A 144,179-nucleotide genomic window follows, 5' to 3' on the forward strand; every position below is an offset into this window, starting at 1 on the left:
AATCCATCACAGATGCTCCCTGTCCCTTAATCTTACTCTTAAAAGTTCCTGCACTCTCCATTTGTCACATATTTTCAATTTATCACTTCCTACTTTGTTCCTCTAGAGTGCTTTTCTATCTCTTGTTATAGTTAAATAAATAAAGCACACAGGGCATATTTTTGAGTAGGGATGTGTTGCACATGCAACACGCAATGTGGTGCATGCGCTATGCAAGTGCAAAATTAGATTTATGAACACACGCAAGGCGACCTTGTATGGCCCTGCGTAGCTTCAAAAATACGACCGCAACGCAGCTCAAATTGCTGCGTTGTGTTACTCTGTGCCAGAGAGGCGTTCCATGGGTTTCACATGGTTGTTCCCACGCAACATCCATGGATTTTGATGCATTCCCAGATTGGTAGATCTGGGAATGCAACAAAATGCTAAGCCTTCCCAGGTGAGCTGTACCGAGGAGAAATATGTTTATTTCTTCTTGTTACTGTGTCTTTCTATGTGGGCTGCAGTCTGTAGAAACAAATCCTCATTACAATGCAGGAACCCTTACACCATGATGCAAGGGTGCCTGTGTTGGTGTTAGGCAGCCAAAACTTAGCCAGCACAGGTACAAAGGCAGAAATGTACTGTATTCTTTTAAATACGGCGCATTTCTGCCCTTTCCCTGTCACGCAGAGCAGCAAGGTGACCTGCTGCGGAGCGTGGCTTTGCCCTAAATATGGCCTTGAATCTACACGTTGCTTATGGCCCAAAAACACTGTCTATTTCTTCTAGTCTCCTTTCATTTCACACAGAATTCATTAAAGAATTCAGACCATGGTCCTTGTAGGTTTTTAACTCTCTGCTGCATTTTTCGAAAGGTATGCTCATAGGTTCATCAGACATAATAATGCTTTTCCTCACAGAAAATTGTCTAATTTGCTAAACCTTTCCCTGTTTTATCAACAAAAGATGAGCCACATTTATGTAGGGTATTATTCTGGGGTTTTATCAAGTTTATCTGGAAAACTGTGTTGTAAAGTAAGTTTGTTGGTCTTATTTCAAAGTATATTTTCTTGGATGCCCTCACCCCCTTCCTCAACTGCTATGGTCTGAGGAATATGGAGGTGAATTGCAAAAAAACTGCATTTTTATCCAGTGGCGGATCCGCTGCTAATGCGGAGGAGCGTCTCCCCACTGAGCAATTCAAAACAGAAAAATAAAATGATAATAACTCAAAGTTATCAATGTATTTAACCATACTGGCTCAGTTGATTGTGCTGGGCTGTTTAGAGCTTGGGAGGAGTGGTAGGCACTTCCTAAGTGTGCATGACATTTTGGACGGCACTCTCGAGCCGGCCAACCAGTCATGTGCTCTTTGCATGTTCTCCCCACAGGCTGTATTACAGCCTGGGTGGAGAGCATGTACAGCCTCCCAGCCCCTGCCTGAGCGCTGAAGGACAGCACTCAGACCAATAACAATGCTCCTGTAAGGCAGCGTTGTGATTGGTCAGGGGAGTCTGGAAGTCTGTGTGCTTCATGGTTCCTGCTGCCTGGATGAAGAGGAAAGAGGAGAGGTGACGGCGATCCGGCTGTATCCAGGTAAGTGTTTTCTTTTTAATTCCCTCCGCTCCATCCTGTGCCCACTGCCCCCCAACCCCCATTTGGTAGCAGTTGCTACTGATTCCACCAGCTAGATTTGAGCAGCTTTCTGAAAGAGAAGCTCAAGCCTCAAAGGGTTGAATTTCACAAACTCTATAATATAGGTTTAAAAAAGCAAAAGTCTCCCAAAACTGTCTGCTTTTTAGCCCTAGAGTTTGATGCTTTGGCAAACTGCCGCCGAGCACCGGGCCAAAAACCCAGGTGACCCCCCTTGCAAAACCAGGTGGTTTTGAGATAGGCAATTTTGATGTCACCACACTACGTTTTGGGCCCTTGCCTGTCGCGGGTACTTGGGCCTCCCACACAAGTGAGGCACCATTTTTACCGGGAGACCCAGGGGAACGCTGGGAGGTGGGAAATTTGAGTGAGCCCGGTGATGCCACAACTTTCCCACACAAAAAAGTGTGAAAAAAGTGATTTCTTCAGCTAAAATTGAGGTTTGCAGGGGATTCTGGGTAATGATACGATGGGGGATCCACGCAAGCCATACCTCCCTGGAAGCCCCCGGGTGTCTAGTTTTCAGAAATGTATGGGTTTGGTAGGTTTCCCTAGATGGCTGCCGAGCACGGGCCAAAAAGACAGTTGACCCCCTTGCAAAACCAGATCGTTTTGACATTGTTTGTTTCTACAGCGTGAGAATTTCGGCACAATATTGCATGGAAAATGTGACAGATATTTTGAGGTTTGCAGGACATTGAGGATAAAAAAACTTTTTGGAATTCACAAGAGACACATCACCATGAACTCCTGTGGGTTTACGACAATATCTACAGTTGGTGGGTTATTTTTACATGGAACATACTCCTTGGCAGAGAAACTAAAAAGACAAAGATTCCTGCACAGCCATCTATTCCTCAAACGCACACACATACTGGTTGGATTTGGCACGAGGGCGAGTGATGGTTCAGTATATTAAATTTTATTAACAAGAGATTTTACAAAAATGAAATGCACTGTCAATAATTAAATGGAGAAAAAACTGAACCAATGACTCGCAGCTCGTGAGCTGTAAAGCCACGGCAAGGCACCAACCGCTTTACAGGCCATTCACACACCTTTCATACGTGATACACACAAGACCATTCGCACCACCAGGCACAAAAACAACACATTACAAAACTCACAAAAGGGATAAGGTACACCCTGCTTCAGAAAGGCAAATATTACTGCACAGCCATCTAATCCTCAAGCACACACATACTGGTTGGATTTGGCACGAGGGTGAGTGATGGTTCAGTATATACAATTGTATTAGCAAGTGATTTCACAAAAATGAAATGCACTGTTAATAATTGAAAGGGTGAGAAACTGAACCATTGACTCAGCTCGTGAGCTGTAAAGCCCCGACAAAGCACCAACCTCTTTACAGGCCATTCATACACCTTTCATACGTGTGAGACATACAAAACCATTCACACTGCCAGCCGTGGGCCCATCACATAACAAAACTCACACCAGCACACAGCGCCATTCAAGGGCCCATCACTTTCACACGCCCACATTCCTGACACAGCAACTACACAAGCTGATGGATTGCGTGGAGTGACACTCAGCTAGCAGTGTGTGTAGTGACCAGCAGCAAGTCACTACTCACACACAGCCAGCCGAGTGCCAGTCCACACACACTGCTCGCCGAGCGCCAGTCCACGCACACTGCTAGCTAAACACCAGTCCACGCACACCGCTAGCCAAGCGCCAGTCCAGGCACACCACCAGCCAATTGCCAGTCCAGGCACACCGGCAGCCAAGTACCAGTCTACGCACACCGCCAGCCAAGCACCAGTCCACGCACACCACCAGCCAAGCACCATTCCACGCACACCGCCAAAGAAGTGCCAGTCCACACACAACGCCAACACATTTAGGATTTTTTTTAGACAAAAATAAAACGGGTGTCTAGTTTTCAGAAATGTATGGGTTTGTTAGGTTTCCCTAGATGGCCGCCGAGCACCGGGCCAAAAAACCAGGTGACCCCCCTTGCAAAATCAGGTGGTTTTGAGATAGGCAATTTTGATGTCACCACACTACATTTTGGGCCCTTGCCTGTCGCGGGTACTTGGGCCTCCCATACAAGTGAGGCACCATTTTTACCGGGAGACCGAGGGGAACGCTGGGAGGTGGGAAATTTGAGTGAGCCCGGTGATGCCACCACTTTCCCACACAAAAAAGTGTGAAAAATGTGATTTTTTCAGCAAAAATTGAGGTTTGCAGGGGGTTCTGGGTAAGGAAACGTTGGGGGATCCACGCAAGCCATACCTCCCTGGAAGCCCCCGGGTGTCTAGTTTTGTGAAATGTATGGGTTTGGTAGGTTTCCCTAGATGGCCGCCGAGCACCGGGCCAAAAACCCAGGTGACCCCCCTAGCAAAACCAGGTGGTTTTGAGATAGGCGATTTTGATGTCACCACACTACGTTTTGGGCCCTTGCCTGTCGCGGGTACTTGGGTCTCCCATACAAGTGAGGCACCATTTTTACTGGGAGACCCAGGGGAATTCTGGGAGGTGGGAAATTTGAGTGAGCCCGGTGATGCCACAACTTTCCCACACAAAAAAGTGTGAAAAATGTGATTTTTTCAGCAAAAATTGAGGTTTGCAGGGGATTCTGGGTAAGGAAACGTTGGGGGATCCACGCAAGCCATACCTCCCTGGAAGCCCCGGGGTGTCTAGTTTTCAGAAATGTATGGGTTTGGTAGGTTTCCCTAGATGGCCGCCGAGCACCGGGCCAAAAACCCAGGTGACCCCCCTAGCAAAACCAGGTGGTTTTGAGATAGGCGATTTTGATGTCACCACACTACGTTTTGGGCCCTTGCCTGTCGCGGGGACTTGGGCCTCCCACACAAGTGAGGCACCATTTTTACCGGGAGACCCAGGGGAACGCTGGGAGGTGGGAAATTTGAGTGAGCCCGTTAATGCCACAACTTTCCCACACAAAAATGTGTGAAAAAAGTGATTTTTTCAGCTACAATTGAGGTTTGCAGGGGATTCTGGGTAAGGAAACTTTGGGGGATCCACGCAAGCCATACCTCCCTGGAAGCCCCCGGGTGTTTAATTTTCAGAAATGTATGGGTTTGGTAGGTTTCCCTAGATGGCCGCCGAGCACGGGCCAAAAAGACAGTTGACCCCCTTGCAAAACCAGATCGTTTTGACATTGTTTCTACAGCGTGAGAATTTCGGCACAATATTGCATGGAATATTTTGAGGTTTGCAGGACATTGAGGATAAAAAAAACTTTTTGGAATTCAGAAGAGACACATCAACATGAATTCCCGTGGGTTTACGACAATATCTACAGTTGGTGGGTTATTTTTACATGGAACATACACCTTGGCAGAGAAACTAAAAAGACAAAGATTCCTGCACAGCCATCTATTCCTCAAACGCACACACATACTGGTTGGATTTGGCACGAGGGCGAGTGATGATTCAGTATATTAAATTTTATTAACAAGAGATTTCACAAAAATGAAATGCACTGTCAATAATTAAATGGAGAAAAACCTGAACCAATGACTCGCAGCTCATGAGCTGTAAAGCCACAGCAAGGCACCAACCGCTTTACAGGCCATTCACACACCTTTCATACGTGATACACACAAGACCATTTGCACCACCAGGCACAAAAACAACACATTACAAAATTCACAAAAGGGAAAAGGTACACCCTGCTTCAGAAAGGCAAATATTACTGCACCGCCATCTAATCCTCAAGCACACACACATACTGGTTGGATTTGGCACGAGGGTGAGTGATGGTTCAGTATATACAATTGTATTAGCAAGTGATTTCACAAAAATGAAATGCACTGTTAATAATTGAAAGGGCGAGAAACTGAACCATTGACTCAGCTCGTGAGCTGTAAAGCCACGACAAGGCACCAACCTCTTTACAGGCCATTCATACACCTTTCATACGTGTGAGACATACAAAACCATTCACACCGCCAGCCGCGGGCCCATCACATAACAAAACTCACACCAGCACACAGCGCCATTCAAGGGCCCATCACTTTCACACGCCCACATTCCTGACACAGCAACTACACAAGCTGATGGATTGCGTGGAGTGACACTCAGCTAGCAGTGTGTGTAGTGACCAGCAGCAAGTCACTACTCACACACAGCCAGCCGAGCGCCAGTCCACGCACACCGCTAGCCGAGCACCAGTCCACGCACACCGCTAGCTAAACACCAGTCCATGCACACCGCTAGCCAAGCGCCAGTCCAGGAACACCGCCAGCCAATCGCCAGTCCAGGCACACCGGCAGCCAAGTACCAGTCCACGCACACCGCCAGCCAAGCACCAGTCCACCGCCAAAGAAGTGCCAGTCCACACACACCGCCAACACATTTAGGATTTTTTTAGACAAAAATAAAAACACAAACAAATCTACAAACACAAAATCAGAAACTAAACACATTGCACTAGCACCAACCGTGAAACAGAATCACATTTTTCAAAGAATACAGACCAGGCAGTTCACTTTACCACTCATGAATGCTCCCAAAAATTCTTTTGCGTATGGTACGCTCTAAAACAAGCAGAGACACACAGCCCAGGTTTAGATGGACAGTCGGGGCAGTACATACGAATCTCCTTCCGCGTACCTCTTCGCCAACAGACTCTGCATCTCCTAGTGGGAAAATCTTTTGCCGGTGTGGGAGGGATGAAATCAGGAAAGTGCCTGTTCCACAACAACAAGGCTAGCTATCACAGAGTGCTGAAACTGAAGAAATGTCAACTTTGACGGAGGAGAACACTCCTTGAACACAATAAAAGCATTGAAAATTGCTATTTCGAAGAAATGGATGGCCAACTTCTTATACCAAACATAAGCCTTCCGAATAGCAGAGTAAGGTTCCAACCTCTGATCTACTCTGTCAACACCACCCATGTGCTTATTGTAGTCTAGAATGCACACAGGTTTGCGCACTTCAGCAACCTGACCCCAAACAGCCACAGGTGAAGTACTCTCATCATGGATGGTAGTCAGCATGTACACATCCCTCCTGTCCACAAATTTTACAGCTAGTGGTTCATCACTACGCAAGGAACTGCACTGCCCCCTCTGAAGTTTTTTGAAAACAAGCTCTTTCGGATAACCTTTACGGTTAGAGCGGATTGTGCCACATGCAAAAGTGTCCACTTTATACAATTCCTTAAATAATTACACAGCAGTATAGAAGTTATCAAGGTACAAATGGTGGCCTCTGTTAAACAGTCTTCTAGCAAGATCCCACACAATTTTCTCTGCAACTCCAAAAGTGGACGGACAACCTGGGGGGTCAATAGTAGAATCTCTACCAGTGTACACACGAAAATTAAAAACATATCCTGTCCTACTCTCAGACAACAGATACAGCTTAATTCCATAGCGTGCCTTCTTGCTAGGGATGTACTGCCTGAAAACCAAACGGCCCTTGAACAAGACCAAAGACTCATCAATAGATATTTCTTTCCCTGGAGTATAGATCTCAGAAAATCGATCTACAAAGTGATCAAGAACGGGCTGAATCTTAAAAAGACGGTCACAGTCAGGGTGATCTCGTGGCAACGCCATAGAATTATCAACAAAATGCAGCATACGTAGCAAAAGTAAATACCGATTACGAGTCATAACTGCAGGAAATATGGCAGTTGCCAACAAGGGGCTAGTAGACCAATATGAAGCCAAGGTTGCCTTCCTTACCACACCCATCAATAAAGTCAAACCCAAAAACTTCTTAATCTCTTCCAGATATGTGGGAGTGCACCGGGTAGCTCTAGACTGGGGCCTAAGTTTGTCGCTGTTGTCCCTCAAAAACTTTTCAGCATACAAATTTGCCTGCTCAACAATCTCACCCAAAAATACATCATCCATAAACAACTGAAAAAAATGAATTGGCAAAAAGTTTTCACAATTCACTGTACACCCTGCATCACCGCTAAAGGCAGGCAACACCGGCTGCACCATGTTTGGATCAACCCAAAGTCCAGCACTTCCAGTAGGAAGCCTAGCAGCCTCAGACTGCAATCCAGATGCCTCTTGCACCATCGGCACAGCAGTTTCCTCCTCTAAGACAGGCACTTCATCCGCACTGAGAGTTGCTTCATCCACACCAAGAGTACCTTCATCTGCACTGAGAGTACCTTCATCATCCGATGATTCCATGTTGAGTGAAAACTCACTGCCAGAATCTTCCCCTCCCTCCTCTCCCTCAGACGCACTGTCAGTCTCATAATCATGCTCAGAGGAAGATTCAAGAAGCATACCGACCACCTGTTGAGCAGTCATTCTACGGCTAGCCATATTGCTTACTAATAAAGGTAACTTGTCAAACAAGTCAACAACAACAAACACTTTGTAAAATAAGTAATAAACAAAAAGCACCTTTATCAAAAACTCAAATATACTCCAAAACAATACCACTCACTTGCCAGAGGCAGCTAAACTACTCACCACCACCAACTCTGTACAGACACAGTATGGATCAACAATATCCCACTAAAAAAGAAAGAGAAAAGCAATTGCACATAAGACTATGCAAAACACATCGCAAAGAATTTCATGCTCAAACCACTAACTAAATATGCCGCCATTATGACATCACTTACAAAAATTTCATTCAGACATTATATTATTACTCATTTGGTGTAAATACAACAAAAAAAAAACTTCTTACCAAAACAATGCAACTACACAAAACTGCAGAACAACCACTGTCGAAAAGCTTTAGACTAGAATAAAAAGGAGAAAAAAATGTTATTGTAACATATGCAGATAATGCTCTAGACCATCACGTACTGCGCAAAATGTATTAGTAGAACCTCCCACTTTCAAGAAGGAAAGATCGATGGCCCAATCCTTTACAAGCAACGTGGCGAGAATCTGGAACTGAGCCTCAGCTCCGGACCACCCCTTCCCAGTCCTTCAAAACTGACCTCAAAGTTCTCCTCCTGCAAAGACGCTTCCAAACTTAATTCACAGCCTCTATTTTGTCTGAAGGAAGTCTTTACATTATAGGAAATTCTGTTCTCCATGCCCGTAGAAGTGCCTTCCCAGTGTGTTCCTGTGTTTTGCGTGTCTGCCATTTATTGCACTTTTATACCTCTACTTGTACTTTGTACTCTTTTGTAAGTTGCACACATGTCACTTTTCCCTTTTGTAACGTATTGTTTGCTACCTCTTGTATTTTGTTTGCTTTTGATACATGCACAATTACCACCATTGCCTCATGTAACATAACGTTTGCTCTTGTTTTCAGAGTGTCTGCCATTTATTGCAGTATTTTACCTCATGTGACATCCATCAGAGAGCTGCATGAATAATTACCTGGTAATCCCCTCATCACAATGCAAACACCCACCCGAAATAGGTACCCAGTGAGGTCACACCGTTCGCATCGCCCTAACCTGCTCAAGGTTCATGTGACCTCAGTGACAGTCACAGCGGCTGGATCACTGTTGCTCTAGGGTGGGCTGCTTCGTAGGCCTGTCAGCAACACTGGAGATGAACTTCAGTATGGATTGTGGTGGACAGGCCTTCAAGGATAACCCACAATTGACACCACTACAGTACACCTGCTTGTGCTAAGATATCAAGCCTTCTAAGGTCTAGTGGGGCCTTCTACGGTCTAGCATGCGAATGTGCTCCCTCAGTACAGTGGTGTGGTGGACTGGTCATGAATGCTGAACCCGGTTCCCCAGTTCCATATTCAACAGCTCCGGCCATAGTGCCACATCCCCACTGAACGCCATACTTGCCCACTGAGAGAAACTCGCACTGCCTTCAGCTATAACCTAATTGTGCCCGCTATAAACACTTGGATGTGGCTCAATTCAAATTATGCACTTGATAAGAGTAATACGCTGCCTAAAAAAAAAAAAACAACCACTCATAGGGAATGCAAAGCATGTGAAATGTAAGCAGAAACTACATGGTTACCTAAACGATCTCTCACTAACTATTCACAAATCAGTGAGTGGTTTCACCTGAAAAGTTATGGACATGACTAGAGGGCCCTGAAGGGAACCGTTTCACTGTCCATTGCTTACATCCTTACAAAACATAAGCAGTATGGTAGACCACATCCATAAACACAGAGCCATGGTGCACATTGTGTTTTCCAATTCACCCATCAACCAGGTATTGCAGTACCTCCAGGAATGGTACACTCTCCCACCCTGGAAACAACAATGCTGTTCAAAGGAAGACGAGAAAACGAAAGTAGCACTTCACTGGCAAACTCTGTGATGCTGGTGTATTTGGATGTAAAAAAAAACAATCTAGCCACTTTGCAACCCCTCTGTCTTACTTTATTTTGCCCCCCCTGGAAACAACAATGCTGTTCAAAGAAAGAAGAGAAACCGAAAGTAGCGCTTCACTGGCAAACTCTGTGATACTGGTGTATTTGGATGTAAATAAAATCAATCTGGCCACTTTGCAACCCCTATGTCTTACTTTATTTCGCCCCCCCCGGGAACAACAATGCTGTTCAAAGGAAGACGAGAAAACGAAAGTAGCACTTCACTGGCAAACTCTGTGATGCTGGTGTATTTGGATGTAAAAGAAACCAATCTAGCCACTTTTCAACCCCTCTGTCTTACTTTATTTTGCCCCCCCTGGAAACAACAATGCTGTTCAAAGAAAGAAGAGAAAATGAAAGTAGCGCTTCACTGGCAAACTCTGTGATGCTGGTGTATTTGGATGTAAATAAAATCAATCTGGCCACTTTGCAACCCCTATGTCTTACTCTATTTCGCCCCCCTTCCTGGGAACAACAATGCTGTTCAAAGGAAGACGAGAAAACGAAAGTAGCACTTCACTGGCAAACTCTGTGATGCTGGTGTATTTGGATGTAAAATAAAAAAACCAATCTGGCCACTTTGCAACCTCTCTGTCTTACTTTATTTCACCCCCCCCTGGGAACAACAATGCTGTTCAAAGAAAGAAGAGAAAACAAAAGTAGCGCTTCACTGGCAAACTCTGTGATGCTGGTGTATTTGGATGTAAATAAAATCAATCTGGCCACTTTGCAACCCCTATGTCTTACTTTATTTCGCCCCCCCCCCTGGGAACAACAATGCTGTTCAAAGGAAGACGAGAAAACGAAAGTAGTACTTCACTGGCAAACTCTGTGATGCTGGTGTACTTGGATGCAAATAAAATCAATCTGGCCACTTTGCAACCCCTCTGTCTTACTTTATTTTGCCCCCCCTGGGAACAACAATGCTGTTCAAAGGAAGACGAGAAAACGAAAGTAGCACTTCACTGGCAAACTCTGTGATGCTGGTGTATTTGGATGCAAATAAAATCAATCTGGCCACTTTGCAACCCCTCTGTCTTACCCTATTTTGCCCCCCACCCCCCCACCTCCCTTTCCCACGCTAGCAGCACCCACCGATCTCAAAAATCCCCCCTCCCCAGCACCAAAACTCACCTTTACTCTCCGACGCGCAGGAAGCAAATGGCTTCCTGCGCCTCGGAGAGCAAAGGGGAAACCTCCAATGACGTCAGCGTGCCTCGCGTGCTGACGTCATTGATGACGCGGGGGAGGGGGGCGGGGGGAGGCTGGGGAAGGTCTTCCCCTGCCTTCCCAGTTAAAAAAAAAAGATCGACCACTCACGGGGGGAGAGCCAGCACTTCCCCCGTGGGTGGGTGCCATGACGAGCTGGACTCGTCATGGGCACAGCGCGACTGTGCTCCATGACGAGTCCAGCTCGTCATAGGCACAGAACGGGTTAAATGAGTATTTGTATGGGAGAGTGAATGTGATTGTGGTTCGGTGGGGGGTGTGTGACTGCCCAAAGAATTGTGAATAGTTGATTCAGTAGGTATATGAAGTTAAAACTACATGTTATAACAATTGTTTGGGTGAGTGAATATCTTTATGGGTGTGGCGATGAGCACATATATGTCTCAATGGTACATGTCCAACAAATTAGAAAAATAAAAGCCAGTGTATGTGTCAGTTGTTGTATATAAATAAGTATACATAAGACTCAGTGATTGTATGAGTGACTGTATGGATAACTGTACACTTGTAATAGTGTTTTTATAACACACTAAGTATGAGTTATTATCTATATGAATAGATGAAGTGGTGTTTTTATAAGTGTATAGCTAAGTTAAAGTAAGTACGATCCATTGTTTACATAAGTGAGTAGGATGACTTCATAAGTGATTACAATGTGTGCTGGTGTGTAATGTCGATGTGGGTGTATAAGTATATTTGATAGTTTTTTTAAATGCTAATTCCTAACTATATCATTCCTGAAACCTATGGTTTTTTCAGTGAATTTCAAAGGTTTTTTAAATGCTAATTCCTAACTATATCAGGCCTGAAACCTATGGCTTTTTCAGTGAATTGTAAAGGTTTTGTAAATGACAATTTTTAATGTATTAATTGTGATACTGATTATTTTGATACTGATTTACTACATTTTGTTAACTGTTTCTTTTTAGATATTTTATTTTTTTAATTACATTATACATTACAATACAAAATATAATTTCTTAGAATGAATTACTTTAGTTTAAATACTTTGCAAATAAGCAATAGACTTTTACGTACAATAGATACAGTTGTTGCAATGGGCAACACAATTTAAAACACAATGCAACATTGAGCTCAATGTGAATTTCTAGTCAAATGCAATTAGTTACTTTATGGATTACTTTTCTAACCAGAGGACTGGATCCTAGATTCAGTCCTTGGACATCTCCTGTAAACAGTTGAGTAAAAGCCTTTTGGTTACAGTAGTGATTTTTAAGGAATATTATTGTATTTTAAAAGTTGACACAATTTTTTTTCCACATAGAATCACCAATGTTATCCTATGGCAGAAAATTCACTTAGCAGGTAAGTAGTGTTATTGTTACTTGTTCTTACTCAGTGGTGGATCCTGGATCCAGCACTGGCCAATCTCCTGTAAACAGTTGAAAGAATGTGTTTAAGTCATACAGATGATTTTTTAATAATATTTTTAGTTTGTGAAAATAGACAGAAACATTTCTGGTGAAAACCACACAATGGATTCCTATGGAAGGAAATACAAGTTACTATTAAGTACGCTTACAGTTACTTTTCAGGGTCAGTGCTGGGCTAAAAGATGCAGCCCTGGGTTCTCTCCTGATAACAGGTGAGTAAATCGGAATTCGTAGTTCGGCTGATTATAGAGGAATATTTTTACGTTTCAAAAATGGACACAGAAACCTTTCTGGTGAAAACCACACAATGGATTCCTATGGAAGGAAATACAAGTTACTGGTAAGTACGCTTAGAATTTCTTTTCAGAGTCAGTGCTGGTCTAAAAGATGCAGCACTGGGTTCTCTCCTGATAACAGGTGAGTAAATCGAAATTCGTAGTTCAACTGATTTTAGCGGAATATTTGTAAGTTTCAAAATGGACATTTAGAAACTTTTCTGGTGAAAACCACACAATGGATTCCTATGGAAGGAAATACAAGATACTGGTAAGTACGCTTAAAATTACTTTTCAGGGTCAGTGCTGAGCTAAAAGATGCAGCCCTGGGTTCTCTCCTGATAACAGGTGAGTAAATCGGAATTTGTAGTTCGGCTGATTTTAGGGGAATATTTGTACATTTCAAAATTGGACACAGAAACTTTCCTGGTGAAAACCACACAATGGATTTCTATCGAAGGAAATACAAGTTACTGGTAAGTACGCTTAGAATTACTTTTCAGGGTCAGCGCTGGGCTAAAAGATGCAGCACTGGGTTCTCTCCTGATAATAGGTGAGTAAATCGGAATTCGTAGTTCAACTGATTTTAGAGGAATATTTGTAAGTTTATAAAATGGACACTTAGAAACTTTTCTGGTAAAACCACACAATGGATTCCTATGGAAGGAAATAAAAGATACTGGTAAGTACCCTTAAAATTACTTTTCAGGGTCAGTCCTGGGCTAAAAGATGCAGCACTGGGTTCTCTCCTGATAACAGGTGAATAAATCGGAATTTGTAGTTCGGCTGATTTTAGAGGAATATTTGTACATTTCAAAATTGGACACAGAAACTTTCCTGGTGAAAACCACACAATGGATTCCTATGGAAGGAAATATAAGATACTGGTAAGTACGCTTAAAATTACTTTTCAGGGTCAGTGCTGGGCTAAAAGATGCAGCCCTGGGTTCTCTCCTGATAACAGGTGAGCAAATCGGAATTCGTAGTTCAACTGATTTCAGAGGAATATTTGTAAGTTTCAAAATGGACATTTAGAAACTTTTCTGGTGAAAACCACACAATGGATTCCTATGGAAGGAAATACAAGTTACTGGTAAATATGCTTAGAATTACTTTTCAGGGTCAGTGCTGGTCCAAAAGATGCAGCACTGGGTTATCTCCTGATAACAGGTGAGTAAATTTGAATTCGTAGTTCGGCTAATTTTAGAGGAATATTTGTACATTTCAAAATTGGACACAGAAACTTTCCTGGTGAAAACCACACAATGGATTCCTATGGAAGGAAATACAAGTTACTGGTAAGTACGCTTAGAATTACTTTTCAGAGTCAGTGCTGGTCTAAAAGATGCAGCACTGGGTTCTCTCCTGATAACAGGTGAGTAAATCGAAATTCGTAGTTCAACTGATTTTAGAGGAATATTTGTAAGTTTATAAAATGGACACTTAGAAACTTTTCTGGTAAAAACCACACAATGGATTCCTATGGAAGGAAATACAAGTTACTATTAAGTACGCTTACAATTACTTTTCAGGGTCAGTGCTGGTCCAAAAGATGCAGCACTGGGTTATCTCCTGATAACAGGTGAGTAAATTTGAATTCGTAGTTCGGCTAATTTTAGAGGAATATTTGTACATTTCAAAATTGGACACAGAAACTTTCCTGGTGAAAACCACACAATGGATTACTATGGAAGGAAATACAAGTTACTGGTAAGTACGCTTAGAATTACTTTTCAGAGTCAGTGCTGGTCTAAAAGATGCAGCACTAGGTTCTCTCCTGATAACAGGTGAGCAAATCGGAATTCGTAGTTCAACTGATTTCAGAGGAATATTTGTAAGTTTAAAAATGGACATTTAGAAACTTTTCTGGTGAAAACCACACAATGGATTCCTATGGAAGGAAATACAAGTTACTGGTAAGTATGCTTAGAATTACTTTTCAGGGTCAGTGCTGGTCCAAAAGATGCAGCACTGGGTTATCTCCTGATAACAGGTGAGTAAATTTGAATTCGTAGTTCGGCTAATTTTAGATGAATGTTTGTAAGTTTCAAAAATGGACACTTAGAAACTTTTCTGGTGAAAACCACACAATGGATTCCTATGGAAGGAAATACAAGTTACTATTAAGTACGCTTACAATTACTTTTCAGGGTCCGTGCTGGGCTAAAAGATGCCGTCCTGGGTTCTCTCCTGATAACGGGTGAGTAAATCAGAATTCATAGTTCGGCTGATTTTAGAGGAATATTTGTAAGTTTAAAAAATGGACACTTAGAAACTTATCTGGTGAAAACCACACAATGGATTCCTATGGAAGAAAATACAAGATACTGGTAAGTACGCTTAAAATTACTTTTCAGGGTCAGTGCTGGGCTAAAAGATGCAGCCCTGGGTTCTCTCCTGATAACAGGTGAGTAAATCGGAATTTGTAGTTCGGCTGATTCTAGAGGAATATTTGTACATTTCAAAATTGGACACAGAAACTTTCCTGCTGAAAACCACACAATGGATTCCTATCGAAGGAAATACAAGTTACAGGTAAGTACGCTTAGAATTACTTTTCAGGGTCAGCGCTGGGCTAAAAGATGCAGCACTGGGTTCTCTCCTGATAACAGGTGAGTAAATCGGAATTCGTAGTTCAACTGATTTTAGAGGAATATTTGTAAGTTTATAAAATGGACACTTAGAAACTTTTCTGGTAAAAACCACACAATGGATTCCTATGGAAGGAAATACAAGATACTGGTATGTACGCTAAAAATTACTTTTCAGGGCCAGTGCTGGGCTAAAAGATGCAGCACTGGGTTCTCTCCTGATAACAGGTGAGTAAATCGGAATTTGTAGTTCGGCTGATTTTAGAGGAATATTTGTACATGTCAAAATTGGACACAGAAACATTCCTGGTGAAAACCACAGAATGGATTCCTATGGAAGGAAATATAAGATACTGGTAAGTACACTTAAAATTACTTTTCAGGGTCAGTGTTGGGCTAAAAGATGCAGCCCTGGGTTCTCTCCTGATAACAGGTGAGTAAATCGGAATTTGTACTTCGGCTGATTTTAGAGGAATATTTGTACATTTCAAAATTGGACACAGAAACTTTCCTGGTGAAAACCACACAATGGATTGCCTCGGAAGGAAATACAAGTTACTGGTAAGTACACTTAGAATTACTTTTCAAGGTCAGTGCTGGGCTAAAAGATGCAGCCCTGGGTTCTCTCCTGATAACAGGTGAGTAAATCGGATTTCGTAGTTCGGCTGATTTTAGCGGAATATTTGTACGTTTCAAAAATGGACACCGAAACTTTTCTGGTGAAAACCACACAATGGATTCCTATGGAAGGAAATACAAGTTACTGGTAAGTACGCTTAGAATTACTTTTCAGGGTCAGTGCTGGGCTAAAAGATGCTGCACTGGCTTCTCTCCTGATAACAGGTGAGTAAATCGGAATTCGGAGTTCGGCTGATTTTAGAGGAATATTAGCACAATGGTGAAGGAAGGGGGCGGGGCCTGAGGTGACATGTGCAAACACGCCCTGTGGCGTGTTTTAAATTGGGGAATTAATTCCTCTTCAATCCTGAGGTCCCCTGGGGGCCAACTAGCCCACTAGGTACCTCCAGTATGTGCCAGTGAGCTGTGTTTTCAGAGAGGTGTTCAGAGGCCACGCCCCTTTTTACAACACTCTGCAACGCAGCTCCGTGGCACTTACTGGAGGTACCTGGTGGGTTAGTTGGCCCCTAGGGGACCTCTGGATTGAAGAGGAATTAATTCCCCAACTTAAAACGCGCCACAGGGCGTGTTTGCACAGTATCACCTCCGGCCCCGCCCCCTACCTTCACCACTATGCAAACACGCCCCGTGGCGTGTTTTAAGTTGGGGGATTAAAGCCCCTTGAATCCTGAGGTCCCCTGGTGCCCAACTAGGCCACCAGGTACCTCCAGTAAGCGCCACGGAGCTGCATTGCAGAGAGGTGTAAAAAGGGGCGTGGCCTCAATAAACCTCTCTGCAACGCAGCCCCCTGGTGCACACTGGAGGTTCCTGGTGGGCTAGTTGGCCCCCAGGGACCCCCAGTATTCAAGGGGAATTAGTTCCGCATTTGCAGAGTGGTGTAAGGAGGGGGCGTGGCCTCCAGCCCGATCCCGGTCTTTTTTTTTTCTTTAAAAGGGGGGCTGTGTAGCCCACCTTCTTTTTCCATTTTTTTGGCCCTGGGGACCCCATCCCCCAGGGCCTGCGCCCAATTTTTGTTTATAAAAAAAATATATTGGGAAGGGGGCTGTGTGGCCCCCCTCCCGAGGCCATAATTTGCCCCGGGGACCCCATCCCCCAGGGCTTGGCCCTTTTTTTAATGGAGGGGGGCTGCGTAGCCCCCCTACTCTGGCCACTGTAAGGCCCTGGGGACCCCATCCCCCAGGGCCTTAATCCCATCTGTTGGGGGTCGTAGGGGGGTCCCCAATCCCCCCATGGTCCCAGCCGGCTCCCTGCGTCCTGCGGGAGCCAGCATTGCTTTTCCACATAGGGAGCAGCTAATGTGCTGCTCCCCATGTGGAAAAGCAATCAGCTTTGCTTCATTGAAGTGAGAGCAGGTTTCCCTGCTCTCGCTTCAATTAAGCAAAGCAGTTTGCAATGGCAGGGCAGGAGACGTGAGGCTCCCACCCTGCCATTGCAAACATCTGTGTCGGGGTGGGCACCCCGGGACACTGCAGGAGCCAGCCTGGGGGGTGGTGGTCCCCAGGGCCTATTCAAGGCACCAGGAGGGGGGCCACGTGGCCCCCCTTCCACATAAACAAGTTGCCCCGGGGGCTGGCGGTCCCTGGGGCTGGGGGGGCCTGAGAGCCCCATCCCAAATTACTTCAACACCTGGGGGTGGCAGTCCCCAGGACTGGGGGGGCTGCGAGCCCCCCACCCATTTTCAAGAAGCCCCATGGGGTGGCGGTTCTCGTGGCTGCGGGGGGGCCATGAGCCCCCCGCATATACTATCTTTGAGCCTGGGGTGGCGGTCCCCGGTGCAGTGTGTAGGGGATTGGGACCCCCCACACTTTTTTTAAGTCTGCCCCCGGAATTTGCCCCCCCCGGGGGCGAATTACCAAAGAAGCGCGGGAGCCCCACGCTTTTTTTTATTCATTTTCGGACGAAATTCGTGCTGGGTGCGTGAATCTCGCAGATTTGTTTTTTTAAAAAAATGCTTTTTTTAGCCTTGGGGGTCCTTGTGGGACCCCCTGAGCAGGCCTAGGGGGTAAGGGTGTTTCTACCCTGCCCCCTTTTTGCATTTTTCGCGTTTGTTTTATAGGTTTCTTGTGCCTCGGTTCTACTGAGGCACAAGATGGCTGCCAACACTTCCTGATCTGGAGTGTTGACAGCAAATTAGAATACAGCTCGTGCATGGCAGGGTGCGCGCTGGGTGCGGGGAGGGTGCGTGCATCCTCCGAGGCCATAGATATATCTATGATTTTACTTTTGATTTATTCAGGAACTACTGAACGGATTTACACCATTTAATCAAAAGGCACGAGTCTGAACTGAGGACTACCTCTTTGCCAAATTTGGTGTAATTCCGTTCAGCAGTTTGGGCTGTAGCTGCGTCAAAAGGTCCTATGGGAAAATGCATGGGGAAAACACGTTTTGGGACCTTTTTTCTCGGCCCCCGCTTGACGAATCACCGTGAAATTTTCAGGATAGGAGCGGACCGGAGCTGGCCAAAAGTTTGGAAAATTTCGCAAAGATTCGTTAATCGGCACCAACGTTATTCCAAATAGAATGTTGCGGATTCCCTATGGAAAATAGGTCCTAACTATATCTACCTACTGGCGACCGCCAGTAGGTAATGTATATATGCTTTTATGAACGAAATTCGAATAAAGCATACTTTGACTTGACTTGATATGTATATGTATATATAAATAATGTAAGTTACATAGAAATGTATATAAATGACATATAAAAGTTGGTATTCAGACAAATCATCAAGTAAAAAATATCGAAATACAGAAATATCGAGGTTTTAATATCATGCTCCACAAATATTGTGATGCAGGAATTTTATTGACAAAATATCAATTTTCTAAGGTAAGTACTATCAGGTGCCGATTCTGATCCTGTAAAACCCGGGTACAAATGGTCATATGGAGCGTTTTCTCTGTACGACTCGTACCCGGGAATTCTACCGTACAAACCAGCAAGTACGATTCGTACAGAAATACAATTGCCGTACGAATCGTAAAAAACACCGTACAGCTAAAAAATGCATACAATTCCGATCCTGGACAGCGCATATGCGATGTCCGCACGGAGTCAGGCAGCGTTTTACAGACCAGCAAGTACGATTCGTACCTACAGCACTCCGCACGGCTATATTTTTATGGGAGCCAAAAAGTGCCGTAAAAGCTAAGTACGCTGCGATGCACGAGGAAAAGGGGGCCGCTACGCAATGTACATGCCATCAACCACATCGTACGTGTCATCATGTACGGCACGTACCCCCCACCCCCCGTATGTATGGCGCGTACCCCCACCCCCGTATGTACGGCAAGTACCTCCACCCCCTGTATGTACGGCACATACCCCCACCCCCCGTATGTACGGCACGTACCCCCACCCCCGTATGTATGGCGCGTACCCCAACCCCCATATGTATGGCGCATACCCCCACCCCCGTATGTACGTTGCGTACCCCCACCCCCTTATGTACGGCGCGTACAACCACCCCCGTATGTACGGTGCATACCCACACCCCCGTATGTACGGCGCGTACCCCCCACCCGCGTATGTCCGCACCGTACCCCAGGCGTACCCATACGGGGTACGCGCCATACATACGGGGTTGGGGGTACGTGCCGTACATACGGGGGTGGGGGGTACGGTGCGGACGTACGCAGGAGGGGTGGGAGGCTGGGGGGCCATACGACTCATACCCCGGGCACACAGGGTAGGGCTTGTACGAAGTTCACTCCGTACAGAGCCTTTTCCATGCTCTTGTGTTTTCGGACGGGCGGTACGGATCGTACTTGTGCGCTCGGACTTCAGTTTTACGATTTGTATGTAAAACTGTCCGGGTACATCTCGTAGACTTTTCCCGAGGCGATTCGTATGTATTTTTCACGTACGAATCGTACTTCGCTATTTGTACAGGACTTGTGCGATTCGTACGTAAAAAAATACGGATACGAGTCGTATGGGAAAAAAAAAACAGGATCGGAATCGACCCCTCAATGTTAAAAATGTCTATGTTGTTAATATTGTTTAAAAAAATATTGTTAATAATATTGTTGTTTGAATATTTGTATGTATTTTAGTATATGTTTTAATTGTATATAATGTTTTTAATATAGTTTGTAAATTTTTAGTTGCTTTTTAATTTACTCTAATGTTTTTTTTTAATTTTTACTATCGTAGCGGGTTGTGGGTTGTGTAGGAGTATAGAGTGGTAAGTCATTTCATTACAATTAATTAGTAATCAATTAGTAATTATTGTTAATTATTTAACTGATGATTAGTTAAATTGTGTAATTAATGTATATTTAAGTTAATTTTTACATTTGGGTTGTGGGCTTTGTAGAGGTGTAGGGTGGGAAGTAAATTCCTTATAATTAATTAATAAATATGGGCCTCAATATGATGGTGGGAACACCGCCACTGACAGGCCTTTGGTGGTGGTCCACCCGACATCCAGGTCTTTGGCCCGACTGGATAATTACAATATCGGAGGTTGGAGTGAGAGGCCAGGGGGAAAGACTGTTGCCTCCTTCAGGATCCAAGTTCCCATCAGGGCAGCGGTCTGAATCCCATCTCTTTAATGGGGCGGTGCTTCCGCAGGCACCGTCGTAGGGATTAGTATGTCCCTTTCTGACTGTCTTTTCATGGCAAACCCACCGCCAAGAGGCAGGAAAAAACAGCCCTTGGGGGGCCCAAGCAGGGCCCCCATCGCCTGAGAACTGCTGTTAAGTGGCCAGAGGGTGCCTGGCATACGGTGCATGGATGTGCACAAAGTGCCTTTTTCTCGGGCTGAAGCACAAGTCACAGTAGAAAAAGGCGCTTTTTGACTGCCTGTCACGTCCAAGCGTAGGTATTGGTGGGAACCACATTAGAGGTGAGCATGTGTGTGTGATTACATGTTTCTTGAATACCAGAACTACATATCCCATCATCCTGCAGGAGTCATCACCTGCCTCATTTGCGGAACGCCTTCATAAGCACCGCCCAGGGGCTGCTCGGTGCTTGTCAATCCCGCAATTTTCACCGAACTGCTTGACCTGCCTCTATCGTTGACCCGATAGAATCCCCCTATTTTCCAACAATATATACCACCGCGCTCAGCACGCAGTGACCGGATTGTCTGGATTCCGTGCTCCGCACGCAGTGACCGGATTACCTGGATTTCATGCACGAGACCTACCCGGCGCGCGCTGGAGCGAGTCCTAGAGCCGTTGCTCGGCTTCCCCCGAGTTCGTAGACTCTTCATGACCTATCGTCAGGATTACTACGTTTTCCGAGCTGACGCTTGTCGGCGAGCCGACTGAAAGGCTTGGATCCCGTTTCCTTGGCATTTTTTCATGCTCCGAGGTGCTGGTTTATCGAGCCGTTTGAAAGGCTCGATCGTTCTTTCTTAGTTTCCTTTTCATTTCCGACAGCAGGGTGTACTCTACCAAAGCGCTAGAGCACGTTCAAAGCCGTCACAAAGTCCGGTGTGATAACAGCGCTCTCTAGACACAGAGGAGCATCTCTGCAAACCTGCCACTGCGTGTGCTTCTCCTACACCGGCTGTCAATGGACCAAAGAGCCTGAATTACCCTACGCGATCTGCTCACCTTCCTTCCCAGCTAAGTACTTCTTTCATTTTGTGATTGGTGGGGAGTTGGTTCGAGCGCAGGACAAGACCACACAATGGATTCCTATGGAAGGAAATACAAGTTACTGGTAAGTATGCTTAGAATTACTTTTCAGGGTCAGTGCTGGTCCAAAAGATGCAGCACTGGGTTATCTCCTGATAACATATGAGTATATTTGAACTCGTAGTTCGGCTAATTTTAGAGGAATGTTTGTAAGTTTCAAAAATGGACACTTAGAAACTTTTCTGGTGAAAACCACACAATGGATTCCTATGGAAGGAAATACAAGTTACTATTAAGTACGCTTACAATTACTTTCCAGGGTCAGTGCTGGGCTAAAAGATGCCGCCCTGGGTTCTCTCCTGATAACGGGTGAGTAAATCAGAATTCATAGTTCGGCTGATTTTAGAGGAATATTTGTAAGTTTAAAAAATGGACACTTAGAAACTTATCTTTTGAAAACTACACAATGGATTCCTATGGAAGGCAATACAAGATACTGGTAAGTACGCTTAAAATTACTTTTCAGGGTCAGTGCTGAGCTAAAAGATGCAGCCCTGGGTTCTCTCCTGATAACAGGTGAGTAAATCGGAATTTGTAGTTCGGCTGATTTTAGAGGAATATTTGTACATTTCAAAATTGGACACAGAAACTTTCCTGGTGAAAACCACACAATGGATTGCTATCGAAGGAAATACAAGTTACTGGTAAGTACGCTTAGAATTACTTTTCAGGGTCAGCGCTGGGCTAAAAGATGCAGCACTGGGTTCTCTCCTGATAATAGGTGAGTAAATCGGAATTCGTAGTTCAACTGATTTTAGAGGAATATTTGTAAGTTTATAAATTGGACACTTAGAAACTTTTCTGGTAAAAACCACACAATGGATTCCTATGGAAGGAAATAAAAGATACTGGTAAGTACCCTTAAAATTACTTTTCAGGGTCAGTCCTGGGCTAAAAGATGCAGCACTGGGTTCTCTCCTGATAACAGGTGAGTAAATCGGAATTTGTACTTCGGCTGATTTTAGAGGAATATTTGTACATTTCAAAATTGGACACAGAAACTTTCCTGGTGAAAACCACACAATGGATTCCTATGGAAGGAAATACAAGTTACTGGTAAGTACGCTTAGAATTACTTTTCAGAGTCAGTGCTGGTCTAAAAGATGCAGCACTAGGTTCTCTCCTGATAACAGGTGAGCAAATCGGAATTCGTAGTTCAACCGATTTCAGAGGAATATTTGTAAATTTCAAAATGGACATTTAGAAACTTTTCTGGTGAAAACCACACAATGGATTCCTATGGAAGGAAATACAAGTTACTGGTAAGTATGCTTAGAATTACTTTTCAGGGTCAGTGCTGGTCCAAAAGATGCAGCACTGGGTTATCTCCTGATAACAGTTGAGTAAATTTGAATTCGTAGTTCGGCTAATTTTAGAGGAATATTTGTACATTTCAAAATTGGACACAGAAACTTTCCTGGTGAAAACCACACAATGGATTCCTATGGAAGGAAATACAAGTTACTGGTAAGTACGCTTAGAATTACTTTTCAGAGTCAGTGCTGGTCTAAAAGATGCAGCACTGGGTTCTCTCCTGATAATAGGTGAGTAAATCGAAATTCGTAGTTCAACTGATTTTAGAGGAATATTTGTAAGTTTATAAAATGGACACTTAGAAACTTGTCTGGTAAAAACCACACAATGGATTCCGATGGAAGGAAATACAAGTTACTATTAAGTACGCTTACAATTACTTTTCAGGGTCAGTGCTGGTCCAAAAGATGCAGCACTGGGTTATCTCCTGATAACAGGTGAGTAAATTTGAATTCGTAGTTCGGCTAATTTTAGAGGAATATTTGTACATTTCAAAATTGGACACAGAAACTTTCCTGGTGAAAACCACACAATGGATTCCTATGGAAGGAAATACAAGTTACTGGTAAGTACGCTTAGAATTACTTTTCAGAGTCAGTGCTGGTCTAAAAGATGCAGCACTAGGTTCTCTCCTGATAACAGGTGAGCAAATCGGAATTCGTAGTTCAACTGATTTCAGAGGAATATTTGTAAGTTTAAAAATGGACATTTAGAAACTTTTCTGGTGAAAACCACACAATGGATTCCTATGGAAGGAAATACAAGTTACTGGTAAGTATGCTTAGAATTACTTTTCAGGGTCAGTGCTGGTCCAAAAGATGCAGCACTGGGTTATCTCCTGATAACAGGTGAGTAAATTTGAATTCGTAGTTCGGCTAATTTTAGATGAATGTTTGTAAGTTTCAAAAATGGACACTTAGAAACTTTTCTGGTGAAAACCACACAATGGATTCCTATGGAAGGAAATACAAGTTACTATTAAGTACGCTTACAATTACTTTTCAGGGTCAGTGCTGGGCTAAAAGATGCCGTCCTGGGTTCTCTCCTGATAACGGGTGAGTAAATCAGAATTCATAGTTCGGCTGATTTTAGAGGAATATTTGTAAGTTTAAAAAATGGACACTTAGAAACTTATCTGGTGAAAACCACACAATGGATTCCTATGGAAGGAAATACAAGATACTGGTAAGTACGCTTAATTACTTTTCAGGGTCAGTGCTGGGCTAAAAGATGCAGCCCTGGGTTCTCTCCTGATAACAGGTGAGTAAATCAGAATTTGTAGTTCGGCTGATTTTAGAGGAATATTTGTACATTTCAAAATTGGACACAGAATTTTTCCTGGTGAAAACCACACAATGGATTCCTATCGAAGGAAATACAAGTTACAGGTAAGTACGCTTAGAATTACTTTTCAGGGTCAGCGCTGGGCTAAAAGATACAGCACTGGGTTCTCTCCTGATAACAGGTGAGTAAATCGGAATTCGTAGTTCAACTGATTTTAGAGGAATATTTGTAAGTTTATAAAATGGACACCGAAACTTTTCTGGTGAAAACCACACAATGGATTCCTATGGAAGGAAATACAAGTTACTGGTAAGTACGCTTAGAATTACTTTTCAGGGTCAGTGCTGGGCTAAAAGATGCTGCACTGGGTTCTCTCCTGATAACAGGTGAGTAAATCGGAATTCGGAGTTCGGCTGATTTTAGAGGAATATTAGTACAATGGTGAAGGAAGGGGGTGGGGCCTGAGGTGACATGTGCAAACACGCCCTGTGGCGTGTTTTAAATTGGGGAATTAATTCCTCTTCAATCCTGAGGTCCCCTGGGGGCCAACTAGCCCACTAGGTACCTCCAGTATATGCCAGTGAGCTGTGTTTTCAGAGAGGTGTTCAGAGGCCACGCCCCTTTTTACAACACTCTGCAACGCAGCTCCGTGGCACTTACTGAAGGTACCTGGTGGGTTAGTTGGCCCCTAGGGGACCTCTGGATTGAAGAGGAATTAATTCCCCAACTTAAAACGCGCCACAGGGCGTGTTTGCACAGTATCACCTCCGGCCCCGCCCCCTATGTTCACCACTGTGCAAACACGCCCCGTGGCGTGTTTTAAGTTGGGGGATTAAAGCCCCTTGAATCCTGAGGTCCCCTGGTGCCCAACTAGGCCACCAGGTACCTCCAGTAAGCGCCACGGAGCTGCATTGCAGAGAGGTGTAAAAAGGGGCGTGGCCTCAATAAACCTCTCTGCAACGCAGCCCCCTGGTGCACACTGGAGGTTCCTGGTGGGCTAGTTGGCCCCCAGGGACCCCCAGTATTCAAGGGGAATTAGTTCCGCATTTGCAGAGTGGTGTAAGGAGGGGGCGTGGCCTCCGGCCCGATCCCGGTCTTTTTTTTTTTTTTAAAAGGGGGGCTGTGTAGCCCACCTTCTTTTTCCATTTTTTTGGCCCTGGGGACCCCATCCCCCAGGGCCTGCGCCCAATTTTTGTTTATAAAAAAAATATATTGGGAAGGGGGCTGTGTGGCCCCCCTCCCGAGGCCATAATTTGCCCCGGGGACCCCATCCCCCAGGGCATGGCCCTTTTTTTAATGGAGGGGGGCTGCGTAGCCCCCCTACTCTGGCCACTTTAAGGCCCTGGGGACCCCATCCCCCAGGGCCTTAATCCCATCTGTTGGGGGCCGTAGGGGGGTCCCCTATCCCCCCATGGTCCCAGCCGGCTCCCTGCGTCCTGCGGGAGCCAGCATTGCTTTTCCACATAGGGAGCAGCTAACGTGCTGCTCCCCATGTGGAAAAGCAATCAGCTTTGCTTCATTGAAGTGAGAGCAGGTTTCCCTGCTCTCGCTTCAATGAAGCAAAGCAGTTTGCAATGGCAGGGCAGGAGACGTGAGGCTCCCACCCTGCCATTGCAAACAGCAGTGTCCCGGGGTGGGCACCCCGGGACACTGCAGGAGCCAGCCTGGGATGTGGGGGTCCCCAGGGCCTATTCAAGGCACCAGGAGGGGGGCCACGTGGCCCCCCTTCCACATAAACAAGTTGCCCCGGGGGCTGGCGGTCCCTGGGGCTGGGGGGGCCTGAGAGCCCCATCCCAAATTACTTCAACACCTGGGGGGTGGCAGTCCCCAGGACTGGGGGGGCTGCGAGCCCCCCACCCATTTTCAAGAAGCCCCATGGGGTGGCGGTCCCCGGGGCAGTGAGCCCCCCGCATATACTATCTTTGAGCCTGGGGTGGCGGTCCCCGGGGCAGTGTGCAGGGGATTGGGACCCCCCCACACTTTTTTTAAGTCTGCCCCCGGAATTTGCCCCCCCCGGGGGCGAATTACCAAAGAAGCGAGGGAGCCCCACGCTTTTTTTTATTTATTTTCGGACGAAATTCGTGCTGGGTGCGTGAATCTCGCAGATTTGTTTTTTTAAAAAAATGCTTTTTTTAGCCTTGGGGGTCCTTGTGGGACCCCCTGAGCAGGCCTAGGGGGTCAGGGTGTTTCTACCCTGCCCCCTTTTTGCATTTTTCGCGTTTGTTTTATAGGTTTCTTGTGCCTCGGTTCTACCGAGGCACAAGATGGCTGCCAACACTTCCTGATCTGGAGTGTTGACAGCCAATTAGTATACAGCTCGTGCATGGCAGGGTGCGCGCTGGGTGCGGGTAGGGTGCGTGCATCCTCCGAGGCCATAGATATATCTATGATTTTACTTTTGATTTATTCAGGAACTACTGAACGGATTTACACCATTTAAGCAAAAGGCACGAGACTGAACTGAGGACTACCTCTTTGCCAAATTTGGTGTAATTCCGTTCAGCAGTTCGGGCTGTAGCTGCGTCAAAAGGTCCTATGGGAAAATGCATGGGGAAAACGTGTTTTGGGACCTTTTTTCTCGGCCCCCGCTTGACGAATCACCGTGAAATTTTCAGTATAGGAGCGGACCGGAGCTGGCCAAAAGTTTGGAAAATTTCGCAAAGATTCGTTAATCGGCACCAACGTTATTCCAAATAGAATGTTGCAGATTCCCTATGGAAAATAGGTCCTAACTATATCTACCTACTGGCGACCGCCAGTAGGTAATGTATATATGCTTTTATGAACGAAATTCGAATAAAGCATACTTTGACTTGACTTGATATGTATATGTATATATAAAGAATGTAAGTTACATAGAAATGTATATAAATGACATATAAAAGTTGGTATTCAGACAAATCATCAAGTAAAAAATATCGAAATACAGAAATATCGAGGTTTTAATATCATGCTCCACAAATATTGTGATGCAGGAATTTTATTGACAAAATATCAATTTTCTGAGGTAAGTACTATCAGGTGCCGATTCTGATCCTGTAAAACCCGGGTACAAATGGTCATATGGAGCGTTTTCTCTGTACGACTCGTACCCGGGAATTCTACCGTACAAACCAGCAATTACGATTCGTACAGAAATACAATTGCCGTACGAATCGTAAAAAACACCGTACAGCTAAAAAATGCATACAATTCCGATCCTGGACAGCGCATATGCAATGTCCGCACGGAGTCAGGCAGCGTTATACAGACCAGCAAGTACGATTCGTACCTACAGCACTCCGCACGGCTATATTTTTATGGGAGCCAAAAAGTGCCGTAAAAGCTAAGTACGCTGCGATGCACGAGGAAAAGGGGGCCGCTACGCGATGTACATGCCATCAACCACATCGTACGTGTCATCATGTACGGCACGTACCCCCCACCCCCCCGTATGTATGGCGCGTACCCCCACCCCCGTATGTACGGCAAGTACCTCCACTCCCTGTATGTACGGCACATACCCCCACCCCCCGTATGTATGGCGCGTACCCCTACCCCCCGTATGTATGGCGCGTACCCCAACCCCCATATGTATGGCACGTACCCCCACCCCCATATGTACGGTGCGTACCCCCACCCCCATATGTATGGCGCGTACAACCACCCCCGTATGTACGGCGCGTACCCCCCACCCGCGTATGTCTGCACCGTACCCCAGGCGTACCCATACGGGGGTACGCGCCATACATACGGGGTTGGGGGTACGTGCCGTACATACGGGGGTGGGGGGTACGGTGCGGACGGAGGAGGGGTGGGAGGCTGGGGGGCCATACGACTCATACCCCGGGCACACGGGGTAGGGCTTGTACGAAGTTCACTCCGTACAGAGCCTTTTCCATGCTCTTGTGTTTTCGGACGGGCGGTACGGATCGTACTTGCGCGCTCGGACTTCAGTTTTACGATTTGTATGTAAAACTGTCCGGGGACGTCTCGTAGACTTTTCCCGAGGCGATTCGTATGTATTTTTCACGTACGAATCGTACTTCGCTATTTGTACAGGAATTGTGCGATTCGTACGTAAAAAAATACGGATACGAGTCGTATGGGAAAAAAAAAACAGGATCGGAATCGACCCCTCAATGTTAAAAATGTCTATGTTGTTAATATTGTTTAAAAAAATATTGTTAATAATATTGTTGTTTGATTATTTGTATGTATTTTAGTATATGTTTTAATTGTATATAATGTTTTTAATATAGTTTGTAAATTTTTAGTTGCTTTTTAATTTACTCTAATGTTTTTTTTTAATTTTTACTATCGTAGCGGGTTGTGGGTTGTGTAAGAGTATAGAGTGGTAAGTCATTTCATTACAATTAATTAGTAATCAATTAGTAATTATTGTTAATTATTTAACTGATGATTAGTTAAATTGTGTAATTAATGTATATTTAAGTTAATTTTTACATTTGGGTTGTGGGCTTTGTAGAGGTGTAGGGTGGGAAGTAAATTCCTTATAATTAATTAATAAATATGGGCCTCAATATGATGGTGGGAACACCGCCACTGACAGGCCTTTGGTGGTGGTCCACCCGACATCCAGGTCTTTGGCCCGACTGGATAATTACAATATCGGAGGTTGGAGTGAGAGGCCAGGGGGAAAGACTGTTGCCTCCTTCAGGATCCAAGTTCCCATCGGGGCGGCGGTCTGAATCCCATCTCTTTAATGGGGCGGTGCCTCCGCAGGCACCGTCGTAGGGATTAGTATGTCCCTTTCTGACTGTCTTTTCATGGCGAACCCACCGCCAAGAGGCAGGAAAAAACAGCCCTTGGGGGGGCCCAAGCAGGGCCCCCATCGCCTGAGAACTGCTGTTAAGTGGCCAGAGGGTGCCTGGCATACGGTGCATGGATGTGCACAAAGTGCCTTTTTCTCGGGCTGAAGCACAAGTCACAGTAGAAAAAGGCGCTTTCTGACTGCCTGTCACGTCCAAGCGTAGGTATTGGTGGGAACCACATTAGAGGTGAGCATGTGTGTGTGATTACATGTTTCTTGAATACCAGAACTACATATCCCATCATCCTGCAGGAGTCATCACCTGCCTCATTTGCGGAACGCCTTCATAAGCACCGCCCAGGGGCTGCTCGGTGCTTGTCAATCCCGCAATTTTCACCGAACTGCTTGACCTGCCTCTATCGTTGACCCGATAGAATCCCCCTATTTTCCAACAATATATACCACCGCGCTCAGCACGCAGTGACCGGATTGTCTGGATTCCATGCTCCGCACGCAGTGACCGGATTACCTGGATTTCATGCACGAGACCTACCCGGCGCGCGCTGGAGCGAGTCCTAGAGCCGTTGCTCGGCTTCCCCCGAGTTCGTAGACTCTTCATGACCTATCGTCAGGATTACTACGTTTTCCGAGCTGACGCTTGTCGGCGAGCCGACTGAAAGGCTTGGATCCCGTTTCCTTGGCATTTTTTCATGCTCCGAGGTGCTGGTTTATCGAGCCGTTTGAAAGGCTCGATCGTTCTTTCTTAGTTTCCTTTTCATTTCCGACAGCAGGGTGTACTCTACCATAGCACTAGAGCACGTTCAAAGCCGTCACAAAGTCCAGTGTGATAACAGCGCTCTCTAGACACAGAGGAGCATCTCTGCAAACCTGCCACTGCGTGTGCTTCTCCTACACCGGCTGTCAATGGACCAAAGAGCCTCAATTACCCTACGCGATCTGCTCACCATCCTTCCCAGCTAAGTACTTCTTTCATTTTGTGATTGGTGGGGAGTTGGTTCGAGCGCAGGACAAGGCTCATCTTTTAGTTTGTATACCAGTGAGCACTGACATGGTTTGTTCATGCCTTTAGCAACCAGCTTCATGATAACCTTGCAACAATCGATATGAAGTGAGTGTCTGCTTCTAAGTAACTTTGTACTACCTCACTGCTGGCTGTTGTTGGTACATGTGTGTTGTGTTTGTTTCTCACTGCAGGGAACACGGGGCTAGACAGCTGGAGAACCAGGATTGGACCGAGGTCTATTACCTTCCCTCTGAGAGTGATTTCGGAGCAGCACCTTTATTGTTTCCTTTGTCCCTTTTTCCCCTTTCCCCTGTTAGGGAGTTGTCTGTTGAGTGACGTATATACGCTCAAGGACTACTCCGTAGTGGGGACAGGGTTACCTGACATCCATCATCGCTCCCGCTATATCCGGCTTGGCAGGTTAGTGGTTCCCTGTTGAAGGTTTGACACTGCCTAAACAGCAGTCTGATCGCAATAGGCCGGGTGGGACCGCCGACTCATTGTCGGACAGTCCGACTGACCAACATCATAATGAGGGCCTACATTTTTAATTATCATTAAATATGTAATTGTTAATTAATTATGTAAATTGTGTAATTAATTTATTTTTTAAGTTATGTTTTAGGTGCAGGTTGCGGGGTTTGTAGGGATACAGTTTCAGAAGCATATTAATTTTAATTGATTAATTGTTTTATTGATAATTAATTATGTACATTATGTAATTAATTTATTTTTTAAGTTATGTTTTAGGTGCCGGTTGTGGGGCTTATAGGGGTACAAGAGGGCGGTAAGTTCATTATAAATAATTAATTTAAATTATTGGTAATTATTTAGTTGAGAATTCATTATGTAAATTGTGCAATTAAGATATTATGTAAATTATATGTCAGATGTGGGCTGTTGTGTTTTTGGGGTTACAGGGTGGGAAGTTATTTAAGAAATAATGTATTGATAATTATTTATTATGTTATTATTAATTATTTAATTGGCAAATATTTTTTGAACTTATCATATTTGTTAGGTTGTATTATAAGTTTGTGTTGTTTAGTTCGTAATGGACTGGGGGAAGTTATTTAAGTTATTATAAATAAGAAAAGTTGCAATAATTTATTACATTTTTTATTTTATTTAATATGTTAATTCTGTCATCCTTTGTTTATTTTGAATACATTTTAATTGTTGGCTGTTTTTTGGGAATATAATGTGGCTTTTTAATTATATCGATAACATTTGTGCCAATTGATAATATTTATTAAATATTGTAATATTTATGTTATTTTTTTTTAAATTGTTAAAATTAAGACATTTCAATTTCATATTTTGAATTTTATATTTTTGGGTATTTAATATAGTTTTTAAAATATGTTATTTGCTTCAAGTGACGTACTCTCTCTGTACTGTATCAGAGAATGGAGTGCGAATCGTAAATTTGACCCCTTCTGAGTCTAACGTTTTCCCTACTGTTGTACTACTGTATGCAGGATGACCAAAACCTTCTCCTCCCAGGATAAAAGTTGTAATGGTGTTCTGGGAGGGCCACCGCCAATACTCTGTGCCTCCAGCTGCTGGTGTTGTACCTTCTGACTGAGGCGGTTCCATCTCTTCCTGGTATTTCCCTGTGTGCGCAGGGTGGTACCAACAGCATTCACTCTTATGACTATCCTGTTCCACATTTCCGCTTTCCAGCTCTGAGGAGTGTGCAGGACTTGGACTCCAAAAATATGCAGCTCTACTCTGAGGATTTCATCCACCATGACTGTTTTTTTCTTTCCTGCCATGGAGAATGTCACAATAAGAGAGAGTACGTGAATTGATTTAACTAGGGAAATGGGTGTATTTGTTCCCCCTCCCCAAAAATATGGAGGTGGTGCAGAGTGATGAAGGGGGTGATTGAAAATAGGGTGCCTTATCCTAAGAAATCAGAGTCGGGGGCACATGATAGTGCCTGTCTTCTGGCCCGCAGTTGTGAAGTAAAGGAGATGCTTGTCAGGGATGGGTTGTGTTTTATAATGTGCTTTGCAGGCATGTCTACTTGATAATGCACATCAGGTGTATATTTTTCAAAATTATCCAATGGTCACAGTTGTGGTGTTTTATTTTGTGCATACCACCGCAACAAGCGCCGTCGGTACACCGCTGTTTGTTGAGCATCGTTGTGAGACTGTCATTATGACTATGTAGTCCTAATACAGTCTGCATTTGGACCACTGGCATGGCGGCATCCATGGCCACATTGCCAACATTTTGCATTGCCGCATTAACGCCGGGTAGACCGATGTGGCGGCGGTCTATGTTTCCGACTGCACAGTTCGTAAAGCAGCGGTTGGTCGGGCGCCGCAACAGTGGTGGCGTGGACGTCGCCAATGCAGCTCTTTGGTGGTCTGACCGCCAAACTCATGATCAAGCCCTTAGGCAGAAGTCATCAATAGAATACACCTTGTGACCTCACCTGAGCAATATTGCCAAGCCCTGCACCACTGGCACTGCAGCTCTACTGCCAGAGTTACAGAGTAGATTCATCTGATTACCCTTGCTACTGGTGCTGCTTTTGCAACCTCAGAGTGTAGCGGTAGCAAAGATAGTGTCAGGGGTCGCAAGGAGCAAACCAGGGGTCACATTATTACATGAGGCCCATGCTTACCAACCCACTCTAAATAGGATTCTAAATTAGGGACTTTGACCATGAAATCTAAGATCTAACCCAGGCTTCAGCACCTCATAGGAACTCTTATGATTCTGGTCAAAATGCTTTATCTTTTGCTGCCTCAATTGTTTACCGTCACAGGAGTGCGTATAATTTTAACAAAATACGATTGAGTGTCAAAAGAAGTATTGTCTCCTCCTAGTTTATGTAACCTTGCTGCATACTACAGTGCTTAAAATGAGCCGTGGCTGCAGGTGGGGACCGCTGGTACTCTTTTTTGAGCCCTTGATTTAGAGCAAGAGAGAAAAAGCCACAAGGGTAAAGAAAGAGGTGCAGAAAGAAAGAAAAACTGTGGCAAAGGTCGAAAGCAGGGATGAAATGGAACTTGGACGAGGGAAAAAAAGAGGCAGGAAGTGTCTGGTGGTGACAAAAAGAGACAGGAGGTTGAACCAAGACTACACGGTCTTGCTAGCTAACATCCTGATCACCAATCCAACCACCAGATCCCCTTTAACGGTAGACGGGGGAACCCTCACTTATCATTCAACAAGTCGGCACTGCATACACGATCCACCCATGCAAAATCGTTCTATTTACAGCAACATATTGATGACATTCTGCTGCAGCAATACAAACTTTCACTGTAAATAGTTGGTCTGCTCCTTTTATCTAGCTCAGCGCTATATCAAATAGCCAATATAAAATCAATAAATAAACTATCTAAAATTCAAAAACAGATTTTCACAGCCTTTTTTATTATGCAACACTTGCAATGTAATTCCGAATTCATTTTTTACAGTATTAAGACAAACATTCTTATGTCTGGTTGCTATAAAATTAGGACTCCCTGGGGGTGAAAATCATTTAACTGCGCCTTGTTCAATGTCTTGTGCCTGATTGCAGGCTTCTCAACAACCCTCTAATTGCTCTTGTTGAATAATTCAAATTATTAATTAGATTATATTTAGTCTACTGTCTTGTCTAAAATATACAGCATGTGGCATAAGTGAACTGCGAGCTGCAGTGATTTAGATAGCACTCTGTAGGCATACTAATCAGAAAGGAGTGCTTTGCAAAACGCTGCCTGCTCCTCTTATTCGTGCAGCCTGTTAAATATTGTTACGTTTTAGGTAATACTTGATAATCGGAGAGACTTCACCAGAAGAAGAGATCACACTTTGCAATTGGATTCCAGCAGCAATGCTGTTTATAAGCTTTAGGGCAGGGGTATACACAAACTTTCTGTCGAGTGCCAAAATTACAGTGCAGTTTGTGGCCTAGGGCCGCACCGGAAGGGGTGGGGTCAGTGGGGGGTGGGGCTAGAGTACTGCCATCACACACCCTGAATCTACTACCCATAGTTGTCAGTCAGTCAGTCAGTCTCTCTGTCAGTCAGTCTCTCAGTCTCTCTGTCAGTCAGTCTCTCTCAATCAGCCTCTCTCTCTCAAACAGTCTCTCTCTCTGTCTATCTCTCAGTCAGTCTCTCCCTGTGTCAGTTTCTCTCAGTCAGTTTCTCTCTGTCAGTCTCTCTATCAGTCTCTCTCAGCCAATCTCTCTCAGTCAGACTCTTTCTCTCCCTCAGTCAGTCAGTCTCTCTCTCTCTCAGTCAGTCAGTCAGTCTCTCTCAGTCAGTCAGTTTCTCTTAGTCAGTCTCTCTCAGTCAGTCTCTCTCTCAGTAAGTCTCTCTCTGTCAGTCAGTTTCTCTCTGTCAGTCAGTCAGTCTCTCTCAGTCAGTCTCTTTCTCTCTGTCAGTCAGTCAGTCTGTCTCTCTTTTAGTCAGTCTCTGTCAGTGAGTCAGTCTCTCTCTCTCTGTCAGTCTCTCTCAGTCAGTCTCTCTCTCTCAGTCAGTCAGTCAGTCAGTCAGTCAGTCTCTTTCTCAGTCAGTCAGTCTCTCTCTCTTGACTCTCTTCTGTCACTCATAATATTGGGTTTACATTAGCTGCAAGATCCGTGGGCCGCAAAGAAAGGCCTGCCGGGCAGCGGGCCATACTATGAGTACCACTACTTTAGGGCATAGTTTCCACTCTGCCCTCGTCCTGTTCTCGCCATATGACCGCTGGCACTTATTTAAAGGGCAGGGTGTGTCGATGTCAGGCATAGTGGAATCTTGGCAGCGAGTGGAGTAAACGAGATTTGAGTTCAGGGCGTGTTCACTGTGTTCAGGGCCTTTTTACATCCATACTGCAGTGGAGGGCAAGTGTTCAGGCCTTTGAATCAGTACTCCACTGATTCTGGCATAAAATAACTAGAGATGGCGTGATATTTCCTTCTTGGGAAGATTTCAGATGCCTTATTTGGCTTGTCTGGAGTTAAATTGAGCTAAAAAAGAACATAAGTAAGATTCTTTAAGAAGCAACATGAAAATTGGTGCATTGGGTAGAAAACACCTACATGGGATATATTGAGAGCGGTCAATTGTGTACTGCCAATAAATGTGAAGGAAGTGGCCCCCAAGGGCCACTCAGGTTTTCTTACAACCACCTGCTATGCCTTCCCAAGAATGAAGACTCGGTCAGACAGTAGAGAATACAAACTTATATCTTATTAGCAATACTCTGCAGAGGAGTCCAATCAGACCTGCACCCTAAGATGTCTGCCAAGGGACAGACCCCCCCAACAGTCGACAGTGAGTAATAATTCTTCCGAAAAAGCCTCCAACCATGCCCACAATGGAAATTTACCAGCCTGGGCCGAACATGAACAAAGAAGGCAATGGGAGATGGGCTACCACCTGCCAGATGGGTACAAGTTATCTGAAAGTCGAGGTCATCGTGCTGAGTCTCAGCGTCTCCTAACGTGGGAGCAGAAACTACACACTTGGATAGGTATGCAAAGGCAGAATGGCTTATTCATTAGTAAGTAGGAATACAGCATTCAACAGAAAAGAAAATAATAACAACATACAGTGTTCTGCTGAGGCAAGCAATACGAATGATGAGGCCTAGTTCAGACGCAGTCTAAGCAGTTTAATGGGGGTTACAAAATACAAAATGGAGTCACACTTGCTAACTAAAGCTTGCACGTTGCAGGGATAACTCAGTGGGTTGCATAACGTGAATACGAATAGCATCTATTTAGCCACACACTGTTAACCTAATATAGCATGAAATGAGTGCATTGCAGGAATGGGATTTTCAAATCTAACAGCACCTCCTTTTAGCATGGGTGGCTAAATGCTTTATTGGGCTATCCGGTAGGGTCTTTACAATTCTAAGTGGGGAGAAAAGAATTGCATAATCACTCAAGTTACGAAAGAGAACAAAGCGACACAGGAGCATCAAAATCACTCAATATTCAAAGATGCCCTCACCTATGAGCATGATACCCTGGATATCCTGCATCATCATAGTGGAGATCTTGTTATCTCGTCTTGGCAATTTAGGAGTGGGGTGAGCTTACCCACACAATAGGTGCAACATGCTGGAAGACAGTTGATACATAGGCAACACGTAAAGATGGCACCTGCGATGGCTATTAGTACAAGTAATATCTTTCAACCCAATGACGTCAGTAGACCCCAGAACCACCCTGTCCAGGACCATGACCCATTATCTTGATGAATGTCAGATGCAAGCTGTGGAGCTTCTGTATAGCAGAATAGACAGTGGGGGCGTGGTCAGGGATGTAGACACAACAACTGCTACCGATGACGCGACAAGCTCCACCCGTATCTGCAATAATGACGTCTAAAACCATCCGGTTTTGAAGAGCAACGAGTCTCGTAGCCTGAAGCTCTACCATAATGTTGGTCAATATTCCTGCCGTCATATTGATTACCCTTTTACCACCCGGGTGAGTCGTCTAATATTGAGGCTATTGGCCATAGGGCCCCAGAAGGGTAGGATGCCTTTCATTGCATCAGTAAACTGTTGCCAGGTCATGTCAGTCTGGTCTATGTCGTCTGTACTAATCATCCTCTTAAACTGGGAGGCTAGCACACCTCTATGCTGTAGGCGATGAGTTTTGTGGTAGTCGGGAGGGGCTATATAAACAGGGGAAAGGAGATAGGAAAGGTAACACCGCCCAGACCATCCCTCAGGGAGCCACAGATAACCACGAGCACCACAAACAAAATAAACATTTTGAGACGGAATCAAGGGTGGACTTTTGGGCATCCTTAATATAGAAGTGCTATTGCATCTACTGTCAGCCACCTCTATATCTCTTGCCCCTTGAATGCAAAAAAGAGTCAGTACATATACCACTGCCAGAGGTATGGGCTTATCTTCTGTGACACTGCGGGCTTGGAAAGATTGATAATGCTCCGATACATTGAACTGCGAGAACCCATTTCTGTCCATGTCTGTTCTATTGGCCTTGCTACCTTGACCTGCTGCTCTGAGACAAGAACTCAAGAATACTCGATCAAACCGCCCATTCCCGGGGAAGCACCAAGTGGGGTCCTATGTTGGTAATACACATTCATTGTCAAGGAACGGGAACGGGTGTCCACCTGAGAGAACAAGCGGATCATACTAAGTAAGGTAAACCACCCCTCACAACTATTAACATAGGATAAAGGCACAGGCAACAAGTCCTCACTTCGATGTGTAACAGAAGGCAGCAAACCACACACCCAACATTTTGTCGTATTATAAGCAGTGCTGGACTTGGCCCTTTTTACAGGGTCATCCCTGAACCTTTTGCTTTCCTCCTAGCCTTTTGTCTGACATGGTGTTGGTGGTTCTAGGACTCTGGGCACTTTAGCACTGGTGTCCAGTGTAGAGTGCGTGTGCTCTCTGTGCTAAACATGGTAAGCTTGATCTACACCTGTTTGGCATATTTAATTTACCTGTCAGTCCCTTGTAAAGTGGTATCTCAGATATCCAGGGCCAGTAAATTAAATGCTACTGGTGGGCTTGCAGCGCTGATTGCGCCACCCACCAAAGTAGCCCTTCAAACATGTCTCAGGCCTCTGCCATTGCAGGGCCTGTTCGCGCAATGTTACTGCCGCTGTGACATGGCACCTAAAGTGTGTGCCACATCTTTGACCCCCCTTTTCCTGCATGTCAGTCACCCCTAAGGTAGGCCCTAACTAGCCCTATGGGCAGGGTGCAATGTAGGTAAAAGGTAGGACATGTACCTTAAGTGCGTGACATGTCCTGGTAGTGACAAACAGCCATTTTGGTTTTGCACTGCTGTGAGGCTGCCCTCTCATAGGAATGCATTGGGGATTCCCTGATAAGTGTTTCAGTGGTTATTCCTGATATGAGAGGAGCAGCATGGTCAAGTTTGGTATATTTGGAATGGTAGTAAGAAATACTGTGCAATGGTGTGCAAAGATTTATTAAACCTATCTTAAAAATGCCACTTTTAGAAGTTGGCATTTCTGTGTGCTATGTCTCTGCCTGTATATGGTAGATTGCATGTCTGGCTTTGGAGTGACAGGGACTGGTGAGGTGTGTGTGGCTCCAGGGAGGGCAGGGTGAGTCATCGCTAGGCTGAATAGGAGATCTGCATTTGGAGTAATGGGAGGAGTAGTCCCCTGACCCTGAATAGGTCTGTGCCTGCTTGGGTGAATGCTGGCTCTGCCCCCCTGTGGTGGTCTGATGACCGAGCCCCCACCTGACAATAGGGAAGAGGAGCCTTGTAAACAGAGTGACCCAGTTCAAGCGGGTTCCCCCAAGCCCTGTGCCAAGGCCAGACAGAGAAAATGTATTATAAATATTGGGGTTGTGACCCCATGTAGTGGTTGTGCTTCCTTTTGACTTGCTGCTGCTGGGCCCCAGGAGGAACCACCACGAGGGACTGCCTCCCTGCTGGAGGGCCCTGTGAGCTGGCCTGCCTGGGCCCAGCCTTTGCCCTGGAACTGTTGAGGGGATATCGCCTCGTGTGCGCTCTATCTATTTTCCAGGAGGAGGGCTTGTGGCTTTGCAGTGCAGAGCTGTGATCGATTCCGAGGGATTTCCAACAGGGGATTTCCCTGCATTGCGTGGGAAGTGGGAGCCCACCCCACTGTTTTATGCCTCTTTAAGTGGGAGCCCACCTCACATTTATACTTATTTAAAAGCAGAAGCCCAACCTGCATTTTTGTGCTCGTGGGGCGGGTGCCTACCCCGCCTGCGGTGTTTATTTACAAGCGGGAGCCCAAACCGCATTTGCAAGGAGCCACCGCCGCACTGCCGGTGAGCGGAAGTCAGGCACCTCTGCCTGACTGTGGGCGTGACAGGAAGTGCCGGAAGGAGGGCGGAGCTCCCCGGGCTCCCCGGATGCCAAGAAGAGGAGACCTGAGCCCTGTGGGCTCCCCGCCAGAATCTGTCTGGAGTCCTGCTTTATCCCCGGTGCCCAGAGACCGGAAGAAGCCCATGTGAGGGCCCAGGTGAGAGGGGCTCCCCAAGGCCCACTGTTAATGATGATTTTTGAGGAGTGGGGGCCTACAGGGCACTGTCGGTGCCCGGTGCTGGCCTAAGAGGAGCCCGGTGAATGGGGTTTCCCAGGCACGGCTGGTGCCGTGTGCTTCCTTCCCAGCTGCAACGCTGATTGTGGGTTGCTGCTACGTGGTGGATAATTTGGTTGTAGGAGCCCCAGAGTGGGGCTACCCACGCACAGTGGTGCCAAAGCCAATTGCCTAGAGCTGCCCCGCCGAACAGAGCGCAGGCAGCTGCAACAGGGGGGCATTTTGTTTTCATGTGGAGAAGGGGGTGAGATGCAACCCATGCCCCAGGGCATTGCGCTCCGTGGTTCTTGCTACATTGGCAGCCAGAGGGCTACTTGGGAGGCCCTACATTTAAGCCCTGACATTTTGACAGAGGGCATTTGAGCCCTAGTAAAAGGCCTGTCGCCTGGGTTCAGCTTTATGGTGGTGATATGGCGCAAGGCCCTAAGGTGATGTATGCACCTGGGAAGTGTCACTAAGGTGACCTCCTAATTGTGAGTTATTGCATAATATGTTTATGCTTATGATGCCTATTGCATAGTGTGTTTATGCCTACAGAGGTTGCGTAATGTGATTATGCTTATGAGTTTGATGCCTAATGTGATGCAGGCATAATGAGTTTATGTTGCTAGAGATATTGCCAAGTACAGTATTTTCCCAGTAGTCACTGTTTGTGTTTTATATGCGCTACTAGTGCTTTCTAAAGGTTCTAACAGTAGCCCGGTTGGCCCGTCCTGTATATAATCCCCTGTAAATATTGCCTAGTGCCAGTTGGCACAGTGTATATGTGTGATTATGATTCTAATGTGTTTTGGATAATACAAAGGCTATTTTTTTATAGAACCTTGTGTGGGGTTTCTTTTGTAGTGTGCTTAGTGTGTTGCTGCTGTGTGTGTGTGTGTGTGTTCCTCTGGGATAAGCCTGCCTGCTCGTGCCAAGCTACCAAGGGGTGAGAAGGGGTTATCTTCAGCGTGTAACTCCCTTGCATTGACTAAGTGGTGGTTTCTGTCTGGCTTAGGTGCAAGCCCTAGCCAACCAGAAATCCAATTTCTAACAGGCAGCATGCGTTTGGTTAAATGTCTGAATAAAAACGTTGTCTTTATAGGACTGCCTGTGCTCTGCTTTATGAGGCGCTAAGGTACCAAAAATATGTTCAGGAGGGGCTGGTGTAGTACTTGTCCAAGCGTGCACAGGGCAGTTCTCTTCAGGAAAGAGTAGCACCCCAAATACAATTATCAGGGAAAGCAAAATTATTGTGACAAACACTATTTTACTCTTAGTGGACCAAGGGGACCAAACAGGTCCATCTAAAGTGGGACGAGGAGCTGCAAAGGGCTGCTCCTCATCATAGATAGGACGACCAAAGGGATACATTTTCAAAAACTTCAAGAGCAACTTATATGTGTCACAGGGAAAAGTTCACAAATTGGAGCCACAAAAATACAACCGACCAAAGGGGTACAATTCACCCAATGTCCTTCAGATCCTCACTGGTAGGCTCCTATTGTTTATCAACGACGGTGCGATGAAGCACTCCCACGGGGGAGCTCGCGACTGCAGCCCTTGCAGAAAAACAAATCCTATTCTTTCAGGATAGGGGACCCTCCCTCCAGGGCAAATACCCTCAACGATCCTGTCCAGTGTCCAGGGCAGTGCACCCGTGTTGTTCACTCTGATCTAAACCAGGCACCGTAGACACAGCACCTTTGCATAAGCTCAAGTCCTTCACTAACTCCTGGACTGTCCTACTGGCGCACTGTCCTTCCGTTGGGCCGCAAGTTGTACCTGGCAGCCCTAGGCTCTTCCTCCTCAACAAGGGGAAGAAATTCAGGCATAGCAGGGCATCGAGACTCAGATATCCGCGCACCAGAAGCGGGAGCATACGGGGCGGCCCTTATCTCCGGGGGACTGCCTCGAATAGGGCGGGTCACTTTCTTCATCTGTTTGCGCCCACCTCAATCAGGCGTCAGAGAAAGGAACAAATCGGGGCAACCGCTCCCCTTCCTGGTCATACGGAAGGGTAGAGACACCCTCTTCACATGCAATGCATGCACCCAGTTCTTCCGTCCTTCTAGCTTCACAGTGGTGTGGGTAGCAAGCAACACAAGGAGGGGCCCTTTCCACCTCAGCTCCAGGCAGTTCCTTCGTTGAAAATTCTTCACCATAACAAAGTCCCTGGGTTGTAGTTAATGCCTGGTCCCCTCTGGTACTGCTTGCAGTGTAGCATTAATCTGTTGGTGGACAGAATGGAGATCTTTAGACAACTCATACAAATAATCTATCAATAGGGGGTACTCCATCGCGGAGAAGCGCTTGGGTCTAAGGATGCCCCAGACGTTGGCAGGGCATCCGAAGACCACTTCATACAGGGACAACCCTGTTCTAGAATGGGCAGTTGCTCTTGAATTCAACAAAAACAACTGTAATGCATCTGGCCATCGCAATCCTGTGCTTTCTTGTATCTTTGATAACTTCAGTTTGAGAGTACCATTGTACTTCTCAACCAGGCCTACTGACTGGGGGTGGTTCGCTGCATGAAACTTCTGTTTAATATGCAAGCCCTTGCACACCAAATAAATCACTTTTGAGTTGAAGTGACTTCCGTTGTCACTCCAGATCACTCGTGGTAATGCATAGCGAGGGAAGAACTCTTTTAAAAGTGCCTTCGCCGTCGCCATGGCCGTATTCTCCTTAGTAGGGTGAGCCTCAATCCATTTACTGAATGCACAAATCACTATTAGCACAGATTTCAAGTTGTTTACTTGTTCCATTTCGAGGAAATCCATCTGGAGAACCTCGAAAGGGCAGAACGGCATGTGAAAAGTTACCTGCAGGTGTAGGGGTACCCTTCCCAGGACTGTGCTTCAGTCAGATAATACAGTGCTTCACTAGGTGTGTGGCTACCTTAGAGATATTATCATCCTGCCATACTGGGTCTAGTAGCTTACATATTCCTTTAGCACTAATGTGTGCTGGGCCGTGGGCCATAGTAACAACAGACAGAACATAGGCGTTGGGCAACAACCACCTTTGTTTCCCCGACTAGTCAGTCCAACACCCATCCTCATCCAGGCGCACTGTTCTCTCCTCCCATACTGCCAGTTCCTCTCTAGTCTCTTCCCTCTGTATTTCCCTGACATTTTCCAATGTGTCCTCGAACATTCCATTGTCTGGACCCATCTAGCGGACCTGCCACAAACATCCTGTGCATCTTCAATTTAGCTGTCTCCTTAGCTGTCTGATCCGCAAACGCATTGCCGCTTCACACATCATCTGTGACTGCCTTGTGAGTGCTGCACTTTATGCTTGCCAGTTTATCAGGAAGTGTCAATGCTGACAACAGTCTAAGTATCAACGGACCATGCTGTATCCTCAGCCCATGCGAGGTCAAAAACCCTCACTCTGCCCAGAGGCGTCCAAAATGATGGTCCACCCCAAAGGTGTACTTCCTGTCGGTGTAGACATTGAATCAGTCCCTCACTCAACACGCAAGCCCCTAAGTAGGGCAACCTGCTCCGCAGCTTGTGCTAATTAATATGGGATACGGGATGTCTCAACTACAGTGTGTAACGTTGTGATTGCATAAGCTGCAGTGGTAGCGCCATCTGGTAATCTGAAACAAGAGTTATCAACATATAGTTCCCCTTCGGGGTCAGATAAGGGAACATCAGTCAGGTCTACCCGTCCTTTTGTTTCTTCCTCAGTACGAAGGGAGGGGTAGTAACGTGGCTGGGTTCAGAGTAGCACAGTGTTGTGAAACATCGTTTACAACGTGGGGATTACATCGCAATGCCATTACATTGCGGTTTTTACAACGCAAGTCGTTACAACGACTTGCGCTAGATGGCGCTCTAGGACAAGGAATAGTGTAATTTACTATCCAACACCTTCCTTACTGAACGTAGACTGGAGTTGGAATAGTAAATTATACTACTCCTAAATCCTATTCCTTGTCCTAGAGCGCCATCTAGCGCAAGTCGTTGTAACGACTTGCGTTGTCAAAACCGCGATGTAGTGTACCGCGATGTAAATGTATGCGTTGTAACGTCATGCATCCCACAGCATTTGATGGTAATGCGCGATGAAAACAACATGAACTCATATCCAGTGAGACGCGCACTAGTAAGGTGCTGCGTTTTTCTCTTGTTCAAAAGCGTGTCCCCAGCATGAGGTACCATTACTGTGAGATCGGTATCAAGGACGAGCCCTGACGATAGTCTGAAAGAAACTGCTGCCGCCGCGGCAGCTCTCAGGCAGCTCGGGAACGCTCTGGTGACATTTTCGAGAATAGCAGAGAAGAAAGCGCAGGGTCTCTGCTTAGCACCGAAACCCTGTGTTAGTACAGAAAGCGCGCAACCATCCGCCTTGTGTACATAATGCACAAAAGGCTTCTGGTAATCAAGAGTACCAAGCACAGGAGCAGAGCAAAGCACAACCTTTAATTGTTCAAAAGATTGCTGACATGCAGGTGTCCAGGGCAAGGGTTCATGCACATCCTTGGTGGTCAGGTAAACAAGGAGTTTTATTAGCAAGGTGTAATTAGGGATCCAGTGTCAACAATACAAAGTTATCCCAATAAACATGTGTACCTTGCATTGGGTCTTGGCAACAGGCATATTAATAATAGCAGCTATGCATTCAGGTGTTAGTCTGCGACCCTCCTTTGACAGTTGGTGAACTAAATAGGTGACCCCCTGTCGACAATATTGACATTTTGAAAGTGACTCCTTATATCTATGGTGTGCCAGATGTAACAACAATTTAACTGTGCCCTCTTTGCAGCCATCCTCAGTGTCCGAAGTCACAAGTAGGTCATCAAAGTACTGCAACAGCACATTACCAGGGGGAAGATTCAAGAAATACAATTGAGCTTTCAAAGCCTGACTATAGATACTTGGGCTTTATGTATAGCCTTGTGGAGCACGGCAGAATCTAAAGCTCCTACTGTCTATTGAGAATCCATAATGATGTCTACTATCTGCATGGATCGGGATGCTGAAGAGAGAATTTTTTCAATCAATCACGGAAAAGAATTTTGCTGACGAGGAAATCATTGTCAAGATCGTGGTGATATCTGGGACCACAGGGTACTGGGGAACCACTATTTTGTTCACCGTTCTAAGGTCAATCACAAAGTGGTAAATATCAGGGTGGGCATCAAAGAATCCAAAGGTGCCTTTTTAAGGATAGGAAGAATAGGGCTATTACGCACTTTCGCCACAGTCTCGTCAACCTCACCAGACTTAATCAAATCCTGTATTATTTGCAATAGGGCCTTTTCTCCTGCCTGGGATATCTTGTACTGGGGAATACGTGGCAATTTAGCATTGTCTTTGATCTGTATAGAGACTGGTGGGATCTGGAGTAACCCCACATCCGTATCTCCTGTAGCCCATAACGTACGTTGCACATCTTGGAACTCAGCGGGAAGGGGGGCATCCTTTGCAAAGCACTGTTTGGCATGGGTCAACTGCAGGCCAAAAGTCAAGTAAACACCGTCTGGAGAACAAAAAATTGTCACATGCAACCGTTTTAACAAATCCAGTCCTAACAAATTTTCCCCACAATTTGACATCAGTCAAAATGGTGAATCAACCGTAAAGGAGCCAATAGTCAAAGCAAGAGGTTTGGAAATGGGGCTAACAACTGGCACGCATGAGAAACCCACAAAAACATTATTTTGGCCAGAAAGAGCTGCCCTCTGGACCAGTAAACGGGAAACAGAGCTATTCATAGCCCCTGTATCAACTAAAAGATTTTCAGTCGTACCCTTTAAATCAGCAGTGACATGAAGTCGGCGCTGATCTATAGACACCGGAACTGGTCCCTCGCCCTGTCCCTGCCTGTCCTAGCTGTGAGACAACCCTGTCACTTCATCCATGTCATAGTCGTCATGATAGTACTGTCTTCCTCGGGGGTCGTCAAAATAATTCCCGCTCTGCCTATTGTGTGATATATCCTCTGACTGCTCCCCCCCCCCCCCTCGGCCTCCACCTCCTCGTCTGCGTCCTCGAAACCCTCGACCTCTCGTAAGCCTCACCTTTCTGCAACAACTCCGGACACTCATTCCGCCAGTGTCCCTCCTGCTCACAGTATGCACATTGATTAAGCCCAAGGGGCACGTTTGAAGCACCCCACCTGTTAGACCGGGGTAACCATGAGGCCGAGCCCGACCCTCCTTCTCTTCCACTTCCCCTCACAAATTGCTGCATCAACACCCTTGTCATCAAAAATATTTTGACTTTTTCTCTACCCTTTCCTTGTCCTCATTCTCTCTGTGTTCACAATACTGTGCCATACTCAATATCACTGATGGTGACAAGGTCGTCCAAGTGCTTTCCGAAGCCTGCAACTGTGTCAAAATATCGGGAAGCAAGTTAGTGACAAATCTGTTAAAATCAAATGAACACTACCCTCCTGTGACAGGTCCTGACCACTAAAATCTAAAAACACCCCTTCAAATCTGGTAAAGAAATCCGACACACTCTGGTCCTTCTTCTGACGACACTCATTCAACTTATTCTAGTCCACTCGTTACGGTGGGCTAAGGGAGTGCATGTAAGTTATGATATGCCCCGGCAAAGCTAGGAGCTCCACTTTCAGCTTGTCGCCGGGCTTACATTCCTTATTCCGTGCCCTGATCTCATCCCATGTGCCACCTAGCTCTAGTGCATGATCCTGCATATGAACCTGCCTCCATATATCTACTGGTACCAGCAGACCAAATAACAACTCTATACCAGCTAGCGTCATCACTGTGGAGGAGGCCGCATCCGTCAATTCTTTATAATATGCAGTAGGGTTTTTCCAGGGGTCCAACAGCTGGCACTTTAGGGATAGGACCTCACTCCTCTTCCAAGGAGTATAGATCCACTGTTCCTGAAACCGAGCATCGACTCATGGTCTAATCACAGTGTCTGTCGAGTCGCGCAGTTCTGGTATTTCAGGGTGATAAATGGGATGGACCTCCCTCATGGGATGCTGTGTCCCTATCGTCGGAACCTTCTGGAGCAATCTGCCTCAATAACCCACCAGTGTCATTACATTGCTAAAAACCTAATTGGGAGCCATACCTGTAGCATATACCCTGTCCCGTATGTCATAGATGATTTGCGGTGCAACACCTTGAAAACACTGTTCCCACAACCCTATTAGCATGGCCAATATGTGCTCAAGGGCGTGCTGCTATATAAATGGCTCGTAATCTTTCATCACGCTCCACACATCCTCCGCACTACAGATCGGGTTCCGAGCCCACTGAGCTGCTTGATTCACCACCATTTGCTTTTTCTCATCGCCCACAGCAGAACGCACCAACACTTTTTCCATTCGGTCTCGCACTGCTGCCCAATTCGCTTCATGCATCCCACGCGCAAGAGTTTCGACATTCAACAGTGCTTGGGGTGTCACACTCATGGGGGAAAGAGCATACGCAGAGACAGGTACCATCATGTAGGGAGACAGAGTTGTAGGGGTGAAAGGGGGAGTAGCAGTCGATACGGAACCAATAGACAGTGCGGAGGAGCTAACAGCCCCCGTTCTAGTAACTGGTGTGAGTAGAGGAGAAGCGAGTGGGGCTGAGGCTGAGGCGGTAGCACTAGAAACAGAAACACTAGAGGGGGCGGCACTAGAGGCCGAGGACTGGGACGCCGGGACTGTTGGGCATATCCATTCAGGGGCATAAGGAGGAGGAGAGTGAGAATACAGTAACTCATCAACAAAATCATCACCTTCCTTTCGAGTAACATAATATTTCTCTGTCTGTAACCAAAACTTTCTATCTGTGCATTCTATACCCTACTCTATCTTTTCTCTTTTATAGGCTACTGCTTTCTGCATTATCATTTGTGTCTGTCTCTTCCGAGCCTCTTTTTCCGCTCTCATACATCATTGCTTCGCCTCCTTCTGCCATACTCTTAGAGATTCAAACATCGACTGCCTGCTCCTTCTAGCGAACAATTTGTCCTGCAAGAAATTCAATTTCTGTTCATCAATGAGCCGGTAAGCGCTCACTGTAACTCAGCATTGTCCCCCGTATATTTATGCCACAATGTGGTAAACATAATAGGGCCAACATAATAGGGCCAATACCATGCTTGACGTATAAGTCGAAATTTGGAGAACCCTCCAGAGGCGCCTGCTGGCTCTCTTCCAATCCAGCGTCAGTAGAAGAACATTGACATCCAAAACACCCCAATTAGTTTAAACAAGGCATCTTAATATAAGACACATGCACTGTCCCTAACGGACAAATATAACACCAGCAACAGTAATAAAAGAAAAGATAAAATAACAAATATTATTTAAGAACCAAACCAAATGGTCCAGAGACCACTCCCTACAGCCCGGGGACAGTACCAAGTTCAAGAAGACAATCTCCAGTCCCAGACCCTTTCAAGCATTATCCAAATTACCAGTTGGTCTGGCAGATTGTTTGCGAACACTCTCGTACCTTTTCAAGCTTGGGCCACATTTCCCGACAGTCCTGTAGACTGCTCGCAAACACTCTGTGCCTTTTCAAGGGTCCACTAACCCACCAAATTCAAGACAGGACAGTCCGTAGAATGTACTAAGACACAGCCCATCAATGCGTGTCATTCAAGCAAGGCAGTTTGAAACTGCAGACAAGACAGTCCGGAGACTGTATCAAGACACAGCCCGTAGGCTCATGCCGTCCAAGAATGGCGCCATTTTTCCAAAACTCAAATCACTCACCTGGTGCACACAGGTGGAGTCAAGTTATTCTCCACTGCCGACTCTTCGAACCAAATGGTCAACTCCAAGTTTTTACCTTCTCAGGACCCCAGCCGGTGACCACTAGACAAGGGGACGCCCGATCAGCCGGGCGGTGCAGCTGCGAGAACCAAGCTCGGTCTTGTGTGGGGTACCCCGATCCGCCCGACCAACCAAACGCACCCCCAACCCTGTAACCTGATTACGGGCAAGTTGGATCACCTTGCGGGGTCCCTGTTTGGGCGCCAACTGAAGGAAGTGGCTCTCAAAGGCCAATCAGGTTTTCTTACAACCACCTGCTATGCCTTCCCAAGAATGAAGAGTCAGTCAGACAGTAGAGAATACAAACTTACTTTTTATTAGCAATACTCTGCAGGGGAGTCCAGTCAGACCTGCTCCCTAAGATGTCTGTGAGCAACAGTGAGTAATAATTCTTCTGAAGAAGCCTCCAACCACGCCCACAATGGAAATTTACTGGCCTGGGCCGAATATGAACAAAGAAGGCACAGGGCACATGGACATGGGCTACCACCTGCCAGCTGGGCACATGTTATCTGAAAGTCAAGGTCATCGCGCTGAGACTCAGCGTGTCCTAACGTGGGAGCAGAAACTACACACTCGGATAGGTATGCAAAGGCAGACGGTCCTATTATTTAGTAAGTCAGAAAACAGCTTTGAACTGAAAAGAAAATAATAACGAAATACAGGGTTCTGCTGAGGCAAGCAATATGAATGATGAGGCCTAGTTCAGACGCAGCCTAAGCAGCTTAATGGGGATTACGAAATGCAAAATGGAAACACACTTGCTAACTAAAGCTTGCACGTTGCAGGGATAACTCAGTGGGTTGCATAACGTGAATACGATTAGCATCTATTTAGCCACAAACTGCTAACCTAATATAGCATGAAACGAGTGCATTGCGGGAATGGGACTTTGAAACCTAGCACATGTTAACAGCATAAAGTCTAATAAATTCAATACAACGTGAGTTCATAGATGTAGAGCATACATGTAAAATCATGGCATAACAAGGAAGCGTTGAAGCAATAACCGACTTTGCTTCTGGCTCCATAATAGGTATTTTTTAAGTATAGACAGTCATGGCACAAAGTAGGTTCTACGGGGGATTCCCAGCTCTACAAATAGGGAAGTATCTATGTGTCTTCTGTGCTGCTTGTATTAGATATGACTAGGTCCTCTCTATACGAAACAGCACGCAAGGTTAACAGCTGTGGTTCACATACAAACAATATCACAGCACACCCTGTTAAAACAATTACAAACACAGGAAAAGAACCATTGCAAGCAGCACTGAGCCCGGGAACCTGCGAATGTGAAGGCTGGTATCAAGGGTAGGAGCAGGAGGTATAGAGCATAAGTTAGAATTACAAAGGAGACGAGGACAAGAAGGAGAGGGGGCCCTACAAATAGAGGAAGGATGTCAAATCAGAAGCAACATCTCGAAGAGTTCACGAGCAGCCTTGGCATGATGTGCTGGTGGTGCAGCACAGCGACGGCCTGTATAGGGCGTGTTACCGGGGCGGTGATGTGGGGCAGAGGAGGGGCAGGGTGGGGGGTTGCAAAATGCGGCATACGGCCAATTGCAGGTAAGTTAGGAAAAAAAAAAAAAGAATTTCGTTGCTCGCGCAGCATCGCCAAATGCGATGCAGCGCGCTCAACAAAATTTGTTTTCTTTATTTTTTTTGTAACTTACCTGCAATCGGCAGTATGACGCATTTTGCAACCCCCCACCCTGCCCCTCCTCTGCCCCACATCAGCCCAGTAACACGGCTCATACGGGCCGTCGCTGGTGCAGCAGCATACAGCACACGCTACAATCCCAGGGCTTCGCTGAAGTCAGGAAACAGGCATGCTCTTCTCTTTCAGAGACCTGCTCCTTTGAGGAATCATGCATACTGGTGTAAGAAGAAGAGGTGCCAGGAACTGCTGGACGAGTCAAAGTAATGCATCTGTAAAGCCATACAAGCAGCATTCAACAGATTCATAAATGGCTAGGACAATGACGCTCAACATCCTGTGATTCTAGGCAAATCACTTAATCTCCCCGTGACTAAGAAAAATTAATGTGTCCTTGTGTAATGTAACTGGTGCTCATGTAAAGCGCTCTGATACCTGATACCAAGGGTCAAGTTGGCGCTATATAAAACCCTGGGGAAAAAAAGTCACTAAAAACTGCATTTATGTCTGCATTCATGTTAATGAACAGTTACCCTTCATAGTTTAGATTGGTACTTCTTCCTTTCCTATAGGTGCTAGTTCACCCAGAGAATTCTAGAGACCAAAGCGTTTCATCCTCAACAATAACCAGCACAGAAAGAAGCAATAGTATATCTGGTCAAGAACTGCTAGCTTTGAAAGATGCATTCTCACATTGGTGCCATTATATAACAGAAGGCAAACTCAGCATCATTGTCTGGACAGATCACAGAATATGCTATATCTAGATTCTATCTAGTGTTCTAATGCCACCCATGCAAAGTGGACTCTGTGTAACTCCTGCTTCTAGTATCTTGTCTCTACATACCAGGGAACAAAAGGGAAGACAGACGCTGTATCAAGATAAACAGAGGACACGGATTCCACAGCTTATCCTCCCCCTGTATTCTGTATCTAACATCTAACAAAGAAGACCAGGGGCCGTCGTATTATGCATTCTGATTGTTTGCACCTGGCACACCTTTGAAAAGGTGTGCTGGGCGCAAACAAATACAATGCACCCTATAATGATGTATGTGCTGCCCCAGGACAGCTGCGAACTCACGCTGCCACCAGGGCAGCGCTTTCATGTGAAAACACACAGCAGCTGCTCCGTCAGTGACTGCATCCGCCTGCAAGGGGATGTCTGGGGGGGTCCATGGGACCCCCTTTACCCCCTGCATAGGGCTGCTGTCAGGAGTCTCACTGACAGTGCGCCACTTTTTAAATGGTAACCTGTCAGTGCGCCTCCTGAGGCCTTCTTTGACTCTGCACCCGCGTCTGTAATATGGCGCGGGCGCAGAATTAAAGGAATTCCCTCATTTGCATGGGGCACGATGCTAAGCAAATGAGGAAACACCCTCTGTTGATAGCGCTGGCACTTTAAGTGCACCATTGCTATCGGTAGTATAGATGGGGATGCACAAGTGTCTGCGTCCCCTTCTATAATACCAAAGTGCCCCAGGGGTGTGAAAAGTGGGCGCAAGCGCCCATTGTGGCCCCGGGGCACTTATTGGAATACGGCCCCAGGTCTCTAATTTTCATCAAGTCTTAAAGGCTCAATTGGGTTTTGAATTAACTTAATGAACAGAACAAAACTCTGAGAAATGAGAAAAGAACAGTATTGTTACACCATGATAAGACTCTGTTTGTATTACCTGAGGAAACAAAAGCTTGTCCCTCAGTGGTGCCATGATTCTATTCAATACTCAACACTTCACCAAATCAATGCATGCGGGAATTTCGGGTCTTATTCACCAATGTCAAAGCCTTCAAAACCTTGGAAATGTATCTCTAGGGATTTTACAGTTGAATTGCCTCGTTCTTCGGGATTTACTGCTCTTTAATCTGGGATATTTTGTACCATTTAGATGATTAACTACAGCTAAATATATAATCAATTGATTTTGATTAGATGTTTAGATTTCATGGACTCCCCAGCAGTATTATAAATGACAGTAGTTCCATTGTCGCCAGTTTTTAGAAAGATCATATTCAACGCCTGCATCTGCGCTTGGATCAGTTCAAATTAACCAGCTTCCATCCTCAGAGAGCTTGAAAAACGGAATGAAAAACTGAGTCTCGTTAGAATATTTGCACCATTTCCTTGTGAGTCATCAAACAGAATCTAGTACAGAGACACTACTAGCCATATTTGCTTAAACCGTTTGTTACACTGTTTCATGCATATTTCTTCTTTTTACTGCTTGTGTGGGGCACACCCTTGAATGTCACCCACTGTGATCCCTTCAATAGCCCAATTATTCCAATATATACAAACAGTCAACATACAAGAATGTACCCAATAAAGGCAAAGGCAGACTATAAAAGGTTCACTACAGAAGTGTAGGCCACAGATTATCATGCAGAGGATAAGGTTTGTTTGACCAACAAGTTCCTCTCCATTCCGAGGTCTCACTCAAAAGCCAGCCTTCTGCTTAAGGGTCCCTTTCTTAAAATAAATGATTGCCAGAGCAGTAACCTGCTCTCAAACATATCCATCATTGTTAGAAATGGGATTTCTGGTTGGTTCGGGCAAGTGCTTAAGCCATACAGAAACCACCACTCTAGTTGGGGCAAGGGAGTTGCAGGCTGAAGATAACCCCTGCCCACCCCCTTGGTAGCTTGCCAGAGCAGTCAGGCCTATCCCAGAGGCAATGTGTAAAGCCTTTGTGCAACACACACACACACACACAGCAGCAACACACTAGGCACACCACAAAAGAAACTCCACACAAGGTTATATAAAAAAATAGCCTTTGTATTACTCATAAAACACCTTAGAATGCAACCACATAAATATACTGGGCCACATGGCACTAAGTATGACTTTACAGGGGGATTATACACTTTACAGGGTCCAATCGGGCCGATGTCATCACCATTAGACCACACAAGTGCTGAAAATCACAAGCAACCAGTACCTACTGACCAGAGGCACTTAACATAAGCACATTATGCAAAAATCATATTAGGCATACATCCTAAATTTGCCCCAGTGCACCACAGTTACACTGATAAGGTGCAAACATCACCCCAGGGCCGTACGCCCAGCCAAAACACAAGGTGAACACCAGGCCGACTGGCCTGCTCCCAGGGGTGTAACACAGGCCCCTGCATCCCCCGCAGTGCGGGGGGGGGGGGCCGAGCTCCAGGGGCCCCCCTCAGCACTGCACTTCGGCAGGGGAGCTCCTGATAGAGTCCGGAGGGGGCTCCTCCACGTACCTTGCAGGGAGGCCTCCTCAATTATCGTTAAACCACTGCCTGCTCCTCTGGGGCCCGTCTTAGGCTTCCCCGCAATGCCCTCTGTCCCACAAAGTCAGTGCTCCCTAATCTGCATGTCCCTTCCTTCTCAACACGGGGCTTCCACTAGCCCCCTAGCTGCAGATGCAGCTGAAACAATGACCCCAAATGATCCACAAAGTAATCAGGGGGCGGGGTGCAACTCACCCTTGTCTTCTCTCGTTTGTGCTGTGGGGAGAATGCAGCTGTCCGCGATCGTGCGGCGCAGCTGCGATCAGGCCAGACATGTGGAGCAATTTCCCCCAGGGGCCTCCATCAAGGTTTTGCCCTGGTTCCCCACTCGGGGGCAGCTCGCAACCATGCAGTGCAACCGCCCTGCAGAAAAAGGGGGAAATGAACCACGGGCCGTAGGGCACGGAGAAAAACATCTGTTGGCCCTGCCCACAACCAGGCGTCACTCACCTGACTTCCTCTCTCCTCTCTCTGGCTTACGGAGCAGAGTTTTTGGCAGCTGCCAGGCAACATGCGGGGCTCTCCCTTTCCTCCCGAGAGCCCCGCCCACAGTCAGGCACAGACTTGCCTAACTTCCGGCCACTTAGTCGATCAGGCAATCCCTGGCCGGGATTTCCTGCCACTTGTGTTCTTCTTGGGCAACACGGAGCAAGCCTCCTCCTGGGCACTCGGCCTCACAATGCTCCCAGAGCCTGCTCTGCTGCACAGCTCCAAACAATGGCAGTAAGGAGCAACAACACTTTCCACACGCTGTTGCTGGGATCCTCGCATAGGGTCAAGAACCTAGCGCTCACCACACGCTGTCTTTGAAAAGCCTCAGGCTTAGCTGAAGCGCAGCTCTCCTGCAGACCATTCTCTTTGTAGCAGGAAATAAAAGAAAGGACCCATCCAGTTCTTCTCTTGGAGTCTTTTGTTTCCCTGAGACTCCCACCAGGAGGCCAGCACGCAGGGCCTAGCAGCAGATGGCAGCAACTATATCCCACGGCGGTTCCTCCGGGCAGAGTGCTCTCCCCCCAAGTCAGTTCCAAGCAGGTCTTTTTTTTACATGGGGTCACAGCCCCAATACTTATTCCACTTATGTCCTTTGTTCTCTCCCTGACACAGGGCTCTGTACCCGGTCTAAACCAGTTTTGAGGAGGCACTTAAAAACATTTTTATTTACAGTGCACAACAACCTCCTTTGTCAGTGTAGGTCCTGGCCCCAGACACACCACAGGGGGACGGATCCACCATTGTTTAAGGCAGGCACAGTCCTATTCAGGTCCAGGTGCTACTCCTCCTACTACTCCAAATGCAGATTGGCCAATTCAGCCTAGCGCTGACTCACCCAGTCTCTCTGGAGCCACTGCACCTCCCCAGCCCTTGTCACTCCAGAGCCAGACATCCAATGCACATCAGGCAGGCACAAAGACACACAGCACACAGAAATGCCCACTTCTAAAAGTGGCATTTCTAAAATAGTGATAATAAATCTGCGAACACCATTACACAGCATTTATTACCACTATTTCATACATACCAAACTTGACTACGCTACTCCTCTCATGTCAGGAATTACCACTGAAACACATATCAGGGAATCCCCAATGCATTCCTATGAGAGGGCAGCCTCACAATAGTGAGAAACCAAAATGGCTGTTTGTCACTACCAGGACATGCCACACAGTTAATGCACATGTCCTACTTTTTACCTACAGCGCACCCTGCCCATAGGGCTAACTAGGGCCCATCATAGGGGTGACTGATATGTAGTAAAAGGGGAGTCACAGACGTGGCATCCACTTTATGTGCCACATCACAGCAGCAGTAAACTGTGCGCGCAGGCCCTGCAATGGCAGAGGTCTGAGATAGGTTTGAAAGGCTACTTTAGTGGGTGGCGCAAGTAGCGATGCAAGCCCACCAGTAGCATTTAATTTACTGGCCCGTGTATATGAGATACCACTTTACAGCGGACTGATAGGTAAATTAAATATGCCAAACAGGTGCAGACCAATCTTACCACGGTTCCTATAGACAGCACATGTGCTTTACATTGGACAGCAGTGATAAAGTGCTCAGAGTCCTAAAACCACCAACACCAGGTCAGAAAAAATGCCAGGAAGAAGGCAAAAAGTTCAGAGGTGACCCTGCAAAAAAGGCCAAGTCCAACAGTCATTTGTTGCAGGGTTCTCCCTGACTGATTGATGGCACTTCTAAATATGAGGTGAAAGACATCTTGGATTCAAATCTCTGGAATGGACATTTTCTGTTTTGACAGCATGGATGGAAAGGTAATGATGCTTCAAACACCTCATGGGAACCCACACTGTTTATTCGCACTCCTGGTGTTGTAGGGGTCTTTCATCAGCGGTGCCCCAGCGAGCCAGCACTTATCCTTTTTACCAAGAGAAGCAGCCTTTGAGGGAGTATGTGAGGGTTCGCTCTTCCTAGTCTGTAACTCACAGGGCCTTGAACATATCAAGACTGCAATAGCTACACTGCAGGGCCTGTTCAAATTAGATGGTGATAATGGAAAGCAGGTCAATGGAAGCCGGTCGATAGAGAGTCAGGATAAGCAAGGACGTCTGGGTGGTGAACCTACACTTCTGGTTATTCAGAGAAGCATCTGTACTTAGCTGCTTCACATAGCCAGTACCTTGTTGGGCACATATGTGTTTGTTGTATGGCTTCCAGCTTCAAACCGGCCCATTTCTGTCACGATTCAGTATCCTCAGAAACTTAACACTCCCTTGACCCATCTTCTAGCAGTATTGACTCATACCAGAACCTTGCTGTGTATCAGGATGGCCACATGAGGGGAGGGACTTGGAGAAAGGTACAGCAGGGAAGGAGACCTGGAAGAGTACGAAGAGAAGGCATTACTTTTGAGAGTGAGACGATGAATGTTAACAATATTCAAACCCAGTTATGTCTCACTAATTTCTTACCTGGGACTTTTAACTTAGTGACTCATGTAACATTGCTGTACCTATATGTCAAATGTCAAACAGCAATGTTCCCTTTTTTGTTTCCGATTCCAATGTTAATTTGTAAGGGACAGCGAAAAGCAGTACATAGTTTGCAAATTAGAGTTTGCCAGTAGTTAATCCTTAAACCACACAGTCAACAGTTGTTGCCGCACAAATGGGCCTTTATTCACCTTGCTGTCCTCACTTTACACAGAAATTCAACTCACATATCTCTAGTGAATAGATACACAGCTTGTGGAGGAATAAATAGCACCTCTTTTACAAGTAATTAACATCTGACATGAATCTGAATTGTGCTCAAAGGAACTTCCAGACATTGCACGAAATCCAAACTATCGTGATCCAAGAAGGACCTAGAATCCTGCTCCTTTACCTCCAAAATGTCCCCACTCCTCGCTAAGCAAAGGCTCTCCAACATGCTCTACATGTCTCCGAAGCAGCAGTCAGGAACCTCAGCCACCTCAGCTAAATCCAAGAATAACCAAGAATCCAAGAATAATTAGCAACAGGTGACTGCCGCTTCTTCACAAGATGGCCACCGAGAATAACTTTATCTCACAAGATCTTGCTTTCAAGTTCACATCTCACGGGATCTCGCTCTGCATATTTTCCTCCAGCAAAACTGCCATCGTTTAGCGGTGCAAAAATGAATGTGCCCACAAGGTTGATTCACCGACCCCTTCACCCTGGGGTAAAGTGAGATGGCATTAAAACACAGACAACGCCTGATTGTACTTTTTCCTTTAAGACCATTTCTCGAGTCTGAGCCGGGTTTGTTATGATGTGTAGCAAGAACTGCTTCCATTGGTCTTAAGAGTCATTTTCTGAGCTACAATGAGTCAGGGACAACAAATACCAGAATCAACCCTTACGCCCTCAAGCATTCTTAATAACATGTGCTTCGTATTCTGGTTCGCCCTTGATCGCAATTGGTGGAAGTGGTGGCGATCCTTTAAGAGTTGTAGGCTTTAATGGTGCTGTGGGGAATACTGGCTGAATATTCAAAGTCTTTGGCAATTCTAAACTGTAACTGAGACATGTGTTTAATAATAGGGAATGATCCTACAAATTTTTAGATGAAAACGGTAATAAAGTTTAAACATCAATGGGCAGATTTACAAGCCCCTTGCGCCACTTTTGCGTCACTTTTCCCATGTTAAAAGTGACACAAAAGTGGCGCAAGGGGCTTGTAAATCTGCCCCAAGTTTTGTTGTGGAAAACCAAACCATGTACCCTGGTTGATATTGAGGACCTCTCTATCTTTTATGATAGACAAAACAGTTGCACACATATTTCATTCCATCTATGTTCTGTCTTGTTATTGGTGCTAGTTATAATAAATGCTTCACGTTCTCCTGGTCACTAGTTATGTTATGTTATGTTAAAGTAGATTTATAGAGCGCACGGCTACTCAGAAGAGTGTCCCGGCGCTAAGACAGAAAATCAAACAAGAAGAACCAGAGGAAGGGAAAGGGAAGGAGAAAAAAAAAGATGAATTAAATTGTTTTTTGGAACAGCTATGTTTTCAGTTGTTTCCTGAAAGCAAGCAAGTTGGTAGTTTGCCTAAGTGGAAGAGGCAGCTTATTCCAAAGTCCAGACACTTGCACTTGGAAAGAGCGACCGCCTTTGCGAGCTCTGAGGTATTTAGGGGTGGCCATAAGATGTAAATGAGCAGATCTGAGGGATCTGCGGGGTACATAAAAAGAAATTCTTCTACATATGTACTTTGCTCCCACACCATGCAGGGCCTTAAAGGCCAAGACCAGAGCTTTGAAGCAAATTCTACTGTGAACAGGTAACCAATGCAGATTATTAAGATGGTGAGAGATCTGCTCTCTAAGCCTGAGACTCAGAACAGCCCTGGCTGTCGCGTTCTGCACCACCTGCAATCTGTTGAGTAAGGACTCCGGAAGGCCTAGATAGAGGACGTTGGCATAGTCCAATCTAGAGCTGATAAGGGCCTGAATGACTATTTTTCTGTGCGGGGTCTGTAATAGAAATAAAAACCTCCGAAGCATCTTCAGGAGACCAAAACAGGTCCCGGTTGCTGACTGCACCTGGGCTACCATAGAAAGGGCGTCATCCATTTTTACTCCCAGGTTCTGTACAGTCCTAACAGCAGCCTGCAGAGGAGACAGATCTTCTGGCCACCATTGTTTCCAGGCATCCAGCGGGGGGCAGCCAAAGAAGATGATCTCGGACTTGTCTGTATTACATTTCAGATGGTTATGGTTAAACCAAGCAAATATTTCCTTTAGGCACTTGTTGATCTTCTCCCCATTGAACTCTTCTCCCTTCCTACAGTTGAACAGCAGTTGAGTGTCGATATTATTGTGACCTCATTCTCTTCAGCCAAAGTAGCCAGGGGGGCCAAGTACAGATTGAAAAGTACGGGGCTCAAAATAGAGCCCTGCGGCACACCAACACGCAAAGATGGTATACTGGCCGAAAAAGGGGGTGACCAGACCTCCTGATTTCTATCCCCTTAAAAATAGGCAAACCACTTCAACACCGTGCCCTCAAACCCACCCGCCCTCAGCCTCTGAAGGAGATGGCTGTGGGGCACCGTGTCAAAAGCCGCAGAGAGGTCTAAGAGAACCAGGACTAGTTACTCCAAGATCTAACCGAGGCATGTCGATTGGCAGATATTTTAGGTGAAACCCATAATAATGAAATTTGAGTAGTAGCATGGATATTGTACAAAATATCTGCAAGCCAAAGCAGATCTGCCTAAGAACTTGAGGCTTCCTCTGCAAAACAGAAAAAAAACAGTTTTAAGCTGTGGGTCACCCTCCTGTTTTTCCATCACTTTATGGATGGAAGCTAGTCAATATGGACACTTGAATGCTTAAAGATGAACATGAGAAATTCCAGGATTTAGAATTGGGTTTCCTGATCTAAGAAAATGTTCCTGTGTAACTTATGTTTTTGTACTACATTTTTCAGCATTAATTGTGCTAGGTCTGTGGCTGATGTAATTACTTTTCAGGGAATAAAATGACCCAATTTTGATAGACTCCCCACCACAACTTAGATGGTGTTAAAGGCCTGTTATACCAGAAGGCCTGTGGTAAATTCAATTGATAATTCTTCCCAAACTTAAGCTTGGGCAGATAGGGGTTGTAATAAACCTTCAGATCTGGTCCGACCTGCCTTGGTCTGGGTACAAATGTTACATTTTAATACAAATTGTTTTATTGTTTTATGTCCAACTTAACTTGTGAAACCAGAAATGTCTACCCACTAACGTCACAGTCTTGGTTCTGCCAGGAAGTCTAGACATAGGGGTATCAAGTAGAGCAACAGCCACAATCCCTTGCAGTCTGAACCACAAAAAGTAATTAAATTAACATGTACTTAACCCCGGGTAACTTGGCACAAAAAGCAGTCAGGCTTGACTTAGAGGCAATGTGTAAAGTGTTTATGCAGCATACAAACAACAATACTTTGAAAATAACACACAAAATAATTCCCAAACCATTTTAGAAAACTAGAGTGAATTTTAATCAATTATTTGCCACCTAAACCTGGACATTTGGCCTCACTATACTGGGGCAGAGTCAAAAGTTAAGGCCAACCACAATGGAGTGCAGCCTGGAGGAAAGAAGTGGATTGGGGCCGGTCAGCGCTTACCTAAAATATAGAAATGTTTTAAGAAAAAGTGTTTGAGAAGGTAGAAGTTCAGCAGAGCAAGGCTGCAGTAGTGTCGGATGAGGAAACATCATCCTAGGATAGCCATGGGGCGAAGCCGCAGTGAAGAGGTTTACCTCCAGACTTGGCCGTTGAGATGGAAATCGAAAATGTCCTATGCAACTAAGCAGAAGGCTATAGCCGAAGACAGTTCCCCAAGGTCAGATACCCCTTTGGCAAAGGACCACTGAAATGGATTTGCTGCTGCGGAGAAGAATGCTGAAGGAAAAACCGCAAGGTCAATAAAACTGGCCATGCACCATGGGGGATTTGCAAGCAGGTTGGGCCCGGTCTCTTCTTTGTTCTTAAAGTACATTTTAAACAAATTTTGTCCAAGTCCTCAGTTTTGGAAATTGCCCATCAGGGCACCTTTAGCACCACAACCAATGGCCCAGGAAGGGATGGAGACATCTTGGGGGTTCAGGACTGTTAGAAATTGAGTCTCTAGTTGGAAAAGGTATACACCCTGTCCAAGTAGGGACCACAATGCTAGTCATGGTAAGCTAGATAAGTAGAACAAAATCATCTGTGCTCACGCCCTGGTAGCTTGGCACAGAGCACTCATGCTTACCTAAAGAGGCAATGTGTAAAGTATTTGTGCACAAGAAACACACAGTAACACACACTGAAAACACCATGAAAAGACTTGACACAGGTTTTGAATAATAGAGGGCATTTCTGTGAATAAAACAAGACCAAAACAACAAAAATCCAATAAGCAGAACAAAAATAGTGCTCAGAAGTCCATAGCGCCAAGGGGTTGCTTGAGGTCATGCTAGAAGGGGGTAAATCCAGAGTTCAGGCCAACTGAGATGAAGGGTAGGCTGGCTACAGGACACAGACAGGTACCGCTGACAAAGTACCTTGGATGGAGAAAGCGTTGATGTTGACTCAATGTGAGGAGTCGAGGAGGTGCTGCATCAATCCAGTGGATGGAGGTGAAGCATCAGGGTTGATCTGCTCTTCGATCAATGCTTTGGCGTTGAATCTCCTTACAATGCAGGCACTGCATCGTCACTGATCTGCACTGTTTATTTTCGTCGAGCTACACAGTCTATAGAGGCTCCTGCATCGGTGTCAAAGGGCAATGCAATAGTTCTGATCGGCGCAAAGTCATCACTACATCAATTCTGAAGAAATAACAGCTGCTGAACTCACTTCTGAGGCCCAGGACTGGATTGGCACCTCAGGCAAGGGAGGACTCACAGTGGACAGAGTCCAGCAGCAGCAGCAAAGTTGCAGGAAGTCTTTGATGGCCCTGAGACTTCAGAACACGAGGCAAACTTGCAAGCTCTTCAAGTCACTCTGGGTTCAAATGAGATGGGATCAGGTTAGCTCAACAAAGCAGAGAAGTAGTTCCAACAGAACAATCAGTCAATCAGATTGGTAATCCTTGGAGCACAGCAGTCTTTACTCTTGGCAGAGTTCTTGGCATGTCCAGTAGTGTACTGTCTTGTTAGGGTCAGAGCTCCAGTACATATACCCAAATGTGTATTTGCAGTGGGGGGTGACTCCAAAGCAGGCCCTTGAAGTGCACAATTCCCCTTTCATCCTGGCCCTGTCTGCCAGGCTATCTGTGAGGGCTAATCAGTATTTTGTGTGGGACATGGACAATGATTATTCAGGTGGAATGTCAGCTCTCCCTCCCTCTTCCTGCCAAGTGTACATTAATGCAGATGCGTTCTGTGTCACACTCACCCTTCCCATGTGTGTGGCTGTCTAGAGGGAATGCACCCAGTGTAGCTGTCACCCATCCCAGAAGTGTATTGGAGACAGGCTGCAAGGCACACAGAGAAGTAAGAGCAGAGAAATGTCCTCTTTCCAAAAGTGGTTAGTTCTACAATAGTAATGTCAAATCTATGTTTACTAGTAAGGAGGATGTATCATTACCCTTCCAAAGATATGCAACAGGATGCAGTTCATCCTTTCTAATCAAGAATTACAGCTTTGCATTGTTTTAAGGAATTCCCAATGCTAGCCTACGAGAGGAGTAGGTCTCACAGTAGTGAATAATGAATTTAGCTGTTTGTCACTACCAGGACCTGTAAAACCTACCAGTACATGTCACACCTTTTACTTACACAGCACCCTACCCTTAGGGCTCCCTAGGGCCTACCTTAGGGGTGACTTGTGTGTAATAAAAGGGGAGTTTACGGCTTGGCTAGGGGTGTTAAAAGCCAAGATGAAGTAGCAGTAAACTGCACAACCAGGCCTTACAATAGCAGGCATGAGACAGGTTTGAAAGGCTACTTTAGTGGGTGGCACAATCAGTGCTGCAAGCCCACTGGTATCATTTAGGTTACAGGTCCTGTGTTTATGGTATATCACTTTACAAGGGACTATTAAGTAAACTAAATATGCCAATCATGTATACACCAATAGCCATCATGTTAAGGGGTTAGCAGAAGTAAAGTATTCAGAATCCTACGGACAACAAAAAGAGTTCATTAAAAAAAGGAGGAGGAAGGCAATAAGTTCAGGGTGACCCTTTAGAGAGGGCTATTTCCAACAAGGACCAGCTCGGGCTGAGTCCAGGTGTGGGTTCAAGATCGTGAGAGCCCATTATTTCTCTGTTGCTCTGAACAGGAGGCGAGCAAAATAATGCTTGGAGTCACTTCTGGTAGACCTAGGTGCAGGTGTGGATGCAGGGCTCATCAGCAGGGTTGGCATCTGAGGGTTAAAGTCAAGCTCCAGGCATCAAAGCAGTCCTTCCAAGCACAGCAGTAGTCTGAAAGAGTGAACAGCAGATCACAGCAGTAGGTAGTCCTCTAAGAGTCCTTCGCAGGTCCAGTAGTGACAGCAGTGTTGGTCTGAGAACCTTATTTATATACCCTAGTGCCCTGCTCTCAGAAGGTGGGAGAAGTTTCTAGAAAGGCCCTTGGAGGTGCTGAGTGTTTCCTGCCTTCCCTGCCCTGGCTCCAAGCTGGCTGCACTAGCAATACATGGTTGTTAGGCCTATTGTGAAGAGACAGGACACAGCCTTTTCGGGTGCAAGTAGGGCTGTGCTCAGCTCTGTCCCCCATCCTGCTAGTTGATGGCACATTAAGGCTCAGCTAATTCCACTAATGTGAGACTGTCTTTAGGGAATTCACAAAGTCTAACTGTCAGCTACACCCAGTCATGTGACCTAAGACAGGCAGCGGGCATGAAGAGCTGAGGGCAGCAAAATTCCAACTTTCCAAAAGTAAAAGACTCACAGATGATAGATGAAATGCAGCGCAAATCAAAAATTCACCCCCAGTCAATAGATCTGGGTAAACTCCATCAATCTTTTGCTCACCATGCCACCCCAGTTGAGACCCAGCCATATGCAAATCGGTCTTGACCCTTTGCCTCATGGGAACAGTCCAGACCGAACTGCCAAGCCAGGTCCTCCCAGGCCCAGAAACAAGCATCCTGGGACTGGTTTCCGGGCATCGCCCCTCATCAGCCAGGCTAGCTTAAATTCAGTGGCACAGTGAGCCCAGGACTAACGTCTGGGCATACTCGGCAACCTTAGGGCAAGAAAGCTAAAGACACACAGATGATTGATGGAATACAGAGCAAATCAAACATTCACCCCCAGTCAAGAGATTTGGGTTAAATTCATCATTCTTTTGATCACCATGCCACCCCAGTTCAGACCCAGTCATATGCAAATCAGTCTTGACTCTGTACCTCATGGGAACAGTCCAGCTCGAAATGCCACGCCAGGTCCTCCCTTGACAAGAAACAAGCCTCCTGGGATCGATTTTGGGGCATCACCCCTCCTCAGCTAGGCTAGCTTGAATCCAGTGGCACAGTGGGCCCAGGACACACATTTAGGCATATCCTGCACACTTAAGGCGAGAAAGCAAAAGACACGCATAAAAGAGCAAAACATGATGGATTTAGGCCCATATCTCTGTATTGGGGTGAATTTATGACATTGTTCTGCATTCTGTCCATCAATTGTTCTTTTTGCATTTGTCAACCCGAGTGGGACGGGTATGCCCAGACATGAGACCTGTGCTCCCCATGCCACTGGAGTCAAGCTATACTGGCTGATTAGGGGGGAAACTCTGAAACCGGTCCTAGGATGCTTGTTTCCAGTCCAGGGAGGACCTGGCCTGGCAGTTCGGGCTGGACTGTTCCCATTGGACACAGGGTCAAGACTGATTTGCATATGGCTGAGTTCAAACTGGAATGGCAAAAAACAATGGATATAGGCCCAGTTCTTTGTGCTGGGGTGAACGTATGACATTGTTCTGCATTCTTTCCATCAGTTGTTCTTTTTCCAACTTTCTAAAACTGCCATTTTCAAAATTGTAATGACGAATTTGACTTCACCATTAATGAGAGTTTATCATTACAAGTTCATAGGTACCAAACATTACATAGATACTGCCTCTCAAATAGTAAATACAGCTTATTAAATGTAATAAGGAATTTAATAATTTTATCATATGATAGGGCTAGGCCTCACAGTAGTGAAAAGCAAATTTACCCTACATGCCCTACCTTTTAATTACACAGCACCCTGCCCTATGGGGTATCTAGGGTCTACCTTAGGGGTGACATATGTAATAAATTGGAAGTTTAAGGATTGGTATGGGGTTTTGAATGCCAAGTCGATGTGACAATGGAAAACTGCTTTAAGGCTGCAGTTGCAGGTCTGGGACATGTTTAATGTGCTACTTAAGTGGGTGGCACAATAAGTGCTGCAGGCCCACTGGTAGCATTTAATTTACAAGACCTGGGTATATGATATGCCACTCTACAGGGGACTTACAAGTAAATTAAATAAGCCAAACAGATGTAAACCAAAAATACATTGTTTAGAAGGGGGCAGAAGCACTTTAGCACTGGTTAGCAGAGGTAAAGTGCACAGAGTCCCAAGGCCAACAAAAATGAATTCCACAAGAAGTGAAAGGAGGAAGGCAAACAAAAATTTGGGAGTGACCCTGCAGACATGGCCATTTTACAACACCAATGTTCTGAAGATAATTGTTGAGGAAAACACAACCAGAATGGCTCAGCGCAATAAACCAAGTAATGCACACAAACGAGTAGTGAAACATAGCTTAGATTACAAGAAACACAATAACTATAGATAAGGGAGCTCTGACTAGTACATCATTAAAGATGTAGAAATGTTATTATATCAGGCAAGATGTAGCACGTAATGTCCTATAGGAGACGTCATGGCTGGTAGGCACAGGGCACTGGTAATACCTGACTGTTGCTGCTAATGATATGTGCACTGGAACTGGTGATGACACACGATGGTGCATTCCAGATGCACAAGACACAGGCATCCCAAAAATGGAAAAGGAAAGGACTTTCAAGGCTGATAAGGAGCGTAGAAGAGGGAGCAGAATCACCGTGAAGCCGGGCCGTAGTGAAAATCACAGCTAGGGACACAGGAGAAGTTTGGAACCAAAATGAAGAAGGCAACTGAGGCACAAGAACAGAAAAGCAAAGTTTATTTGGAGAAAATGACCCCACCAGCGGAAAGAGAGCAGCACTCTCCAAACAGGAGCAAGTAACTTGCAACAGTAAGCAAAGTCAATAATTTAAACCAAACCATTCTAGCATTCAGCCTGTACAGAGATGCACACGGCTGAAAAAACATGTAAGCAAAGTACATAAAACTGCAAGTGAGTAACACACATAAATAAAGTAATTGAAACAACAAAATCTAAGTACAAGTGACAACAAACATAAAGAATTATAGATGGGTAACAGTAAATTACGGAATTTTCTCACTAAAGGGTTCTAAGTGACATCAAATAGACAAACACAACAAAGCTTGAGGTGATTATATGTCACTCAGCATCCCAAGGTGAAAAACCTGTAATTCACTTTGTACTAATCTATCTCATTTTATGATGCGTATGGCCCATAAACTAATCTGCTCCTGCTTTTCAACAGCTAAATGGGGCAGAACAATAATGGGGGAGCCATATATAATAAGGCTTTTCCTCTCAGTCCAAATAAAAAAAAAAAGACATGGCCTCCAACCACCCATCCCAACCATTCTCTGTCTTCCCTCCATTCCCTCTCTGATTCTTGCTTTCCAGCACCGTTCTGACAACTTCCTGGAGAATCCTGTTGCTATGTCAAAGCAGTGAATTACTGGATTTACAGTCCAGTCATTCACGCTAATGGCTCTGTATGAGAGCCATGCATAACAAAATACGTAACCCTAAGGACAGGAAATGGATATATATATATTTATATGCATCAGTTAATCACCATATGGCTTTTATTGCTGAGCCATATCCAGTTTTCAAAGCTGATCCTAGTGTCCCAGAGCGGTGTGCTGACACCACGATACAGCGTGAAGCCAGAACACATTTACTGTGTGCTTCATTATACAGAGAAACAACTAGCTGGAGGGAAATAAATGCTTATGCTTCACTTAATGGACAAACAAATCCGTTTGTCCAAGTTGTGTCCTGAATAGGGGCAGCTGGAGTTCAAACGGAGTAGAGATGTAACATTATGCCTCGTGACTGCAAATGCAAAGAAAACTATTGATGGACAGAATGCAGAACAATGTCATACATTCACCCCAGTACAGGGGTCGGGCCTAAATCCGTCGTTTTTTTGCTCACCATGCCATTACAGTTTGCACCCAGCCATATGCAAATCAGTCTTGACCCTGCTCCCAATGACAGTCCAGCCTGAACTGCCAGGCCAGGTTCTTCCTGGACTGGAAGGAAGCATCCTAGGACCTGTTTCGGGGTTTCACCCCTCATCAGCCAGGATAGCTTGACTCCAGATGCATGGAGAGAACGGGACCCATGTCTGGGCATACCCATCCCACTCTGGGTGACAAATGCAAAAAGAACAATTGATGGACAGAATGCAGAACAATATCATACATTCACCCCAGTAAAGGCATCTGGGTCTAAATCTATCGTTTTTTTGCTCACCATGCCATTCCAGTTTGAACCCAGCCATATGCAAATCAGTCTTGACCCTGCACCCAATGAGAACAGTCCAGCCCAAACTGCCAGGCCAGGTCCTCTTTGGACTGGAAATAAGCATCCTAGGACCAGTTTCGGGGTTTCACCTCTCATCCTCCAGGATAGCTTGACTCCAGTGGCATGGAGAGCACGGGACCCACGTCTGGGCATACCCATATGCAAAAAGAACAAATGATGGACAGAACACAAAGTGAATATTTGGCAATTCATAAGTGATTAGTACTACCTGACAGAACTCATTTTAATCAAGTTTAGAATAACAAAAGATTGAGTTAAAACCTGCAACGCTTCAAGAAAACGCCTTATAGATTGCATGGAACTTAAATGTACAACATTACTCATTCAACTGTTTTATCAGAATTTGTTACTTATGATTTGCAAGTAAGGGTCCCTGCAACAAGACAATAAAAAAATCACAGACAATAAACACACAGAGCTTTCTTTAATAAACCACAAATGGATGAATGTTAGAAATTGGGGCCTCATTTATAGGGTTTTGGTTTAGGGCAGCACAGCAAGTCACCTTGCTGTGCTGCCCTACGTCAAAGTGAAAGCAAAGGAATGCACCGTATTTTTCCAATATGGTGCATTCATGTTTTTCCCCCGGTGCTGGTGCCGTCTTGGCAGCCTAGAGCCAATGCTGGAACCCTTGCACCATAGTGAAAGGGTGCCTGTGCTTGATCGCAGGATTGTTTTTGTGCATGGAGGGGCACCTTCCTGCACAAAAACAGTCCTGGGAGGCTTTTTCCTCTTTCCATGCATATGTTCTTCAGAATGCAACACACATGGAAAAAGGAAAAAGGTAGGAGAAATCAAGGTTTTTCTCCTTGTTGCCCCTCCCCTGGGGAGGTGTAAGGCTTTGGTGCATCCCGAGGTTTACATGGTTTTGTAAACCTGGGAAAGCATCAAAATCCATGGGTGTTGCATGGGAACACCCTCTGCAATGCCTATGGAATGCCACCTTAGCAGCAGAGTAAGGTAACACAGTGATGTGTGCTGCCTTGTCTTAATCCATATCTATGAGGCCATTCAAAGCCACTCAAAATATCTTTGCCTTACCTCACAAATATGATTTTATAGTTTGTGCTGCAGAACCATCACACAAAGAGATGCTCTGGTGGCGCAAGGGCCTCATAAATATTCCCTGGTTCTCTAGTTGGCAGAGGTTTGCAGCCTGTTCAAGTAGGAACCACTATCATAGTCAGGGTATGTTAGATACACAACCTAAATTAACCTGTGCTCACACTCTGGTAACGTGTCACAGAGCAGGCAGGCCTAACTTAAGAGGCAATATGTAAAGCATTTGTGCAACACTTAAATTACAGTAACACAGTGAAAACACCACAAAAGACTTCACACCAGCTTAGAGAAATAGAGAATATTTATTTGAGTAAACCAAGATCAAAATGACAAAAATCCAATTGATAGAACTTGAAATATGAATTTTTCATGAATAAGCTGCAATATAGTGCGTAAAAGTCAATGGAGCGTTGGGGTTACTTGAGGTCAGGCTAGACTGGGGTAAATCCAACTTTTCATGCCTGACCACGATGGAGAGCAGGCTGGCTACAGGACCCATGAAGGGCCGAGTGTTAGGACAGGGTTGGGCCATTGCTACTGAGTGAGCTGTGCACTTCAGTTTAAAGTGTGCATGTCTTTTTGGCCGGCTGTCTTGCAACAGCCAACCAGACATGTACATTTGAAACTTCTCTAACCTAGACATCTTAGACAGCTGGGTTAAAGAAAGCACAAGCCTCCAGTGCTCTTGAGAGCGCTGAGAGAGCCCACTCCCTCCAATCCTGGTGCTTCTCTCATGTTCGTTACCAGCATGAGAGCAGCACCCTGGTTAGAGGAATTTGCTGTCGCCCAAGGAGACAGAGAAGAACAGTGATCACAGCGAGGATGGCATCGGACTCCATGCAGCAAGCAAAGTAAGTGGTTATTTCTTTTCATTTACACTCACCACTCGTGTTGCATGCATGCACGCACTGACCACACATTTGCACATCCCCCACTCTGCCTACGTGCCAGCCGCTGCTGTGTATAACACAAGCACAGACAAAAAAGAATCGTATGACTAATGCCTGCAGGGCTTTTTAAATCTGTCCTCCGCTGATTCCTCAGCTTAAAATCAGGGTCCAGATTTACTAAGCCCTGGGATTTCCATTGCGGCATACAAGGTGATTCAAGGCATAGTAAGGGCTTAAGTGAGATTTACTGAGGCACACCAAGCATGACTTAGTAAATCCAGAGTAACACAAGGCAGCGCAAATCACTGCCTTGCACTACTCTACGCTACGAAGGCGTTCCATGAGTGAAGTTTAGGCATTCCTATGCATCCACCCAGGAATTGTGGCGCATACCCAGATTAACGAAAGGTATAAACACGTGACAGCATCAAGCTGCTACTTCTTCCCAACAGAGGAGTAACGAGGAGAAATATGTTTATTTCTCTTCATTATTTCCTCTTTCTACATGCGTTGCATTCTGCAGTACACATAGAAAGAGGAAAATGCCCCATAGGATTGTTTTTGTGCAAAAAGGTGTCCCTTTCTGCACAAAAACAATCCTGCCTGTAACGCCGACACAGTTGCACCAGGGCGCAAGGGTACCTGCGTTGGTGCTAGGAAGCACTCAGTGTGACAGCGCAGAGAGATAGAGCAGGAATGTTTTCTCCATTTGATGCAGCACAGCAAGCTGTCTTGCTGTGTTGTGACAAATGTTAGTAAATCTGGGTCCAGGTAGCTTCTAAAACAAGCATTTGCAATGCAATAGTTCTCACATTTACGAGAGTTTCAGCTATTGGCATTGTACATGACAATGCCTTTTATTTATCTGTTTTGATAATTAACACATACATAAAAGGCATTGTCATTTACAAAGCCAATAACTCAGACCCTTGTAAATGCAAGACCTATTTCATTTCAAATAAGCGGCCGCTATTGTCCCAGGCTGCTTGGAAAATGAAAGCACGCATGACACGCTTAATATTGCTGGAAAGCATGTTGTGCCTGCAGTAGGAGAAATTCATTAAAGAAACTAGTGCTTACGGACAAAATAAGACATACCATGTACCAACAGACGTAAAGGGCCAGTCCTAATGGGAGGTTACAAATGAAGACAAGGCGGTACTAAGGAGGGACTAACAAGACTATTAATATATCAGAAGCCAGCATTTACAAAGGACATTGACACAAGCCGATGACAAATATGGGCGGAGAGTCGGTGGGGATTTAAGTCTATGCTCGAATACAGCATGCCTCGCAGGGGAGTGTGAGCGCTGACGAGGCTCGACCATAAAATAAAATAAAAACCTCAGTGGAGTGATGTCCCCCCCCAACACACACACAGGAGCAGATTCATGGTCAGGGAATCCTTCTCTTTCACTCTGATTCAAACCTAGTCAGAAGTAATAACAGGCTCCAGTCCTTTTCTGCAGAAATTGCGAAAGGGCAGCCTCCATCACTGCTAGGGCTTCAGCTCTGCCAGGAAACCTGAGTAGAGCGAGCAACTTCTGACAGGCAGTTGGAGGGGAGAAGGCAGGAGACAAATCGGATACCTCCAATTCCAAACAGCCTGTGTGACAGAGCCATGCAGAGCAAATGCAGCGCTGCACCACGTCATTCAGCGGGTGCACTATCCAACCTCCCCTCCTGAACACTGAGAACCTGTGCGTTCGTCAGGGGTGACTAGGAAACGCATGTGGTATATTGTGTAATATGGCACAGAATTAGCATATGCTCCTTGACACAACAACATTACTGTCAGCGCCTCAGGACTCCACGGCAGAAGATTCAGGGCCTCATTTACGAAAAGTGACGCAACGCTGCGTGAAAACAGCGATACGTCACTTTTAATTGGGCCCTCCTTGCGACATCAATGATGCGTCATATTGACAGTATGATGCCACATTTCGCAAGGAGTTACAGATACGTCAGTATTTCTGACGTATCTGTAGGCGCAAAAATGACACGTTGCTGGAGTGTGTCACAAAAGGGGCGCAACTCCAGAAATGGCTCATTACACATGGGCAAGTCCCATGTCAAATGTGCATGCGTCAGTCTTACGCCTGCCTCATGGCAGGCGTAAGATATTGATGCATTTGCATCCTAGAAGTGGCATCACGTCTACGACCCTTTCTTGCATCAGAACACCCCCCTGCATACATTGGGGCAGATTTATGTTTCCTGGCGCATCCCTGCAAATCAGCAAGGATGCGCCAGGAATGATGCGTCACGCAAGTTTACCCTTGCGCCACACATGATGCGCCGCATTTACAATGTGGCGCATCATGGTGCAGGAATAAACAGATGCGTGACGCATCCGATGGCGTAAGGTTGGCGCAGTGCCTCAGTTGCGTCGCAAGCGCGACGCAACTCCAGCACTGTTCCAACCTACCCTTTCCCTAACATGGTGCGTCAAGCCTTACGCCTGCTTCAAGCAGGCGCAGGGTTTTGGCGCATCAGCGTTGGGAAAGTGACTCAGTCAAATCTTATAGATTTGACTGAGTCACTTTTCAGGGGCGTTCCTGCGACGGAACGCCCCCCCCTCTGTCGACACGCCCACGTGAAACCTGACGCAGGTTTCATGTGGCGCAGGGCTTTACATCGTGACGCATCTCCATAGATGCGTCACGATGTAAATATGGCGCAACGTGGTGCAGGGTTTACACCGCCGCTGCGTCACAAAAGTGACGCAACGGCGGCGTAAAAGTGGCGCATCTCCAATATAGATCTGCCCCTTTATACCTGCCACAGGTCTAATGTTGCGTAGGGGGTTACAAAGTGACGTATCTACCTAGATGCGTCACTTTGTAAACAAGGTGCAACATGGCGCATCTTTTACCCTGATGGTGCGTCACAAAAAGTGACGCACCGCCGGCGCAAAAGTGACGCAAGAGCCCATAAATAAGCCACTCAGGGTTCAGCACCTCGACGGAGGCCCATTAGATACATTTCTGCTTCTTTCTGTTGGAAACCGAGTTGACTGATTGACTTCCCAGGGGCACACAAACCATCAGTGAGCTGGTGAAAACATTCATAAGTCATTGTATTTCACAAATCGTTAAATTATGTATTTCTCGTCACCGTACTCCTAAGCACATCTCACGTTTTCCCTTATAATAACTCATATGTGCAAATTGGGACAGAACCTGTCTGCCAAGAATACTAGGACGGGCCTTTTGTATGCTCGAGGCGCACACTGACACCAGAGGCAGTCTGCACGCCGCCAGTACTCCGTGCGTACTTTGTACCAGACGCCTGTAGATTGTTTCAGTTTTATCCCTACTTATACAGAATGGACGGAATATTTGCAATTGATAAGTGTTGCTCATGCATTTATCATCAAGCTGTGCATGTAATTCACATCTGTATTCAAAGTGGGGGCCTTGGCACCTCTCTCATGCATGCCCGCCTCTTTTACAAACACCCATCTCAGGCCCACTCCACTTCAAGCGAACACCCCACTAATTACTATATACCCACACAAACTCGCACAACAATTGCCGAGCATGTTTACTAATAAAACAAGCATTGGCATAGCCAATAGGTCTCGCCTTTGGGACCTTATAAGTGTTCAGCTTTGGCACTAGTGTGAGAGACAGAGAGAGCATCACCACAGTACAGGCAGCTCAGTCACGACGACTCCAGTCATACTATGCCCTTTACATGCAGCTGAACACAGGAAAAAAAAAAACGAGCAGATGGGGGAGAAGAAACCGGTTCGAGAGCGAGTGAGATGGGATGGGGGCGGGGAATAAGACGAGGGGAGAGATGTAGGGAACAGACAAGAAAAGAAACAACACAAGCAGAGTGCACAAGAAAACGGTGCGAGAGCTGGTGGAGAGAGATGGGATGGGGCGGGGAATAAGATGAGGGGAGAGATGTAGGGAACGGGCAGGAAAACAAACACAAGCAGAGTGCACGGCCCAACTTCACAAACAAACGCGACTCCCGTCTTGCCACGCCCCTCGTGCTTCTTGATACTGCCAAGTTCTAAAGGTTGTAAATCAAGGTAATTAATTCTTGTTGTCCTATGTAGGAAACTAGTTGTTTGCACACGTCCACTACTACCATGGATGGCGATTGAACACTTCTACATTGGCTGCAGATGCAGTTAGGACCGGCGTGCCTTCAGAAGTGTTGAAGACTTTGTCATCAGCAACACAGTGCTGAACTGTAGAAATTGTGTTTTTGTCCACAACAGCTATTGGGGTAGATAGAGATGTGTCCGAAGCACGAGCAGAATGTATGTCATCCACACATTGCATTGAATTAGTTGAAGTTGTTTCTTTGCCTGTAGAAGTTGCCTGTGGTACTGCCTCCTTCGTTTTGTTACGGAACTTCTTTTAGATATCATGGTCCATTTGGTAATAGACATGAATAAACCAAACGGACACTGTAACACGCCATGCGAATACACACCAAGAAATGGGAGATTTGCGGCAAGATACAAAGGCCAAGGACTGAAACAAATGGTCAAAGGGAAAATACTAATCCGCAAAAAAAGACGATTGGTGTCATACCACAGGAGAAACAACCTGGCAGAAAGAAGTTAAATGAAGGGGAGGGAAGACCCCGTTAGTGAAAACCTTTGGCTACAGGACGAGTAAAGTTTAGGACAGAAAGATAAACAAGACAAGCAGGAAGTGGGATAAGGGAGGGGGTGGCAAATGGCGTGTACATTTCGCGGGCGCTTTGATGTTTGCAGTGGCCGCGCGGCTCACTGAGAACATCAAAGCACCCGCGAAATGTACACGCAGGCTGCCAAATGCTGCGCGCGCCCGGCGCACACGAATTGTGTGAAAGTGATCGCGATCGCATCAAAGAGGCCGTGCGGCCCGCAAAAGTGAAAGCAAACGAGTGCTTTCAGGCCTCCAAATGGTGCGCGCGCCCGGCCGGCGCACATGCACTGTATTTGGAGGCCTGAAAGCACTCGTTTGCACTTCCAGATCCCCCATTTACAAAAGCTCTCGCGAGAGCAGCGCTAAAGCGCTGTCTCAGGCGAGACCTGAAATGCTAGGCATGCTGGTTTTGCTAATGCTTGTTTTTCAACTAATTTTGAGCATTTCATAATCCGTTCCACAGACACAAAGGGGCAGGAATGCTTTGGGTCTTGAGGCAAGCAAGGGGATTTGGCGGCTTAGTCCCCTAGTCAGGTAATGAATGACAACTGGGACTGCAGGTGCAAAGGGCCTCTCACGGTCCTGGGCCCTGGTGCCACTGCACCTGCTGGACTACTATTAGCCACGCCTCTGCAGACAGAAGGAATCTTGCTCCTGAGAAGGAGTCTCCGCTATTCCAGCTGAGCTTGGAAACACGTGACCTCTGACTAGTAAGATAGTCAGCCGAAAATGGATTGCGCGTGATCTTTGTTCCCTCGTTCGACTTTTTTTTCCCAGTTTGTAAGATATACTTTCAAAACCAGTCAGCACTAAACAAACCAGACAGGCCAAGTCAGCCCTTCACGCACAGGTTACCTCGGAAATTGATTCTTGCAGTTCCCGCCTGTTTGGCCTCTGTGATGGGAGCGCAGAGCAGTCCAGCTGCGTGAGGTTTCATATTCAGCTGCCGGAGACGGCCTATTCCTCCTCCAGGTATCACTTGAGAAGCCATATAGATCCGTTTTGGGTCATAACTTAATTTCGCCTTTGCTAGGAGATTAGATTTCATGATGTTTTGAGTATCATTAAGTTGGATAATAGTTGCACACAACTTAATGACAAATAGTAGAAGTAGTAGGGGGCATATCAGCAACACCCGGCGATAATTATCGCTCAGCGCTCTTAGCGTGAGGATAATTGTCGCCGGGTAACGTGGATTTTTATCGCTGAGAGCTATTAGCAACGCTTATCTCCTCAGCGATAAAGATCCTCACGCTAACTGCCTAACGTGAGATTATCGCTGGAAACCCAGCAATAATCTCACGCAAGTTTTATATTAGTAGTATTTGCACTGGTATTAAAGTTGATTCTAAGCCTTGTGTCCACAGCATCACCGAGGTCATTTATTTTCCTAACTCAAGTAGAAAAAACAACAAGCCTCTGTTTGTTCGTTCTTGCAAACAGTGGCCCAGGGGACCCTCCCTCTTTTTTCAGCTGTTATCGACTGGATTTTTTCCCTTTGTGTACCAAGTACCATCAGGCATATGTTCAATAGGGGTGAGGCAATTTGATCTGATAATAACACCAAAGGAATCCCATAAAATTCGCTGTTTATGAATATATACAGGGCTTACAAGATAACCTAATATTTGTGCTACAAGCAGGGAAGGAAACAGCTGCAGCTCTACTAATGTGTGTAATGCAAATGAGGGATTTTGGCGGCAGAGGAGAGAGAGGTTGTTTGAGGTTCCAGCCGCCCTATTAATTATGTAGCTGATCTGATGCGGCTCACTGGTAATAACGCATACTGCAGCAGTTATGGATGGTAACGCAAGATTGTGTCTGGCCATCGTGTCCATCTGCCTCTAATTGTTGGTGTCATGCTAGTGTATTTATGGTACAGAAACCCAGCCATACAAATAATGCAAGGCCAATATAGTGTACTGGATCCTGGGCCCTGAGATACGGTATGCGAAACAAACAGCGAAATGTGCTGAAGTCTGGAACCTTTGCTGAACTTTAACACTTAGCAAACTTTCCAGAAGACAATAATGTTGCTGGTACCTGTGTTTCTGCAACAACAAAAAAATTGCTTTGGCTGAAGAATTCTTCAAAACGCGAGATTTGCTGTTTTTCCTCTCCCACTTAATCAATTGATGTTCATCAGTTTTAATTTTTATTCCTGGCTTATGTGTGTTCTGCGATCTCTACGCCATGGCAGTTTTGGGATTTATGTCTTCTGTTTTTCAAGGCCCTTATCAAATGTTTCTTTTTAAATTGTTCACAAGTTGCATTTCTGCTCTAAACATACCTGCAGTATTGGCATGCACTGCACCCTCGGTCAAATGTTCCAATCCTTTTATTTCATAGCGAATGAAAAAGGAGTTCTAACTATTTATTGACAATAAACAATCCCTGTCTACGAAAGGTCCTTCTTATATTTCTTTATATAAAAAGGCTAATGTCTCATATTCTATCCTGAGTCAAGGTCGCATGACAGATTATCCTGGCATAAATATTGTTAGGCACAATTATTATGCTCTAAATATTCATCCAACTATATCGCTCAATTAGAGTTAACAAATAATAATAGAAAATCCACACAAGATGGAGCAATTTGATTGTAAACAATAGTTAGGCCACCATATTTTTGTCAAAAAGAATTCTAACACTGTATTCTGACATACAGTCGGAAAGAGTTTGTGGCAGAAGTTCCGTTTACCAGGGAGGTGGTACCATCACCACCGCACAGGCACTTGAAAGGCCCACCATATATTACAATGGTACCAGAGGGCTGGGGCTGGAGCTTCTATCTCAGTGGCAGGAGCTGCAATGGGGGATAAACAATCACGCCAGTGCAAAGTGCAGTTACTGACACTGCAGGTTGATATTAGGAATGCGTGTGAAAGGGGGAGTGTGAAAAAGGTTTAAGCCACAACACAATAATATTCACACTCTAATTTATAAAAATAGAAAATAATTTAATGAACAAAATAACCAAAAAGACAAAAATCCAATAAGACGAATTTGAGATATTATTTTTTGCAATATTACAGGAAAATAGGGTTAAAAAAAGCCTAAAGTTCCAATCTTGGACAACTAGACCGGGACAAATGTACATTTTAAGGCTGACTGGGATGGAGCGCAAGTCCTGTACACAGTCCGAATTTATCCCAGTTGAAAAGTTTCCTTCACATTTCAAACATTTTCAAGGAGGTAGAATTCTCTACGGGGCAAAGCGGGATGCTGGATCCAAAGACTGGTTTGTCAACAATCGGTTGATGAGGATATGGCCAGATACTGCCTAGTCCCCCTCTCTTAATCAAACAAGCCACCATTTTACTCCAACCCTTGGGGCCCCAGAAAGTCCAGTCAGATACTCCACCCTCTTACCCCAAGGCACCAATGTAGACAACACACCAGCTTGGATTAAGGGTCATAAAACCCCGGTCGTATTTTATTCATAACAATAAACAAAACATTGTTCTCAGTTCTCAAAAACAATGCCCACCAATCATGACCTTACCGCCTGACCAAGGAATACTACTCAACGTTACATAAAATATGACAAGATGCTGACCTAAAAGGAGGATTCAGTTAGCACAATAAATGATTGCCTCTTTACATTACCTACTAGAAAAAAAACAAGAGAAGCAAAACTACACATTCCCAAAACTTCTGCCTCAGGGGATGGTGGGTGGGGAAAAAGCTCCTAGTGAAAACCTCAGGTCCGAAGCCCTCGCGGTCTGATCAGGCTGTGGAGCGGCGGAGAAAGAGACCGATCCGCCGCTCCACAGCTCTTTTATTGCCAATTTGACCAGGGAGCTGGATGGAACCGGCTTCCCAGCTGCATTCGCATTGTATGACCCGGGAGCGCTTCTTGTGCCTCTGGGTCAAATATAAATGCCCAATCAGGTGCAGGTGTGAGGACGGGAGCCCCCGTGTCACTCCTTGTGCACGGTGACCCCGCCCCCCGCCTGGGCTCCAGGGGACCAGCCCGACCGCCATACTCGGCAGCGTGCCCGAGTCCTGGTCCCGCCTATGGATAAGGTCTCAGTGATGTCGTTAGTGAAGGAGGGAAAGGCTTCAAGTTGGAAAAGTTCAAAGTTTGTGCCCAGGAAGTCATCATCATCGATCAAATGCTGCTCCCCGTCTGACCCAATGAAGATGTTTTCCTTTCGACTTAGGCTGTTTTCTAAAAGTCAGATTACCTTCGGGTGGGGCAAGACTGCAGGCTGTAGCCGAAAAGTTTTCAAAGTCATCTGATGTTGGTCAGACCTACTGAATCTAATGTACTGCTGCAGAGAAGAAATGACCAGGAGCTGCAGCAAAGTCAGGCCCACTGGCAATGTACCTTTGGCCTATTGGCTGACAGGCTCGTCCTTGTCCCACGGCGGGTCTCCAGGCAGAAGTTTAGCAATACGTTCCTAAGTCTCCTCATTTAGGGTTTTTCAGGAGGACTACACTCTGACACCAACAAAGAGTTCCAATACCTCAGGAGCAGCACTTAGTGATCAGGGCCAACTCCGACAGAAACCACCAGCAGGGTCCAGGGCAGATCTAGTGGAAACCTGCCAGCTGGGCTCTTCAGGGGAAAAGGGCTTCTAGCAGCTTATTGTGTCCCTGCAGTTTAATAGGTGGTAAGTCAACTATGCCTTGGAGTGCACTTCTTTGCCCTGGGATAAAGATCCAGCCTTTCAGGTCTCCTTTCAAGTCTCAACAGCTGTGCAGTCCTTCTTCAGTCTTTCACACATCCAGTAGTGATCTAAAGAGGGTGCCACATTTATACCTGGCACTAGTCTGTGAATTTTGGGTGACTTCTGGTGGCTCCCTTAACAATAGGGAAAATATGCCCACTTTTGCAGCAGTTCCTGTTGGCCCTACTGCAAAGAATCCCATAGTGACCCCTCTCTACGTAAATCCAACATGACAGAACGTTTCTTCTAATGTGGAGAGCTTCTGTGCCTACCCTAGAGGTGAGGCTAGAGAAATGAGCAGCTGTGTTCTGTGGTCACTCAAATCTGGTTCTGAGGGTGCTAAGATGGAAACATCCTCTGTATGGTAAAATGCTGATTCTTGTTGTCATAGATAAACACAGATTAACATAGATAATGCGTGTTCACCATGAAATAGAGCTATCTCACATACAGCAGTCTTGTTGGACAAGGAGGGGCATCCAAAGCTCTACTCTAATAGTGGTGGAAGACTGCTTTCTTGACAAAAAAAATTGGGGCATTTAAGGGGACATACTGCATACAAACCCACAGCACTCCCAGTTTAGCAGGCCTCTATGTGTCCTCATTTGAACAAAAATCTCTCTTAATTTCAGACATCCCTTGGAGCACCAACATCTAGTTATGGGAGGCGTTTCATTGATGACGTTCTTCAGATATGGGAAGGGGACAAACAATCTATCATGGATTTTCTGCAGTTGCTTAATGGCCGGAATCCCCTCCTGCATTTCACATCCACAGTCACTAAGGAATGTCTCCCATTCCTAGACTTGAAAATTACCCCAAGGATGGAAAACTGACTACACAAGTTTTTCACAAGCCTACTGACAGGAATGGTCTCCTGCTTTTTGAGTTTCCATCCAAGATCACTGAGGGAGAACCTCCAGGTAGGGCTGTTCCTCCGTCTACGTAGGAACTGTTCAGATTCTGGGGACTGTAAGAGAGAATCAGAGACATTAGCAGGAAAACTCCAAAGGAGAAAGTACCCTACTAAAGTTATCAGGAAGGCACAAAAGAGAGTACTAAACTGCCATTGTGAGGCCCTCTTGGAAAAGGTGGAAAACCGCAAAATAAGAACGCCATTAGTGTTATCACCTTTAACACTGCCTCCAATCACATCAAGCTTATTAAACTTAGAAATTGTCAGATTCTAAATTCAAATGGCCTGCACCTGGAGAAATCTCTTTTCTCATTTAGGAGAAGTCCAAACATAAGGGCCCATCTGGTCCATACGAGACCCCATCCAACAACACTGAGGGATCACCAAAGACTATGGGATCTTCCCCTGGTCGCAGGACACACAAGATGTGGATCATTTGAACTGTGCAGACTAACTGGAAACACTAAAAGCATTGACGTAGGGCTCAGCTACCCATGGGAGCAAAGGAGACACACACATTGCACCTCAACCAATGTTATTTGTATTATTAGATGTCCATGTATATGTGGGGATGACATCACGAAAAGTAAAAATCAGGATCACGGAACATAGAAGCAACATTAGGTGTGAGAGGACCATGACACACTTTACCACACATTACGCTGAGAAAAAGCACACAGTAGACGATCTATACTGGACAGTATTGGACAAGCCATACGTCCCAACCACATCCAGAGACATCAAAAGAATTCTATTTCTTAGGGAACAAAAATGGGTATATAGGTTGCGAAGCCATGAAATTGGCCTGAACAACGACATTCAATGGAATATTCTAAATAGGTTATGATCAGATGTCAATAACTACTCACTGACTGGTTGGTCCTAGTCATATGAAAGGAGAGCTACAGTGTAATATATCCTCCCGTCTGTAGCATGGCATGTCAATAGAAGAGGGGGTAACAATCTTTATTTTGCCTCTTACTTCCTTATTATCTGTCGTGAACATAGGAGTAAGCTTGGACATGCCCCCACACTTACACAGTTCCCAATGAATGATGGGAAGGAGAATATGCGTTAAAGCTAGAGGAAGAAGTAAATACATGGTGTAGGGAATCTGACAGCTTCACCCAAAGTAGACCAATGCAAAGCCTTGTTGGGACCTGGAATGTCAGGATATGGGCATAGAATCCGTCCTTTAGAGCTCCCCGGGGAACTGGAGACATATTTTTATATATAAAGAAATCTTTTTATAATTTTTTTATATTTTGGTGTCTGGGCTCATATTACACTGAGCCAAGTCTCTGGAGAAAGTGACCAGGGTGGGTGATGTGCTAAACACGCACCGGCCAAGGGGTTACCATTCTAGTTTTCCTAGCGTATGACGCTGCGCACATGACACGCTCCTGTGATCATGTGGTAGGAAGAGGAATCCCTTGGAAGAATCCTCAAACGCAACCTCTCGGCACATACGCGGCACCGGGAGGGAAACTGAACCAGAGGCGAACCCATCTTGAGGAAGTAAGCAGGGCACCTGACACAGGGGGGAGAGAACATATGCGTTCAGCAGAAGGATTCACTCTTCAGTTCACTACGGGGAGTGGAAGCCCGGGATTCCAGCCTGCAGGTTTAACTTAAGGGCACGCCAAACACCAGGGGCACCTCAAATATACATAAAATATACTTTAAATGCATGAGATGCAAACAACGAATGGTTGAGAATGTACCATAGATGTTTGTCTTTCTCTAACTATCTATACATTACCCTCACTTTTTAAATCAGTGTGTGACTACAGCAGGTCACCCTCATTCCCACGCCAGTTCGAGCAGGTTCCACAGTGAAACTCGGTAAGATTAACCGAGTGAATTACTTAATAGCCAATATTTCTCCATGAACGGTATATGCATGTGATGATTTGCCTGACATAGGTGTGCATATACAAAAAATGTTTTTAATATTGATGAAGATTCTGACAAGGGATCATGGATTTCATGGTCAATGAAGGGCACAGCCCTTGCAAGTGGCGATGAAAATAGAATGATCAGTCAGACACATCGCACCAAACAGGTTGAGAGGGGCTAAGATAACAATGCTTTTTACATAAAGGCACATGATATATCTTAATCGGCATGGGTTTCAGTTTTCTTTTTACTTGTATACATATGTTTTTCTCACTTACAGATCCAAAATGGAGTGTGATCACACAACCTATGTAAAATTACAGGTGTAGTAATCAATATTCAGATTTAGGTATATTAGAAAGGGAGTAGGACAAGGGATCTAACAGTCCTGAAGAAAGCTGGGGAAGACACTATTCCGGCTGAAACATGTCAACTTCTCTGCAGAATGGAAGGGTGAATGGTGCATAATTCACTCGCTTCACCGCCATTCACTGATATTGAGAGACCTTTTAGCCCTCAGCAGGGAATCAGTGAATAAAATAGATATTAGGATATCCCAGAGTTTGTTTTAATACATTGTTTGCACATATTTTCCTTTATGATCCTGACCTTTTCAATGTTTGTATTGTCTCCCCCATTCTATTGCTCCACCTCATGTATTGGTCTGCACAGAGGTGTATCCAGCAGCCCAATGATGAAGCATTCCACACATTTTTGTGGGTGAGGGCAGTTTTTCTAAGCATTGCACTTTGCCAACTTCTATCGCTCTTTAACCCCTTGAGTGCCCCGCCCTTTCCCCGCCCTGTGCCGGCCCTTTCATTAGCGGGCGGGGTTCATGACGAGATAGTCTCGTCATGGGCACAGCGCAACCGCGGCCCATGACGAGACCATCTCGTCATGGGCACTCAAGAGGTTAAAAGCAATCTATACTTCCCTACTTCTCAGTGTGTGACTTTGACTAGGAGTTCAGCAGCATGAGTGTGGTGAAGGCAGCATACTGTGGAGTAATCAGTAGCAGTGAACAGCTCTTTTGTAACCTGTGTCACTGGAGTAAGGCCTACAGGCTCACTCACTTTATGACGTTCCCTTGCTGAGTGCTAACTCACCCTTGGCCCACATGAAGTTGGTGTGAACTGCTTCACAGAGCAGAAGTGGCCTTTCAGTGCTGGGTGTATGTGTGCCTGGGAAAGGTGAAATATAGATATAATGTAACACTGAGTAGTGCTTGCATGTTGTATTTATGTGCTGTAGGTGTATGTGTCTGTGAGTGTCACAGTACATGAACGATGTGGTGCTATACAGCAGTGCATGCAAGATAAATCCAGGTGCTGAGTGTATGTGTACCTGTGAGTGGTACAGTACATGAAGAATACAGTGCATGCGTGTTAAACTCATGTGCTGGATATATATATATGCCTGTGAGTGGTACAGTACATTGAGGAACAGCACTGTGCAGTGTGTGTATGCTGTATACATGCACTAAGTATATGTTGCCTGTGAATGGAGGAATACATTGAGGGTCCTGACTCCCATTTAGGGCAATTTGAGAGACCCAGGCCTGCATGGTGAAAAATAGAAAGAAGGTAGCGAGATCTCCAAAGCAGATTTGGAAACTGCTGCCTTCCTCAAAGTGCCACCATAAGCCCCCCTAACCTTATCAAGGAGCAAATGGTTTCTGCAACCACTAAACATGACAACCCTGACCCCTCAGGGATCGTGGAACCAGATCAGAACCTTTTGCTAAGTCACTTGTGTTTACTTGTGCTCAAAGAAATATATAGAATACACAGTGGTACGTTTTCAATATATTTATTTAACCAGCGCTATTTTGGCATAGAAAACATGTGCTGTGATAATCAGTAGACAGAAGCAGATGAAAGTGATAACAAGCACCAAAAGAGTGAAAAGTAAATATAGTTCTACCATGGTGCTAAAACAGTGTATATATGCATGCATACAAAGAAGGCAGTAATCAGGATAACTGCTACTATGCAAAACCCTACTTTGAGTGTACGAAGAGTGTGTGTAAGTGTGAGGCCAAGAATCCCCCAAGGGACTATCCAACCCCATTACCTGGAGGGAGAGAATGTAGGAACTTGTCTTGGTCACAAACTGGACACCCCCTCATGAAGCTGTCAGACCGCTGCGTGGTGAAGTCTCGGGATGCAGGGACCTTGGTTCAGCCGAAGTGCCTCTTCTACTAATCTTTTGAGATGCTATTTATTTATAATAGAAAGCAGCCTTCCAATGTGCATATAGATAGTGATGTTATGGATATGTAGCTAGCCCTGTCGCCCCATGGATGAAGTTAAAATGACATTTGTGCATAGTGAGTAGAAGGACCTTGTACATGATGTTCGAGGAATTGTGATAATGTGCGAAGCTAGATGTGTAAACAAAGTAGTTTCAGTGAACCTAATTCAACATTGTAGTGCACTGAAATATGTGCAAAAGGTCACAGCAGAAATGTTATTGTGCAAAATAGGACAATGTAAGAATAGGGGCGGCTCCTCCATATGGGTGGAGGAGCGTCGCCCCACTGCTTTCTCACAGTGTGAGAAGCAGAAACATAAATGGTATTGTAAATACCATTTTAGGTTTCTGCTTCTTGCACTCTGAGAAAGCAGAAGGGTTTGTTTGGGGGCAGGTGGGTGGGCGGTCCTGCTCGATGGCAGGGGAGGAGTGGCTATCCCAATGCTGTGGGCCCTGACTGTTTGGTCGGCCCTCTGGGGCCAACCAAACCAGTTGTGCGCTCTCCCTTTTCTCCATGTAGACTGCATGCAGCTTACATGGAGAAAATGCCCTCCCCATAGACCCCTGTGTGGTCGCGTCCCAACCAATCACAACGCTGCCATTGCAGTGTTGTGATTGGCTTAGGGGAGGGGAGCTGCCTGCTTCCTGTGGAGGTAGGAAAGCAGGACCGTGCCCAGCAGTGAAGACGCAGGACCCGAGAAAGGTACGTTTAAATTTTTATAAAATTATTTAAACTCTCCTCCCCGCGTGCACCTCCTTTCCTCGTGGCCACTTGCCCATCTCCACCCCGCACTACCTGTGAGCCATGCCAGCCACGACTGTGTAACTAATGAGCTGCGCCGCAACATGGGCCTAACCAGGGCACAAACACCTCTAAATACATGGGAAGTAATACCTTGGAAAGCATGGGAGCAAACCCATCACCCCGGACATATCAGTATCTTCCTCTTCTTTGCTGCCACTATTTCTTCTTGCTTTCACCTCCTTCCACTTCTCCCCAGCTAGTTCTAAGTTATTCTCTTCCGGAGCTGTGGAAGCTAACTGAGCCTGCAGCTCTTGCCTTCTGAAGGCCCTATCTGGGTCCTCTGTGGTAAAGCCTCCCCTCCCCTGCCCTAGTTAGCTGTAAGTATGAACGTGGTACTAGAGGAAGAAATGGATGAGGTGTCATCATCCTCCACCTGGAGGTTGTTGGAGTGGTCATTAGTCCCTTCCCCTTCACTCTCTGGAGCTGTCTGTGCCCAAACCTTGAGGAACGTAATCAGTTCTGCCTTGCTGATCCTATTTCCATTAGGTAGCCCCCTGCACCTACACTGAACCCTAAGCTCAGCTACAGTGTGTTTAGACAGCTTAGCAAGCTCACGCTCTATGCTATCGCTAGTTTTGGGTTAGAAACTCACTTTGCACCAATTGAATACAAGAACAATTTAGAAAAATCTAAAAATTGATGTAATAAAAGCATTTGTCCAAATTTCAAATATTCATTTATTTTTTTTGTTCTGTAGGTCAATTTATTGGATTTTTAAAGCTCTTACCTAAATTTACTATATGGTGTAATTTAAACACAAGTACATATCCTCACAGCTGAACACCAAATGTTTGGAAGTGGTTTATTAGTAGTGATATGTAGGGCCCTACCACTAGTAATAAGGCCACAAGCACAGTGAAAGGTTCAGGCACAGTCTCAGTAAATTATTCCCTTGCTCAATCCTTGGTAGCAGGCTGTAGGCGACAGGTGTGTAAAGCATTTAAAAATATCAATACATAATAAATAAGGCACAATACACAATAAAATTCCAACACTGCTTCAAAACAATTGATTATATTTTTATGAACAAATAGATATCAAAGTGACAAAAATCCAACTTAGGGAACCAGAGATGTGAATTTTTAAAGATTAACAGGAAAACGTGCTTAGAAGCAACTGTCGCTCAAAGGATTAAAAAAGATCTTGCTGGACCTGGACAAAGTCAAGAGTTAATTACACTTACTTCCAGAAGTATTTCTTGATGCAGGAAATTGGTCCACAGCCCGAACTAAGGGTTCAGATGTTCTGGTTTTCCTTTTGGTGTATGGGACTACAACTCCCATGATGCACCTGGTCAACGTATGGAGCTTTTTTTCAAAGGTTGCTTAAAACTTCTAACTTCTGGATCTTCTACCAGAAGGTCTCCGGTAGGGTTCAAAGTGTCCACAACACCAATCCAGGGGTCTGGAAGCTCTGAGATGGTCCTTGGGATGTTGGTACTTCCATTCCCACAATGCACCTGACCTAATTCCTAAAGGTCCACTGAACGTACTCCAGGCTAGAGACGTCTTGGTGGAGATGATGCAGGTGGACACTGTTAACCCGTAGCTTTCAGGGAGTCCACTCCTTAATCCTTATGAAGCCAGGTAAAGTCCTTAGGGCTGCAGTGCCAGATTTTGCAGCATGTGCAGATCAGGGTTCAAGCAGGGCTTTCCTTCTTCTCCCTCTTGCTTCAGGCAGTAGATCTGAGTTGCTTGGCAACTCTTGCCTTTTTATCCACTGATCGTGGGTGTCAAGCAGGGGGCACACCTGACTAATGGCTGATCGTGGGTGTCAAGCAGGGCGCACACCTGACTAATGGGGTGCAGAGTGCCACCCTCAAGTATGACTACTTCCTCCAAAGTGTGGCATATTCTTGTCCCAGAAAGCACTATTCTTCCAAAATTCAAAATAGAGAATGTCTCTCCTGAAGAGTTAGATGTGGGTAAGCCAACCCACTGATGTGGTTAAGATTCTCTAACACTCCCCTTCTAGTCCCTTCACTAATCTAATTACAGGGACTCCTGTGTGGATGGGGGTGTGGGATGTGAGGGGGGAGGCTGTGTCTGTCCAAACTGTCTTTCCCCCTTTGAAGACCAGTTTGGCTGCTCCTCCCACATCCTCCCTTCTGCAGTTTCAGTTCTGCTCCCACAGGAAATCCTTTGTCTCCCTAGCAGGCCACTTCACTCCACACTAAGACAGTTTGGCTCAACCTGGCAGAGGCTGGTCAATCAGGAGAGGGCAGTTGGAAGACTGAATTTTGGCTTACAGAAAAGAGAGTGCTCTAACTTATATCCTGTAATAGCTATTATAAATCTAGCAGTGGCAAGTTGTTGGATTTATCATAACTTTCATTTTAAGTCCTTAAATTATATTTTTAGCTCCTTTCAATCAATAGTTATACTTTTTAAAGATTTCCCATGTTAGCCTATAGAGCAAATGCATTACAATGGGGAAAATGGTTTTCACCCACCAGGGCATATAAAATATCTATTATAGTGTTCTGCTTATAGTTCAAAGGTTCCCTTTCCCTTGGGCATCTAGGGGAGACCTTAGGGGTGACCTATATGTACAAATAAGGCAATTTACTATTTTGGAAGTACCTTCAATTCCAAAGTCGAATTTGCACATGATTCTATTTTAAATGCAGCCTGCAAGGCAGGACTGGCTTTTAAAATGATAGCAGGCAGCACAGTAGTGCACACTTAACTACATTAAGTGTACCTGGGTTCTAAACCCAATTGCCTTACTCTATACTAGGGACTTACAGGTAGATTTTCAGTACCAATTGTAATTATAACTAATTCGCATTTACGTTTAATCAGAGCACACACCCTGGGTGTGGTTAGCAGAGCTTGGAGAACAATCAGAGTCTGAAAACCAGCATCTAGTAGTCAAAAAGGGGTTAGAAAATGGGGGACACTGCAAACAGCTCCTGGTTTCTCACACAGTGTTAATTTGTTAACTTGCAAGAAGATCTTAAATTTGAGGCCCTTCTTGAACTTGCTCCATTATGGAAAATAATGGCGACGCAATATGTCAAGGCCGGGGTTTCGGGGGCTAAGCTCATAGTGCCTTCTTTCGAAGACAGGGCTCTGTTATCCTCAAAGTCAGTGCCAAGTGCCAGATGGGGACAGGAAGTCTACCAATGCACCAGAAACAAATCCAGCGTGAAGGAAAGTAGAAAAACGGAGGCCAGAAAAATCTTTAGACTCACCAGGGCAAACAGAGAGGCAATGGGGAGAGTAGTACACAGGAACTGGAGAGAACATAGTTTCACAAGGTCCAGTGAGTGAGCAAGGGTGCAGAAACAATAACACCAGAACTGGCCCTGAATTTCGGCCCGTATATATTACATAACAGAACATGATATCACTGTAAAGGAACAGGTTCAGCCTACTTGGATTGAGAAGAAAAATCTATTTGTATTAAGAAGAAAAAGTAATTTGTAATTAAGGACCTTTTTTCCAATAAATAATCCAAAACATCTGATTTATATAAAAAAGCCCTCTTCATACAAGTAATAGTATCCACACTCCCGCTCCTTTAACCCTATTTTGTAAGTGCCTAGTCTAAATATGGCGACCCACAAGGATGCCATTGTGTCCTTGTTGATGGGAGAACCAGTGCGGTGGAAAAATGTCAGGAAAAAAGATGTATGGTGGCTGAAAGCGAAGACAACCATAGCGGCAGAGCTTGTGTGAGTGCAAAATATAAGGTGTTTCTCCTTACTCAGTGAATTGAGCTTGTAATAAATATTTGAAAGAGTGCAAGAAATAATTTTGTAGCTGTTTCCTAAGCAGAGATATTATTAATAAATGTTAATATTACATCTCAATGCTTTCTTGTGGGACCGCTAACTTTGCTACAGTGGAAATAGCACTTGGGTACCTTGTCTCTGTAAGGACATGTTTTACATTAAAGGTTTACATATCCTGCTTTTGTATACCATGCCCCTTGCCTTTTGGGGAAATATGATCTACTTAGTGTGACTTAGGGGTAACGTAGAGGTAATTCTTTCATATTGAAAAGTAAGTTTAGGCCAGTCAAAAGGGGTTATTTAGAAAGGTTGGTACTGCAGTTTTAAAGCTACAGAGATAGGTTACAGTAGTAGGCCTGCAGTATTGTTTTGCACTGTCACTCTAGTTGTGGCACAATGTGTGTGCAGTACACTAGTGACATTTAACTTACAGGCCCTGGGAACACTTTGTATGATATACAACGGACATTCAGATAAGTTAAATAGGCTATTTTGGAGTGCAGACAATTTTGACCTATTTTAAGGGTCAGGGCAAATGCACTAGGGCCTGATTAGCAGAGTTCCAGCGCAGAGAGTCTAAAAAAAGGAGCGAAAATCCCCCAAAAGTGCATTTTTGCACATGGTGCTTTTTCTAGGTCACACATAACAAGTATCGCTGACATATTATGGACATCTCATTGGTCTAGGGACCACCACAGTGACTAGTTTAAATTGATTAGCTCGTTGGCATGACTTTGGGTGGTGCCTATACCATCCAAACCAAATCCTGACAATTGAGTTGGTGGAGGCTAAACCATTAAGACATCTGTTTTTTATTGGCCTTCTATAAGACTAAACAATGCAGAGGAGGGTGGATGGGATTCTTACCTCTTATAGGTGTGAGTCCTGTTATTCTCCTTCTCTAAATCATACCCTGTGTCTTGAAGTGATGCTACAAAACTTTGCATTTTAATCACTTCATGGTATTGTGCCCAAAGGTAGCACCTGGTGCATTACAAAGCGGTGAGCTGGTGTAAGTACAATTCCATCAATTGTAAAAAAAAAAAGGGGGAGCGATGTTTATGCTTGAAGAACTATTTTGGCCAAATCCTTTATTTTATAAAATACTTTTCTAAAGAAATTGGTTATCATTTGATATGTTTTTCAGGCTGTTTTGATTGATCACTCTTATTATACTTCCAAATCCCCTTCAGTACCTTGCGGTGGCGGCTCCTACAGTAAGGCAGAGGAGCATCCTCCCACTGCTTTTTAGCAGTGATTTAGCAGTGAAATAAAAGAAAAATAAAATGATAATAACTCCACATTATTAACGTTTTATTTGTTCCTGCTGCAGCAGCTTTGTGGGACAGGGCGGGCTGCTCTGCTCTTAGAGCAGGGGGAATAGTTGTGGACACACTCTGTAAGTGTACATTAATATTTGGCTTGCCGTCTCGGACCGGCCATACATTCATGCGCACTTTGCATGTTTTCCACACAGGCTGTATTGCAGCCTGAGTGGAGAATTTGCCCAGGCTCCCATTGCCTGTCTGAGCACCAAAGCAAAGCGCTCAGACCAATCACCATGCATTGCAGCGTTGTGATTGGCTATGGGGAGCCTGGGTGTGCTTTCTGTTCTGGCTGGAGTGAGAGACTACGGAGGAGAGATGTGGCGCGGAATGTAATTTTTTTTTTACACCCGCTTCCATTCCACCTCGTTTCCCCCGACCCGTGCCGGCCACCGCTGGTACCTTGGCGCATCATATATTCACAGAAGCAAAAATATGCCCATCTACATTTTGCAAAATGTCCAAGGCATGAAATGTGCCAACACCTCTTGGTAGTTTACGCAAGGAACACATACACAGATTTGTTAGTGTACATAAATCCTTGTCTTCTGTACCCCATGCTATTCCCCCACAACAGCACTCATAAAACCATCAAACCTCAGTCTGACACTTCTGCACCCTCCATATACCACAACAGGAACACACTCATCTCTGTAGATAACACGTCAGTGTTTTGCAGACATAATTCCTATTATTCCAACACAAGGAATGCACACGTCTGTTTTTATCAGTGGTCCTCAATCCCCTTCTGCAGTTTGAAATGCAATGTAAACACAACATGAAGAACAGAGCTCGTCCGCTGCACCTCAGATCTTTCATGCAGTACCCCTTGTACTTCCACTGAAAGTACCATGCACAGGTCGGCCAATTGTCACTTAGTCCCTTACTGCAGCACACGCTGCTGTTCCCTATAACAGAAATGACACGCCAAAGGGCAGCAGCCTGGTAGATGTGTTTGTGTTGATGTGTAAAGTGGGCCATTGTGAGTAAGTGAAGAAATGTCAATGAAATTGGTAATGAAAATAAACATATGGGATGGGGGAAACCAAAATAGCCTAATGTGATTCATATGAATAAAGTAAATTAAAAAGTCAAATCATCATCACAATGTATTGTAAATGTAACCCTATAGTTTGGCCCAATTGCAGCACTTAACAACTTGTTGCACATTTAATTATTTTCCTTACATGTTAAAAGAAATGTGTGTGTTGCACCGGTAATGGTGTGCCAGAGCCGCCTGCCTGGCCATTCTCTGGCAGTCACTGGCAGACAGAAGACTGGAGCCACATGCTCTGCATGGAGAAAGGGATGGCTTCAGAGAAGAGAGGCAGTGGGATTGGTGAAAATATAGGTAGGCTGTGGGAAGGTTCGGTATTGTAAGATTGCCGATTACTCACACGTGAGCCTGATGGAAGGATTAGGCAGGCACCTCTTGCGTGGTACAATGCTTGTTTTATTAGGATAACTTGCACACAGGAGCGCCGGAGCGGAGCTCCGTATCGTTTCAGACTCGGCGCTCTAATGCCGATAAAATGGCCGCTCCCCGGATGTCCGGTGACGTCACACCCCGTGTGCGTCCCCAGACTAGACCGCTACACCACATCTCCCCCTTTTTAACAACTAACAACATAACAAATCCCCATAACTAGAACAGTCTTACTTGTTGTCCATACTGAACTCCCTGAATCTCCTGGGCAACATGACTCTTCTTCCACACCGTGTCCACTTACTGCTCTCCCCAGTTTTCAGGGTGGTGGTGACCCCATCCAGACAGGGAGTTTCTTCTTCACCCTTTAATCCTGCATCTGTCCTCTCCGCCTTCTCAGTCCCTACCAGGCCGGTGGACGCTTGTCCTGTAGTTTCCTCTCTCCCTCTGCGCCCACTTCCCGACTGGGGACTGCCTTCTCCTTCCTTGGGACACTCTCGCTCCTTCTACAGGTCTCGCTTGGCACTAGCTGCTCCAGCATCATCCGACCCTGCACTTGTCCACCTCCCTTTGGTAGGGGAACATCTAGCCATTTGGTCTTGGGACCATACCTTCCCGTCGCTGAGGAGGGCCGACCTGGAGTATGGTTCCACTACTTGGAATGGGGAAGTGAACTTACTGTCTCCTTTCCTCCTTTGTGTGGGCAGTTTGATTCTTACCCATTCGCCCTTTTCGAGTGCCACTTCTTTGGTGTTGTGCCTCTTGTCGTAATATTCCATGTATACAGTCTGTGCCCTTTCCAGGTTCTTGCGTACTACCGCTGGGGACCAGTGACTTTGCACCGTGAGACGTTTCCATGCCACGTTATCTTTCGTGAAGGGCTCTCTCCCTCTCAGCAACCGGAACAGACTGTATCCCGTGGAGGTGGGTGTTATCCGGTATGCCCACAGCAACCGTTTCAACTCCTTTTCCCAATTTGCGCCTTGGCTGATAGCTGCCTGCACTGACCCCATGATTACCCGCTTGAACCTTTCTGCCGCTCAGTTTCTCGCTGGGTGATAGACCGGCGTATGACGGACTGTGATGCCATTCCTGTCCATGAAGGTTTCCCACTTGTTTGACGTGAATTGCGGGCCATTGTCACTAAGAATCCCTTTGGGGATTCCCTCTCTTATAAAAACGTCTGTCAGAAATTCTAGTATTGTTTCAGTTTCCGCATTATCCGCCACATGGACCTCCGGCCACTTGGAGTAACGGTCTATTATGACGGTGATGTATTTCTGGACGTCATTCATGTCCTGTATCGGTCCCAGGATGTCGATGGAAACTTCCTCCCAGGGATTCTCTGGACACTCATATCGCCCCAAGGGCGGACGTAACATTTTTTGAGTCTTGTCCGCATTGCAGCATTGCTCGCACGCCCTCACATGGACACCAGTCGTCTTCCTTCGCTCTCCCTTTAGTTTTCACTATCCCCAAGTGGCCCTCATGTGCGATGGACACAATGCGTTGCCTCAATGTGGACGGAGGGATTACTTTACTGCCGCGCAGCAAGAACCACGGGTTGTCCCCTACCGACAACTCTTCCCGGACTTCCCAATACTGCTTCAATTCTTCCTCTAGACACCTCTTTTCCGGCCATCCCTTGGTTACATACACTTTAACTGCTCTTAATTTCTCATCCTTTTCATATTCCGTCTCCCATTCCTGTCCACTTATGGCTCTTTCATGATCTCCTGTGAACGCCACCACGTAGTCCTCCCATTCTCCTTCATCCTGGACCTCCGTGACTTCCTTGGATGCTGCTCTGCTTAGGAAGTCAGCTACTTTGTTTTTGTGTCCAGGCAGATACTCCACGTCATATACATAATCTAGGAGTCTCAGCGTCATCTTGGCGATTTGTGGCGTGGCGTGGCATGTTCGTGCCCACAGGACGTGAGAACTTTCACTAGCGGCTTGTGGTCTGTGCGCAACAAGAATCTTCCACCCCACAGGAAACTGCCAGAATTTCTCCATTGCCCACACCGCTGCTAGCATTTCCTTCTCGATGACACTAAATTTACTCTCATTGGGAGCCAACACTCGGGACGCAAAACTTATCGTGTTGGTCACTCCTTCTGTAGTCCTTTGCATGAGCACCGCTCCTAATCCTCGATCACTTGCGTCTGTGGTCAGCACAGTTTGCGCATTGGGGTCAAATCCATGAAGAGGCACTGCCTCGCTGATGTATCTTTTCATGTCCTCAAATTCCTGTTGTTGCTCTTCCGTCCATCGGAAAGTAGATTTCTCTTTCAGAAGTGCCCTCATGTGGTGGATTTTGGAGGCAAAGTGAGGTACAAACTTGCCGTAAAACTCCGCCATCCCCAAGAAGTTCCGGACATCTTCCTTGTTCGTAGGCGTAGGGGCCTCCTTTATGGCCGCAACGTTGGACGCTTTGGGTTCAATGCCGTGTTTACTTATCTCGTGCCCTAAGTACGTGACTTTGTTCATGCCGAACTTGCACTTGTCCCATTGGGCTGTGAGTCCATTCTGCCTTAACACGGTTAACACTTCCCCCAACTTCCTGTTGTGATCCGCTTTGGAAGTCCCCATTACCAAGATGTCGTCCTGGAAGTATTGTATGCCTGTTTTCTTGTGGAACAGCTTGTGCATCAGTTTTTGGAAGACTGCCGCTGCTGAGACAAGTCCAAACGGCATCCTCAGGAACTTGTAGCACCCAAACGGAGTGATAAATGACGTAAGATGGTTGCAGGATCGGTGTAAGGCAATCTGATGGTAGGCCGACGTCAAGTCTATGGTAGAGAACCATTGTGCCCCTTGGGTCTTGGCCAACATTTCATTGATGCGGGGAAGTGGGAATTTGTCCACCACGATGTTCTTATTAAGCTCCCTTAGATCAACACACAACCTCACCTTCCCGTTGGGCTTCTGCGCTACCACTAACGGCGCCAACCATTCCGCGTTGTCGATTGCTTCTATCACCCCATTGTCCTCCAGTCTCTGCAGCTCTTCCTGTACCGCAGTCCGGGTCCGGAATGTGATGTTGCGTACTTTGTGGGACACCGGATGGGCCCCCTCTCTCAGCTGGATTCTATGAGTGAACTTAGCCATGCGACCAATGGAGTCCTTGAAGACTTCTGGGAATTCTTCTCTCCAACGCTGCGCTTCATACTCAGGTCCGTTCTCGGTCATGAGAATTTGCGTGTGTCCACCTGGGTTCAGTTTCACCCCCAAAGCTCCCTGGTCCTTCCAGCCCAATACAGAGGGTCCCTTTTCTGCCACGTACAATTTTCCATCACACGTTCTGCCCCTGAACTCAAAGAGTAAAGGACCAAACCCTACCATGGGTATGGGCTCCCCGGTGAACGTCACTGGGTGGATGTCCGTGGGCCTCAGGTGGTGTTCTGTCCTTGTAGCAAAATCTTCTTCCCATATTTTCCTCTGTATGATTGTGTAAGGCGACTCGGAGTCCGCTACCATGGTAACACTCACTCCGCCAATAGTCATTTCGCATGTGGGTTTCTTATCTGCTGAACTCTCTATGCCCAGTATTTGTTCTTCCACTATCAAGATCTCGTCTTCCTCATCTTCGTTCTCCTCATCATCTTCCTTGCGTGTTTCGTGCACCATGTACTTCACTTCCTGCCTCTGGGACTTCCTGCGACACACCTTCTCGTAGTGTCCTAGCACTTGGCTCCGAACGCCGGGCAGCCTTTGTCGCTAGTGGTATGCGTACCACTACCGCAGGCAGTCTTACTCCACTGCCGTTGTCCTTGTGGTCTGGTAGTCCTGGCGTTGTACCTTTTGTAGTTCCGAGTTGCTTGCTGTCCTGCTGGGTGATTGCTGTCTCTAGCTTTCCGATCCTCCACTTTGCACACCGCTTGTTCAGGCTGACTTTCGCATTTGGCCGCTTCAGCGCATTCCTGGTCAACTCTGCCTTCTTTTCTAAGGCCACAACTGTCTTCAATGGTGCGTCACCATTCGCCCACAGCTTCTCTTGGATGGAGGAATTCACCGTGTGCATGATGATCTGGTCTTGTATCAGTTCTTCTTGTAGGGTTCCGAATTTGCATGTAAGGGCTAATTTCTGTAGAGCCGCCACGTATTCATCGACCGTTTCCCCTTTGTTTTGCTTCCTGTGGTAGAAGTTATACCTGTCGATCGCTGTGCATACTGCCGGGCGGTAGTGGGCGTCCAGATAATCTAATGCATGTTTGAACACATTGTCGTCCGTTGCTGGTCTCACCTCTTTCACCAGGTCATCGTACACTCTTTGCCCCGCCGGGCCCAAATGGTGGAGAAGAATTTTCTTCCGTCGTGCACTCGAGAATTCTGCCTCGCCTTCTTCTTCTAGCGCCGAGAGGTAATTTAGAAAGTACCTTTTCCAGTCCTCCCATGGCATCTCGGGTTCCCCGACTTTGGTTAGGAAGGGCACCGGGTTCGTCAGCGAGAATGTCTGCGAGCTCATCGTTCCCCCGCCTCTGGCACGTCGTCTTCTAGGGCTGGAGTTGTTGGGTGTCCTCACAGCTTGGGCGTGCCCGCCCCTCACTTCGTCGTCCTGGCTGGACTCTCCGCTCCCCGTGGGGTCTTCACTGGCCTCCTCCAGGGTGCGTGACACTACTCCCCTCTCCGGGGCTGGAGGGTGGGCGCGCTGTCCCCGCTGTACCCTGCGTGGAGATTAACCCCGAAACCCTTCACCTTTGTTGGAGCTGGGAGCGCTGTTCCTTTATCCCCCGCTAGTTATGCACGGTGCGTCTCCGCTCTCTGCCGTGCTCTCCTGTGTGCCTCCACGAGGGTGTTCTGCCGACAGCTGCTCTGCACGTGGGCTAGGATGGAGCACGTGGTGCTCCCTCACCTCCTCGTCGCCATTGTAAGATTGCCGATTACTCACACGTGAGCCTGATGGAAGGATTAGGCAGACACCTCTTGCGTTGTACAATGCTTGTTTTATTAGGATAACTTGCACACAGGAGCGCCGGAGCGGAGCTCCGTATCGTTTCAGACTCGGCGCTCTAATGCTGATAAAATGGCCACTCCCCGGATGTCCGGTGACGTCACACCCCGTGTGCGTCCCCAGACTAGACCGCTACACCACAGGTATCATTAACGTGGACCCCAACCTCCTGTAAACTATAACAGCAGAGACGTATGCCAGTGACCGAGTCCTGGTCTCTTACCACAGTGACCGCAGACAAAAGTGCTGGTGTAAGCAGTGTTGGTTTCATGCATATACAGTGGCTGCTAACAAGAGTCGCTTCATGTAGAGGCACAGTGTAGGGTTTGGCTCAATGGCTGGGTGGACTTGGGTAAACCTGGAGTACCCTAGTGTGCTAATTAATGTGCTACTAGAAGCATAAAGCAGTGCAGTAAATGGAATCATTAATGGCCAATTAAATGTTCAGCCATGACAACACCAGATGATCACTTTTGTCCTGCTAATGACTGTTTAAATCAAAAAAGGCCACTAGGCCTGCTCTGACTTCTGGAACACCCTACAAGGTGCAATTCCTATTTTACCTGTTGCTATTCAGACTATTTTTATATTTGCTGTATTTTCCCCTTTGCAGTTGAAGTTGCACTAGTTTGGTCACAGCCAAAAAGAGAGAGTTTGCAGGTGGAACACTGGAAGAAGCATTTGCAAGACATCCTTCTCCACCCATGAAAGCCACATGACCCCAACAGCTGTGATCCATTTCCAACCCATTCAAAACAAATGGTGACCAAAAGTCTAACCCAACCCCAAACACTAACAAAGTCTTGTTACCCACATCTAAAATAAAGGGTGAGGCTGACTCTGCCAGCTAATTTAAGCAAAATTCCACCCAAAAACCCTAAGAGCCTCATGTAAAACAAAGAAAATTAAGTACCCATGCTCTCTCATTTCACTCTCAATGAATCCGAACATGAAGCCTTTTGGGGTGATTGTTACTTCAAAACTCAAGAGCGAGAAATTAAAATGCCGGAAATCATGGAATTCATAAATGATGGAGACAACTTTGCAATCTCCAATGTACTAAAGGCTGACATCGTAAGTGCACATTCAAATCTAAACTTCGCTAAATGACAAGGCTGACCAGGACATAGTTTGGCTGGGTGATCTAAGAAAATTGAGGATAGTAGGTGAGGAGTAATGGGAGATGCATAAAGACTGTCATTAGTGCACGAGGATTAGGAAACACAAAAAGTATCCAAGGAAGAACTGAAAACTGGGAGGAGGATTCCTAAGAATTCTACTTGCCCACCCAATACGATTTCTTCAGTGCTTAATTTGTAAAAGAAAGAGTGCCCATGCCTGGAGCTCTGCTCAGAAGCCAGCAGCTGGTGCAATTGAATATAGGCATGCCGCATACCAAGGCTGGTAGTCTTAGATCCACCTCATGACTCTTAAATCTACTGCCAGACACTCCTTGGGCCCTTTATCTTATTCCTGTAGGTTTCAGTTTTTTCCCTTTGTTACGGTATTCCATCTTTCTGTTCCTTCACTGTGTAAATATCTGATGCAGAAAAATAAGTGCTAGTCCCCAAAAATAAGTGCCTTTGGCCCCCACCGGCTCAGATAAAGCACTGTTTTCTCCCTTCACGTGTTTCGCACAAAGGGCCTACTTCCAATGTCAGACAGACATAAATCAGCCCAACACCACTCCAGGCCTGGGACTGACCGACCTCCGGTCGGGAGTCCCGAATATTTAATTAGGATGTGACTAAACACTGTTCGGTCACATTCCTACATTTTCCTATGGGAGCATACCGTAATCGGCCATAATACATGCTCCCATAGGGAAATAGAAGGTGCTGTTATTCCCTGCACCCTCTGGCAGGCACCAAGGTGCCTGCCACAGGTGTAGGGATCAACAGGGGTTCACCATAAGTGCCCCCCTCAGTCCACAACTGGAGGCCGACCACACAAGGGGGCCCTGCTGGGGGCCACCAAACATGCTTTCCGAAATGGTTTCCATGTCAACAGGCCGGCATGGAAACCGTGCCGGAAACCGTGCATCACTATCCCAAGGGTGAAAGCCCACCCTGTGGGATTATGAGCTGGTTCTGACTGGCACCCTTCGGAAGCCAGCCAGAATGATGGGCCGGTTTCTATTCTGACCGGCTGATACATAATCATACCGTCAGAATTAAAACCAACAAATGGGGTCAGAAAGCCTCCATCGTAATCGGCCCCTTCATGGTATTCTCAAACTTTTCTGCAAATTATTTCCTCAAGGGAATGGAACATAACTCAAAATTGGTAGAGGGGGGTTTAGAAGAAGGGGTTTCTGCAGACAGGGAAGTATCCCTGTTGATATTTAAGTGGAATTGAACAAATGTGATGGCATTCAATTTCTCCCTTGCCCAATTGCACACAATGTACATTTGTGCATCCGAATGTTCCTCCTTATTGTTGCAAATGCTAATTCGCAAAAGTTTTCGAGAAGTATGCCTGTGAGCCTTGACTGTCACAGACATCTGTACATAATTCTGAAAGCATATGAAACCATGACGTCGTAAAACTGCACTTGCGTTATTGTGTGAATGCGCGAGTCCAGAAGCTGGTAAAAACGCACTGACGCAAGGCTTGTGTCATACCGTCTCCAGAAATGCTTGGTGCTTCTTTTAATCTGCAAATGGGGGGCATATTATCAAGAAACTGCGTTAAAATTATCGCTGCTTTAGCGGCAGAAAACTGCCGCTAAAGTGGTGATAATGGGCTTGATGATATGCCCTAGAGAATTCCAATAGAAGCCCATGTTCTGGTGTTAACATGGGCTTCTATGGGAATTCTCTGCGGCATATTATCAAGCCCATTATCGCCGCTTTAGTGGCAGTTTTCTGCCGCCAAAGCGGCGATAATTTTAACACCGTGCTTGATAATATGCCCCGATATCTTTAGAAAGGACTCATTTGCTGGAAGCCAGCTCCATTATGTGCACTACAGCTTTATTGGCTTAGAGACTATCCAAAATAACGTATGGTCCGTAAATTGCGCAGATGTCACAGCAGGAACATTATGCATCTGACCTATCAAAAAACGATGCAAAGCCTCTATAATGATCTCTGCGTTCAGCTCTCAATAGGTTGTATTGTACACAAGGTGGTAATTTGCACAAAAGATTCATGTAGCAACTGCTCTCTGTGGATAGGGACCACCTGCAGAAATAGCAACTCACCTTTTCTCAGACATACCTATTGGGTTAGACAATCAGGCGACATTAAAGCTTTTGTTCCCACTCCCAGGCAAATATGGAAAGCAGAATAAATAGCCGGTCAACCCCCTTGAAAAGATAAATAGCTCTTTTAAGATCCAGGCAACACTTCTGAGCCATGAAAGGGAGCACATACATTACTGAAACAGCTCGAGGCTCGTTCATTCCGAATGTGACTCATTGCAGCATTGTTGAGTAAGTTTGAACTTTACAACACACAGTGCCAGCTCAGGCGGTGGATAAAGAATAAATCCCAGACTATTCTTAAAATGAGCTGTCTTTTAAAGCAGTGTTTCGCAAACTGTGGGTCGCAACCCACTGGTGGGTCCTGAGCTGAATTTTAGAGGGTTGTGAAAATCAGAGCAATAAATAAAGATGCCTGTAAATCCTGCCCATACTTATCATTTTTTCATGTGGTGCAACCCAACAAGCCACCTTGCTGTTCTGTGCTATGTGAAAGGGCAGGAATGGGCCATATTTAACATTATACAGCGCATTCCTATCCTCTTTCCTAGCACTGGTGTACATTTGCCTGCCTAGCGCCAAAGCAGGCATCCTTGCGTCATGGTGCAAGGGTGCTTGAGTTGTAGGCAGGATTGTTTTTGTGCAGGAAGGGACACCTCCCTGCACACAAACAATTGTTTCCTGCAGAATGCAGCACACACATAAAGAAGAGAAAATGAGGAGAATAAAGATATTTCTCCTTGTTACACCTCACCTGGGGAGGAGGAGCATTTTGGCACATTCCAAGGTCTTACACTGATGGTAAATCTGGAAATGCACCATAATCCACGGTGGATGCGTGGAACACCCATGCTTCACCCATGGAATGTTTCCTTGGAGATCTGCACTGCTTTGTGTTACTCCAGATTTATCAAACCATGTAGGGCCATGCAAAGTGGCCTTGCATGGCTTGAAAAATCTCACTTAGGTTTTGCGTCACCCTTGCAACCCCATGTGTGGCATGAGGGCAACGTATTTAACTTGTTACAATTACCCATGATTCAAAGAGAGAGATAAAATGTCAGGTGCTTTATTCTTTTAATATGGGGATTGGTGTTTACATAATGTTGTTTTTTGCAACACAAAATGTAAATTAACACATCCAGCAGTTAGGGAAACAAAAATAAAGCACTTTTTTTTTAAATTCTGAATTGTGCTGGAAACAGAGATGTTACCAGGAACAAACAAATCAAGACACTTACTTGCTAATGCAAAAATGATAAATATTCACAGAAACCTAATTTCCACGCATTATAATTTGTGTGCTAGATAAAACTATACAGCACACAAATGATAATGTGTGGAAGTAGTGTTTCTGTGAATACTTACCAGTAAAACTGTATATTTGTGCAAATTTAGTTGCCATTCCACTGGAACATGTTCTGTCTGTAAATGACAATGTGCAACCACATGATGCTTCAGTAACATTAAAAAATCGTGCCACCTCATGTCCATTAAAGGTTAGGTTAGTTTCGAAAGTTTATTTCTCTAAAAAGTAGGTTGTGGTTCTAAAAAGCTTGGGAACCACTGTCTTAGAGGATGGGCAGAATGAAGATTTAAATGATGGCTGAAAAGAGGCATTTGGTTCCTCCATCACCAATATAGCCACTATTGCCTTGACTCACAATATGAAACAAAAATAAGTGTGTCCAACATTCTTCGTTCTTCACCCAATTTATCTAAAAATAGAATAAGGGAAAAGGGTAGAAAATAAATCCCATATTGCTGCTCAGTGAGCTGTCCCAAATAGTTCACCAGAGCTTTTAGTATGCTGGAATCCATTTACCATGTGAACTCTCTGAATCTTAGAGAAGGTGTGCGGTCAAGTTTAATAAACAGCCTTCGCCCAAAATGGTGGTTTGTCAATGGGATGTTAACAGAAGTTTTCAAACCAAGATAAAGTAGAATCTTTTTTTTGTGATGTATTATTAGAAACATATATAAGAAGGCATTTCCAAGTGAAGACTTTGCCACAGAGCGCATTACTGATTGCCCACAAACAGTCTTTTTTAAAGAAACATTCTGACAAATGTTTGTATTATTTGAAATACTCTGTTTATTCTTATCACCTACTGTTGGAGATGGCCCTTTTTGCAGGGTTATCCCTAAACTTTTTGCTTCTTCCTCCTATTGTTTCCTGACCTGTTTGTGTTGGTTTTAGGACTCTGGGAACTTTACCCCTGCCAATCAGTGCTGAAGTGCATATGCTCTCTGTGTAAAATATGTTATGGATTGGTGTTTCCATGATTGGCCTATTTGATTTATGTGTCAGTCCCTAGTAAAGTGCACTGCGCATGCTAGGGCCCATAAATCAAATGCAGTTGGTGGGCTGTAGCACTGGATTGTACCACCCACTCAAACAGCCCGTAAAGTGCAACTCTGGCCTGCCATGGCAGAGCCTGTGTGCAGCCTGGTGCTGCCATATCGACTTGGCAAGTGCACACACTTGCCAGTCCCTAAACCTTCCCTTTCCCTTTTCTACATGTTAGTCACCCCAAAGATAGGCCCAAGGTACCCCTGTGGGCAGGGTGCATTATATGTGAAAGGTAGGACATGCCCTGGTGTGTGTGGAATGTCCTGATAGTGAATTACAGCCTACTTTGTTTTTCACTATTGCAAGGGTACCTGTTCCCCATAGGCTAGAATGGGCTGTTTGATTATAACATCCTATAATCCTAACTGACCCAGGGAACATGGCAGAAATTCGAGTTTAGTATGCCTGAACTCAGAATGATAAAATACATCTTTTAGTAAAGATGGTTTTAACATTCTGTGTTTGAAAATACCACTTTTAGAAAGTAGGTATTTTCTTACCTGACCATCCAGCCTGCCTCTGCTAGCTTGTGTATTGTCTGTCTGGTTTGTGAGTGACAGGGGCTGAGGGAGACTCCAGGAGACAGGGTGAGTCAGCACAGGGCTGAATAGACCTATCTACATGTAGATGGGTGGGAGGAGTAGCACCTGGGTCTGAATAGAGCTATGCCTGTCTTCCACAATGCTGGCTCCACCTCCTGTGGTGCGTCTGAGGACCCTGACCACACTGACACCTTGCAGAATGCACCCAGAACTGGTTTGAACTAGGTACAGGATCCTGTGCCTGCAGAGAACCAAGGATTTGCTAGTGTAAATATTGGGGCCCAGACCCCAAGATTTCAGAACTCTTTTGGATCTAGAAGACTGCCAAGAAGAAGAGCTGGAGAAGCTGTGAGGAGGAACTACCACAAGGAGAGCACTTTTTTAGCCTTGATGTATTGTGTAAGACCTTTGGCATTCCAGGAAAGAATGCACAAGGTTGTGTTCATGGTTATGGTAATCACAAGATTTAAAGGGAGATTCGGAGGGTTGTAAGTGTGCTGGAATGTTATTCAGATCTTGTTAGCTACAAGTTGTTGTTGAAAGGGCAGACCAGAGCAGACTTTGGATCTCTTTAAACAAGGGAAACGAGGTAAGCGAAAAAGAAAATGTGCAAAGGAAAAGATGGGAAAGGGGGTTTAACTAAAAACAGCGAGATGAAGGATAATGACAGAAGGAAGAATTAGGGTGGTGAAAGAAAAGAAAAGAACAAGGCACAAATAAACACAATACTTTGTGAGCCAGAATTCTATTAAATCATCAGTATAATTGCTGTGTCCTATTAACTGTCGTTGGTGGACCTTCGCCTGAACGCCCCAGGGATTCAATGATCTAGAGGAAAAAAATAACTAGGTTAATGGAAGGATATATCCTACAAAGTGTTCAGGACGGTGATAATGCCGAAGAACAGATAATGGATGAGTAATGACATGGAGGAGAAAGGAAGCAAAACTTGTTTTTAAGTCTATACAATACTGCATGTGAGTTATTATTCCTTGAAGTTTACATTTGAGGGGCAAAAGGGGTAAAAAGGGTAAAAGATGGGGGAGATGTGAGCAATGTTCTTTGCATTCTAATCCGTGAAAAGTGCAACCAAGTGGAGCATGACTTTGCATGTTATTCTATGGGAGGGGAGGAAAAAAAGCAAAAAAATGAATTTGTTTTTACTGGACCAACAACAGGTAGACCCTGATATCAATCATGTAATAATGAACTACATTAATCAATGTATCAGAGACAGACAAGGAGAGAGGTGATCCCAACAGTGACAAATATGCTAGTTTAGTTTAGTCTATTATACTCAGACTACAGGTTGTGGAAGTTCTGCAGGACCAGTATCACGTCCAATACATTACCCATCAGACTGCAGACGGATTTGGCTTAAGTGGTGATTAAGACTTGTCTTGACCATTGTCCTGGGTGTGTTCCAGCACTGCTTTTAGTATCTTCTCCTTTTCATACTGTATTCAATTATTTTTGTCTTTATGTTCGGCCCCCTTGCATGTATTTCAGAGTTCCTCTGGGCAAGAGAGTCTCCCTCCATGTCAGGGAGGTCTGATGGGCATTGTGAAGTGTCCATTGCCCCTTCATGGTGTCCATCTAAAAAGGCCTGCAATTCCCCTTGATCAAAGAAGTGTCTCGATTTTCTATTCATTGTAATCCACATGCTTACCAGTTTGAAGAGGACAAGTTTGATGTCCTATTTATGAAGGACAGGTCACAAGGTGAGAAAAGCCTTTCTCCAATCACTCATTTCCTTTGAAAAGTCTGCAGCCACCTGTATCTTGTGACCATCAAAATCACAGGGTCAATGAGCTCTTGTCGCTGTCAGAATCTGGTGTGCGTGCTTGTGCCGGAGGAAACAGGCAATAATAGGTCTTGGTCCAGATAAGGCTGAGGCTCGCCGCAGTCTCTGACAACTGTGCCTTCTACTTCTTCAGGGATCTCAAAGAACTGTACATTATCCCTAGGACTTTGGTCTTCAATGCCCACTATTTTGTCATTAAATGCACTAATTTACAGGTCTCTATCTGGCATGAGCTTGACCCTAGATTCACAAGAGGACAAGCAGTAATCCAACTGCTCCAACTTGTCATGGAATCCAGAGATCTGAGGACAAATTGACTTGGTCTCAGTGGTGAGGTCATCAATTTTCGCGTCCATCATCTCCAGTCTATGACTCACTGAAGTTATCTCCTTGAAGATCAAATCCATTGTGGTCTCTGAAGATTCTTGTGGAGGCGAAAAGGGTTTAGTTTGGGGTATCACCTCTATGATGAGCAGCTGCTTTGTGGATTTCCCAGATGCCATGGCTGCAAGCAGTTGATCCTTGGCAACGGATTTAACCAGATGTGGAAAGTCTATATATCCTCACCTTGTAGGGAGACATCAGGGGATGTCAATTTGGCACAGGTCTCTGTGGTTGAGCGCACTCATGCCTGAAAGGGTGCAGACTAGCGATGGACAAGAATATCAGGGCTTATCGGCAATACCTTGGGCCATCTGGAAAGGAGTGGATCATGTTCTGATAAAAAGTACAAACCAGCAGTTGCCTAGGAGCAAAAAACATGTGTCCTCCTTTGGGGAGATGTGCAGCATTATGAGCGAGAGGAATAATTCATCCAGCTGTAAGCACTCAATTCCAAGGCATTCCCTCAGGTACCAACTGCTGTTGGTACTGCTAGGCCTTTCAGTGTCTTGTTACGGTGTGGAATAATTGTGCCAGGTAGTCAAAGTAGCTTATGTCCTGTAGGGAGAATATAAAAAATGGTTGTGTCTGGACTCTGGTGTTATGAAAGGGGCAAACTGTAATTCAGTCTTGAGCTTTCACTCCTTCTGGGGATTTGCTACACTCCATGAGGGTGATCAGTGTGACATGAATAGTTCCTTTTTTGTGCTCACCTGCTCAGCTGTTGGGGGATTCTTGGCCACTCAGGCGAGGCTGTGATGCATATGGTGGTTAAATAGTATGGTCAAATCTCTCTTTATAGCCCTTGGGTTAGGCAATTTGCAACTATGACTGGTTTCTGGCCTAGCAACTGCGGAGTGACGTTTCAAGTGCAGCAGCGTCAGAAGAAATTAACCAACCATATGAGTCAATAAATTTAAATATATAGCTGTTTTTGCCACCATTATTGTCCAGTTGGAGTTTCTTAATAAAGAAGAAACATATTTTGTCTTTTGGCTTCCGCTAATGGTTGATTAAAATATTTACCAACTGTCCAAGGTGCTGAAACGCTCAGTGAGGCCTAACAAGAATGCTGCTCCTCGACATTCACTGTCAAATGGCCTGGATCATGAAGGAGGCATAACTTCCATCATTATAATTGAGGGCCCCAGCTCTTCCCCATCTATTCAGGTTTGCCTGATAAGATTTCAGGGGTCGAGGGCGGGTTGCCGATGCACGTGCTCCATGCCGTCTGACAGTTGATATCCGTTACCTCAGGACATAAGTCAGACCTCTTACGATGAGGACGGAAGCCTCAGCAGAGCTTGTTCAATATTGCTTGGGCGGATGCACACCCAGCCGTCATGGTGGCCAAAGAATGCCGGTTCTCTGTATTTTTCTCCCTAGGGACACTGGGCACAACGGAGTTCAATCTCCAGTGGTCATCATCTTCAGTGGCCAGCACGTACCCCCCCCCCAAAAAGATATCCGTCAACCCATAGACATACGCCTTTGGGCAGATTCACGGGTTTAAAAAAGATAGATGATCTGCCCAGGCTAATGGAAGTCTTTATAACATATTGTAGCCAAGGGATAAGGTGTCCCCTGGCACAGGATAAGCAATCTTCAAAGATTTGTCTATATAGCACAGCCAGAGTATTACTCCAGACAGAACACCACAACATCAAGGCGAGGAGATTTATGAGATTTTCCACACACTCAAGCTCTAGTTCCTCATACAATACGCAAGAGGGGCAGCTAGGCGGGAGACCAAGTAGTCTACAGACTTTATTCTCTTCAAGCTGGCGCATCGGTACATTTTTAATGCCACATAAGTTGGACCCTTATGTTAAAAAAGGAATACACTTTCTCCTAAAAAGGGAGAAATCAGCTTTTTACCAATATTAGAGGTTCCTTGGCTAGAAACCCTACATTATGCACAAAGGGGCAGATTTACAAGAAACTGATGCATCTGTACAGATGGGTCAGTATCCCTGTGCCAGCATGAAAAACCCTGAGCCACCATAGATGCACCGTATTTACAATATGGTGCACTATGGCGCAAGGAATGACAGATGCGTCAGAAATTCTGACGCATCTGTTAGCGGAAAAGTCACGCATTGCTGGAGTCGTGTCGCAAGCATGACGTAACTACAGCAATGCTTGTTGCGGCCTATTCCTAATACACTGTGTCACTCCTTGCACCTGCTTCAAGCAGGTGTAAGGTTTTGACACAGAGGCATCCTAAAAGTCACACAGTGAAATCTTGTAGATTTCAATGCGTCACTTTTACGAGACTTTCCTGCGTGGGAACGCCCACCCTGCATACATTATACCTGACGCAGGTATAATGTCACGCAGGGCTTTACAACGTGATGCATCTCCCTAGATGCATCACGCTGTAAATTTGCCGTGTTTTTTCCACCGCTGTTGCATCACAAAGTGACGCAACGGCAGTGCAGAAGTGTCACAAGGGGCTTGTAAATCTGCCCCAAAATGTTTACTAGCCATGGTGATGCAAGGGTACCAGGATTTAGAGTTTTTTGCCTCCATTGCTGGTAATTAACAAATAAAGGAGATGGCTCAAAAATATTAACTGGCTTTACAGTGCATGTACTTAAGCTCCAGTCATTGAATATCAAAGATACTCCTGGTGTTTTGACTAACCCACACATCGCCATATTAATCCAAGCGATTTACATTGGATCATATTACTATATCAGGAGTACTTTTAAAAATGTCCATGCTGTCCAATGATATCATATGGTGGACCTATCAGACAAGTTCTCTTTCATAGCAGGCATTGGAATATGCTTGGTGTAACATAATACTTCAACAGTGATGAGTTTTCAATCTATGGAGAACTCAGTACCACATTAGTGTCTGGAAAGATGGCTAAAATGAATGCTGGACAGAATCCTAATATGCTAGTTAGACTATGCAGGTTATTGGACTAGTACTTGAAACCAGCTGTAACATTTGTAAACTTGCATTTTGGATGCTAGAAATTGAGTATTGAAAGATATATTATGTAGCTGTTAATTCTTCAGATGCACCCAAAACCCCCAGGGAATGTAGGTGACTATAAATGAAATTTCTGGAACTTCAAGTGAGAAAAGTCAAGAATTAATAAGTGAGCAATTAAAATTTGAAAAAAATAGTGCAGTCTACTTAGTTTGCTATGAAATTGAGTTACAAATTCACTATTGTTCAGTTTCAATGATAATATTTTTTTATGTGTTCATGCATGATGTAAGGTACCACAACCTTAAAACCCTTAACCATAATGCTAGCACCATCACATATCCCATAGTGTCATATATCGTAACCCTAAACCCTGAACCCCATTACTTAATAAACAGTGGCATATCAATAGACCCCACATAACCCTAGTGCGGGGCGGCCACCAAGCTCCTGGGTGCCCCCTATGGCTCTGAGCACATACGGCGGGCCCCTGGCCTGAAAGCTCCTGACTGGTTCTGGAGAGCTGGGGTCCCCCTCCATGTCCTTTGCAGGGGGCCTCCCAAAGTTTCGTTATGCCACTGATAATAACCACTCTCCCTATCATTATCTCTGACACAAAACATAGCCCTTTCCTACAAAGAGCAGCCTCACCCTTTTCTCTTTCAAAAAAACCTCAAACCTTACTCCAACATAAGACTATTGCATACTTTTATGCTTATGTTTACCCGTACCCTAATCCTAACAAACAACATATTGCTTCTCTTAGTACTGACTTTATTAATTTGTGTTTTAACATTATTTATATTTTTAAGCATATACCGTGTTTTATTTTGAATGTTAGCTATTTCTAACTTTACACTAACTCTGAGCGTTTTTACTATTTCATTTGGACCGCAGATCCAATTGTGAAGAATGCGAAATATTATGCTTATATGTTTCTGTAGTTAGTTTCTCTGAAATACCTAAATTGTTTTGTCTACATAGAAGTAATAGTTGATGCCTCTGGCTTTCTGTGATCTTCTCACTATTTCCATTGACTGCAAACACAGGTCTGAGGATAAAGTATAAAAACAAAGGAAAGCCTACATTTTAGATGTCTTGGTGTAGTTCACCAATTGCCTAAGCTTGATAAAAACCCTTTGATACCCATCCTTTATCATACGATATGTATCTCTGGTATCCACGCATGTCATCTAGTGACAAGAAAGTTTCTGTATACTAACCCGACATGGCTGACACATCATTGAAAGGTGAAAGACCTGCTGTTTATACAATATGAGTTTTACTTGTATGGTTTCTTGCCCTGTCTTTGTGCATGCCATGGAGCAATAGAAAAGGAAATTGAGTTTGTAGACATTCTGTTCAAGACCTTTATTAGAATAACTAGATAAAAGGTTAGGTGATTCCTTTTTAATGTATTCTAGAATGGGAATCTGGAGTGAGGTTTATAAGTTGTTGTAATCACACCGCACCTAATCTCATCACAGGTATTTCCCCTTTCATAGCACTAAGAGGGAGAGAGCCAGGCATCAAGATTAACCCCCTGTGGCTGGAGGGAGGTAAGAAGGTGGTTGAAAGCAACCATGGGGAAGGCCAAAAGATAATCGAACAACACCTAGTGAATTATAAAAATTAGTATGACCAGAGAAATGGCGTTAAAGAGCATAACCTCAGAATTAACAACTCTGTATTAGTGAGGAAACCTACCCATGTTCAAGTTGGCCAGAGCAAATTCTACCCTTTCCAACGGTTGGTAAAATTAAGCAGGAATGTGGTACGTCTAGAGAATGGGCAGACATGGAATGGGGACAAACTTGTGAATGCAGTTTAGTTTCACCCTCCCCTATGTAGGGAGATGTGTTGTAATCTGTTTCTTATATTTCTACCTGCCCTTGTTACTACGCTGAGATGTGGAAAGTCTGTGTCGGAATGATTCTCAATTTGGCGACAGCCAATGGAATTCTCCTCATAACACGACGTATGGTAGCTGCATTTATTATTAAAACACTCCTTTGCCATTTTTGAGGTCTCTTTAGGTTCTGTACTCTATTATTTTTCTTTTTGGGCACCTCGTTGGATACATAAATATTGAGGCATGACACATTGTTCTGTGGAGGCGGCTACAGGCTATTGAGATTTGCGTCACTGCCTGTTCTGTTGACTAATCTCCAGTCGCTACAAGGGATTTCTCATTGCCCTTAAGCCCAGAGAACGGTGAACCAGCTTAAGAATGTTAAGGAGTGTGTTTACCATTTCAGACACCTAATCTGAGTATGCGATATAGCATGAGATGTTGTGTAAAGTGCAGTGTTATCTTCCAAAATGGCGGCCGGCTAGGTAGTTTTCCTCACAACATGATATGAGGTTGCGGACTTTCACCTTTAAAGCTCCTAAATGTTCATTTCAGTCTGCCGAAGATACTTTACTGCATCATTTTTTTTGCTTGTCACAGCGCTCTGTTCATAGTTACCATCTATAACGCAAGGAGGTTTTCTCTTCAAGTTTTGAAGTTCTTAAACAATGACAGCTGACGTAAATTTGGTCTCACACTGTGGTACTAAACTGGAAGGCTATATCTGGTATTGAACCTGGTTGTATTGCCGGTTGTCCATTTCATGTGAAGTAAGGTACCATGATAACATTTTGCTTTGCTGCTTTTTACTGATTTGGTGGCACGGCAGAATTATTTTGATTGGCTGTTAGAGAGTATATGCAAAAGAAACAATTGATGGACGGAATGCTGGACAATGCAAACATTCACCCCCAATCACAAAGATCTGGGTTTAATCCATCATTCTTCACTCTGTCTTTTAGGCCATACATTTCCATATCTGCGCTGTTTAGCCTTCTCACATTTATTCCGGTGGCAGCTGCTGCGAGCTTATCTAAATGGCGGAAGTCATGGGTGTCAATGCTAAAGACAGAGACTCCAAGGGTCATTTAAAATGCTCCAAACAAACCTCTCCTACTCCAGAATCATCAGCCAAAAGCAACATTGAGTCTTCTTCCACTTTGGAAGTGATTCTACTTAAGCTCAATGCTGTTTATGATATCGCACAAAGTACCAAAACTAATACTGATTTGCTTCAGGTAGAGGTGGCTGCGATTCGCAATGATCTTAAATCTCTCTCAATCCATGTTTCTAATGCAGAAACTAGAAGAAGTAGATTGGAACACTGTACAAATAAACAGTTGAAACATATCCAAAATTTGGAGCGCTCTATTACTGCTCTGAGGAGGGATCTCACAGAACAAGAAGATCGTAATAGAAGAAGTAATCTTTGTATTTTTGGTTTGACGGAGGACTGTGAAAAGTCTGCTCCTTCAGTAATTGATTTCTTGCTTACATGGATCCCAAATACCTTGAATATTTTCTTCAATAAAGACTTTGAGATAGAGATCGCCCGCCGAGATCCAACCTTCAAACCAAGATCGATGTCCTCTCCAAAGCCCCTGATTTTTAAACCTTTGCACCATCAACATACAGAAATAATTCTGGTGCAAATGAGGAAAATTAAGTGAATACAGTGGGAGGGCCACAGAATATCCTTTTCACAAGACTTTGACAGACACACTTTGATCCGCCGCAAAGGCTTTCTGAATCTACGCAAGAGACTTACTGATTCAAATATCCCATTCTCTTTTGCTGGTCCCTCAAGATTACGGATCATTTTCAAAGGCCGTCCACAATACTTTTATGAACCTTCAGATATCACAACATTTTTGGACAATCAATCTAAATCGCAAATGGACTCAGACTCTCTTCCTGGTACTTCTCCTCTCTAATATTTTGTACTCATTGACATGATTTGTGCCTAATGCTTTCTCATTTATCTAGTACAGATGCGGGTGCCCTTCTTTTTCTCTATCAACTGTTATTCTTTCATATAGGACAGGGTAACTTTTTGTATTGTATTTAGTTCTAATCGAGATCACATCCCTGGTTTTGTTCTATTCAGTGCTAGTCGACCATACTCATATGGCCCTTTAGTACTATTTGGGTTTATAGCCTTGGTATTAATCTGTACTTTGTTGTTTGACATAATTTATATGGCTCCTTGCAGTTATGTTGTTACATTTGATTATCATTGATATATTTTTATTCATCTTTATTTTTTCCTTCTTTCTAATATTTCACTATAAAGTAAGTATTTGATGCTTTATTCATTTGCTTCTTCTGCTTTCTATTTTACTTCTTGCTCTGTCTTCCCTCTGTTCAATGATCTTTTTTAAGAGGTAACCTATTTATATGATATATTATTCTCTGACACTATTGACCACCAATGGGTTTACACTGGCACTATGCCACTGTTATGATGTACAGTGGTCATTTATGCTATATATAATACTTTTTTTAGAATAGTACTATGTAGTTCTGTGTTTTGTACTGTGCCTCTTGGAGATTATTTCTTTATAGGCTAAACATTTGTCTGTTTCTCTTTATTCTTTGACTTATCATTTGCTTTCTCTTTCATCAATCTCTTGATAAGATGAGTACCAATTTTCTATTTTCTATACTCTATTTTCCTTTCTTCATCTTATTCTACATTTTCTCGCTCTTCTATTTGGCTAGTTTATTCTATCTTTTACTCTCTCTTTTCTTTTCTCGGTGCTTTGTGTTGGTGGTAATTTATATATATGTATATGCTATTTATTGTTATTATTGATCTTCATCTGATTGCCAATTATTTTAATGATTTGTGTCATTATATGCATCTATTTAGTATCTATTTATTTATTTCTTGATTTAACCTTTTTAATGTCTTTCTATCCTGAACTTCTATTCCAATATAGCCATGTTGATTTGCTCATAAATTTCATCTTACATTAGATACTCTATTTATATTTAATTCTGATAGAATATGTGTTTTAATTGAATGAGATTGTTCCTGATTTTTATTATTCTACCATTTTACAGTTGGTTATTTATTCCATATCTTGTATCTATTTATTTACTTATGAAATATCTATCTTTCAAATGTTCGTATATAATATATTTATTGAATTTATACTATTTATTCTCAATAGCATGTTGTAGTCCTATACTAATCCACCCGAAAATGGTATACTTGTTCATCGCTCTGCGGCCTTTTTATCGTTGAGCTGTCCTTACCGAGGTTGTTAGCCTCTTCTGTTGCTTCTCCACGTTGCTTCCCACATTCAATCTGTCTCCTACAGACATCCCATGGTGTGGTTGTATTTTGTTGATACTCCGTGTTTCTCTGAAGTACTTTTTTTCTTTCTTTTCCTTCTTCTTTTCCTCATTTCCTTTCTTTCTCTCCACCCTAATTCTGGGACATCTGCTTCACTTTATTTTGGGATACATGTTTTATTTCCCTTAGTTTTTATTTTATCTTGGTGGTCCTTTTTTCTTGTTATCAGATGCATTCATTTGTGTTGTTTCATATATATCTATGCCTGGTTTAAATGTAGTTTCATTCAATGTTCGGGGCTTAAATCACCCTGTTAAGAGGGCCAAAATTTTAGATCATTGCAAAAGTTTATCTAGTGATGTGGTTCTACTTCGAGGGACTAAGATAGTCTTTAAAGACGCTCTTCTTCTGAGGAATGATTGGGTTTTTGATGTTACTTGTTCCGAGGCTGCAAGGTAGAAAAACTGGGTTGTTACTCTTATTTCCAAAAGCTCTGGTTTGTCTATTGTTACAGCTGAACATGATACCAGTGGCAGGTGGTTACTCACTCATTTAACTAATGGTTTGGATGATCTATATATTATAAATGTATATGCCCCAAACATTGATGATCCACTTCTTGGCGATCCATGAATAAAAAAACTAACTGATAGTCCACAGAATTCACAAACAATTGTAGGCGGGGATTTTAATGTTAACCCTTGATTCTATTTTGGATAGACACTCTGCTTTTAAGTTTTGACCCCCTAGAGCACCTAAACACATGCTCAATATGTGCTCTTCTCATCATTTTGTTGATGCATAGAGATTGCATAATCCTATGGGTTTGTAATTTCACATTTTTCTCCTCTCCACATTCTAGCTTCTCTCGTATTGATTATCTTTTGGTAGATGCCTCTCTTTTAAAACAAACTATAAATGCTAAGATTCATCCAATAGTTCTTTCTGATAACGCAGTGGTCACTTTAAGTATCCTTAATCTCACAGATACGAGAGGCCATTGTAATTGGCGCCTCAATACAGAAATTTTGGAACATAATGATGAAGTTAAAGAACTTAATGAAGAGATTGATAATTTCTTCAAAGATAATGAGTCTTCACTGAACTCCCCAATAGTATTGTGGGACGCATTTAAATGTACTATGCGGGGGTCACATTATTAAAACAATGTCTAAATGAAACAGCGACATTAGGAAATCTCTTCAGTCTCTGGGGGATGATATTAAATGAAAAGAGGAACTATTGAGACATTCTAACAACAAATCACTCCTACAGGATATAAAACATTTGAAATACTATTTCAACTCCATAGACACTAAAAGAGCTTATATTTGTGTCCATGCTCAAAACTCCCGTCACTTATTACTATGGAATAGAGCTGGTAAACTGTTGGCCGCCACCCTAAAATATCAAAACGCGAACACTACAGCTGCTCATTATTATGGATAAAAAGGGGTCAAAGAAGTTTCATAGTCAAGAAATTCTTGGTGTCTTTCGTGATTTTTATGAAACTCGGTACACACCTAGAGATCAATGTTCCAAGATGGCTTGTCAGCAGTTTCTTGATTTGACTAATAATACTATTTTGCATTCCGATATGATTGAATTGGGGAAAAGAATTGATACTGATGAGATTATTCAGGCTATTAAGGCTACTTGTTCGGGGAAGGCTCCGGGGCCAGATGGGTTCCCTATTGCCTTTTATAAAACATTTTCTCCCTCAATAATCAAATATCTTAAGAAGGATTTTGATAATTATGTTATTTCCTGCAAGGTCTCTGGCTCAGCTGCTGAGGCTACTATTGTAGCGATTCCGAAAGATGGCAAAGATCATTTTGATCCTAAAGATTGTGGTCCAATTTCATTATTAAATATGGAAGCTAAACGTTTTGCCAAGATCTTGGCTCAGCGCTTAGAGGGTCATATTCCTAATCTTATCCATGACTCCCAAACTGGTTTTTTTAAGGGGACCCTCGCTAGAGACAATAGTCATACCTTTTGCCATATTTTTGAAAAAGCAAAACGTTCTGTTTTGCCACCGGCGGCGATCGCCCTTGACACGGAAAAAGCTTTCAACAAAGTCTCTTGGTCTTTTTTACAAGCAGTGCTATAATCCCATAACCTCGCGGACTCCTTTATTAATATGGCAATATGGTAATGTCTCTCTATCCGCAGCCAAAAGCCAATATCAAAATTAATGGGGCTATGTCTTCCTTTTTTAATGTGCATCAGGGCACTAGACAAGGGTGCTCTTTATCACCCCTTCTTTTTCTCTTGTCTGTATACCCACTCCTTAGTCTACTAAATTTGAACTTGTGTATTAAAGGTTTTCAATTTGGATCATATACGCTTAAAAGAGCGGCTTACGCTGATGACGTCCTTATTTTTTCAGAGGATATTGCAACAGCGATTCCTGTTATTTCTAACATCATTAAGGACTTCTCGTTTGCTTCAGGGTACACTCTTAACAAAGAAAAAACAGAAATGTTTCCCCTCAATTCGTTCTGCTTTTCTTCTCACTTGGGTGACTCAGGTTTTAAATGGCAATCGACCCATACCTTAAGTAACACCGATATCATACTGGCCACCTTTGCATGCAGCATGGCTTTCCTCTCAACCCTGGACCTCTCTCCATCCGATCTAGGCAGATCCGAACAAAGCAAGGTGGCCCATGCCTCTCCTGAGGTAAAACATTAGGCAGCTCCTATTACGAGTTGTGGGTGAGGTTGCAATATGTTAGATTCAGCTTCCGGGGGGCGGATTGAAATGCTCTGACATCAGGGGAAACCTCTGAGTTGACTCAGCAACAAGTTTTGGAAGGAATGCAGCTTGGGGGCTCCGCGTGCCACGGCTATGCAGCGCGAGTCGTGAAAATGACAGGTTGGCCTCTGGAAACACCTCAGCCTTTCTGTAATCCTCCTCAGCATGAGAGATCACTACAGCAGTCTCTGCTTGACAGTGATTTTGGTCCACACGTGCTGTGCTGCACCTACCAGTGCCGCACAAGTAGGGAGGGATGATCCTTCAGGAGGCACTCGACCTCATAAAGCAGACAGCGCTTGGTTCTCCTACTCACTCAGGGGGTCAGGCAAAATGAAGCATGGTCTGGTTTGACGATGGTAGGATTGCCTGACTCAGAGTTCCACAGCAATGGTGCAGAGTCTTTGATGGCACTGAGACTCATCGAGAACAGGAGGCAAGCCAACAAGTCCTTGGAGAGCACTAGTAGGGCACAGAAGAAGGTCGACTGGCAGCAGGCCAGCACACAGAAACAGGTTGCAGAGTGGCCGTACCTCCAGCAGCACAGCACACAGCAAGCAGCAGTCCAACACAGCAAAGCAATTAGTAAAGTGGTAGCAAAGCAGTTCATTCTGACAATGTGCAGATGGTAGGGCCAGCAGCATCTGGATACAAGTCCCACCTAGTGTCTAAAATATTGGTGTCATAGCCCCTGTACTTATACTCCAAATGTCTTTGAGGTAGTGGTGACTTGAAAAGAAACCTTAGTGGTGCGCAACACTCCCTTTAAACTCCAGCCCTGGCTCCAGACATCAGTACAGGATAAATCAGCCCTTTGTGTGAGGGCAGGACACGTTCACGTTCTAAAAGTGGGATTTCTGAATTAGTAAAAAAATCCAACTACACCAGTGAGCAGGATTCATCACTACCATGCTAAACATACCAAACATATCAACGCTACTCCTGTCAAATCAGGAATAACCACATAACATAAATTTAAGGGAATTACCAATGCTAGCCTACCAGGACATGCCACCCAATAAAGGCACATGTCCTACCTTTTACCTACCTGGCACACTGCCTATAAGGATACCTAGGGCCTACCTTAGGTGTTACCTATATGTAGTAAAATGGGAGTTTAAGCCTTGGCATGTAGTTTTAAAAGTCAAGACGATGTGGCAAACTGCACTCACAGGTTTGAAAGCCTACTTCTTTGGGTGGTGCAAGCAGAGTCTGCATTTCATTTACAGGCCCTGGGTTTAAGGTATACCAATTTATGGTATAAATCAATTTTATTGAATATGCCGCAGTTGTTTACATTACACCCACCTCCAACCACTGGCCGGTGGGGAGCATCTTACTCAAATTCAAATTCAAACTTTATTGTAGAAAGAGAGAGTGAAATGAAGAAGAGGGGAAGAAATGTGAATTAGAGACGGCAAGGAACAGAAAGGGGACAAGACAGGTATCCACCCACATCATGCGGTAAGACTCGGTAGGGACCTAGAGCTGATTGTCCTTCGGAGGGAGCGGCGGGTCTATTAGGGGGTTCGTGGGGAGTCGCAGGACTCTGAGATAGTGGGGGCAGGTAAGCTCGATAAACTCTGAAGATAAGTATGCCACTTTAGAGCCCCAGGTTTTATCAAATGTAGGCAGGGTGCAATTGATCCCGGCCGTAATCCGTTCCATCCCCACTACCTCACATATTTTGTGTAGCCAGTCTAACTTAGTTGGGATGTCGGTCGTACCCCATCGTGCCAGGAGAACTTGTTTGTCCGCCCCTAGCACTAGAGTGCTTACCCTGCCCCTACAGTATCGGAGGGGATATGTGAGAGGATTGGGTAACCCTAGCAGAATATAACTGGGAAATCGGGGAAGCTCTGTCTGATATATGTGATCAACTATGGGCAGTATAGCCTCCCAGAATGCCTGCATCTTAGGGCAGTGCCATAAAATATGGGTCAGGGTACCCTCCTCTCCAACAGAGATCGCTGCTGCAGGGCTTCCATTTGGCGACTCTCACTGGAGTGTAGTACAAATAGTTTGCAATTTTTAAGAGCATTTCCTTCCCTGATGTGCTGCATGATGAAGTCCGGGCCCTGTAGATAATGTCCGCCCATTCCATGGGTGAGAACTCCCTGCTCAATTCCGCTTGCCCCCTGCGCTGCGCTGGGGATTTTGCCTGGATCCTTGCCTTGCTGAGAAAGCCATATATATCTGATAGGAGGCGTTTGTTGGAAGTGCGAGTAATATACCAAAGCTCAAATTTTGTGAGGAGCCGACCTTCATGCTGACGAACTTGGGGCTGTGAGATCCAGTGGCGCAACTCCAAGTACTGCCAATATGCTTCCTTGGGGATCCCGTAGTGAGTCACCAACATAGGAAAATTCAGGATACTCTACTCGTCAAAGAGATTGCCTATACGTTTACAGTTCGCTTCTTGCCATTTCAAATAGTTGTTCCCTACGAGGGCCGGGGGGAAGTCCGGGTTCCCAATGAAAGGGGTCAAGGGGGATACGGCTGAGGACAGCTGACACTTCTCCTGGACCTTATCCCACACCTTCATAGTGGCGCGATGGACCGGGGAAAGATACGCGCCCAGCAGTCGATGTCACCTAGGGAGCAAGGGAACCTTCCAGATGTGAATCCCTTCCACACCCCTATCCATGAAGCACCAATGCTATTCCGACTCCAGTTGGTACCATTCCATCATCCATCTCAGTTGCTCCGCTTTGTAATAGCGCCCGAGATGAGGGACACCGAGGCCTCCCTCATCTTGACTCAGGTACGTAAGGTGACGGGCAATACGCAGTTTCTTTCCTCCCCAAATGAAGCCATTGATGAGTTGCTGCATTTGAGCCAGCATCAAAGGTGGGGGGCATATGGGGAGCATCTGCATAATGTAGAGCAGGCGGGGTCAAATCGTCATTTTGACGGCAGCTATTTTGCCCAGCCAGGAGAGAGCATGTTTCTTCCAATTATTCAGTTCATGGTGGACCATGGCCAATGCCTCCAAGCACCTGAGCGATCTTCGCAGTGGTGGAATAAACCCAGATCCCCAGGTAGGTGACATCTGTAGTGGCCCAAGAGAAGGGGAAGTGCTGCAATAGTTGGCATCGATCCATCGCTGGTAATGTGAGGCTCAAGGCCTGGGTCTTTGTTCAGGTAATTTTGAAGCCCGATGTCGCACTAAAGGCCTCGATCTCTGCTAGCAGAGGGGGAAGGGATAGCATCAGGCGAGTTAAAAAAGGAGCACGTCATCCGCGTACAAGGAGATCTTGTGTTCCCTGTCTCCCATCCGAATCCCAGTGATCGTAGGGAGCTGGCAGACCCTCTCTGACAACGGCTCCATATAGAGTGCAAAGAGTAGGGGGGAGAGAGGACACCCCGGCTCGTGCCTCGTCCGATCCGGAAAAGACGGGAGACCATCCGTTAACCCGAATACGGGCCTGTGGATCCTGATACACACAAGTCACCCACTTCCGATATCCCTTCCCACGCCCGAATCGGCAGAGGACTTGTTGCAAATAAGGCCAGTGGACCCAGTCAAATGCATTCTCGGCATCTACCGAGAGAAGCATCGCCGCGGTCTGTGTCCTTGGCGTCTTGTCCAGTAAGTGGCATAGCCGTCGAGTCCCATCTCCGCAGTTGTGTTTCAGGATAAAACCCAATTGGTCTGGGTTCACCATGCCTTGCATGTGAGGGGGCGAGTCGGGATTCTAAGATACTTGTGAAAATCTTCAGGTCCACGTTGAGCAGCGAGATAGGGGGTATGACGTGCACTCTCGGGGGTCCTTTCCCAGTTTGGGAATAACCACTACCTCTGCCATGGACATCGAAGGGGTCAGTTTCCCTGAAGTGCTAAAAGTATTAAACAGGCGTGCCAAGAGGAGGGCAAGGTCTAGCGCACATACCTTGTAAAAGCCGATCGGGAAGCTGTCCTCGCCCGGAGCCTTACCTACCAAGAATCTCTGGATGGCCCGTAAAACTTAATCGGAGCTAATGTCCGCTTCGAGGCCAGTCGTGACCGAGGCCATAAACGGCGTCACTGGCACCGCTAGTGTATACTCTCCGGGCGAGGTAGGGTTCAGGCACTCAGCCGAATAGAGAGACTTATAGAAGGCCTCAAATTCGGACACTATGTCCTCATCCACCCACAGAGTCTCCCCCCCTCATTTGTGAGTTCTGCTACTCGGCGTGCCGCCGTCTCAGTCTGCAGAGCGTGTGCCAAGAGTCTTCCCGCCTTGTTACCTCCTTTGTAGTGGCGTTGCTTAGTGCGGAGCAAAGCATATTCGGCGCTGTCGAGATCTAACACCCACAATTGCTTCCTCACCTGTGTAAGTAGCCGTCGGGTCTGGACTGCACCCATACAGAGATGCACCCCCTCCAGCTCTCTAATTTGATCCCCAGATCCCCCCTCTTTGCCCTACGATCTCTATTCATGCCTGCCGCGATGGCAATACAGCGTCCGCGGAGGACAGCCTTCAAGGCGTCCCATAATATATCGACCCCCACCGAGCCTCCATCGTTCATCTCCAGGTAAGTGTTAATAGCTCCACGTAGTTCAGTAATATTGGTATTGTAAGTAAGCAGTTTACGTTTTAAACGCCATGAGCTCCGCCTTGCGGGACCTCCCGGGAGTAGTAGCATCAAGACGACCGGAGAGTGATCGGAAAGCGCCGCCACCCCAATAGTTACCTCGGCAGTAGACGCCGTGACCCTAGGTGAGGTCCGAAAGAGATCAATGTGGGTGAATTTTTGATGGGCCACGGAAAAAAAGGTATACTCCCGTGCTGTCGGAAAGCGGTGGTGCCAAGCGTCCTTGAGGCCGGCCTCCCCTAGTCTCTGAAGCATCACGTCTGAGATCGTGCCAGAGTGTCCCACCCTAAGCATCGATCTGTCAAAGTCCACCACCGGGACCAAATTTAAATTGCCCCCGATGATGAGATCCTCATCCGGTGACACCAAGATTGAGCTTATCGCACCCTGCAAAAAGGCTTCCTGTTGCTCATTGGGGCTATATACCAAAGCTATCTTGTGTGTTCATTCTCCCATCAATACCCGCAGAGCCAGTAGGCGTCCAGCGATATCCGTATGAGTTCCCACCACCTTCCCTTGAAAATGTGTGGCAAAAAGGATCGCCATCCCAGCCTTCTTCCCCGGCCCGATAAAAAGTATTGTCTGTCGAACAACTTGGATCTAAGCCGTTTCCACTCCGCTCGCACGGGGTGGGTCTCCTGTAAAAGGCAAATGTCACACCTAGTCTCTCTCAACAAGGCAAGAAGCGCACGTCGTTTTGCTGGCGAGTTAGAGCCTCGCACATTGAAGCTCATAATCACTACCTTAAGTCGTGTCATGTGGAAATGTAAGGAGGGTCAGGTTTATACTAACTAAGCCTGTTGCAGGGGAGGCCCACAGCAACTAGGTACCAGTTCACCCCACCCCTTGTTATGCCAGCAGTCACCATGTCCGGTGATTCCCCCTCTTGTAGCAGCGTTGCGCAATGTCCCTCTAGCCCAATGTAGCAGTCCCAACATATGTGTGGGAAGACAGGCCCCAGGAAACGAAGCAAGTGTCCCGCACCCCCCCCCGTTGTAAAAGCACAAGTAAGAGCTTGAGAGAACTTCAACAACTTCTTCCAACAGGAAAAATAAGCACTGATGTGCAGGGGTGCATGGATCCGACGGTCTGGCATCAACACTCATAGGATGGGGCTCCCCATCCTATGATGTCTTATCCTGTTGGGACCGGACCAGTCATTCTGCCATCAGGTCACAGGCTCCCGACACCAGCGGTCCCTCAGTGGTCACTGTCCTCTGAGCCCTCTCGGCTTTGTAGCTGGCACAGCACAGCCTCTCGTTCCCGTTGATGTTCATCCTCTGACGGTTTCATCTGGGTGCCCCTCCTAGGGCCGCGTCTTCTACCTGTTCTTAAGGGCCTCCCAGCCGAGAGACCACCCTCCGCCGCATCTGAGTCTTCTGCCACCGTCAGTGCACTGCCCATGACAGCATTCGCCTCCTGGATATTTCGCACCCCATGCATTTCATTCTTCCAGACAAAGGAGAGGAGGAACGGGTGCCCCCATCTGTGGCAAACCCCTTGCCCATGGAGGAAGGACGTGACAGGCCATAGGTCTCTGCGCCTCTGCAGGGTTAGGGGTGAGAGATCCTGGAAGACCCCCACCTGGAGTTCCTCAAACTCCACCATTGCTCGGTCTCGGGTGGCAGCCATGATAATCTCCTTTTGGCGGTAGGAATGCAGAAAAGTCAGGATGTCCCGTGGTTGGCCAGGGCCGGAAGCAGGTCGCCCGGCTCGGTGTGTGCAGTCCAACACGACTTCCTTGTCCCTCAATTCAGGAGCCATGTGCCTAAAGAAACGGAAGACCCACTCTTCCAGTTTGCTGCCATCCTCCTGAAGTTGCACGCCCTTCATTCGGATGTTAGAGCACCTCGAGCGGTTCTCCAAATCTTCCAACTTGACGTATAGCTCCTCATTCCGATCATGAAGATCAATGAGCTCCCGGGCCTGGGTGGTAAGCTCCTCCTCGCGTCGGTCTGCATTGCGCTCCAAAGTGTCTACTCTGTCCCCCACCTTGCCATGCTCCGTCCGGAACAGCTTGATGTCAGAGGCCATCTCCTGCCGCATGCTCGCAAAGTCCTCTCGGAGCGAGCTGAAGAGCTGTTCCAGGAAATCTTTAGTAATCGGTTGTGTGGTGTGGCCAACTTCTGGATCCGTCCCCCAGTCGCCGGCCTTCTTGCCACCCGTTTTCTGAAGCAGGTCCTTGATGGAAGGATCTTTGCTCGTGGTGTCTTTCTTGGATCATGGCGTAGCCATGGTCACAGTGCGCCGGACACAGGACCGCGCCACCTCCTTCACCTAAGGTTCACAGGGGGGGGATAGGAGCTCCTTCAGCAGATCACCAAGTCAGGGGATGCTCACAAGTACCACACCCCGGCCACCACCTTTGGGGCTCTCCGTAGCTCGACACTCCTCACATCAATATGGGCACGTCTGGATCGGGCCCAAAGTTGGCAGACAGAGGGTCAAACCGCTAGGCTGAAGTAGGCCACCAGATTCACCTGCCTCGGAGCAGTGCACTCCCAATGCTGTCCATGCGTAAGACCCAGTCGCGATTGCACCGTGCTGCCACTCCTCTCCCAGATCCCAGTTCTCAACTGGAGCAGCCTGACTATTTAAGGGGGGACGAGGCCCATTCGGTGTGCCCTGCGTGAGTTTGTGGGCTAATTCACTCCCTATGGGAAAGCCTTCCTCCGTGTTGAGCCAGCACCCCCCTCCAATCACAGTCTCCACACTATCTGCCCTCTGGCTTCCAAAGTTTCACGCCAGATCAGGGGCTGATTGCAGTCCGTGGCCCCCCCTCGCCGCCTGCACAGGTCACTCACCGCCGCTCCCCGTGGCTGCAGGCACCTCACCGCTCTTCACCGCTCACCGTTAGGCCATCCAAGGCTCTGTGCGCTCCTAGAGTAGGCCGCCACATGTGACCGCCACTCCCCCACTTTAGGTGCTGCAACCATCAGCTGTGAGGTCCCGGAGTGGCGCCCCACCGTTTAGTCCAGGTCCCCAGGGCCAGGCAGGCACCCCTGTGCATCCTGCCTGATGTGGAGCAAAGGCGAGGACCGCTCTGCCGCCCCACCTTCCCTGCTTCAGGCTCCGCAGGAACAGGCACCGCGTCAGTTCGGGCCCCTCAAAGGCTGCTCTCCTGCTCTGGGCACGGCCGCAGTCCCACCAGGCTCCCGATCACCCCTGCACCACACCTGTGGGGCCTCTATGCCTCCTCCGCCGTCGTCACGGCAGGTGCCGCCACTCTAGAGCCCGGTCACCACCAATGGGCCCACGGGACGGCCCTCACGTTGCTCCCATCCCACCACCGCACACCGCCTCGGAGCCTCCGCAGCCGTGCTCCGCAGCGATCAGGGGACTCCGGGGCGCCTGCCACAACTCACTCCGTCCAGCGCACCCTGAGGGCACTGCACTGCCTCCTCCAAGGTCCGGATGCCACCAGTGGATGCCGTAGTTTGGCCTCGGCAAGTGGAACCCCAAGGAGTCGTGCTACTCCGCCGCCATCTTGGCCACGCCCCAGGCATACCAATTAACAAGGGACTTATAAGTACATGAAAAAGGCCAAACAGGTGTAAACCATGTTTAAAGGAGAGTGCAGATGCACTTTAGCACTGATCAGCAGTGGAGATGCCAAGAGTGCAGAAGCCAATAAAAAGGGGTTAAAAAAATAGGAGTAAAAAGGCAATCATTTTAGGGAGAACCCTGCAAAAAGGATCAGGTCCAACAGTCATCAAGTGAGTTATTTAGGCATGGTACAAGTGCTATCAGAGAGGTGCACTGTTCAGGGACTTAGCTCTGAATTTGTAGTACGTGTCTAACTCCGCCTGCTTTCTCACTCCGATTCCGACTGCAGCACCAAGAGCCAAGTGAACAAAAGATGGGCCCGAAGGAGAAGAAAGGCCCCTATCATCATGTTCTGCAGCACAACCAGGAAGCTCTTGATCTGATCAGGAAACAAAGCAAAGCAAAGGTGTTGGCTGTCGAATGGCTTTTTAGTCATGCAGTAACCTAAATCGCCGCCGACCACTCACAAGTCATGACATAGCACGTATGGCAGCGGCTGCGAAAGATCCGGTGCTGTTAGTGCAATTGTGTTTGAGGGCAACAATGTTGCTGCTATCCAAGCAGCACTGCGATAACAAGCCAAAGCATCTTAATGACCACAAATACCAAATTAAAGATTTTTCCCTGAGGCCAGTGCATATTCAAAGGTCAAACTCCTTATACAAAGAAATGTCTTCACAACATGGTTTATGCTCATAAACATGATTTGCACTGTTAACATGGTACAGGCTCCTGCATAAGAGACCTACACTTAAGTGCTGCACAAAACAAGGATATTAGCACATGGTTAGTCACAGGGGAGTGGGGCCACATGGTTTATTAATGAGCCCCGTGGATGTTGACATATGATACAAGACACTGCATGGCCCCGGCCCTTGACAGATGGAAGCAAGTAGTTAAGAGAATCAGAAGTGTAGGGGAGGAGCAGCATATATCCAAAGGAGGTAACTTGCCCTGAGTGAAGAAGGTTGTGCATAGTTTCCATTGGCAGTGAAGAGCAAGGACTAAAATTAATTATAAGAAGGGTAAGGAAAACTTTCAGTGTGGAGTATTAAGTGCTGCCTTAAAGAGTGAATGAACATATAATGAAGGAGCCAACAGTGGCAATCCTGTAGGGAGATTCCTCTGCATGTTAGAGCCAATTTGTTAATATTTGTGCAGCTGTTATCTACCCGTGATGCAGTACAGAAGTCTCTTCATAAAGAGATGCAGGTTTAAATCTTGGCTCCTCCTGAGGCATTTCGCGCTGCACAAGAGATAACACACAAATGCTGTGTCCAATTTGAATAAAAAATAGCAGCTACATTTCGGTGTCCACTTGAGGCAACAGTGTCGAAAAAAGTCCTCCAAAGCTGCTCTTGGAGATCAAAAAATGGTTGCCATCTTGTACGACACGTGCGACGAGCCTCCCAGCTTTCTTCCTGTTACTTGTTGCAATCTAGTGTGTCTTCATTTGCTATTGGGAGAGCAAATGCACTGGCTTTTCTGCTGTCTGCTCATTCAGACTACTCTCAGCCTCTGTCGTAGTCAAGCAATTTTGTTGTTTCCATAATATTTGCTCAAACGCATGCAATAATGTGGTCTGACCCAATTGTAACATATTATGTGGTTTTTGACTGGTGATGTGACTGCATGCAGTGCTCAAACATGCGATGAAATTGTAGCATTTTTATGATAGACAGTAAAACCAAGCAATTTCACAGTTTCAACATTCCACAACTCATTTGATGTGTTTTGCACATTATGCTTAATTTTAGTTGTTTTTAGCAGGATTTACCAAGGGGAGACATATTTCAGCAGAAAATGTATTACAGCTTGAATGTCTAGATAGTATGTGATACTGCCTGTAGCTGGGCAACATTCCAATGAAAAATCCATTACTTACAGATACCACCAAAAACTATTCTCATTTTGAGGTTTCACCTGCACAACGCTTGCACTGTGCTTGTGAAATCTACTATATTTAATATGTTATAAGGGGCTTGAATCCTACCCCTACATTTAATTTGTTTGTGCTTGCCACTTACTCTTCTTCTGTTTCTATTGATTGTAGCATACTTCCTTTTAGTTCCTTGTTTTTTTGCTCTTATCAGTGTCCCAAGACCCATCTACTTCTTTTGATCCGCCAAACTTCTTTGTTATTGTGATCAAGCATAACGCTTACAGACTTTTGTCAAATTTCTTTGTTATTGTGAGCAGTCTCAAAATAATCTCTGGGCTGCTCCGTGAATAGAGCGGGACTGGGAGCATTCTTGCGGTCTCTTTGTCGTTCCCTGAAGCATACGGTGATGCTGTGGAGGTTGCTCTCTTATCGCAGACAACAGTAAGCATTCTAATATTCTTTCTCTGCAGTCTGCACCTCGGCTGCACTGTTTTTCCCTTATAGTTCAGCCCTACATTTTAAATGAAGCAAATTCACACATATGGTGGCTGCTTGTAACACTGCATACTTTGTAAGTCAATCACAGTTGCAGTGCACCACATTCTTCTTGGTTGTAGGGATGCTTGTGGTGCAGCACATGTCATTTTCCTCTTTCAAGGTGGGGGCTGCTTATGGCACTGTGTATTTGAATTTCATTTAGGGTTGCATTGCACCCATCGTTTTAATTACAGCAGGTTCTTGATGTAATCTCTGGTTTTAGCATGACCTCACAAGGTATATTTGTAGTAATTTAATGACCATCCTAATTTTTTATGATATACAATTTATGAAATGTTTTGTTTTTAGATTTAAAACCAGTCTGTTATCGCTGTCGAAACAAGTGTCTCGCGCCAATAAACTAACTTGGGGAGAGTGTCTTGGACAGCTTGTGTGTGTGTGTCAGATGCTTTCATGAGGAGTCCCCCCATGGGGTGAGTTGGAAGCAAACAGTGGCCATAGCCACTTGCCAAGGCAAGAACCCTGCCTGTTCGCTTATTTTCTGCATTTTATACAAACTAGGGGAGACTATACGTAAATGCAGGCACACTCAGGATCTCATAGAGCAACAGATGCACCCTGCATTGCTGCTAACCCCATTCCCCTCCCACCCTCTGCATGGTATCCCTGCTGTTAATTGCCACCTCTCTCCCTCCTCCTATCGCCCACTCCCGTGGTCCACTGGACTCTCCTCAGCACTCCTGCCACTTGCCTATTCACTGCTCCCGGAGCTACTTTTCCCATCTTTGCTTGCCTGATCTCAAGGGAAAGAAATAAAATGGTATCAAAACAACCCTGGCAGGCGAGATCAAGGCTGGGAGATGCTGCAGCTCCCTCTCCATGCCCACCCACTCCTGCAATGCACAATACTTCCTGCCAAGGCAATAGGTCCATGCAAACAAATGGAGGCTACACATGCGAGGTCTCGCCCCAACCTTAAGAAATGTCACAGCAGGCCAAAATTGCTCGCAGTTCGTATGGCAAGCCACTCCCTCATTCCTTGGTTGCTTGCCCACCCATTTCTTTCCCCATCCACAGACACCTGTGGCTACTTTACCCTCCTTTACTTTCCCCTTCTCCCCATTATTTTATTTTAAAGAGCAACATTTTGTATCTGTTCAGGAGAAGTACTCCATTCTATTTCAACTGTAAACACAATCCTTGTTTGGTGAGTGGCGGCTCAGTTACGTATTTATTGGCACTAGTAGGACTGAATTCAGGAACTGTTGATAGCTGTCTAGCACTCAAACAGTGGATTTCTACGTTTCCCATCGCAATGTGATAAAGAGGAATTTGACTCACCTGCAGTGTGCATTTCCGAAACAGCCAGGTAATTATCTTTTTGTAAAACTTTCTGCCACAAGCAGGGTTTTTCAGTAAGTGTATGAAATGGAAAAATAGAGGTGCGGGTACCATGTAGCAGCGTAGCTGCATGCATCTAAGACATGCCGGTGCTCTCCATTTCTAAGTATTGTACCTCTGCTGAGAAGTGCTGGTGCTCTCCATTTCTAAGTATTGTACCTCTGCTGAGAAGTGCAGGTACTCTCCATTTCTAAGTATTGTACCTCTGCTGAGAAGTGCCGGTGCTCTCCATTTCTAAGTATTGTACCTCTGCTGAGAAGTGCAGGTACTCTCCATTTCTAAGTATTGTACCTCTGCTGAGAAGTGCAGGTGCTCTCCATTTCTAAGTATTGTACCTCTGCTGAGAAGTGCCGGTGCTCTCCATTTCTAAGTATTGTACCTCTGCTGAGAAGTGCCGGTGCTCTCCATTTCTAAGTATTGTACCTCTGCTGAGAAGTGCCGGTGCTCTCCATTTCCAAGTATTGTACCTCTGCTGAGAAGTGCAGGTGCTCTCCATTTCTAAGTATTGTACCTCTGCTGAGAAGTGCCGGTGCTCTCCATTTCTAAGTATTGTACCTCTGCTGAGAAGTGCAGGTACTCTCCATTTCTAAGTATTGTACCTCTGCTGAGAAGTGCCGGTGCTCTCCATTTCTAAGTATTGTACCTCTGCTGAGAAGTGCCGGTGCTCTCCATTTCTAAGTATTGTACCTCTGCTGAGAAGTGCAGGTACTCTCCTTCTCAAAATAGAGACATGCAGGTGCTCGGTATCTGCCTTTTTAAGGCTCGGTTTCAGTATACAAATGAGTGACATTCTACTATCAAATGTGTGACACCTCGAATGACACTTTCTCGAGAGTAAAACTAAACAATGATTTGTGAACACCCACACAGTTCTCCGGCATTACTGCCTTGAAAGGACTCGAGGCTGGTGATAAAGGGGCTAGCATGCTCATTTTATGAAGTTGGAAGAGCCATCAGCGCATGAACAAATTATGATGTTGGCAATCAGTGTTGGAATTGTGTGTGCTCAGTTTCCGCATCTTGGGTCATAACTCATTCCAGTGATTTTTTTTTCGGGAGGGGAGGGGAGAACCTGATTCAACCTACTTGCGTTGTTACTGTTTAGTAAGGCCCATAAATTCGCGCCCTTGAGTTCAGTGTAAATCAGTATCACTTTAGTAGCAGTTGCAGCATACAATACTCCCATCAGAAATGAATTACTAAAGCCAATGAATGGAGATTGAGTTTTGTCTACGTGGAGCTCCACAGAGACCCTCACTTGCAGTCAAAAATATCTAAGCCAATTTCATGTTGTGACCCTTCAAAAGAAGCATCGAGATCAAATTAATTCAGCAGATATTTCAAGTTTTGAACAGTACTTCAGTGTTACACTTCTCTCCTCGCAACTTTGAAAGTTCTCTGGTAAGTTTAAAGCATCATATCAGTAAACTTTCAATGTCAATTGGTGTGCTTAGCATGATTGTGTTCACACTTAGATAAATAGGCCCATGTGAATGACCTTGACCATGAGTATGTGACAGAATACTTAGTTTGCTTGTTCTCAAGTGATGACCGCTAGATCCACATGGCTTGGGGATTTATACTTAACCTAATTCACAAGCTACACGTTCACCTCCTGGCCAAGCTCATTGCCTGGGGCAGCAGGGCAGCGCTTTTTTTTAGGCTTCGCCTGCACAGCAATCTCTTATACTTAAAAAAATCTTAAAAGGGGATAAGAACCCACCCAATACTTACCTTAACTTACCATTGGCTCATTTCAATGTCGCTCTAATTTGCATGCTTCTCATTGATCAGCTCCTAGTCACTTCCTGTTCTGCTTGCCTGTCCATGCTGTGGGATGGAGCTGGGCCCAAGTACAGCTTCCGGTTACTGGTCACTGGCTGGTGGTCAGTATCTGCTCATTGCCTACACATCCTGAAGGTACTTTTTAAAATATTTGCTATTAATCCCTCCATACGAGTGCATATGTCCTTCTCTACTTCCAGGTGCTATTCCCCACATCATTCCTACTATAAGCACTTGTTTACTCTAACCTCCTCTTCACCCCACACCCTCATCAGTGCTATCCATTGTCTACCTACCCTCCTCCCATGTGGGTTGTTTACACTTCCTCCTCTCATGTCCTCTTATGGCCATATTCAGTTTCTCGTCAACCCTGGCCCTCCTCCCACCATCCATCTCTCACCACCCTAAACACCCCCTTCCTCCCACCACCTGTTTTTGACTAGGAGTTTATGATCGCAATGATCAGATAATAGGCTTAACCCCTTCCATGCGGGGCTGATTCCCCCGCGGTGCTGACTGCTGCTTGCGCGGGCGTGGTCATGACGGAACGGTTCCGTCATGAGCACAGCTCAACCGACGCTCATGACGGAACCGTTCCGTCATGAGCGTCGAAGGGGTTAATATATTTTTAGTTTGAAGTTTTTGCTGTGTTTGTATTTTGCTCTCACCATCTATTTCTCAACACCCTGACTCTCTTCCTCCTGTGATTGCATTGATCAGAGAGCAGACTTAATGCACTTTTATTTTGAAATTATTGCTGTGATTGTATTTTGCTTTGAGTTAAGTGTTATTTCAATGGCACAGTTTCAGGGCACGTCACAGTAATGTTACTTAATACCGTGTTTGATCTGTGTCAGTGTAAAATGTCACCTTCTTGCATCCATAAACATAAACATGCTTTCATTATGGGCATTATGTTTGCAAAGAGGCACTAACTTTTCCAATCATGAAATAAGATAGCCGAAAAACATTTACAAAGCCAATACAGTTTGCATAGGCCAAACCTATAGGCTGTGCCAATGCTTTTTTTATGTATGCAACCCCCGCCTAACACTGAAATATCCCTTGTCGATGTTACTGTTTAATGCAATGTGTTGCAATGAAAAATATAATCAAGTTTACTTATTTTCAGTTTACAAGTGGGTGCTGAACATCGGTCAGCTAGGGTTGATGTAATATCTAAGCCAACACAGCAACATGGCATTATTGACATCTTACTAGAAAGTATCCAATGTACACTAATGTGCAAAAAATCATTGGTAGTGATAACTACCAACTGTACCATCTGTGCATCCCTTATAGATGACTAGGGATAGCCATTGGGGCCATGAATCATAACCCACTAAAGGCAGGTACAACTAATGAGGAGCAAGCACACATCAAGGTATATGGATCTGAAACACAATAGGGCCTGAATTTGGAACACTGTAAAGGCATGAAGTACTGATTTAGAAGAGAGAGATGGTCAGTTATATGGCATTCATTTATTACATGCTGCACAGCTTTGCGGTATGTCTTTGTGTGCCAATGCTGGATGTGGAGGAGACAAGACACAAGTGAGTTTGTAGTCATAAAAGAAGCAGAACATGTTGCAATTTGACAAGATATAGTAAACTAAAAAAGCCTTTGCTGATATGTACTTCGCTTTCTGTTAGATGTAAGCAATAATTCTAAATACATTTAACTGTATACCAGAAGTACTTAATTTGGAAAAAAGTGAGCACTGGGGCCAATTTTGTATTCAGTCTTGATTCTACCTCACGCCTCAAACATCCTCCACCAGGCACACTCATCCACTTTAACTCACTTTTTTTGGTTCCTGCTTTCTCTCTTTGTCACGTTTTTTCTGTCTTTCTTTTCCTGCTTCTTTTTTCCTTGTTTGAACTTCCCTCACATTGGGTCAAAATCTGATAAGGAAAAATAAAAGTTGGTCCCAAAAATAAGCGCTGGTGTGCCCCAGCTTCAACCACCAACTCAAATTAAGCACTGGATAAAAAGATAGATAAATATCAGAATTTAAAATAAGAACTCTCTATAAAATGTTAGAGCACTTCTAAGGAACACCAAAAACAGTATTGCATTCGATTATGTGCCTCTTTGGCTTATTATCATTGGTGGTGTACCACACGGCTCAAACAAAGGAAAGGAAGACCTATAAGTGTGACATATTCAAGCTTCGAGGTGACTCCTTGTTTTGTCGCAGCCTCAACAGTTAACTCTGATGTTGCATGCTTCCAATGTATGCACTTACTGTGCTGTTCCTATGCCATGTGTGCTGCAACTAAGAGACCTACTTAAGTAATCCACATAAAGATTAAACTACACTGAACCAGTATCAGGCAACCACTATCATCAGATCTTGGTACCTTAATAAAATCACGTGACATGTTTTATAGCATAAGTCATTTCAGAAGATATATTAAAATCACAAACATCCTGTTTGCGAGTTTGGTTGTATTCCACCACTGGTAGAAACCCAAGAGTACGCTTTCAAAATAAAGTTGTATAAGGGTGCTGATTCGGGTACCATCTTAAAAGAAATGGCCTCATCGTACAGTGTGGAAAGTAGTGAGGCTAGGTGGTCTGTATAAGAGCAATTCTGCAATGAACAATAGCTGTGCTACAGGGCTGGTAAATAGCACATGCAAAAAAAAAAAAACTCTGACTAATAAAACAGGTAGCAACTTATGCATCATCTTAACGGGAAAATTGGTCAAAAGCTACACTGTAGAAACCCTATAGGTTCATGAAATCACATAAGGTATTACATCTTTAATAGGAAATAGTGTGTATCTAGTCCAATTGCTAGAATGAACACCATCATGCAAATAAAGATGATCACACCAAGCTTAAAACAAAAAACTCAAAAACAGTAAGGACAGTCAATGATTTATATAGAAAGCAACAACGGGAAACCAATTGACTGTCATAACAAACATACTAAGATGACCAACAGGGTAAGAAACCTTCAGTGACAACCCTTTCACCACTGTTAATATCTTACAACATTCCAGTTCAAATTCTAATTTAATGCCTAAGAGACAGCCTGCTGAGAAAATATCCAGAGGCACTTTTAGGAGAATAGTATTCCTTCCACATCTCATTCTGATTCAGTGATATCAATGCCACTGCCACCCTACACTTTATTATTTGTTATGTGTGTTACTTAGAAAAGATATGCTTGACGTTTATTGATCTTTCTCAAGATGATTGAGAGGCGATCCCTTGGCTGCTGAGGTCTAAAGACTTTCTTGCCAACATCAATGACCATTAAAGGGGTATTGGTTGCAGTGCTGGTGATGGCAGAGGAGGTGGTGAAGTATACAAAAAGTGATGAATTAATCTCAGCCACTGGAAATTACTTGGGCCCCATCCTAGTCTATCGTTATTTAGCACACCATGCCACCTCAGTTTGGACCCAGCTATATGCAAATCAATCTTGACCCTGCTCCAATGGGAACACTACAGCCAGAACTGCCAAGCCAAGTCCTCGCTGAACTGGAACAAAAGCAATGCAGGATAGTTTTTACCCTTGTTATGGGCTCATCAGCTGCATATAGCTTGGTTCGAGTAATACTGTGTGCACAGGACCCACGGCTGGACATACCTATTCCACTTAGGGTGGCATACTGAGGTATACAAGAAGTGATGGTTGGAATGCTTGAATTAATCTCAGCCACTGTTAATTACTCTGGGCCACATCCCAGCCCATCATAGTTTTGCATACCATGCCACCTCAGTTTGGACCCAGCCACATGTATTGCTCCATTGGGAACATTCTAGCCCGAAATGCCAAGCCAGGATCTGTATTTCTTGTTTTCTGGTTCAGGACCTGCCAAGGCAGGCTGGACTGTCCCGATTGGAGCAAGATTGATTTGTGTATGGATCAGTGCAAACTCAGGTGCCATGGTGGGTGAAAAACAATGGATTGGGATGCATCTCGAGAGGTTGTCAGTGGCTGAGATTTATTCAAGCATTACATCAATGACCTTCTTGTTTTTGCAGGTGTCATTTCATGTCATGTCATGTTATGCTACCTTATGTGATGTTAATAGAAATTACTATAGAGCAACAACTCACACCCGAATGTATTTCTGGCCGCTTCTCTGACACAGAGAAGACAGACTAATTAGAACAGCCGGGTCTTCAGAAGTTTCTCAAATCTAACAAAATGTGTGAAGGAACGAATGCGAAGGGTAGTTTATTCCAGTGGAAAGGGGCAAGGTATGGAAAGAACCAGCTGCCAAATGTTGAAGTGTGGATGTGCCAAGCACTGAGAAAGACTTTATCTTTAGATCTAAGGTATTTAGTGGGACAAAAGGAGCTAAGTTTCCTTGGAAGATGAATTTGCCCTTTACCAGCCAACGACTTCTTCGTGAGACAGCAGACTTTAAATATGGAGAGGTTCCTTATCGGCAGCCAGTTCAAGGCTCTTAGAGAAGGAGCAGAAGGAAGATTGCAGACCAAACATGCGGCTGTGTTCTGTGTTACCTGTAGTTTGTTGCCCAGAGTGCGATTGGTATGCCCAGAAGTGGGACCCGTGCTCACTGTGTGACTGGAATCAAGCTATACCAGGCTGATAAGTCCATAAAAATGGCAAAACTGGTCCTGGGATGCTTGTTCCAGTCCATGGAGGACCTCACCTGGCAGTTTGAACTGAGCTGTCCCAATTGGAGCATACAGGCTGATTTGGATATGGCTGGGTCCCAAGTAAGGTGGGATGGTGGGGAAAAAATATGGATTGCGATACGGCCCCAGGCGATTGCCAGTGGCTGAGATTATTTCAAGTATTTCATTCATCTCCTTGTTATGGTTGCAGTTGCTGCCCTAAGTGTGACGGGTATGTCCAGACATGGATCCAGTGCTCATTGCACCATAGAATCAAGCTATGCTTGGCTGTTGAGCCAAAAGTGAAATCAGTCCTGGGTTGTTTGTTTTCCAATTCAGGGAGGACCTGGCCAGACAGTTCAGGCTGGGCTGTCCCAATTTTAGCAACGTGATTTGCATATGGCTGGGTCCCAACTGAGGTGGCATGGTTTGCTAAAAACAATAGATTGAAAAGCATCCCAAGCGATTACAAGTGGCTGAGATTAATTCAAGCATTTCATCCACTGTCTTGCTGTTGTGGTAGTGGAGGTAGTTGTATCAATGGTGGGGCCACTCGGAGTACAGAATGGCCTAGTTCTTGTGCTTATATTGCAGAGATGCACTGGTATAAAATTCTATGTTTCACAGGGGACAGTAAAACATTGGAAAAATTGTGCATTTGCCTGCAAAATACCTATTTCATCATCATAATGAAAGCCTCAAACAACCCTGCAGAGCTTTAAGATTGTCAGGGCTATTATGATAATGTGACATGGGGGACAAAGTTTTGCAGCAAGGTTATCTAAATTATGTAGCCAAACATGCAAATTATGAGGCATATTCTCTGCCAGTCTAATTTTTCTTCATTTGAAGTAGAAACAATATTTTTGTTAAATCTGCAAACATTTTAAATCAGGTTGCAAATTGTGTGGCAAATATAGTAAATCAATAATTATTAGGTAAATACTGCAGCCACAGAAGTGACCCTCCCCATTGCCAACTGTTTTGCTAAAAACAAATCACAAAAGGTAAGCAAAGTATAAGCATTCTAATTCCAACCTGTGCCCATTGTTAGTTGCAGTTTAAAGAAAACAGCTTTTTCAAGCTAACTGTCCTAAAATAAACAGGTAAAAATAAAAATGCATAATAGTTTCCAAGTGTCTCCATCTGGATCAGAAGGGCTTCGTCAAGGGTCGGCAGTTATCAGACCTCACCTACGACTTCATAGGGGCGATCGACCTGGCGTCCGCGTATTCTCTCCCATTAGCAGCCATGACCCTTGACGCTAATAAAGCGTTCAACAGGGTGAACTGGATCTACCTGGCGGAAGTCTTGGGGAAATTTAACTTAGGGCCAAAGTTGGTGGTTTGGGGGATCTGGTCTCCGACGGTACTCTGGTCTCATGGGAACAACTTAAAGATAAAGTCGGAGCAAACCTCTCAAGGTTCAAATACCTTCAGTTGAAAAGCTTGGCCCAATCGAAATCAAATCAAAAGAACCCCATAGGGAGTGGCAGCTTTTTAGAATATCAGCTGGTGGCCAAGCCTCTTGGGAGGAAGGAGGTCTCCTTCTGGTACCAAGCCATAATCAAATCTGTGGATGGCGAATTTAAGCTGGCCGAGGAGCTGTGGGGGGGCTCCTTACCTGCACAAGATTGTGATCATTTATGGCAGAATTCATGCAAGATCTTACATGAGGTAGTAAAACCTGCATGGCTGTAAAGAAACCACCTGTTCACTATTCATAGGGCCTATTTCTCCCCATTAAAACTTTCTAAAATCACCACCGGCCCCCCGGTCTGCTGCAAGAAATGTGGGCTGGCCTCAGCTTCTGACACTCACATGTTCAAGGAATGCCCCGCCTTGGAAATCTTTTGGGATAGGGTCGGAAGTTTTGGGCTGTCCAATCCATATTGACCTACCCCTGATTATCTTCAGTTTTACAGATAAAGTTATGGGTCCTCTTAGATCACTGCTTTTTTATGCTATCCTGCTAACCAGGAGAGAAATTTACAAAAGATGGACAGAATCCTCTCCTACCTCCTATTCAGACTGGCTGACCTCAGTCGTGTCGGTGTCCAAACTAGATCTAGCTAGATCTTGTAGTAAGAAGAAGTTAGCATTTTGGGACTTGTTGCAACTTAGATCGGGCTCAGAAACTGTTTGACATTTTTTTTTTCGCTCTCTCTGAGTCCTATGATTATACTACCTTAACACTCTTCGGGCTATGTCGTCTACTCCCAGTCTCCCCCCTGGAAGTTCTACGGCGAGGGCCCCCTAGCTCTTGGAGCTTGGCGGAAGAGTTATCTCAGCTGGTTTCTTCATTAGCACAGAAGTAAGTCCTGGTACCTGTAGGCTGGTCTCCACCTCCAATTGCCTACCTTTTCCCTGCTTGCTGAGTATGGTATACACATCTTGGGAGCAAAGTGAAGTGAGATTGGTGGCGAATGGGGATACAAAAAAAAATATAGTTTCCAAGTGTAATGTGGTACAGTATTTCCCTATTGGGGTTCTGGTCAGATAAACATGACGTTCTCACAAAATCCCCTTGATGGTAATATTTGGCCTGATTTCATAGTATACCCAGTCACTCATTAAGAGTCCACATACATGTGTGTATACATACATATATATTTAAAGAAAAATCAAAGGTTATGCCATAGCCATAGTTAGAAAAACATTGCTACTCTTTTTGTACAAATTAAACATAAAACAAAAAAAATTACATACTATGAAGTTATAATTACACCTTCAATTTGTATATTACGTACCATCTTTAAACTAATATAACTTTAAATATTCGCTAACTACAAACAAAAATTTTATTACAGAAAAATTAAAAACTTCTACTTATACCATTAATTTACAATTTAGGCAACACCTTCAAATTATTATAACTTGCACACCTCAAAACACAATGTATTTAACTCGGCAGCCACACTAGAGTGGACAGGCACAGTGTAGAGTCAATTAGATTGTTGTAATATCAATTGCTGTCTTGTACAGTAGAGTGGAGTGGTGTGTCATATAGTGTTGGAAAGTGTTGTAGAGTTTAGTACTGTGTTCTACACTGCAATGTAGGGGCATAGAGTGGAGAAGAAGGTTGCACAGAGTAGTGTACTGTTATGTCGGGTTTCAATGGTGGTGTAGGCACCAATCTGATAAGAACGCCTAGCGGGTATGATGGAAGCTGCTAATACCCCTAATTCCCCTCACACTTAACACAGGGGTCAAGAATAAGAACTACCACCCTGTGAGCAGTGCATCAGGGAAAAAGGTAATGGGATAAAATAACAAACAGCGCTGGATGGCTAGGATGACCCTCAAGGCTTCTAGACTCAATACAGTTGAGGCGTACCCTGTATTCAAGAGAGAAGTGAGAAAGGAAAGCGTAAATACTTACACCCCTTCCCTGAGTAATGCACTCTAATACTAATTGAATGATTTCCCCACTCACATCCACCAGCATCCACAGCAGCCTAGTGGAAACAATGAATCAGTCTGCTCAGAGTGGTAACAGACCATGGCGATTGAAGTAATGAAATGAGGCAAAAGGAGAAATAAGCAATGTCAAAGAAAACAAATCCAAAAATGCTCCAAGACGCTAGCCACCTACAGACCCCCAAAGCGGATACCATAGTCCCAGTGTCTCACCAACAGAAAAGCCCCAATAACTTATCTGTAGCTGGGAGTCCAGTGTTCCAACTCTGGGGGATTCCTGAAGTAGACGGAGACTGTAAGAAGCCCAGCCACTCCTGGCTGAGGGCAGGGTGACTCCATGCAGAGAAAACAAAGAAAAAAACAAAGTATCACGCTCCTTGTTGCTTCACAGGAGCAGATTCACCATGGAGGCAAGGACGCAGAAACACCATGGTGCCACGAACCTCGGGTCGTGAGTACTTCCACGTTGGTCCCAATTACAAATGGGAAAAATGAGTGAGCTGAACCCTGGGAGCACCCAAGGTCTCACGCTAACCATAAAACAGATCGCTAGAACAACACCGTAATCCAAGGCCAAATACCTGGAGGCAAGCTGAAAGCAGAGCAGATCCAGAACAACAAGCACGGAGCAGCGGAGAAGTGCAGGCTAGTTCCCATGTAGTTCCCCCTGCCCATGCCAACAGATTCATCAAAGTCAGAGCTGTGTGTACCTGCGCCTGTCTCTCTATGCAGCCCAGCCAAGGTCATGACAGTACCTTCCAGCAAAGGGTGCCGCCCTGCGGCCTGCCAGGTTTGGAAGGGTAGCGAGCATGAAAGCGCTGGAGCAAACCAGGACAAGACAGGTTGGGGACAGGTTCCCAGGAACGCTCCTCCGGCCCTAACCCTTCCAGTCGACCAGGTAGAGAACCCACCCCCGCACCAACTTGGAGTCTATAATGCACCATACCTCATACTCCTCCACGCCATCAACCTCCACCGAGCACGGTCTGACAGGCAGACGGGTCTGAGGCAAACAGGGCCGTAGAAGAGAGACGTGAAAAAAAGGGTGAATCTGCCAGGAAGATGGTAGGCGTAAGCGCATTGCCACAGGGTTGATGATCCTACTAATTGAGTTGGGCCCAACAAATTTGGGCTTGAGCTTATTCTCCCCTTTAAGCTGAAGATATTTGGTTGCCAACCACACCTTCTCCCGCATGTGATACTTGGGCTCCTGGGATCGTCTCCGGTCCACGTAGCGTTTGTCAGGCAGCTTGAGCCTTGGCAAGGTGGGACTTCGCATCCTGGCGCACCACCCGTAGGTGGGCATGTTGTTCACGCACCGAAAGAAATGTTCGAGAAGATGGGCCATTTGTAAGGTAGTACATTGGGATGATAGCCATTCAAGCAGAAGAAAGGGGAAAAACGAGGAATGTTCAGCATTGTTGAAGGCGAATTCCACCATCCACAACAAGGAGCTCCATTCATCATCATGCTGGAGCGTGAAACATAGCAAATATTGTTCTAAGGTCTGGTTGAGCCTTTCTGTTTTGCCATCGGTTTGAGGGTGGAAACTGGTGGAAAGCCAAGCGTCTATTTTATTGGGCTTCGCACAAGACCTTCCAAAACCGTAAAGTGAATTGCGACTCCCGGTCAGTAATCAGCACAACAGGTATACCATGAAGCCGTACCACATTCTTCAGGAAGGTAGCAGCTAACTCCGAGGACGTAGGCACTTTTCTCGACGGTATGAAGTGACCCATTTTGGTCAGATGGTCAACAACTGCCAGTATAGCAGTATAACCTCTGCTAGAAGGCATTTCCACAATAACATCCATAGACACTGTATACCAAGGAGCTGGAGGAATCAGAAGGGTTTGGAGCAATCCACCGGGTTTATTGTGGCAGGGTTTCCCTTGGGTACATACCGCACAGTTCATCACATATTGCTTGACCTCTTGTCTGAGATTCGGCCACCAGAAATGACACTTAGTGACCGTGATGGTTTTTTGGGTGCCCAAATGACCCCCTATGGTAGAATCATGTGTCCATATCAAGGCCTGCTTGAGTAAATGTCCCGTGGGAATAAATAGGCATCAGAGTGATATAACAGGTTGTCCTTTTTGGATCAGAGTTGGGGGTTTGCCAATAACCATGCGTCCTGGTCTATCAGTCCCCCTTGTGCCTGGACATCACTTAGTAAGGAGACAGAGGTGATAACAGCTTGTTCTGAAAAGGGGAATTCTGCGTGCTGGACGATAATGGGAGGTTCTACATCTTCTTTCTCAAAGGACTGATGAACTCGTAGTCAGAGAAGAAGAGAGACCATCTCAGTTGCCGTGGAGTGAGAGCCTTCGCTGTTTTCAGAAATAACAAGTTCCTGTGATCTGTGTTTGGCTCCTAGCAAGCAATGTCTCCACTCTTAACAAGCTTGTTTGATTGCTAGTAGCTGTTTATCAGAGATGCTGTAATTGCACTCGGTGGGCGTCAGTTTATTAGAGTAGTGGGCCACAGGATGTATTTGTCCAGTATCAGGGTGCCGTTGTGAGAGGACGCCTCCTAAAGCTGACTGGGAGGAATCAGTTTCCAGGATGAATGGGTTTTGCACGTTCGGATGCCACAGGATTGGTGCCTGTGTGAACCGTCTCTTTAGTTCTGAGAAGGTGGGTTCCGCTTCTGCTCCTCACTGGAATCGCCCTCCCTTTTATAGTAGCCTGGTGATGGGTTATACTAAACGTGGGAAGTCCTTGATGAACCTCCGATAGAAGTTCGCAAACCCCAGGAAACTCTGTACTCCTTTCACTGTCAGGGGGGATTTCCACTCGGTGATGGCTTTCACCTTTTTGTCATTCATTCGAATTCCATTCTCATTGATGACATAGCCTAAGAATTCGATCTCTGACGTGTGGAACAAGAACTTCTCCAACTTGGCGTAAAGAGAGTTCTTCTGCAAGCGATCCAATACTGCCTTCACGTGGTCCACATGGTCTGCCATGCTGTTGGAGTAGATCAGGATATCGTTGATGTAAACGATACAAAAGACCTCAAAATACCCCCGTAACACCTCATCCATAAAGTATTTGAAGGCCGCGGGGGCATCACACAGCCCAAATGGCATTCCTTGGTATTCATACAGACCAAATTTGGTCTGGAAGGCAGTCTTCCATTCATCGCCTCTTCTAACTCTTGCCAAGTGATATGCCCCTCTGAGGTCCAATTTAGTGAATATCCGTGCCCCTTTGAGATGGTCTAACAAGACAGGTATGAGGGGTAGCAGGGAGCAGTTTTTTACAGTGATCTGTAGTTAATGCATGTTCTAAGATCCCCCTTTTTCTTCAGGATGAAAAAGAGGGGGAAGGAAGCAGGAGAGGATGAGGGTCAAATAAATCCCGTTTGGAGATGTTCTTCTAAGTACTCCTTCAGGTGTTGTGTTTCTGGTTCCGTGAGGGCATACATAAGGTATTGAGGCTCCAGGAAGCAGGTCAATCCAGCAATCAAACTCCCTATGTGGGGGAAGCTGGCTTGCTTGTTGTTTTTCAAACATGGATTGGAATTGTTGATATTCTGATGGGACTGACACGACGGAACACACCAAAGGCATATTGCTTCCAACGGCGAGTTGACTTGCCTGGGTATCCTGGACCTTCTGCAGGCAGTTTTCTTTACTCAAACATTGTGTTCCACAGAACAAAGAGTTCATAGTCACCGAACGGGCAGACCATTGTACCCATGTATCATGCAAGGTTAACCATAGCATTCCCAAGATAAGGCGGAAATGGGAAGCATTGATTACATCGAATTGGATGCTTTCATAATGTTCATCCCCATATTGCATCACAAGGGGCTGTGTGTGATATTTCACTGGACCTGACGTCAAGGCTACTCCATCCACCGCTTTTACTGGTTCAAGGGTACTTTTCCTTACACAAGGAATACCCAAATGTTGGGTGTAAGTCTGGTCCATAAAATTACCTGTGGCTCCTGAATCAAGCAACGCAGGCAATCTCTGGTGAAGGTCCAAATTAAACCATAGGGTGACCACCACGTTGATATGAGCCACAGATGTCTGGACGGTATTAGCCAAAAACAGGGAGATCACTGGATCCATACTGCTCGAGCAAGGGACCTCGGTCTTGCTTGGGCTCTTCAGTTTTCTGACGTCTCCAACTCATTCCAACTATGCTGTATTATTGCTAGTGGTTTCATCCATGCTCCTTTTACTGCTGTGTTTGTGCGAGCCCTGCATTCTCGAAGGAAATGGCCTCCCTTTCCACAATAGAGGCATAAACGCTGTTTCCGTCTCCGCTCCTTCTCATCAGAGGTAAGAGGTCCTCGAATACCGTTTATTTGCATGGGCTCGGTACCATGAGCTAAGCGAGAAGGCTCCTCTGCTATGGGTTTGGGCCTAGGTAGATAATACCTTGATTCTGCTCTTCCTTTGTCTCCTTTCCGTTCCAAAAGCCGGTGATCGAGTTGGACTGTGAGAGCGATTAATTTGTCACGGTAGTGGGACATATGAACCAGAAAAGGCCCAATAACTTATCTGTAGCAGGGAGTCCAGTGTTCCAACTCGGGGTGATTCCTGAAGTTGACGGAGACTGTAAGATGCCCAGCCACTCCTGGCTGAGGGCGCAGTGAGTCGGTGCAGAGAAAAAAAAGAAAGGAGCAGATTCACCATGGAGGCAAGGATGCAGAAACACCATGGTGCCACGAACCTCAGGATGCTTGTACTTCCGCGTTGGTCCCGATTACAAAGGGGAAAAAAGAGCAAGCAGAACCCTGGGAGCACCCAAGGTCGCATGCTATCCATGAAACAGCGCGCTAGAACAACGCCATAATCCAAGGCCAAATTCCGGGCGACAAGCCGAAAGCAGAACAGATCCAGAAATACAAGTACGGAGCAGCGGAGCGGCGCAGGTTAAGTACCGCCTACCCACTCAGCTGACTTCCGCTGCCTCCGTAGCTGTGAGCCGCGTGGATGCCAGGACATGTAGTTCCCCCCATCCCGCGCCAACAGATTCATCAAAGTCAGAGCGGTGTGTGCTCCAGCACCTGCGCCTGTCTCTCTATGCAGCCCAGCCAAGGTCATGACAAGTTGACACAAAAGTCTATGGAAAATGCATATGTGAAAAAAACTGTATTGGGACCCAACTGTTTTCTGTGCACTCCATTAATGATTCCCTGCAAAACTTTTAATCCTCCACCAATGTAGAAAAAGACATAGGTCTAGATTGTCTTGTGGTGATTTGTTAATTGGGGCAGAATTATTAACACACAAAAATCTGAGGAATTCCTATCTCTGGCAACCCTAACTATAACTAGAGAATGGCTTCCGCCGCTCTAGAATATATGCATTTATAGGTAGGTATATAGGTATATATAGGTGGAGAGCAACTCCTATATAGAGCACCCATCAACACCACCAACACTCTGAATCTGCTCACCTCAAATGCCTATTTTTTTAGCAAAACTTTTAGGCATATAATTAGCTCAGTTTCATCCACACCCAGCTAAGAAAGGGCAAAGTATTCTATCGTTTCTGCAGCAAAGTCTTTAAGCATAGGATTAGCTAGTGCCATCCATGCTGAGGTGTAAAATTACAAAAACCTTTTACCACTCCAGGCATAGTATTAGTGATTTTGATTGGTAATGTACCATCCAAGATAACCTAGAATGAACAAAAGCAACCCCTGTCATTTCAGCTCTGCAGAGAAGGTTAGTGTTGTCCATATACAGTGTAAGCCAAAACAACACACCTAAGCTAGAAAGAAATGCACTCAAGTTATTCATAAGAACATGCTTATAAATAAAGAACAGGCTAAAAAGAAACACATACATTTGAACAAATTGGACTATTGCCGAAAGGATTCCATTTCAGATTCTGAACAATTACACTTCTTTAGACAGATGACACCATTGCAACAGGACCTATGAGGAAGCAAACCCACTTCTTGGTTAACATTTTTAAATAAAATCATTTATACTTGAAAACATTTTAATATATTTCGAACCTTTAGACAGCAAGGCATCAAGCATATCTTGTATAAAAAATTAAACAAACTTTGATTTAGATTTGCGTCTGACATTGCGCTATGATAGCGGAGGTGGATAGGACAGAAAACAAAAGTGGGTAACATTGCACAATGCGCATCTTTTGTGACTGATTCACAGAACAACAATGTACCCATGAAAGTTGTGGAAGTTTCTCACTCTGAGCCACCTGAGTCTTGGGGATGCAGTTTTTTTAATCTATTGATAACATAGATCGTAAACATGCAAAAGTGGTAATCTTACAACTATGTTAAGATGTCTTTACGCTTGGTAAATATCATCATCATCAATCTTTAGTCGGTTTAAAACAAACTATACAAGATACAGCAAAAAACATTAAAAGAAACCACAGATTCTATCACTGATATCATAGCATATATACTGTGAAATTAATTGCTATAAAATCAGTCAGTCATGCTTTTTCCTATGTCTTACAGCCAGGTTAAAATGTTTCAATTAGACAAACATATTGGTAAAGTATTCAGAGATTGCAAATATAAAAATGCTGGCTTCCACTTAATAAAATATATTAAAAGGCTTCAGGAAATAGTGAAAAGTTGTATACAATTTACAAAAAATAATAATGTTAATTGTGCTCTGTAGTGAGTGCCCATCACAAGGGCAACCCTTTCCACTCTGAAATCATACATTATTTTATGAAAGGCCCTGAATAATGAATAATATTCAGACTGACACGAGACAGGACAAAACAATGTTGCTGATTAAAAACCTGTCCTAAGTAAGACTGTGTTCCCTCTACTAAGTCTAATGAAAAATAAGACATAACTGTAGGCGTAACAACTTCTCTGTCTATTCTCTCTCTGAATAATACTTTATTTAACCATAATTTTAATTCAATTTTCGGAAATGATACAGATGATTTTACATCAGAATTTCCCAAATGCAATCCCCAGATAAAATTAAGCCATGAAAATCAAATGATAAAAGGTCAAAGAAAAGTGCCATTTTCAACCATATTAAATACCAAAGTTGCAAAGGTCTCATCTTAAACATATCTTCAACACAGAAAATCCCTATTTCTGTATAGCAAATATAGAAGAGAATGCTGTTGGAAACTAAAAGTGTTCTTTAAGCACAGCAAATGTATGCACTTGGTAGTTGTTGATAGAAGGTATACCCCCAGACCTCTATGCCATTAGTGGGTGCAGATATACATTTGAAATTAATCAGAGTCATCTGTTCCCTAATCCACTAATAACCTAGTTTGCTGCCAAATGGAACATGGCCTCTGTAGCTTTATACATTTGCTGTTCCTTTATTTTTTTGAAGTGGCCCCAATTGCCAAGGTTACTAAACTGGATACCCAGGTGACAAAAGTTGTTGACTCTTGGTATATACGCTCTTTTTACAGAAAGATATTATAGCTTCTGCCTCTCCTTGCCTTAAATCACAATGAATGATTTTGTAAGGTTTATTCATTTTCTTATTGGTTATCAATTGAGTGATTACCTGGTGCTAGTCCAAGAAACGGAACCTGCATGCCAATAAGAGATATGTCAGATCCAAGCTTAGATAACTAAATTAAATTTCAAAACTTACAGGAATATTTGTAAATCTGACTCGAGACACAGAGACAAAAGAAGCTTATTCCAGACTTGGGGAGTACCCACAGAAAAGGCCTTGCCCCCTAAGCGTACTTTACAAATTTTTGGAATGATAATCAAACTAGCCGAAGATAACCATAGTGGTCTGGAAGGGCAGTATCTAATAACCATATCTAAAGTTGCCAGATAAAGAGCCAAGTGAGACAAAGGGCTTTAAACTGGCATTCACTTTTAATAGGCAGCCAATGAAGCTGTCTAAGAAGGGGAAGACACTGTCATATTTTCTCTTAATAATGATCAATTTGGCTGTTTCATTCTGTATAGTTGTAGCCTCCTGGTAAGATTCTCAGGGATCCTGAAGTATATGGTATTACTGTAGTCTGGTCTACTAAGAGACAAAGATTGCACCAGAAATTGTTTGGAAGGATTAAAACCATGCAAGTGGCTTGTCCATTTATTCCAATGATAGCAAGTTTTTTGACAATGTAGTATGTGGGACCATGTCAAATGCAGCCAACAGGTCAAGAAGTAGAAGAGCCAGAGAAAACCCAGCATCTAGAGTCATCCTAAGATCATAAGTGACAGCCGCTAAAATATTTTCTATGCTAAAGCTAGATCGAAACCCAAACCCAAACTGAAGTTTGTTATACACGTAATTCTCTTCACAGTATGTTGTGAATTGCTTATTAACCCAATCT

The sequence above is a fragment of the Triturus cristatus genome, chromosome 4_1 (assembly GCF_964204655.1).
Source record: "Triturus cristatus chromosome 4_1, aTriCri1.1, whole genome shotgun sequence".
Classification (NCBI taxonomy): Eukaryota; Metazoa; Chordata; class Amphibia; order Caudata; family Salamandridae; genus Triturus; species Triturus cristatus.